Genomic DNA, 112,979 nt, shown 5'->3' on the forward strand with positions numbered 1-112,979 from the left:
TTTTCTTACATTGGGTGTATTTTATGAGCTGACACAGTACCTTGTGTGCTTGAAGATTTGGGGAAACTCTCTCCTGCTGCCTGCAGAAAGGAAGAGGATTGTGTCTGTGGATGAGCTGTGGGGTACTGAAGCTGCAGTGGGCACCACTCGGCTAATTTGCCCTGAAGGAAGGAAACCTGGGCCTGGGTGCTAGGGATGCGAGTAGGGAGAGAGAGGAAATATGAAGACAAGACCTATGCTTTCAGTACGTCTGGGGTATGCATATCCCATCTGGGACAATGCTTGTGGTTAACCTGATGTTAAACAGCTTGATCAGGGAAAAAAAGCAAACAGGAGGGAAAAACTATGGGCAACTGGAATTCATGTAGCTGTATGGCTCCTGCTTGGTTCCACCTATCCATACATGGTCCTCCTGCTCCTTTGTGGTCCTGTTGGCCCAGGGTTGGCAGTGAGGAGCTGTGGGCAGGGCTCTGCCCTGTTTCCCTGTGGGTGAGCCACCTTACTTGCTGAGTTTCCCTTCCCTGTCAGTGCGCAGCAATAGTAAATCAGCTGCCCCGCGGGGATGTGGGATGTTTCAAAGAGGCTGCAGGGAGGCTGCTAGAGAAATGAGAAGGTTTTAGTCCACAGGCTCCCTGTTGTGTGTGTTGAGTCACATTCATCAAGCAATATCAGCAAGAGAACTTGCCAGGGAGCAGCAATAGTCAAAATCTTTTCAGCACAAAGCTAGAGCCTTTCCTCATTGCTATTATCTGTTGTAAGCAGATGCTGCCTGGCATCGCCTCTCCCAACAGCTGTATGACCAAACCGTCTGACAAACAAACCACCCACACGCTGCAGTGTTTTGACTTGCAGAAGGACATTTCTTTTCCAAGCTCCTCTCTGGCAGAACTTAGGTCTCTGAAAGAAAAGGTGCTTTGGAGACCAGCGTGCTAGCAGCAGAGGGTGCTGCTCCCCTACACTGCAAGTGACTGCAGTAAGCTGGCCTGTGTGCTGTGCTGGCTGTTTGCAATCTGCTTTCATGGCTTCCTATCTTTTTCCCATCAAAATGGCCAGGAACTAATTTTTCTGCTTCCTCGCTCACAGTGGCTTCTTGCGCACAGGCTGTGATGTGTGCTCAGCCTCCTACGTGCAGCCTTGAGCTGCACAGTGCAAGAAGCGAAAGGAGCATTATGCTGCATCCTTCTTACTGCCAAATGTTGTGCCAGCTTATAGAGGTACTGTGGTTTTAGGGGAGTGCTCTCAATGAGAGCTTGAGCTGTGTCAGTAGTATGGCTAGCTCAGCAGTTGCTGGGCAGCCAGGTGGTGTTGGAAGGGTTGCTTCAAATAAAACTGGAGATTTGGAGAATCAGACATCCCTGCTCACCAGGTGAACATGAAACTCTCTTCTGGCCTTCTGCAAAATACCTGGAAGCTGCTTTGTTTCTAAGGCGGGGTTTCATTTCATTCAACAGCCTCAACTCATCTATTTGTGTTATAGAGGGCAAAGTGTTGTGTTGTCTGTGCTGAGGTCTAAACTCACAAGAAGACAGTAACAAAAAGAAAGATGACTTTTTTTTTTCTTTTTTTCTGTTGAGGACCCCTTGAGCATGCCTCTTTTTCCTCCTTCATCCCACTCTTTCACTGCCTTTTCCATTGTGCTGAGCCACCTCCCAGCTGAGGAGGGCCTGTCGATTGTCCTCTAAGCAGCTTGGCAGGATTTCTACCTCATGGGGCTGCTGTTTAACAGTCTCTTTCTCTGTTCTGCAGCACACTGGGCTACTTTGGCTTTGTTGCTGTACATTACAGACACTCATTGTTCCCTATCTGTCGCATTGTCTCCCTTAATTCCCACAGGCAGAGCCTGCACGTAGCACGTACATGTTTCCGGGCAGTGTTTAGTCTCTCTGTCTCTCCTGAAAGCTGCATGTTTGCTGCCTGTCTGTCTTCATACTCATCCCCAAATGCAGAGTAATTGGTTCACCTTTTTGGACACAGTCTGTCAACCTACTGCTGCAAGGTTAGTATCAGCCAGTCATAAAGCACACCTACAAAACCTGCAGCAGAGGAGAGCCTGTGCTCAGGAATCTTAGGAAGGATTTTGATGCTTAGCCTCAGGCATTGCAAGAGTCCTATTTATTGCCCACCTCCAGACCCCACGGCTGATGTATGATACTGAATGCTGAGCAGAAAAAAGGGGGCTTGCCAAGTCAGGTCTCCCCTCCCGCCTTTTAATAATCTTAGCATAAATTCACAGGGATGAGAAGTGGAAAAGTCTCTTTTAATCCAGACTTCATCCCCAGTTAGTTTTCCAAACAGGCTTAGAGGGATTCCATTTGCAGGCCATAAACACCAGCATTTGTCAGCCACCTCCCTCCGCTACTGTTTGCTTGAAATGCAGAGGGTATTCAAAGCAAGCGACAATTAGCTATTCCTGCTTCTTAAGGAAGAGAGTAAAATATTAAGGAAATAATGGGAGACAAGATTCTGTAGGAGAAGTGATCTCATCTGGCTGGATGCCACCACAAAGCTGAAAAGTTCTGCTTCAGCACTTGTTGCATCTGGTTTCCTCCAGCTTCCTTGCTGCTATTATCCCCCTCCGCCCCATTTACTCTTGTCCCTTTAAGGGACAGCGATCTCTGTTGGGGCAGGAAAGCCTTGCACAACTGGAATGAACACACAAGAATATGGGAGACTGTGAGCCAGCCCTGAGACAAAGAAGATCAAGCTGGCAATAGTTCAGGTGCCCCTTCTGGACTCATCTACACCAGATCTCAAAATGCTTCCTCGCTGTCAAACCTGACTCTTCAGTGACAAGATGTGTTTCAGAAAGCCACCTTCTCTCCCTTGCAATTGTCTGGCAGGATTTATGTGGTGCTGGTGCTAACAGGCTGAACCTCAGCAGTGATTCAGTGGAATGGATGTAGCAGCTTGGGTAAACTAAATCGGACTTCTATTTACAGGGTGGGTCAATAAAGGATCCTTGCAACCCACCATATGGCACTTGTAAACCTGCTGTTTTCCCAGACTTCAGTGTGAACGAGAGTTGAACTTAAGCAGTGTTATCTGTGGAACAAAATACTCTGTTGCCATGGGTATGTTCTCATGCACTTGTGTCCATAATTGGAAGTCACATAAAGAACAGAGGATAAGATAATCCCGCGCAGAGCAGCGCTCACCGCGTTGTAAGTGAGATGATTACTTCTCATGGGAGAGGAGCTTCAGTCTCACGTGGAGGGACAACTTAGTTTCTCTCTTAGTCTATCTTCAACATTCTTCTTGGGGAAAGGACCTGAACTATTGCAAGATTCCCTTTTCAGGCTGCTACTCACATTGGTGTCTGGGGGAGGCTGCCTGCTCAGGCCCAGACAGGTTAATGGGCATTACAAAACCAGCCTGAGACCCGGGAGACCTCTCTTCCATTCCCAGTGCTGGCACAGGTCCCCTGCATGCAACCTTGGACAAGACATCCCTCAGTTTGAAAACAAGAATATGCTCTACTTGTGAGGGATGTAATGTGCTCTTGGCAAGATAAGGGAGTGCATAATGCACCACATTTTATTTCTAAAGATCTTTAAAGAAGTTTCACAGAGAATGTGGAGCCATGCTCTAATTTCATAGTTGGAAAAAACAATTGTCAGAGGTCGCTGGAAGCAAAAGGGCCAAGCAGAACTGGCCCAGGCCTGCTGTGCCTGTCCCTTTGTGGATGATAATCGTCAGTGTTTTAATGGTCAGCTTTAATTATCTAACCCTCAGATGCCTTAGAAGGCATTGCTTTTCACACATCACTAATATAATTTTGCTGTTTGAAAGGCTCTTTTGGACCCAAAATCACTAGTTGCTTTTTGACATTTTTCAGACACAAAACTCATTGTCTGTGGGGCAGAGGTGGAGTGAAATCCTATTGAGCCTTTTCCAGCTAATCTGATCCGGATCTTTTTCTGCAGAAGAAAGGTATGACAGCTCATAGATCCTTCCTTTCTGTCTGGAGTATCCTTGTGCAGGTTTAGCTGAACAAGACTGTCTCCACCTCAGCTGCTACAAAAGAAGCCAGCCCAAATTTTAGCTCCTGAATGCTGCTTTCTCTCCACCCTGAACACAGAAAAGTTAGGGGAGCCAACATTCAGGCTGAAGGAATCACATCACACCTAATGCTTTTCTCTTTGCTCTCTGCTTTCCCCACTGCTTTGGCAGGACCCTAACCTTTCTTACCTTGCTTTCACCATTCAGGCCTCAAGAAACAGATGTGTGCTGTGCGGGGAGGCAGCTAGCACCGCTGCGGTGGAGCAGTGGAGCAGCTGAATTCACAGGCAGCTGAGGCCTGCTGAGTTTCCTACACAGTTCCCAGACCTCATCAGCATCTCTCTTGGACTTGGTGCTGACATGTCTCTGCTGCTGCATTAGGTACTCGTGCTGTGCTGACCATGTGATGAGCCCTGGGGAGCTGCAGTGAGTCAGGTCACAGAGAACCTGCTTTTGGAATCTCCACAAGCGAGGCCTGGAGCTTCCTGAGGGCCCCTGGCCCTGGTCACCGCTCTCTTATGCCCTGTGGCACAGAAGATGGGCAGGGGAAGGTCTTGGGGTGAGAGGAAATTTCCCCATCCACATGTCTAGCCATCAAGAGTTCCTATCAGCCAGCTAATTAGCAACTGCCTTCCTAGATTACAAATCCATGTTAGCCTTTGTTCCACTTCCACCAGCCAGGTCCTCACATTCCAGTAGCCTCCCACCTTGACAGTAATGAAACAAAGCCATCAAAGCATCAAAGCAGGACTAGGTCAAAGCAGAGCAGTTTTTAAAGTGCTTTATATTTATCGGGAAAGTTCTCCCATTTCTACCTTGCAGGGTGTGAAAGAACCTATTTGTAAACTCCTTGGTGTTTCTGGTCAGTTAGAGTAATAAATTTCATACAATGTGAATGTGTTATTTAATGAACCACAATGGCTGGCACAGAGCAATAATTCCCCAAGGGCTTCAAAATATGCTTAACAAATTAGAGCCTCAGTCCTGCAGCGACACAAATGTACATATGATCAACCTCACACGCATGCATTGCCTGTGGAGCTCAGCAAGATTATTTCCTTCTGTTGGCTGAAGTGTGGGATTTTGTCTGACTGCATGGCCAGAAAGGGGTGTTCAGCTGCCACACCGTGGCCTTTGCATTGCAAGGTCCTAGGGCAGATGCAGCCTTCTCACTTGTTCTGACAGTTCCGTGGGTTCAGCACTACTCCCTGCCCTGTTGTGCATCACTGAATATTCTGCTGCGAGCGGGACCTTGCTAAAGAAATAAACTAGCAGCAGGGAGCTTGTGGTCCCTGGGGACCGTGCAGTTTTGTTGTAAGCTGTACATTAATGCTGGCCCATGAAATACGGCCAAAAGCCTGCAGCCTCCCAGGGTTCAGAAAGTCCATATACCCAGGAATTACCTTCAGCATTACTCACTTCCCTGAGTCCCTAAGAGGAGCACAGAAAGGAGAATAGCGGGTGAGTACTGTAATTAAAAGGTAGGTAAGGAGAACACAGTTGCACAGTTACGGCTGTACCCGGTGCTGCAAAGGAGCTTCGACAGCGACAAAAGCAAAGCTCTCTGCAAGCAGGGACACGCAAATAAAGACACACAAATTAACCCTTGGGGGTACCCCATGCCACATGGCTCACCTCATTTATGACAATTCACCACTTTATAGCTGCAAGCTGTACTGCTACAGACACTGAAACTGAACCATCTCAAAGAGATGTTATCTCGTCACTTGCTTTTCGAAAAAAGACTCAAATGAAGAGAGTCATACTTCCCTGATTTATATTTCTAAACAAATCAGTTTAAAAAGGGAACACATCTCCCTGGAATTTTGCAATGCAAATGCTGCAACGTTGCGTCCACCTATACGGACGAAATTCATTAAAGAGCGGCTAGATTGAGCGGCACCCTTTCTCCCCACAAAGAAAGAAACGGAGAGGCGCCGTTTCTGCCATCCTTCGGGCAGAAAGGGCAGGGAGGACTCCGGCAAACTTCCATCCCAAACCCCGCGGGGCCGCAGCGCGGCCCGCAGCCGCCCGCTGGGCAAACACGGCGGGGCAGTGGGCGGGGCCGCGGGCGGGGCCGCGCGAAGGGGCGGGCGTGTCCTGGGCGCTAGCTGGGCCATGTGACGCGCGGCGCCCCACTCGCCGCGTCTGGCGCCGGGAGGAGCCGGGTGCTGCGGCTGCAGCCTGCCCGCCGCGGCGGGGGCGGAGGGACGGGCGCTCGGCGGCGCGGCCCCGCTCGCAGGACCCGGCGCGGTCGCTGCCATGGGCCGGCGGGCGCCCTGGGAACGGTAGGAGCCGGCGGGGGCGGGCGGCGGGGGCTCGGCGGCCTTTTCCCGGGGCCGCGGCGGCCGGCGGGCTCTAGGTTGCGGCGGCCTCTCTTTCCCCGCTTCCTTCCCCATCTAATGGAGCGGGGCTTCTCTCGCTGCTGCCCCGGCCGTGCGAGAAATCCGTGCCGGCTCCGAAATAACAATAACTCGAAAAATGAACAGAACGCTGGGTTGAGACCAGGCTTCGCGACCCACCGGTGCAGCTCGGGGGCTCTTGCGAGCCCGGCGCGGCTCGGGCACCGTCTGCCCCCGAGCTTCACGTGGGGCCCGTCCCGGGGCTGCCGGAGTGCGGGTGGGCTCCGGGAACAGCTGGTGCAGATGTGTGTGGGTTTGCAGAATAAACACTGATAGTGTCGCTTAGACGATGACTTTAAGTAAGTTGGGCTCGTCGAGGAAGTGGCGTTGTTTGTTCAGTCTCTGTGGTTGCAGTGCTGCGTTTGGTGGTCTCTGGAGCGCACCTTGCAGGGGCCAATTCACATGTCAGCTTTCTTTACTGCATAAATATGTGTTGGTATAATGGGGGCCTATATAATCCTGTAGCTGAAGTAGCTAAGAGTGTTTTTTTTTGTTTTTTTTAAAGGGGGGTAAAGTTGCTGTAGCCTGGTGCAAATGCATGGATTTGTTCTACCTGCTGCCTGCTGGAGAAGTGGGCAGGTTGTGACTGATGCGCAGCAGAGGCCACGCCTGGTCAGAAATCTATGCACTGAGCCATTGCTTCAGATAAGGAGGTTTACAGAATGATTATAAAGATGAAAGCTGTTGCCTTAGAGGAAGATCAGCTTTTCTTTCCTTGATAGTGTTGCAGGATGAGTTTATGATTCTTTTGTCCCAGATGTGATCTTTTTCAGTGAGAGAGTTCTGGCTGTAGAATCGACAGGGTCAAAGTACCTATTCTTAGCCTAGGAAGAAGGATGTTTCTGCAGTGAGTCGATAGGAAAGCTACTGGGAATGTGATCGAGCTGTGCTGCTGTTTACAGAGCGAGTGGCACTGTGAGAGGCACTTGACTGGCTTTGGAGCAGTCTTCCCTGGCCAACCGGCTGCTGGTGCGCCTGTCCCCTCCCCATTCATCAGCACGCCTGGCCTCCAGCCCTGCTGTGGCTCTCAGGGCTTCTGATGATGGATGCACAAAGCTGCAGTTTATTCTTCTCCCCCTTAGTTCCGTTGAAGACAAGGGATGAACTTCAGCAGCGTATTCCTCTGGGGGGCATTGTGTTGTTGCGGTACATCAGCAGCGAGCTTTTGCAGCCCCTCTCCTGCTTTAGAGGTTACTGAATTGCACTGTAATGCGATTGGAGTTTGTTTGTAAACTTACGTTAGATGTTTCAGAGATGTGGTTTTGTGTTCCAGGAACTGGCTAACTGAGATGTGCTGTGTTTGTGTGGAGTCAGATCCCTGCAGCTGGACACTGGATGTGGAAAATATGCTCTGCTCGCTGCTGTCTTCTCTCTCTGCCTGCTATGTTTCCTTTCCTCAGAAAAAGTGAAAGAAGTCTGCAAGGGCTGCTTGTCTATTCAAATCTCTCCTGTGAGGGTTAATTAAAAAATCATGGAGTTAGCCAAATTAAAAATCTGTCAACAGTGAGCCAGTCAGGACGTGGTGGATGCCAAGCTTTGTGAATGAGTGCAGACCACTGACAACGAATCTTCCAAGTTAGTGTTCTTTTTGCTGAACATAGGATGTGGAAGAGAATATGCTCTGTGGCTCTCCGATGTTCGTGTTTCAGTCAGATCTCGTGGCTGGTGCCACTGAATTGATGAAATTGGCATTTGAAGGCCAGCTGAGGCTGGCAAGCTCTGATACACCCGTGGGAGCTGTGCTTACAGTTTTGGGCTGAAGCATATATGTACTGATTCAGTCTGGAGTCAGCTTGTGTTGACAAGGGGAGCAAGGATTAGGCGGTGTTGGCAGGGACTATCAATGAGATGACCTCAGCAGGGCTCTGCAGCAGTGCTCTGTTGGTACAGCTTATCTTGCTGCCCTGTGCAGAGGAGCTTCTGCTTGTATTAACTGGCAGAGTTACGGTAGCGTTATAGCAACACTTATGTTAGACCTGCATGGATTATATAGACAAGCTCTTTACCTTACCACAAGCTGATGCATGTGGCTGGCTGTGAAACTTGCTGCTCTGCTTCTCCATGTTTGCAGGCATGTGACAGGAGTTAGCAAATTAAACTGCTGGTACAAGATACAAGTTAGACACCGGTTGCTTTCAGGCAGAGATGTGTAATGCCTGCAGAATGCAAGTGAGTAAATGTCTGAGAACCAAGGCTGCCAAACTGCGGTCACCGCTGCTTTGCTGGTGGTCATCATAGGATGCATTGATGTCAAGGTGCTGACTCACTTCCAGTTACTACACAGCTTTGAGCAACAAAGATCTTCCCTTGAGTTACTGCTCCATCTGAGTAACTGCTACAGCTGCCAGTGTTTCAATAAATAATGGCTGGGGGTGAAGGTGAGATGTGTGTAGTTGTCCTTGGTGAGGATGGGGTATGTGATAGAGGGGAAAAAGTCAAATGCTTAGCAGAGTGCAAGCGTGAGGAAAACCTAGGTTAGTACTGATTTCCAAGCACATGGGTGGGACTACTGAGCAGTATCACCTTTTCAAATAAAATAAAAATGAGGAAGGGATTGTTCGTAGGCTATCAATTCTGCACCATGGGTAATGCTTTGGGAACTCCTGGGCTAAAATAAATCAGCCTGCTAGGTTGAGCAGGAAATTCTCTTCTGGCTGATCATTGGATTGGGTGAAGCAGGGTCATCCAGCAGTCCTGGTGGGAAGCTGAGTAAGATAGGAGGCTGAAAGCAATTAATACTTGTGCATGGAAGGATGCCCTCCTGAGGGAATTACAGTGAAAATTAAGAGGAACATTAAGTGTAAAACTGAAGTGTAATGTATAAATGATCAAGACAGGTTTGGGGCTTGCTTTTTGAAAAACTAGAACCCTGTCAAGTCCAGATGTGAGGTGCAGCACTGAGATCTAGAACTTCAGTCTGTCATAATGCTGTGCTGAGCCATTAAAGAACACCTGTTTCTGGCACATGGGTAAAAGGTGATCTTCTTCAGCAGTTTAGCTTATTGATTTATTCTAGGCACTCCCAAGCTGGGAGCTATTGCGTTTTTTGTTTAGTAAATGTGCAGATCTGTCTAGTGCTGTGAATTGTTTGTTGTGGCTCTGGGTAAGAAGTGCTGGAACGTTTGGGTGGCAACAACGCTGCTTGATATTGCTGCAGTGTCCAAGAGAAGTCTTAATATTTATTCTTGTTGATAAAGCTATCTGAAATTACCTGTCTGAAGCTGGTCAGGTTTTGACAGCTGTGCGTGTCTGACTAGACAAGCCAACTTGTTTCTGATAAAGACTTTGTCAAAGGGGATGTAGATTAACTCCAAATCAAGAAGTCTCTCTGCTCCCGCTCAGGCAGCCACTGAAATTAGTCCTTGTCCATATGGACCCTGAAATGTGAGGTCCTGTTAGCTGTATCTCTGTTCTTTGTGGAAGAATGACTTGTACGTTAGCAGATTCAGTGCTGGGAGACGCTGACTGCTTTGCACAGGCTTCAGCTAAGTAGTTTCATACGGATCTAAAAGCCAGTGGCTTTCTGAATAGTAGTTTATTAGCTAGTCACTAAATCTGCCCCTGTCCCCATCCCCCTGACATAGGGCTACAGTGTGATCTTGGAACAAACCTGCCTATGAGCTCTGGAAACAGGCTGAGCTAGTAGGGCACTGGTCTTGGAGAGGCTCAGGAGTTACTGATGCTCCAGTGTTGCCCATCTGGAAACTGTGTGTGACTGGGGAATGTTCTTTCACAAAGATTATGGCTTAAATCCCAATTCTGGGTGTTCTGTAGCTTTGAGGTGATGTAAGCTGCCTCAACTCTGTGTAGCATTTAAGGGAAGGAAATACAAGCAGACTTTCCCTGATAAGATGGATGTGATGTGAGCTGGATGCTATCTGGAGGTTCACCCCCTGCATACAAAGGGGGTGAGTAAGAGTACAGAGAGAACATCAGCTGAGCTGTGATTAATGCCCTGCTGTCGAGCTGAAGTGGAGTAAAACTGACCTAGCCCTATGGACTGGTGCTGCAGGCTGCCTTTGCCCCCTCTTTGGAAAGAGTATGGAGAGCAGTTCTTTAGCATGCTTACTATGTTTGTGCTCTGGGCACGGACCGCTGGCACAGACAGATGTATTTTTTTGTGGCATGTTGCCATGCCTGGGATGGGGCTTAAGGTCCAGAGCTTTCTAGGCCAGCTGGTGCTTGTAGCAGTCTGACAGTGTTGTGTGTGCCCCAGGGAGTGTGGTTCAGAGGGATGAGTGCAGGGCTGTGAGCCAGGGACAGCTGTAGGCTAATCCTTTCTATACATCTGGCTTGATGTGTGGCCTTGCTTCAGTCATTCAGTGTTCTGCTTTAAGGTTTTCAGAAAAGGAGAAAATAAAGCTAATACTTTTCTTATCTGATCACCTTCAGCACGGATGGTTGCTAATACCAGGTTTTGTTTAATGGTATCTGCCCTGTGGCTCATCCAAGCAGTTGGAGTAGGGAAGATTTAGACTTTTTTTTTAATTTGAATAGGCATCTTTCTGATCCTAATAGAAACAGTGACCTGCCCTTGCCTTACCTATTCTTCTTAACCCTGGAAAATCTTGTTCACTAACCTTTTCTTACCGACTTTTGGCTTTGCTGGTATTTTTCCACTGCTAAAAAAAGTGAAGATGGATTTTTTTTGCATTGAAAAAGTGTTGCTACTGTGTAACACTAAAGCTTTTAACCTGCAAAACCTCCCCTGGGAGCCAGAAGCTTTTTACATTTACAGAAAGAACAGCACACAAACATCTGCCTGATTTCAAAGCAGGAGCAGCAACTTTTGACTTGAAAGAAGGTAGTGAAGTCTGGATATGGAGTTACGAAACATGGGCTTTTTCTTCTAGCCTGGGAGGGGAGTTTGATGAAGCTCGTAAGTTGGAGCAGCTGTGTAGATGTTAGTTTCAGAATGCTTTCTTTGGATCATCAGTATGTTATCATGTCAGGAATCTGTCCTGAGGAGTTAGCGGATGGGACCTTGACACCATAAATGTACAAAGGCACTTGGATGCACAAAAACTACAGAAACAACTTGATTCTAAAGAACATGAGCCACTGATGGTATGCAGCCAACAAAATCAAGCAAGGGCTAAGGCCAAGCTGCTCTCTACATGAGCAGACTGCATTGGTCTCAGATGTTCAGAAATCCTTAGTTTAAACTATTGGCAACTTCACTACGGATAACTTCTGGTTTGAAGGACCTTTTGGAAGTTAAACTCTACGTTAAGCAGCAATGTGAAACATGTCTGGATCCCAGCTATACTGTCTCGAGGCTTGAAGGATGATCCTTGAGTTAGGGTAAATGCGTTTCACGCTTAGACACCATGATTCTTTGTCACGTGGTGTTTTAGGATCTCTGTGTCTGTAGAGTTGTAGCTGGGTGGGCTGTGTGGCAGGGAAGCAAGCAAAGCACTGCTTCTTAGTGAAAAGGATAACAACTCTTGCAATAGTTCCAAACAGTAGTCTTGGTCTGCACTATGGAGGAATCAGGACACTGAGTACATAGTATGGAGGGGCTGCTGCTGTGTTGTCAGCTGTTCTACGTGGGACTATTTCAAGTCAATTTTTTCAGTTATTTAAAGGCTAAACATATCGTGTTATTGAACTTGGATGATGAGGGAGGGATTGCTTTGTCCCATTCCAGCGCTGAGGTACTGGTGTATCTGGGACCTGAAGCTTCAGGTGGTGCCCATGTGAAGAAACAACTTTGAGCTGTGGTCCAGTTGGTTAAGGGGTAAGCTGAAACAGGAGGACCAGCACTGAGGCCCTACCTATTTTCTGGGAACTGTTGAGTAGTTGCAGAAGAAATCCGTTGACGCTTCTGCTGAAGAGAGATTTGTGAACTGTGTAGATTCAGAAAGGACCTGGCTTGTCAAGGTATAGGCAGGCATTGCAGCTGCTTGGACTGTCTGTTCTGCGGCTACTGATAGCCCTGAGCTGCTGCAGGTTGATGTGTGCTGTGGTGTTACCTGATAGCTTGCTGTCACAGGTCTGTGCTAATGGCTTGAGGGCTTGCCTTCCTTGGTGGATGCCCCACACAGTCTCACTACTAATGGTCTGGGGTGTTCCATTTGGCATGTTGTGTGCTTCTAGCTGGAACAAACTGGAAGTGGGTGGTGGGAGTGAATCAACTTGATGAAAGTTTCTTTTTTGTGTGAGCCAGGGCATTGCTTTCCTCCCTACTATATCACAGCTTTTCTGGAGTGCTGTGTCTCCCTTGCAACAAAGATCAGACAGGCATAAGTGGTTTCAGCCTCAGATCTGGCTCTGGTATTGATTCAGGCACATGCATGTCTTAGATCTTGCTAGCGTAGCTTAGTTTGCAGCCTAAGAGGAAAAGGGCAGAAGGACTGCATACATGGCACTGATTCCAGCAGGATATTGCTGTAAGGTTAGGTATGTGGCATGCTGTCTTGCCAATGTTCAGCTGTTGCTAGCATTCATAGAAGTTTAAAAAAAGAAAAAAGTCAGTTAATCTGATGTGAAGTGGCTGTGAGTTTGAGTAACAGTGAAAATCCAGGGGAGTAGAGGCAAACCAACACAGTAATGTGCTACTGGTTGTCCAGGTTGTGGGTTTGACTTGTTGCATGTTGGCATTAGGGAGGGGAAAAAAATGGAGAAGTGTTACTCTTTCGTTTCTTAATACAAGCTCACTTAAGTGGCTAAGGTTCATCCTGAAATCTGGCAATACTGTCATCTTTTTATCTGAGTTTATCAGCTTTGTGATATACTCGAGGACCAACAAACTGCTAAATAGCTTAACTTTCTGGATTCTGTGCTTGCAAGAAGCAGGTACTGAAGGAGCTGAGCTCTCCTGGAAGGTTCACTCTACACATTTCCTTATGTGCTTTTGATCCTCTGGGAGAGATGCGTGCCAAGTGACTGAAAGATGTTGCCTTCCAGTGAGATTGTTGGGGAGGGGCAGTTCATGTGCCGACACAGGCCTGATTCTGCACTTCTAGCATGAATCACATTATAACTGCAGGCTTGGTATCTGAGTAATCGGACTGTTGCCCAGCATGCGGACCCTGAACTGGATTTGCAAGAGGCACAGCTTTGTGTTTCAACACTTTAAGTGGGAGGGGATACATGATGAGAGTGAGCCTGGAAGGAGCTGTAGCCCACATCTACAGGCAGATGGATTGTGCAACTATCCTTGAGCTTGCTCCACAGCCAGAGCAGTACGCGGTTTAACTAGAGGAGACTTGCCAAGCGTGCTGTCACTCCAGGATGGCAGGTATGTCCAGATGTTTATCTACAAGGAATTCCAGTGAATCTGCTGCGTTAGTGAGTTTGTTAGGCTCAGAAGAGAATTTTGGTACTAGATGTACTTATCTATGTACTTAGTGGTATTTTCTCTAAGGACTTACTGCTGTTCATTTTTCCCCCAGAAAGGAGTTTGGATGCAACTTATGAGGTGCCTTCAGTCTGCCTTTTTATTGTAGGGATGCACTGATGTTCTCTCCCCATACAGGCGGGCTCTGTGTACAAGGGATCAGTTTGCTGCTGTGGGCGCTATTACCGGTGTGGGCAAGCAGAAATTCCATCGTCTAAACGTTGCTGTTGGGATGCATGCCATGTCCCTTGACTAACTTTAGTAGAGAGAAGCAGGTTTTGGCTTCATGCAAGAGAGGTGGCTTGCCTTCTGCTAGGCATCTAGAAACATACAAGAGAAAGTTACGTGGCTTATCCTTAGCTGGTCTGTTGTGGGTTAAGAGCAACAACGCTTCTGTCAAGTTGGAGGATGACTGTTAATGGTTTCCCTGTGTCTGGGAGGAGACAAGAATTGAATGGCTCTTGGTTTTAAGCGGGAGGTAGTTTTTTGATGCAGGTAAAACTTAGTGGGCACTGGGGAGGTGAGTGTGCTGTAGACCATATATTAAGGATGAAAAATCCTCCCCTTGTATTTGAGATTGGAGGACTGCTTTCTATCTAATGGTCATTAAGGTGAACAAGAAGTAGTACACTGGTACATGTTTGGAGCAATGTGCTCTTATGTTACCAGGATTCGGCTCTTGTCAAACCTCCAGAAATAAGTGCCAGCCAATCTCAGTTTCAAGACTATTCTTGAAAGAACCCTTGGCGTCATGGGAATTTCTGTTTCAAGGTGGAAGAGTACAGCAGGAGGCCTGCCAGTGACTTCACTGCTGAAACAGCTTTTGCGCTAATGAAGTGCTCCACATACTGTTAAATCTTGTTTTTAGTATGACTAAGCCACTCACGAAGCAAGCTGGTCATGGAAATCCAGTTTGACCCAGGGCTGTGGTGCTGAAAGGGCATCGGGTGGAAGTCCTCTCACCATCCGAGTAGACAAAGCAGATGGCCCAGCAGGTGGCAGGACAGCAGCAGTGAGAGTTGGCTTTGCAGGTTGCTGAACGTAACCCATTTTGCCTTCAAGTCTGATGCAAAAGCAGGGCAGTCTAATTAGTACGTGCCTAGATACATTCAGCCAGGGTGAAGACTTCTGTACCAGCTTTTTCTTTTTCTTTTTCTTTCTTTCTTTTTTTTTTTTTAAGTCCTAGGCTGGTATCACCAAAGCATTGGGATTATCGGCCAGGAACAGGTGTAGGATGAGTAAGCAGTTAGTGTAATGAATTGACTGTAGAAATAAAATAGCGTGGTAAGTTTTTTTTTTTGTATGGTGTGAGGTTTTTAAGGAATCAAAATACTGTTGGGTGTGGTGGCTTTACTTGATATTCTAGGCTTTGGATATCCTGGACAGCATATGTTTATTCCATGTTTGGAAGGCTGTGGTACACTGAACGGTGGGTGGCAGTGGCCGCCTTATTACTTTTAAATTGGTGCTTGTACGCAGCAAATCTTGGCAAAGCTGCATGAACCAGCCGGTCTCCTCAAAACGAGTCAGGACTTCAGTGGCAGCTGAAAAAGAGGTGAACATACTTTGGCTGAGGCTGACCAGCCTTAGAAAGGAGAGAAGCTTAGAGATACTGAAGGGTTTAGTAGCTACAGAGTTGTTTCTCTAGAATTCACTTGTTAAGATGCGTTGAATTTTCAGAGTTTATCTTTTCTGCTTGCTCCTAGGTATATTGCATTTTAAGAACAGATCTCTTGTTTCTTCCTCTCTATATACACTTCTTAAGTTCTTTTCATGTACTTCAAACTCAGTTTCCTAATTGGAAACTTTCCACTGATGTCATGGGAGCTTTCTGTGGCCCACATCAAATAGTTTGGTTCACCAGGAATTAAGTGACTGTACAAATGTTTATATTAAACACTTATTTAGAAGACATGTTGATTTACGAGGACCTGTGATGACTACGGTATGTTGGGAGGATAGGTTGACTGTACAGGCTTTTGTGTTGTCTTTGAACTGTAAAAAGTACCAGCAGCTGTTTAACACTCAGATAAGACGGCGGAGGGCTGCTTACATCTAATGCACTTGCTCCATCACTGACTCTTGCAGTGTTTCTTATCTCTCACACTGGAGAGGTTTTTGAATATGTAACCTTAATGGAAAAAGACTCAGACAGTGATGTCTGGAATAGTCAGAGCAGAAAGCAGCCAGCTTAATTACAGGTACTGGAATTTCTGTTCTTGAGAGGAAACCCACAGTTTAGTCTGCTGAGAATCCCTAGGGAAGGAAGGAAGAGATGGTGAACATGTATGTTCTTCAAACTCTGCTTACTCAGGCTTCTGTGTTGGTGTCAGAGCACTTGAAAGGTAGAAGGAAAAGGGATAAATACTATCTTGGTATTTCCATCCCAGTAGACCTCCAACATTGAGGATCATAATCTCTTTCCTTCCTTGGAGGTGACTGTGCTCATTCATAAATTAAAGGAAAGACTTTTGGAAAGCTGCTTGGGGTGCTGTGGAGCCTTTCTTGTGAACATAATGTGCTAGCAGGTATCTTTGCAGTGGGATATCTTAGCAGGTAATTTGCAAAACTTGCTGAACTTCATTGCCTTGTGAGTCTTCCCTGTGAAATAAGTGAGCAGGACAAGTCTGTGCCTCTGAGATGGGCAATGGGGAAGTCTTCAAAAAAGCCCAAATTGTGTTTGGTTATTCACTTTGCAGAGGGCAAGGTACTTTTGAAAACTTAATGCTTTATCTGCGTTACAGGAAGAGTAAGGCTTTAGGTATGGCTTCGATATCTGACACTGAGCTTACTGGTGGGCAGAAACTTTTCAGGCAAAGCATGTGTAAATGTTTTCTTTACTCTTTCCAGAAGTTACAATATTAGACTGCTGTCGGACTGAACCAACTAAAAAGCCGAAAGCATCCATATACATCAACTTAAACTGAAACCTTTAGGATGTTACTTGACCTTGAAAACAGGCTAACTGCTTGATCCCTAAAGGGGATTCCACTCCCTTTACACACGTTTTTCTTACAGTATCCTTTCTGAAATGGCTATTATGGAAGTTGCAGTTAGCAGTAGCCATGATAACTTCTGCGTGTTCCAGAATCATGATTCTTGGTGTAGCTGTTGATGCTGAGGTAGGAGTCTTTGGGAGATAAATATTCTTGTGGCTGGGGCTGAAGATAGATTGCTCCATAGTAGGCTTAATCTTGTGAGTCTGAATAACTAAACTAAATTGGCCCGGAGTAAAAACTTCATGTGCTATCAGATTTGATCTGAAACAGTGACATTTACGGCTGTTTATAATGAAAAATCCTGTCTACATCTGTCTCTTCAGACAACGTACCCTGTCTTGTCAATAATAAATCCTCAGTGTGGTTCAGAGTATGACTGCCTAACCAGTTTTCTAGCTGCATGTGCTAAAGCAACTGCTGTGAACTGTTAGTTCAAACCTGCTATTAGTCGTGGAGAGGTGGAATCACTGTGTAAGCTAGGAATGTTGGACCTAGTCACATAGATCTGTTTCACTGTTCTAATGTAAATGGTCAGCGTGCAGCTTATTGTTGATGCAGAGGTGATGAGGAAGCTACTTAGGTATCCCTTCATTTTACAGAGCTTGAGCAAATAAGACTGTTCAGGAATGTATTTCTGAGTTTGACCCAAGACTAACAGACAAATTCCACTGCCAGCCCCTTGAACAGCCCCTGTGGACTCTAACCAGTAGTGAAGCAACTGTGCAGTGTTGTAGCTACATGTCTTAGTTGTATCCCCCCACAATTGCTCTGTATTACTAGGACTGTTATTTCCAAGAAAAAGCTGTTCTTGGGTGTTTGGCCACCTACAGTGCAGGTGCCCTCTGAAGGCAGCATGTATATTCTTGTTTCCACAGTTTGTGTCACGTGCTTTAGTTTATTTCACTTTGTTACTCTGGTTTCAAATTTGATTTGTCTAGTTGCAGTTATATGGGGAGAAAACTTCAGGCAGCCAGGCTAGAACAGCTTTCAGAAGTTCTGCTGTTATGTGCAATGTCTTAGCAGGTAATTTGCAGGCCTCGTGCAATTCAGGGTGATGTAAGAACTCAGCTGAAGCTTTTGGTAACCTTGCTTATCTCAAACAGTTGTAGCAATTTCCAGGGACCCTATCAAGTAATGGTGAAAGCAAAACATTGCATCATATTGAGGCTGCCCAGCTGCAGCCTTCATTCAGATGTGCAGTGTCTCTTCCTAATTATGGTATGTCCCAGGTCAATTATATTTAAACACAGTCTAACCATGCCTGTAATTTTTTTTTTGCTAATGACAAGGCAGAAATCTAGTGAGGCATCATCCCAGAATGCTCTGCTTTGGTGAGTTTGTGTAAGTTCCAGTAAAGCTGGCAGTGTGAGTTGTCTCTTGTGTAATCTGTCTGCCAGGAGTATCCTTTTAGCTCAGCACTTTATTGAGAGTGGCTGTGGGGTGGTTTGTTGCTTGTGTGCATGGTTGCCTTTCTGAGCATGCTGAGGGAATGGTTTGCTAAATGTTGAACAATATCTCAGCACTGGTTTGGATATTTATCTGGCTATCTCCTTTGAATTTTTGCTCACATAAACGGTTTGAGTTGTATAGCTTCTGGTTGCTACTTCAGGAGTGAGGTTAGCTCATCCATTCCAGAGAACAGCAATGAATTGGGTCAGGCTGAGTGCGCTCTGTTGGCTTCTCCTTTTTGCTTGATTGTTTCAAACATTTTAAAGGTTAGAGAGAAATACAGGTTTCCACGTTAGTTGTAAAGGTAACCAGTGAAACGGTGGAGATCAGTGCAGTTGCAGAAATTCTGGGCTGAAATGAAAACAAATGTGTACACATGGTAGTCGAACGTGGGCAGCCAAAGCATACACATAGTATTTAGATTCTTTAAATCATGTGTTGGATCCATGTTTTACAGATAATTTTCATGTGATCTGCTTGCACTTTGTACTGTTCTGTCTGGTCCCTTACGGATGCTTGCATCAAGCCTTAATAGATGAAGCTTTTTGCTGCTTAAGAAGTAGAGAAAAAAGGCAAGAAAGCCTTTTCCCCCACCAAAAATGTCAGGGTGGCAGGTCATGAGTCTGCATAAGAGGTGCTTGGAGGGACTTGTCTCCAAGGTACTGAGGACAGAAGAACAAGGTGTTAAGATATTCTTTTCTCTGTTTTGATTGTGTGAGCAGGACGTAAGCTCTCTGCTTGGTTACTTTGCAATGGAAGCCCATTGTACAACACAAGGTGGCTGCTCTTCGTCATAGCTTTTCCATGCTAAGAAGGTTGCTGTCCTCTGCCCTACTGTGTGACCTGCCAGTAAATCTGACCAAAGGTTACAGAGATGCAAAGCAGAGTTGATGTACTCTTGATGCCCTTCTGTGACAAACTTCAGTGCCTCTGTTGCTGTTACAGGTCTGAGCTTGAGCACAGTATCTAAAAATTTGTATTATATAACAAACTCATGATGATCCTGACTTGACTTTTTGCAGAGAACAGACAGTTCTAGGCAGACAAGAAATGCCAATGCTTTTTTCCTTTCTTTACTGGCTGCGTTGCGAACCATTTATGCCAAAACATTCTGGAGGCGTCCTGCCATGGTGTGACTCTGCTTCCTTTCTGCTGAGGGAGATCCCTAGGAAACTGCTTTCACTCGGGAGGCTTGGAAAGGAAGAGGGAATTGAAAGCTGTGGTGGGGGATGCTGTGGGCTTGAGCAAGCCAAGGTGCTTGATTACACTGGGTAGCAGGTTTAGATTTGTCTAGACTCTTTACCTCAACTGGCTGTTGCAGCAGTTGGAGAAGAGAAATTACATCTTCTGGCTATGTTGTTGGATTTAGAATGGGTTTTTCCATGGCTTTTATTATGTTTTAAGGCTTGTTGTTGTTCCCAGGTCAAACTTGAATAGAAAACGTAAGACTGCTGCCAGCTTTCTGTCACAGACACCTTTTATCTTGCGTTCATCTCTTCCAAGCAGATGCTGCTTTCATTTCTACTTCTTGCTACAAGACTGAAATTAACAGCCCTTTGATGCAGAGGAAGAAATGGTATTTCAAAGCAAAGTGCCTAGTGATCTTTGATGATAAAACTGTTTTTTATATTGAAGTAAATTCTGCATTCCTTCTATGAAACTAATCTGAATGTTGGAAGCTCCCGATCCCTGTTTGCTCAGAGCTATCCCTCCTTGCTTGGGAACATCACTGGCTGTTCTTCTTGGGTTATGAGGCACAGATGAAGCTGGGCCCTGAGGCTGCGCATGCGGAATAGGCAGACACTGGTGTGATGCAGTGTTCCTGCAGATTGTTATCTTCCCAGCTGGTAAGATGCAGTGTATGGTTTAGTACTGCAAGAATGGCAGCCATGTAGCTCAAGGTGGAGCACAGAAGAGGAAGGGAGCTGAGGAGAACAAGTCTTCAGACACTTCACTGTGGTAGTGAAGCAATCCATAGCCGCTAGCCAGACAGTCTTCTTTGCAGTCCACCCTGCCCTCCCTAGCCTTCCTGTCTTCAAAGACTCGCACTGAGCATGAGGTTTGTGTGAACATCCAGCTTTTGGCTTTCATCTTTTCCACTTAAAAAGATGAGTTCTGTTCCTGTAAGGTGGAGCACTTCCTAAAGGGTGATGTGGCTGAACTGCATGCATGGGAGTATTGTTTCCAGGGGTTGTGCTGACCCTCATAGGGAGGGCCACTGATGGATAAGTCTGAGCCACAGGATTGTTCATGGAGCAGGTGGCTCAGGGGAATGGAGAATTCCAAAATTTAAGCTTTGACTGGCTCGGCAAGCAGTCAGGATACTGAAGAAATGATTGGCTGCAGTGTAGGCACATCTTAAGTACAGGTTACAGTTTCAAGATCTCAAGAGTAGATACTGAGGGGAAATAATTAATAGAAAACAGTATAATGCAGACATTTCTGGAAATGAATTGCTAAAGGCATTTTTTGCAAGTGAATATGCTTTTTGCTGTCTGCGTCATCCTACTAAAACCTGCCAGACTTACTGAAGGAGGCTGGAGAAAGCCTTTTTGCAGATAGTCAGATGCTGGAGGTATTGAAGAATCTGACCAGCTTTCAGGTTTGGAAGCCTAAACTTGATTTAAAGAAGCTGGGGTAATTGGGTGAACTTGTGCTTTGGATGCACGTGCAAGGGTGTTGACTTCTGAAAACATCCTTTGGTTAAGTGAATAGAACAGCTTTCTAAACAGTCTGTGAAAAAAGATCACTTCCTCAGTGACTCAACTGTCTCCTCTTGTGAGGTTTTTGTCTTCAGTAGCAACACCCTCAGTCTCCACAGACCTCAGGACAGGAAAGACCTGAATTTATAGTCTGAGTAAGCTGGGAAGGATCTACTGGGTCTTCATACATCAGAGTGTACCTTCATTCCTCTTTTTCAACACTTAACAAGCCCAGGATGAAGTGATCTGGGTAAATAGTGTTGAAGAAGGCTGAGCTTTTCCATGTGGCAAGGTAAGATAAAAAGACCTGTGAAAACGTTGTGTATATTTAAATTGCTTAGTAATTCACTGTCAATTAAAAAGGCTGTACTACATGTACTAAGATTTATTTGACCTGGGGATTAACACTAAGTGAAGCCCGAAACTAGCTGATTAAACTGGAATGACTTGAACAGGGAGGAAGATACATAATGCTAAGTGCAAAATCTCTCACCACAAGGAGCGTAAACCATTGGAACAGATTGCCCATGGGTTGTGCAGTCTCTGTTTGTGAAGGTTTATCAGAGTAAACCGGATAAAGCTCTGAGTAAACTAGTCCAACTCTGCTTTGAGGAAGAGATTGAACTAGAGGCCTCCTGAGGTCCTTCTCAGCCTGAATTATTTAATGATTCTATGTGAGAAGCTTGCAGAGGCATCTTGATGTAGTACTGTCACAAGACAGTTGATTTTTGTAAATGGATGCTGTCTTATTAGCTGATAGACAACAAGACTAAAATTTATAGCCAGGCTGTAACTTGTGATTTTTTTGGTTGTTTGTTTCCGGGAAGGAAGCTAGTCAAAAAACCTTTCATAATTGATTCCTGTCCTATAAATCACACAAACAGATAAATTACTTCTTAAAATTTCAGGATCACCACCACTTCTAAGCTCTCATTAAAGACTTGTATAAAATGAAACTTTCTTGTAGTCTTGTCTCAATGTCACAAGCGAGCTACAAACAAAAATTTGATGTTGATTTCAGTTAAGCTGCTCCCATCCTAAAGCGTTGCATATCTAGTGGTGGTGAGTCATTTTTGCATTGACAATATATAAGGTGCTGATTTTACTGTCACTGAACATGCTTCGCTGTACTCTTTCATTTTGCAGTACTTTGTGGGGCTATAGGAATCTTAATGCGCTGGTGGGAGGGAACAGAGATCCACTGTTGGAATGGACTGAGTTTTTTCAATTTCAATTTTCTATAGTGCTGATGAGCAGTACCAATCTCTTGCACAACTTCCTCTTTAGTATAGTTGTATTTGATGTAGATATGTATACTGAAGCTTCAGACACAATAAGCCTGTTTGAGGGCAACAGGCTGAGTAATCTAGTGCTTGGCAGCTGCTTTGCTGTGGGGATTTTTGCTTTACTGTTAGCACTGCTTGTGACATCTTTAAATGAAAAGAGGAAGGAGGAGGCTGTAGCTGGGCAACCTTAATATTGAAATATCTCAAACTGCAGATGGTTTTCCTAGGAGAAAAGAATCCTGCTGGCCTGTGCATGGCTGCAGATGGAAAAGACCGTGTTGCTTTTAGGATTGGGGCTTGAAACCCTTACAACATGCTGTATCTTCCATTTTTTCAAGTAATGTATTTGAAAAGTGCTTTTGTGGACTGGAATACTTCAGTATATGTGATGCAATACAGTAAGGTTTAACTTGTCAGCCGATTACTGACAAGCCAAAGCAAGCTAGGATTCATGTTGCTTTCCCCATTCCTTCAAACCCTGCATATCTGAGAAAGGCTTTCTAAAAATCTGCTCTAAAAGCCAAGGATAACTAGAATGGGAGGCTGGCCTCCCCTGGGCTTGCAGAGGATAGCACAAGATGCAGCTGTACAAATTGATCTGCTCTTTCCTCCTGTTGCCTAGGAAGGAAGAAGAAAGATGGGGAATTCTGGTAGATGACTGCTGGGAGCTTTAACATGGATTTCTTTTAACAGGGCTGCTAGCATTAAACCTCGGTGTGGTCCCTTATAAACTCAGTTCAAGGGGAAAGGAGGGCCTTGTAACGGGATTGTTTGTCTTGTTGCCTTGTTTTGTCCAATCTTGTAGTCTTAGCAGGAAAGTGTTTCTAGTACAGGGATGGAAACTTTCAACAGAGGTAGAAACATCAAGCTTCGTTCTTCCCACTCACTGTTCTCTTCCACATTTTTGTTCATTAGCATTTGCTAATCAGTAGATACTTAAATGGACATGAGGGCTGGGCAGTGAGTTATGAAGATTGCAAACTAGCAAATGGGGAAGTAACTACCAGCATGGAGTTCTGCGTAAGAATGTGTCTCATTGTGGATTAGGTGAACTTCTTTAATGCAAATAGCTCTGTATGTAAACACCTGCTGTTTACAACTAGTGGTCCAGTTGTGGAGGAAGTGCTTTTCTAAATGCAGCTTATGTAGGGATGTTGCAGCTTCAGTGCCGGAGGGAAGGAGAAAGAAACATGAGGCAGGAATGCCCACTTGGCCAGGTGCTGACTTTATACTTTGAATACCAGTGCTAAACAGTTGATTACTCCATCTGTTGAATGCCTTTTGGAAGGTAGTGCCAGCCAAAATAATTGTTGCTTGCTTTACTGGAATTTGTGATCGACGGAAGACTTTGAGACTTAGCTTGAGTAGCTATCTAACTTACTGGTCCTGCAGAAGAGCTCCTCTTAGATATTTCCCTGCTGGTTGCATTAGTACTTGACTGTCTTGGAGCTGCTAAATTCTTAGTATTGTCTAAGGGCAATGTTATATGGTGTCTGAACAGAAGCCTCAGTGTAATCCTTGGTTATAGGAGGTGTTGCTGTTGTTTTTTAAAAAGAGGGGGAGTACTCTTTAATTTGAAGACAGTGTAGCAATAGAAAGGCAGCGTGGAGTTGGTTGCTAAGGAAGAGGAAGTTGTAAGACAAATGCTGTTAGGCAGTGTGCTTGGTAGTTCAGTCTCACAAACTAGTCTTTCAAGCACAGCTTGTTTATAGAACTAGGGCTTTCTGTGCTTGCAGTGTGCCAAACAGATTTCAGCCTTACTGGGATGGGAGGCATCCCTTGGAAACACCTCTTGTTTACATGCAGAGTCTCAATAACATACGAAAAAAGTGACTGAGGTGGTCAGACGGGTTCAAAAGTATAAGAAAGGTGATCCTTTAGGGGTGGTGAGGGAGTCATGTGGTCTGCTTTCCTGCTAACTATATGACTTGTTTCCCGTAGTCTGCAAACAGATCAGAACTGTCTCTTGAGAGCATGCAAGGAAATTGGAACAGTGAAAAGCCTGTGCCTCTTGCAGGTGACTTCTGCTGTTGGAATCTCTATGCTAGCCTAGTTTTTCTCCTTGGAATAAGCTCTCCCAAGACTCCAAGACACTCGTGCTTTCTCCTAAGGCAGAGACTACATTGAATCAACGTGGAAGCAGCGTTCAGTGTAGCTCTACCAAAAAACTTTAGTCTCAACATAAGAAAATCCCATCCCCACAGAATGTGTTCTTGGCACAAGCAGAAGAATCACTTGTCTGACAGATCTTGCCTGAAAGTGATGTGGCCAGTGAGATAACATGGTATGCAGGAATTGACTTGCCTGGTCTGTAATGTATTTGATCCAGTACTTCTGTGTTCTCTAAATGAGTATCTGCGTGCTGACGCACTGGAGTACTTGTGCTCGTGGAGCATGTTGCAGCTGGAGCACTATAGCCTCAAACAAGATGCTTAGACAAGCGTCTCAGTGCATCAGGTGGTAACAGCATATGCTGCAGAATGCGTATGCTGATGGTTAAGGTATGCAAAGCACTTTGAGTAGTAGGCTGAACATAAGAGCACAGTAATTGTAGTAACTTTGTAGTTCTTCTCCGGGCTTTTCTTCTGTGGTAGCTGCATTGCTTTGTAACCTTGCTGCCATTTTTTCCCTGTGCCTTCCTCAGAGGAAGAAGGGAGTTGTATGGGTTTTCCTACTTCTATAAAAAACCATATGCAGGTGTTGTCCTGGCTCAGTTATAACTGCCAAACCATGGCTTTTTTGCTGCTTCATCCAAAAGAATCAGTCTCCAAAAGTGCAGAACTGTGGCTCAAAGCTGAACTCACTGCATCTGATCTAGCAGTGATATATCCCTACTACAGCCTGTCCGCATCATCTGCTAAAAATGAGGAATGTCTGCGAGCCATTTGCACGTATTGCTAACTTGAGAGCTGCGGAGAGATGGTTGTTAGGCTGCTGGCTGAGCTGACCATCAGCTGAGCATGTGCCAATCTGTCCTGTGGCATCAAGCATGATTAAGATGTTGTTTAAATGAGTTCTACCTGGAACTGGAGTTCGTCCAGTCAGTTCCCTTTGTTTGTAACAGTTGTCTGTAAATACTTGCTGGAAACTATAAGTTTGAAGCTGCTCCTGGAAAATAGCATTTCACCAGTTGGCTACAAACAAATACTCTAGACCAGCAGGATGTTGGAGAAGAGCAAAGGGGAGAGGTATAAGGAAGGTCACTTATTGCAGCTGCAGATGTGGGACATGGGAAGGGACTCTGGCTATGTTTCTCAGCCCTTGGCTGAGATGTGGAGCTGTCAGTTGTGTGGGATGGTGAACTCGGACTCCATCCTGTCTTACAAGGAAAGAGCTCAAGTCACTGGCTTTCTGTTCAGTCAGTCCCTGCTCACTGTGTATTTTACCATGGCTTCTCTAAGGTCCCACGATCAACTCAGCTACACTTACTGTGCCATGTAATGCTGCTTATCCTGTCATGCAGGTGCTTGTATGCCTATGTGGCAGTGTTCTGCAAAGTTAGGGATGTTTGGAGTAGAGTTCTGTTGTGTGCTAGCACGCTGGGAAACCACAGCAAATTGCCAACTCCTTTTAACATCTGTCTGTTACAAGCCAAAGTCTCACTGTCATGAGTTTAGCACATTGTTTGCTCTGTAATTGCCCCAGTCCGTGAGTAAGAGTGGAAAGGAAATGGACACATCATAAGACAAGGAGGTAAGAAGAAACTGCTGTTAGTAATGTAGAGTTCTGCAGTCAGCTTTGTTACCTCTTGTCCTTGAAGGAAAGGCAAGTCTCCAGCCCAGTATCTGTTAAGGAACAATGCTGTCTGCAATACACTGGAGTATGTTCAGGCATGTGGGATGGATGAGAGGTTATGGATTGTGCTGGTGGGCAAAGTCATTATGTCAGTATAGCATAGTGATCTTAGTGCTGTGCCTGTGAGTACATGTTAGTCATAAGTGGGAGAGGCTGTGGCAGAACACGTGTTTTGCTGTGGTTCTAAAAGCTCATTAAGGAAGAGTCTGTCACTAAGTACATAGTTTAAGTGAAAAATAGAGCCCAACAACTGCAAGTCTTGTCTGTTTTAATGCCCACCAAAGATGGGATCACCAGGGCAGTTAAATAGCTGTGATCTGCCTCTGAGAAGCTACTGTACAGAGCCTTGAAGAAACACCACGTCTGGTCCGTAACTCGAAGTTGGCATTCACGAGCTATCTGGGAGCTGTAAAGACTCTAATGACTTTCCTGGAATATCTACTGTATTTCCTCTGTAAGGAAAACCATCTTGAATTCAATTCAAATTTAAAGAAATACCTTAGTTTATCTGAGGGGGAAAGAAAAAAAGAATAGTTGCCATTTGTAGCTAGCATTCTACTGCAGAGATCTCTGGCAGAAACTGCAGAACTCTTTCTGCTTGAGCTCTTTCCATCATTACAAATACTTTGCAGAGAAACTTATTTCGATGCTGCTAGATTAGGCAGCACTGCAGCTAGCAGGAGGTTGCTAGGTAGGTGGATAGTGGAAACCTAAGTTTCTAGTAGATGGCTTATTTGAGGATGGGTTGTCACTTTCTTTTTCAGGTTTTAGCTCACTCAGATGTACTGATTTCTGAATAACTTCAGTGCTCTGGAGACCCAACCACTCCATACAGGGTGTAAGAGGTCATGCTGTCTTCATCACGCTGCCTTTCAACGTTTCAAAAATAGCTAGAAAGCTTCTGCAGAAACCATCTGACCCAAGGAGAAGATCACTGTATTCATATAGACAAGCTGGTTTACAGCTGTAACAGTGTTGTACAATGACAGGCTCTTGGATTCCTTCCTTAGCCTTTGCTGGTGTGTCTCATGGTTATGCTAGCTGCTTAATGTACAAGAGAGCAGAGCTCTTGGTGTCTAGGACCGTGAAACACTCTGCTTAGTAGCTGAATGAGCGTGCTGGCTTAGCGATGTGGCTTGTTAGCTTTGTAGCCTACGTTGGTCACTGCTAAATACTAAGCATCTTGTTCTCCCCATCTCTCGCATATCTTGTGCACAGTTATTTGTCAAGGGGCTCGTTCTACTGGAGGATTTCCTTTTTGCTGTTTGCTGGGATGCGTACTATCTTCCATTTACTTGCCCTACCTTTCACGGATGGTAGTTACTATAGTTTCACTTTCCTGAAGGCCATGCAGCTTAACAAACTGAGCCGAGCTGCTTCTGCTCTTCAGTAGGTGAGGGTGGGGAAGGTGCCCCTGCGGCAATGTGTCAGCCTTCTACACAGAACAAGACAGCGAGAAGGTTTGTCAGCGCTGCCCAAACCACTGCTATGCAGTGAGAGTTGTCTGCTTAGCCCTGATCCAAGCACAACTGCAACACTAGGAGATTATCTCTAGCCATGTTGCTAGTGGAGTTGTTCCTGCTGTTTTGTAGCTACTTGTCCTCTGCTAATGCAGAACTGCACAACTTCCTTGGCATAGGTGAGCTTACTTCCTCTACAAAGTTTTGATCAGTGTTTAGGGGAGTGGGGAAGGGTGTTCAAGCTAGAGTGCTGGTGCAATGGTTGCGTCAGGGCTGGAGGTGGGGGTGTCACAGCTATCTTGTGATCAGCTTCTGCAGTTGGCAGGAATGAACAATTCAAGCAAGGTGGTTTAGATTTAATGCTAAGAATTAATGCCAAGAAAAACAGGGAATCCTGGTTCTTTGGGACAAAGGCTTGAATACTATTTACATTTGAGGTGTGCAAGTTCTTTTCCCCACCCAGTTAGTATGTTACGTAGCATTGATGATCCTTCTTGGCTTTACAGGTGTAGTGATGAAAAGACCTGTTCTTCTCAACATATAGAGGAAGAAGTTGTGCCTAAGCAGCTTCTAGCACATCAAAGAAAGAGGATAGCTTTATGTGAGGGGTCTTTGTGGGGAGTTTGTCCACAACTAGCATGTTAGACACCTGAAGAATTTGCTAGGTGTGACTTCAGGTAAGCTGCTGTCAGCAAGCTAGCACTAGTGTAGCTCCTTTACATTTTTGTCTACTAGCTTGTGGGGTGAATATTCAGCCCAAGAATATTGACTGTGTATACTTAATGTTTTCCTAGTGAAGTCATAGAAACCTGAGCAAAACTGCATTTATTTTTGCGGTCTCATTTTACAGGAGCTGTCTCTTTTAGTTCAGTTTTCCAAAGGAGTAAGCAAGCAAATGATTGTGCAGAATGTTTTATCTCCTGCTGAGGTGCTCTTGAGACTGAAAATCTTTAGGGGAGGGTGTTGATTCACTCTCTGAAGACTATGCCGTGTGTTTAAAGCTGTGAGTCTTCCCTGTAGAAGTATTCTTCATAAATATGGAGGAATGTTAAGCCACAGTAAACTTATTAGAGAGAGCATCTAAAACTGGGTCAGAGATCAAGGAATTTCAGGGTCTTCGTGTAATCTTGTAACTGATGTTCCAGACAGATATCCTTGTTGAGCTATGGCAGCCCTAAGTTTTTTGCACTGTTCTCAGACTTTTTGTTACTGTGTGAAGTGCTTCTGGTCTGTCTTTCTAGTAAAGTTTGTAACTGAATGAGAAAGGCTTGCCAGTACTTGACCTAATGAAAACATCTGTTTTCAGTGGCTGATTGAGTGCCTCACAGGTGCTTAAACAACTGCATGCCTTTTCGACTAAGTGTTTTTCGTTTTTCATTGTTTCGGTTAGGCTACTCCTAGAACTCCTTATGCTCTTTGGGTTTTGGGTTGTGAGCCATCCATGGTGTATGGAAAAGTCAGCTCAGGGGTTGTTAATGGAACCAGCAACAGTGACTTTCTGAATGGCTGGTACAAATACTTGGCCTCGTGTGGGGATGTATGACTGGGACTTCAAGGGCTTTTGCTGCTAAGTTGCTTTCAAATTGAGCTGAAAATATGCGCAGTACTCTGTTAAAATTCCTGTGTCACTTGGAGATACAGATACCTGAAATAACCTCCTACTACGTGATAAAACTTGCAGGGGAACAGCCTCTTGGCTTCAGATGAAACAATGAGGGCAGCTTGGGTGAGCGTTCTTTGGCTTACATACGGTGCATTGATAGCCCGGATTGAATTTGTTGTGTGCTCAGATGAGGTGAATGAGTTTGAGTGCTGACATAGATAGGGATGAAGGGAATTGACTTGGAATGATAAGCAATGTTTTGAGTGTGGATGGCTTTATTTAATCTAGCTATGTGAACTCATGTCTGTGAGATTTTCCCCTTGGGGTCTGGGTGACATTAAGGAAGCAACTGAAGTTGAAGTTGATTTGATACCAGGAAACAATATCCTGTTGTGGATAGTTAAGTCTGCTGTCTGCATGGCGTCAGCATGATTGGGTTCTTGGTTGCATTTGAACATTGGCTTAAGGGACCACGGGCACAGAGGATGTTTCTGCTTTGTTGTACACAACATTTTGGTGAACTGAACTGATGTGACTGCCTCAGCTTGAAGATGTCTGTAGAAGGCAAATACTTGGCCTGGTTCATGCTGATTGCTAAATAGGAGAAGTTGGAAACCAGCTCTGCTCTGACTACCGTACATGTTCTTTTCTTTGCAAAGCTCTGTAAAAAGCTATGTTCTTCTCATTGAGCTGCAAGGACTCTTACACCTTCCACTGAAATGGCTTATCTCCTGCCTTGATCTGTTTCTGGTAAGCAGAACTGTTCTGGAGCTTAGGATGCCTTTATAGTACGGCAAATCATCTTGCTGTGAATAGCTAAAGTGAGGGGGATATCTAACTCCCTGAAATTAATAGTGAATGCTCTGCTTTTAGACCATCTTGTAATTGTTCCAAAGCTTTTTAAGTCTAGGAGGCTAACAGTAAAACTGAAAATAGCATGGGAGTAAGATAGTGCCATGGGAATGGGCATATATATATAAAGCAGAGCAGAATTCCAGGAAGCCTGTGCTGCTGATGTGATAGATACTCTCAGTGCTTGCATTTGTACCTAAACCTCTAAGCATCCAAAAGTTTTGGAGTAGCTGGTTTCCTAGTGTATCCCTTCATTTATGGCTGGTTGCATCTCATGTCAAGATAACCAGAGTGTTAATCCATTAGTTAGGAAGGTAAGCATCTCTCTGTCCTGTTGAGGGAAGAGTGCCTGTAGTGTCTTGTGCGTGAAGAAGCATAATTGTGCCTGCTGACTATGGGACGAGATGCTGCTCTGCAGTTCTAGGCCAGGATAGTGCCAGGGACAGCGGAGCCAGCTCTGAGCAGACGTGGCTGTCTTGCCCGAATAAGGAGCCATGTTGCACTTGAATTTTGGCGTATGCTCAGTATCTGACCTGCTCTGTCTAATTGACCTCTTTGTTGCAATCTCTTTCCCCCATTATTTCCTTTTATTCTGGCTACAGTCCTTCATCTTGTGTTATTAGGCTGCTTGGGGAAAGAGTCCTAACTAAGGCAAGTGATGAATGCTCGAGTTCAGGAAAGGCTGCTTTCTTGAAGCAGGCAGTGAGGCATATCCTACCAAGTGTGTTTCAGAACTCCCTGTTGTCTCTGACTGTGGTGATTCCCTTTGAGGTAAAGCAGCCTTAAGAAAAATATGATAAAAGCTTATGCTGGCAGGAGGCAAACTAAATCATAATGAATGAAGCATTGTTTTGCTAATGGAGAGTACCGAATTGTATTCTCTTACTTCTCTTGAGCATTGTGCTTCAAAACAGTCTGCAGCATTACTCCTGCAGTCTGGCAGACTGCTTTGTTTTGGTTGTTGCTTCCTATACAGTGTTTTCACATGTACTGTACAGCTCTCAGGAAATCTCTGCCTCTTCTCCTCCTGCCAATGTTTTGTTCCTTTATCCTAATCAATGTTCCAACAGCTGAACTTGTCTGCAGGCTTCCAAGTGTGCTGTAGCCAGCACCTTGTTGACAGCCTTTGTCCATGTGCCATAGGCCTTGGGAATGCCAGATAGTTCTTCTGGTTCTTTCTGCAGAACAACACATGAGTCACTCGCAGCAGCCTGATGGTTTTTCTCCCAGCCTAAGCAAATTAGTTGCGCTGAAACTTTTTAAAAATCATAGCATCCAGTCAGCATTTATATGCATCTCCTAGGAAAGGGAAAACTCCCAACAGAATGATTTCAGAAGTCTTATAACAGAACTGGTGTCAGCCTTGAGGTGTAAAACTGGGGATTTGAGTCCGTATGAGGATGTGGGCTTGAAGACAGGACAGTGAGGACTGTCCCATCAGTGCCATGCATTTGATGTCCATTAATAGTTTGCAGTGAACTATACTACAGCTTAGTCATGTGGTGGTGTGAGACTTCTAAAGAATATCAAGGATTTTTCCTTTCTGCGTTTGGCGAATAATAAGGGGACAAGGAAAGGAAGAGGAGTCTTGTTTCTTTCAAGAATGACCAGATTTGAGCTCGCTGTTCCCACAGCATCCCCCAGAATAGCAGTAAGAAGCTGTAGGGAGGCTGATGAGTTGATCCCTAACCTAGGGCATATGTCAACCTTCCCTGGTGCCTTCTAGCTTAAGCCTTACTGCTTGTGTCCGGTAACCTTATTTTTTTAAACCAGACCTGATTCATGCTCTATTTTCTATGCCAGATGAGGTCCTGGTTGTGAGTAAGCGTTGTGACTGTAGCTGGCAGCAGCCTCAAGTGATTGCCTCACTTCAGGAAATGTTAAAATAACACTTTTTTTTCTTAGAAAGCTAGTTCGCTCCCCTCCCACTTTTAATTCTCCTAATAGCTGCCCCCAGTTTGGCAGCTGCCTGACAGAGGGTTGTTTGTGTTGCTTAGCAAGAGCAGGGCCACTTCAGTGGCTGCAGTGCTACAGTAGAGGTATGTGTAGTGAGCTAGGCAAGGAAGCTGGCTTCAGCTTTTTAGAGGGTTCTCTGAAATTTGGAAGGAAAACTGCTAAACTGTGAGAAGAATCTTGCTCCTCCCTCTGGACTCTGCATTTCAAGCTGTGATTTTTTTTTCTCTTGGAGAAGAGGAGCTGAAGCTGCTCACTTGAGAAGGGCCGTACGGAGGTGTAACTGCTCGTAGCACTACAGTGGTCCAGTGGAGCCAACAGTTGCTGGAATGCTTGTTGCTTGAGGCTGGATGCAGCAGGTTTTATCTGCTGTTTTGTACTTGCACAGTCAGGCCTTCAAGGTACTTTGCAAAGCTGGAGTGGGGCTAAGGAGAATTCTCCTTTAACCTGTATCTATGGCTATTTGGTCAGCTGATCCAGGGAAGGTTTGTAACTCTCCAAGTGGATAAACTCTCATTTTATTGCCTACCTCCTACCTTGTTTGATCACTGCTGTGGGGAGATGGTTTGTGTTCAGTGCTGTTTTTATTTAGCTTTTGGAACTGTTTAAGTGCTGAGTGAGGAATAAAAGCTATTTATGGCTGGATAACACTGCCAGGCAATCCCTGTGTTTGCATGTCTAGGGTATGTAGCCTTAACTTTTGGGGACGCTTGCATATTGGGGGTTCCCCAAGAACTCTAATTTCCAAATGTTAGCCAGAAAAACCCTGGCATCACTGAACATCTGTCAGATGTGGAAGCACTGGAGTACCTGCTAGGAGAACGCCAAGTGCTTATCTTGTGTGTTATGTGAATAAGATATTTTGGACCCTGAAAAAATGTTGTAGGAACCAGGGTTGTTTGCAGTGCCTATTCTATTGCAAGCCAAACTGTGATCCTCTTCTTGAGCTGGAATGTGAATGTATCCATTCTGAAATGCAGCCTGCTTTCCTTTCCCTGTAATGGAAACTGTATGGTGAATGATTTGCTTTCTTCTGAAGGCTAGTTCCAGCATCTAGAGCCATGGAGAAGTTTAAGCAGTGCTACTCTTTGCTGCTAAGGATGGCTCATATTAAAGGTCTGCAGAGCAGTTTTCTGTATAAACCAGTCTCTTGTACTGGTCATCTGTAGCAGGTTACTATGGGGCCCAAAAACACTGGAATTCTAAACTCGGATGTGTATGTTAGAAATTTACTGAAGCTGTTTGGATTCTTTTTCTGGGTATTAAATGCCTTGTGCGTTTTGGCTCCGTCATGGATAGCCTTGGCTGGAGAACTTCTCCAAGGGGGTTGGAAGGAGGTGGAATAGATAACACCAGTGGGCAGTCTGGTACTTCACTGAGGGGTGGTGCTCAGCCTGTCCTTGTTGTAGGAAGTAGAGCTGGTATACAAAGACCAGTCCAGGAGCGCTGTAATCTCAGGCATTACTGCTCTGAGTCTTCTGTTAGGAGAAATGCTTTGCTCAAATTCTCCAGCCTGGGTGATGATGTAAAACTAGGGAGAGCTGTAGACAGTCTGACCACAGATGAGCTCTCGAAGTTTAATAGTGCAGTAGTAAGGAGCAATGCATTCTCTGGAAGAAGATGAGCTCCTGTAGCTGAATCCATACCTCCCTTAGACAAGGGAGGAGGAATTCAAGTGCCTTTCTGAAGAGAATATTAGTGACTTAAAAATGAAATAGACAGGCACTGTGCTATCTCTGCTTCACAGGGTACACTGCTTAGGTGGTATGCATTACCCTGCCTGGTGGGAAGGAAGGATGGATTGTCAAGATAAACAGATTGAAACTGTGCTCTGTAAATGTTGCATGCAAGGCTGTGTGTGGCAGTGTTTAACTTGCCTCTTGTTTTTCTTTCCATCCATTAGGCAATACTGACTAGTGAACATCTTGACAAGGTCTCCGAGCAACGTTTTCTGTAGAGCTGAATGAAAGCAGAAGCAGCTGGGTGAATTGATGAGCTTGCCTTGGGAGCCTCTAAGCAGGCAAAATCGGAACCCACAATGGGTCAGAAGGTCACAGGTGGGATAAAGACTGTGGATATGAGGGACCCAGTATACAGACCATTGAAACAGGAGCTCCACAGACTTGACTACAGCAAACCCACGCGTCTGGACTTGCTACTGGACATGCCTCCTGTATCATATGAAGTCCAGTTATTGCATTCATGGAACAATGATGATCGCTCGCTGAATGTATTTGTGAAGGAGGATGATAAACTCATATTTCACCGGCATCCGGTGGCTCAGAGCACAGACGCCATCAGAGGCAAAGTGGGATACACACGAGGACTGCATGTGTGGCAGATAACATGGGCAATGCGGCAGCGAGGCACACATGCTGTGGTAGGGGTAGCAACAGCAGATGCCCCTTTGCATTCTGTAGGGTACACCACACTTGTAGGAAATAACCATGAATCATGGGGATGGGACCTTGGGCGCAATAGACTGTACCACGACGGCAAGAACCAACCGAGTAAAACCTACCCAGCCTTCCTAGAACCAGATGAAACTTTCATTGTGCCGGATTCCTTCCTCGTGGTTCTGGACATGGATGACGGGACACTGAGTTTCATCGTGGATGGGCAATATATGGGTGTTGCCTTTCGGGGACTTAAAGGGAAAAAGCTGTATCCAGTGGTAAGCGCAGTGTGGGGACACTGTGAAATAAGGATGCGCTACTTGAATGGACTTGACCGTGAGTATAATCTCTGTATTTGTTCTAGCAACCCAAATCTGTGTGCTACTTATGTGCAAGTTTACTATGCCATCTTTGAGGGTTTTCACTTTGCTGAAGAGGTGAGGATTTCATGTCAGCAGTAGGATTTAGAGAAATCTCAGAATCCTTAATGGCAATTGAAATAGAGCTTGTCTGGCTGGGTAACGTGATGTTACTAATGCCCTGCAGGGAACAAGCGAAGTTCAGAAAAATACTATAGTGAGAGAAGGTGATGCCAGTTGTTTATCTGGAGTGATAAGCCAAGTGTCTTGGGTTATGACACTAAAGTGTCAAAAAAGGACACTCCTGATCAGAGTTGCAATGTTTGCAATGTAATGCTGGTGCTTCTTTACAGGGAGCAGTCTCTGAGGGACAATTCCTGCAATGCCTTATGAAAGGACTTTGAAAATTCCGTGCAGGAAGGAGTGGGAAGATCGGTCCCTGTCTAAGGAAATGAGAATGTCCCGTCTTTGAAGAAAGTAGCTTGTTCCTTTCTTTCAGAGCAGGGTGTTCTCATTTCTAGTGTGGGGGCTGGATATTGTAGCCAGGCCAACTTGCATGCTAGGTCTTTTACTAATAGGAACATCAATCCCTTGCTAAGCTTAGTAATAGATTTGGCTGCCCAAATGTGCTGAAGTCTTATCTCTCATAAAGGTTCCCATTAGGCCAGATTGTGACTCCGCCCTCTGGATAGGGTGGAGGACAGAGGTGAAGGAAGTGGTTGAAAACCTGGGTCTGTTGTTACTGAAATAAATCAGGTGGTATTGATAAGGGTAGCGTTTCGCCTGCATTTCTGAACAGTGTCTGCCCAAAGGCTGTAGCATACTGGGGTTTTATTTGTGCTTAGAATGTATTTTTTCTAATGCTGGGCCAGCAGTGGCAAACTCCTAGCACTGGTGACATGAGGTGCAGCCAAGTGGCACTGGGCACCAGAAGACTATACTATCAGACTGACCAGGAAAGCCTTGTGAAGGCATCAGTGTACAGTATACAAGTGCTTTGAGAAATACGCTTAAACTCAGCAAGACCCAATGGAGGTACCAATATTGATACTTACGTACCTGATGTGTCCTGTCCTAATGTGGGCAGAAATCAACACAACCTGGTCAGACTAGGGAGAAAGGGCTGGATAGCATCTCCTGCTGCTTAAATGTTTCTGTTAAACTACTATTTCTTCTTATTCAGTGGTATAATAGCTATTCACTGACACTTCAGAGGAAGTTACTTTAAGTAACTTGCAGAAGTCAAAGTAAGCACTTGCTTACTGCAGGGATGTTGAGGAACTGTCTTAATGCTCAGTAAAAGGTGTATTCTTTCCTTAACTTTTCTTTCTACAGTCAGCCTTCTTTCCATCAGCGTTTTAGCAGATGAGCTTAAAGCAAGAGAGGCTGAATAACCCTGGAGCATTGCAATCTCTTGATCTGAGAGCTCTTAGCTAAGCATTTTCTCACCAACGGAAAGAACCTAGCTTATCCTGACACAACAGCTTACAGAATGGCAGCAGCTCCAGAAACCAGGTTTTTGGTAGGGTCAAATCCAAAACTTGCAGCTCCTTTCAGAGCCAGCAAGTCTGTGGAGCTGTCTGTGCAGAAGTGCACTTAACAGGGAAACAGCCACCTCCTGTATTGGATTTGGTTGTAATGTGCTCTCGGCATAGGAGTGAATCATGGGCGTAAGGCCAGGACTGACAGGACGCTATTTTGGCACACATAGAAAGAAGGTGTCTGGCTCTAACCACTTCTCAGCATTCAATAGCAGCATTGTGTCCAGCGATTGTAGTGCTTGTGAATGGAAGAAGGTCAGATATGTATGTGCTTTCTCTTCTGGTCTATCTTTGCTAAGGCTGGATTATCAGTGCAAACTAGATGAGGACAAAGTTCTTAATCTCTGTGGGAACATGATCTTCTCAGCTTTTAAGGCTGTTAAATGGGAATTATTTGTTAAGTTAATGCCTGTAGGCTTTGAAAGTCCAGGCCCCTTGTTCTCTATGGCCACCGTCCTCTGGCTAGACAGTATCTCTGTCTAAGCTATCTCTCTATGGAGCAAGAGGAGTTGGAACAGATTTGGAATACAGTATATTTGTACTTCAGAGGGTACAATTTTTAAGGGTAAGCTACATTGGCTAGTGCCAAAGGAGTGTTTCCAGTAATAAGTTTCTCTGGTAGTATCGCAGCCAGAACTGAGACGTGTAGGCCTGCTGTACAGAGAGACCTGTCCCTGCCAAAGAGGCAGCATGGATCTTGAAGTAGGTCACGAGCAGGCAAGAGTGGCAGTGGCTCCGGCTGAGTGTAGCTATGCTCTGCAGGAAGGCACTGAGCAGCCCTGGGGCTACTCTCTGGCACAGAACATGGGTGACAAATAGTAGGGCTTGGGAAGGAGCAGCACTGCCCTGACAGATTTGTTTGATTGCTCTCCACCCACCTATTCTTACAAAAGAGGTGTACTTAAAGAGGTATGATGCCTCAGTAATAATACTTGAGGCACAAGGGCAGCTCTGGAGAACTGCTGTTAAAAACCACGTTGTGCTGCAGCTTCCCCTGCAGAAGGCAGTAGCTTGTGATGCTTAGCGGGGACTGACTGAGGGAAGTAAGGCATTGGTCCAGCTCTCTCTGCTAACTAGAGGAGGAGATAGACCAGTTTGAGTGCAATTCCTGTTACCCAGTCTCTCTTCAGCTAGCAAGTTCTCCTTTTCAGACTTCTTGCCAAAAACTAGATAAATTGCTTTCTCTCTTACTCATTTGAAATGTTTTTTTTATGTGGAGCAGTGTGATTGTTTACTTTTTCCAGAGTAGAATCAGGAACAGTCTAATCAGACTACTGACAACACTTCTATCTGAGGTTTTCAATGTTAGTTGCTATCCTTGAACCTGGAAGGAAGGGATTTGTGTCCACCTTATTGACAGAATGGCTTCTAGTAAGACATACAGTAATGTGATCATGCTTAGAAAATAAGCTTTCCTTGTCTCTCAGCTGTTTAAAACAGCTGCATGAACAATCAGATTAATTTGGCTTGTAGTAGAAGCTGAAGCTGGTTGGCATCTATCAAAGCTTCTGAAAACTGCAGCTTCTCAGCCAAGCTTTTCCATTTTTGTGGATGTCTTTAGGTGTGTTTGGCCTAAGATGTCTCTAAAAGAAGCTTTCTGATGGTGTATGCTGAGCACTCAGGCTATTAGAAGGATATCCAGTTACCTACTTGACTTGAGATGCCGTTGTTTTTAGCTGTCTCTTGGGGGAGGAGAACCCCCACTTGAACTTGAGCAGTGTGCTGTGTGCAGGTGAGCTTGGACAGACTTGGTTTCTCACAGCTTCTGCTGGTAATCTGTATATTCCTTCTGTGCAGCTGTAATGTGTTTGCTCTGGCTCTGACCTCTGTCCTTTGTATGCTATGAATGACTCTTCAGCATCAAAGGACACACGTACCCTGCCTGAAAAACTAGCATCATCTTGTTCAATAAGTGTACAAGATGCCAAAATAGTAGCCAAAGGCTTGTATTTTTCCCAGGTTTTTGATGTATTGTGACATTTCCTGTCAGAGTATTTCTTCCTACAAGTAATGACATGAAGCTTTGACACATGGCTTTGCTTTCTTCTTTGGAAGTATGTAGCATAAATGAAAGGGGGGGACAGCTGTTATCCTACTATGTAAAAAACACATCAGTACTTCCTGGGTACTTTTACCGCATGACGCTATCAAACTGTCTGCTGCAGTCTTTTACTTCAGTAAATCTTTTAAAGCTTTTTGGATTCTGCAGTGAAAGGCACAAGCTAGACAATGTATTTTAACTTTAATGAATGGTATTGCAGCTATATGCGGAGTATAAACTTCCTTCAGGGCATTTGAGTGTCTTTTCCTTCACGCACTTAACTTCTACAGAAATGTCATGCTCTGCGTGTTTGATGAGCTGAAGCTGCTGATTTGTGAATGTTGAATGGCTTGGGTTTTGTGAACAGGCCAGGCATTCACTTATTTTGCTCAGTTTTTGTGGGGAGAGGGATTTCTAGAGTTAAAAAATAAAATAAAATAAAAATGAATATGTAGCTTGTAGGTTGAGATGTTAATGTCTCGGGTCTTCTTTTTTTCCTAGCTGAACCACTGCCTCTGATGGACTTGTGTCGGCGAGCTGTGAGGCTTGCTCTGGGCAAGGAAAGACTGAATGAAATCCCTACCCTGCCACTGCCAGCCTCCCTCAAGAGTTACCTGCTCTACCAATGACCTGCATGTTCTGGGACAGAGAGTTGGAACCAAGGCAAAATGTCTGGAGCTGACCCACTGGGCAGTGGGTTCGCCGCCCTCATGTCATTGCTACTGTTGGAAATCCTTGGCCAAAGTACTCCTGTTACTGCTAAAAAAAATCTCCATGGGCCCTTATTGGCAAGCTCTTGAGTAGTCTTTACTTCGCGACTGAGTGTTTTGTTCTTTGGAAGTCACTTCCCCAGCACACTTTAAAAAAAAAAAAAAAAAAGAAAAAAGAAACTTAACAGAAGCTCTGTGCTTCCCTGCTTCTCCTGATAAAAGGCTGCATCCTTTGGGTCGTAGAGCCTGGGAGTGAGCCCTTCTATACCTGTTTAAGGGAAGAGCATAGTTTGGGGAAGGGAAGGCGCTAGGAGTGGATATCTTAAGACTAGGTGCTAAGAATGGAAAGGCATGGGGTGGCCAGTGGAATTGGGAAGAGTCTGGAATACCAAGAGGAATTCATTGCTGAGTTCTTAAAAACCAAAAAAAACCCTAACACCAAAACCAAGAACCCTTCCCCCAGGATGCTTAATTTGGAGGAGGTGGTTATATTGCTCATGTCTGTCTCTGCCAGGACCTCTCACCATGTTCTAATGTTACTTCATAGAGAGTGAATCTTGCTTTCCTGTTTATCACCATCACCTTCTCAGTTCTCCTGCTCCATTCTCTGTCCTGCTGTTTCTGAGTGGGTGTGACTCAGTTGATTGAGGAGCCACCCCATGTCTTCACCTGCCCTCTTCCTCTTGACTTTAAGCTGTAGGTTTTAGTTTGGGATTCCTTGCTGATGTGGGGACAAAGAAGGGACAAACATTTCCTGCAAAGCACTCCTTGTTGAGACAGGCTGGGTAAGTTCTGAGACTTGTTATACAGCTGTAGGTCTTGCCATCATAGGTCTGCTTTCTGTTTAGCCTGTTCCAGGTTAAAGCTTTAGAGAAACATAGTGGTTCTCTAATGATTCTTTCAGGGAATTTTCTTCCTGAATAGACTGCTTAGTCACCCAAACCAGCCTTTCTTCTGCTGTAGAACATCAGCATAATCTCCACTTAACTATGCAGCAGGAATAGTTCTGTTTCTTGCTTGGGGTTGGTAAGTGGTTGGGGAGTCATCCCAGAGAAGGTGGTAACAGTGTGACTACAGAAGTGCTGTAGGAAGACCAGAAGTCCAGAAAGTGGTTGCTGCAGAATGTAACTTGTGAGACTTTATTGGGATGATCTTCAGGCACAGCAAGAAGAGAACCTCTCCAGAGCTGGGTGTTTGGCACGGGAGACCTTCAATAAACAGGACTAGCAATTCAGGCAAAATCAGCACATCCCAAATAGATTCTTGCCTCAGTAGCCAGGTAAAGAGAAAATGACACTCCTTTACTAGCAGGAGCTGCTCTCTTGACCTCTCCACAGGTTACTATGCTGCCTTTCTGAGGTTATTTTGCACATTTCTTTGTCTTGAAAAAATGTTTGTATGGTTGGTTTTTTGCTCTTGAGTTATTCCCTCAGTTCTGTGTAGGTACAAATGAGTTTAGTTGTTGAAAATGTTAATATATATTTGTGGTGTATGTATAAGAACATGTTTTAAACAGCTGCTGTAAGGGTACCTTTTTAAAATTAAACTACTTGCATAGTATATTTTTAAAGCACAGAATTGGTGCCAAGACTGGGTGGGGTGTGATGTGCCCCTTTCTTTTTTAAATCTAATATTTTATGATTTTTTTAACATAGGGGTTTGTACTAGTTTCTGTTGCAGGGTGGGACACAAATTGCACAATAAAATACAGTGTGTATGGAACTCTACTTGGTTGCCTTCAGCTTGAACCAGTGTCTTCCGTAACTCCTGGGAAGCAGCTGTGTTCTCCCCACTTCTAATACTCTTATTCTCCCTTGTCTCCATCTCTTCTCACTTCTCCATTACATTTTGTACAGTTTTAGACTCTCACTTCCTATTTTATGGCTGTAGATAATACTCAATAACCTAATAAACTTTATTAAATATTGCTTGATGATGGATTTTATTTGTATGAAATGCTCAGTGTTCTCTTCACCTGGTTTCCATGTGCATGGTGAGCTTCCCACCATGAATAATAACTTAAAGCTGGCATCTAAAATTCACGTGCAGGTGGAAGGCAAGCTGCAGCTATGGTAGGGAGTGGGAATCTGAGATTATGCATGCTGGTGCCTAAAGACAGCTGTTCAAGGTGGAGCTGAATAAAATCCATGACTCATTATTCAATAAAGTCCGTGACTCCTGATTCAAATAGATTTGAGTAGATTCAGTAGACTAGGGCTCCAGTTATCTTGTCAAAATTTATTCCTATATTACTGCAGGCAAGCAGTCTTTTTTTTCTTCCAGGAGAGAGGCTCATGTGGAAACAAGGCTCTAACCTACCACTTCATTTTGCCACCTGACTTCTCCTTTCCATCTTAGCAAGGGAGATGGTGAACAAAAGAAAGTAAAATAAAATGGATCCTCAAGCCAGTCACACAGCATACAAACTCCTGGAAGTGCTGTGGCGGTTCAAGCCAAGTGGTGAGAGCTGGCACTGGGTCGTGCACTCAAAAAGTCTGACTTCAGTGTGTTCTGGACACCCTCAGCTTACCAACTTGATTTAGCTCAAGTCACCTGATGTTAGTTTTTAGTCCCTCCCTACCCACTGCTTTAAGTTGTGGTCATTTTGACAGGTCTGTTTGCACAAGAGGCTTCATTCCTGGGCTGTGAAGTGTTGTGGATTATACTGTTTGTGGAGCAGAAACTGTTTCTTGCTTGCTACTAGGGTCTTCAGTCTCTTCTGCTTCCAGTCTGAACAGTACATAGGTGCTCTCAAATTCTATCAGCAGCTAGGTTAAGGCTCCAGACAGACCAGAGCTGAGATGGCTTTGACTTAATGTCAGTTATGACAAAGGCTTTACTTCTGCCTCCTGTCCTCATACTTTTCTGTCTTGCCTGCAGCTACCAACTTGCGTGTGAAAAGCAAATGATTTCATCAGTTCACATAAACACTACAAAATGCGAGGCTCAACTATAGCTCAGAGGTATGCTCGTGAACTTCCTTATAAGGGTACTGGGTGAGAGGTATTTTTTCTTAAAACAAAGTTGTTTCTTACCCATCTCCAATCATGGCAATAACTTTTTGGATTTTTGAGGTCTTAATCTTGTTTGTTTTTCCCATTCATAGAAGACAATTGTTTGTGGGTCCTAAGTTAAGTAGTCAGCGCGCTGAATAATTGCTGTTTTGTTCTGCTGCGGGTAGTGGGGGACTTGAGTGAAACATGTTTCTTGCCAACTTCAGGGTAAGGCTGCCTCTGCTTTGCTAAAGCGTGACTGAAGGGGTGCCGGGAGCACAGCAGACTGGGGAGGGCCTGTAAGGTGGGGCGGGTGCAGAAGACTGAGAAATTAGTTCATGCTCGGCTCCAGACACCCAAACAGGCTTGTGTTCCAGCTGCATGGAATATTTGAAATAAATGACCTGCTCAAGGCTGGGAGTTCGCAATATTTATGTACAGCGCCATGGTGACAGCGGAGGAAGTCATGAGATGGGGATTGGACCTGCTGGAATCAACAAATGATATCACAGATTAGCAAATCCTAATGAATCAGTGGCTTTCTGCTTCCCCACCTATTGCCTGCATGTGGCAGGCAGACCTGCTCCTTTTTCTGAGCAGCATTAAAAATTACGAGTCCTGCTTGTACTGACTAGAGCCTCCTTGAAAATTAATGCTCTTCCACTGGCTAGCATCTCTTATCTCTCTGCTGTTGCTGGCTAACCATATTTGTGCATGTGGAACTTAGCTCCACATTTTACAGGAGGTTTCTGGCTTTAGTAGTTTGATTGCTGTTGCCTTGCTTGTGATACAGGGGCACTGTGACAATCCTGCAGAGAATCTGTCCGTCGTGCTGCTGCTCTCAGTAAGCAAGAGCATAGCTTTTGTTCAAGCTGAGGCTTTGGTAAAAGTTATTTGAGTTTAGAAGTGTGAAGAGAGGAAGCTTTCACTGGATGCCTTTAGTAGCTGATAAGGAAGTATGTCATTACTTTAGCAGTCACGTCAAAATTCCTTTCAAAAATAACGCTGCTCTTGGGTGCAGGTTAGTATGTAGCACATCAGTGCCAGTAAGCATTCCTGCTGTCGATCTTAGCCAAAGCTATGACAACATAAACAAAACAAAATCATGAGGAGGGGAAGGACAGTTGCTGATTTTCTCCTTTATCTGTAGCACTGACGCACATTGCTAATGAAATGATTTCTCTGAGCTCAAGCAATCTCCTGAACAGAGCCCAGCTATCAGGCTCTACCTGTCACATTCTTAGCCAATCTCTTCAAGACAGTCTTCTTGTTCCCTGTGCCTGAGACGTACAAACTAGAAGCATCTGCATTATGCTTTTTTTTTTAATTTGTCAGTTGCACTTTCTTGCTTGAATAAGTTAATACAATCATGAAAAACATTCGCTAGCATGCCCCCCCTCCTTCTCTCCCATATACTTCCTATGCAGAGCTAATGCTGTTGATCTTATGCCAACAACTATGTTGCATTTGACTGGAGAGGGAAATAGGTAGTGATTTATTTAGTAAAGTTGATTAAAATTAAAAACCTAACCCAAAGCACAGCCTTTCTTGGCATATGAAACAGTCCTGAAGGAAACAAAACTCATTCAATACTTGCACAAAGCACACTGAGCATTGATCCTATCCTTGCACGTGTTTTGATTTGAGATTATTGCAGGCTTGTCTGCCCTTCAGACAGAGAACTATTTGAAGCGGCTGCCAGATGTTTTGTCTGACTTGTGTTTTACAACTTGCTTACTGCTTAGAATTGCTCTTCCCATCGGGTGTTCATGCTGCCCTTGTGCATTCTGTTCCTGTGGCATCTCTGTGCCGGTTTCCTGCCCCTCGCACCACTCGCATATACACGTAGCACAGGATGGGTACAAGTCTGCGTGTTTTATTCATAGGCTCAGTATTGCACGTCTGCTGCCCAATCTGCTGGCCTCATCTGGGACCTTTTCTGGGACTAGCACAGACCAGCCACATTCCTTTGCTCACATGTTGCTGCAGTGTATAAAAGTTAAGGTGGTTCGCAATCTCTTAAAAAAAAGCAGCCATGGCCTACACAAACAGCCCTATTTGCATTCAGACCATGGTACAAAACACTAACTGGCCACGCTTCTTCATGGCTTGGGCTGCCTTTTGGGTTACCTGTAACTTAGCTGAGGGACGAAACTCTTTTCTCCTTCTGTAAGTGAAGTGGGCAACAAATTTCCAAACACAATGAAGCAGACCAAATACCTCAGTATTTTTTTGGAATTGTGATACATTTGAGTCAAGTGGGAGACGTCCCAGCCCAGCAGGGCTGCCTCCCAATTTCCTTTGCGCTCACCCAGTTCCAGCAGCATCCCAGCCAGTTACAGTTTGTGTAAAGTTACTTGGCTGGGAGCAATGTGATGCGCCTGCAAACATCAGTGCTCCTGTTCCACTCACATGTTCCTCCAAAGCCTCACCTACGCAAATACAGTATCTGAAGGCAAAGCCTGGATTTAATCTGCAGTTTTTCACTTTGCTCAGACTTACATCTTGTAGGAGTCAGGGGGCTTCTCAGGCTCCTCGTGCTGTGTTTTCACATCTTGCATGATTGCTCTGCAGTCAATAGCTCGTGCCCCAGGGAAGCCTAGCTGTACGATGGTATTTGGGGGACGCAGGCCAAGAAAGATACTACTTCTGAATAACCTTCTTGGTTGCCCTGGGAGTACCAAGATACCTATTCTTACAAGCATCTGTCAGCATTTCACCTCATTGCCTCTTGCAGAGACATTAACTGTTATTTAGAAGGATCTAGCAGAGTAGCACTGTCTGAGGCCTGCATAAGAAAACATACCCTCCAACTTACTACTACACAGGGCAAGTAAGCAGAGCAGGCAAGGAACATCTGCCTAAACTGGCATCAGGCCAGGACTCAGGTGTTGCTTTTCTTTTTCCTCCTCTTTTATGAAAAAAATACTGCGGGTTTCCCACAGTTGAAGCTCTGACCAATTTGTTCGCTACCTTTTCCCAAAGCAGGCACCTTGGGGAGTGCAGGACTTCCTTGTAGGTAGACCAAGTGGTTCACTGATCTGAAAGGTGAAGTGCCGCCTACCGAATCAATAACTTAATTTCCTGCCACACACTGGATGTTTCCTTTGGAATTGGACTACCTAGCATTGATAGGGTCTGTTCCTACTTAATTTGAGGTCCAAGAAGAGAGAGACTTGAGGAGTAACAGCTGTAACTTCTAAATGCCATCTGTATTTTTCAAACTGTCTAGACATCTGGGTGGATTGCACACATTACCAGCAAAGCTAGTTGATCATGTCAAACTTTTTCTTTCTGTATAAGCCCCTTTTTGTTTTGTTTAATGAGCTATAAAGAAACCCAGGGGAAGGCTGACTCCAGTAGACAAGTGGGGAAATGTGATCATTGCGGTCGAGATTTTGACATTCTTCATTCTTACCTGGTGCACACAGTGCACAAATTTCAGGATTTCAGAAATTATTGGCTGTGGTGTTTGATAATGATACTCTGACCCACTAAACCCTCAAAACAGGAAGATGTATTTCTGCATGACATAGGCTCTGTGAAATGCTGTTACATGAAAAGATGACTGAAATGGTGCAGCACGGTAAGAAATTACAGCACTGAAAATGAGATTTATGGAATGCTAAAAATGAAGTTTTAAATTGATTTAGTAAAGGAAAAGCCAGAAGAATGAGCACTCTGAGTCTTTAACGAGGCGTACTTCTTAGACAAATACAGAGGTTCTCAATTGTTTTTAATTGTTCTCCAAGATGCCAAGTATCTATTCCAAAGTGATAAGATCATTATCATTAGAAAGGAGAGAAGGTGACTTTTCATACACACTCTGATGCTCTTATTTGAATTACAAAATAGTCATTAAAAATGCAAATAAGCTTGGAGTTTAAATTGGAGACAGACATTTCTGGATAGGAAGCCATTCTGAGAAGATGCATCCTGAAGTTAGGACAGTCTTCAGATCCGCATGTAGATCTACATGTAAGCAATGCCTTGTTAGGTGCCTAGTATTTAGCGCAAGACACTTGTGTTTTCTTGTTCTTATGCCTGTGTTTGCTAACTAATTTTCAGACATCGTAATCAAGGCTTTAACCCTGACCTTCACTAAAAGAAACTTGTTTTGCTCTTCAGGGTTGCCTGGCACTAGCACTGATCTCAAGTACAGTTCAATAAGCACAAAGCATTTATGATTCTCAATAAAGAGTAAATGCAAATGAAGTATGTTACGGTCATACAGGTAGGACCTCTGCAACCTAAAAAAGCTACAGAGCATTTCACAGGAAGTTTAACTTTGAGACTAGAAGAATCAGGTACCATCATTAAATACTGTCTCCCCAGATGTGTGTTAAACTGTGCTTTCTAGAAGTAAACACTGGAAAAGCAGGTTTAGCTTCAGAAAAACCCGAGATGCAAAGAGATTCTTGGTGAGGAAAAGACTTACTAATCTCTTAAGAGATGCATTTGGCAAAGGCTCAGGATCGCCCTTGGGAAAATGAAGAAGTGGAAGGGATTAGGCTTGAGGGCTGGTTTAGGTGCGCATGTGCCCAGCTATTTGAGGAAGGTCAGTAGGTATAAGCTGGCAACTGAAAATAGCCTGTAACCTTGTGGCATTTGTGAAATGGCAGGCTGGGAACCTGATCAACATTTATGGTGTTTTTCTGTGGTTGTTTTCCCAGTGGTCAGCTGCTCCAAATGGTGCTAGAAATAGAGTGAGAGAGACTGCAGGCTGCTCTCCATTTCTAAACCTTCTCAGATATCTTTCTTGCCAAATTCTCTTGGAGGGAGATTGTGCAATCAAACCGAGTTGCATGTAAAAACACGCTTGTGTACGTCCAGGCATGCAGGGTATTGCCAAAGTGGACAGACTGTCCTACTTGTGCCTGCCAGAAAAGTTGTGTTTTGTCCAGCGGAAAAGAAAACATCCTTTTCTCTCTGTGCTTTGGAATTTGCCTCTTCAGACTCTGATCTCATTAGCATTTCCATACTATGACAAGTTTGGCCGTCTTGGGTCAGGACCACGGTTTAGCAAATTGAAGCTTGCAACAGTAGCCAAAACTCAACCCTTCTCCAGAAAGCGGCAGAGGCATTCTCAGCAATGTGACTGATGCTTCAAAGATGGCAGAGAGGACACAGAGAAAGGGAGCAGGCAATTGTTTTGTAATATATGCAGGCTCTTGTGCAGGTTGTTCTTTGTGCTTTAAAAAGAAGTTTCTGCCTACAAATAGACAATAGTATAGGAATAGTTGAGTTTCATGACTAATGTGTTTAGTAGGTCAATTTTATAACTCAGAGAACGGAGGCAACTTGCACAAGGCTGTATGTGAGCTCTGTATCACAACCGGAATTCAAGCTTGTGCTCCAGGTGCACTCTGCAACCATCTTTCCTTGTAGGCCGTGCCATTATCTGAAGGGGCTGATTTTTCAAGAACCTGACACCTAAATAGAGTGAAGTTTTCACTTTGCCACGATTTAAGACCTGACCCTAACTGAACACTGACTTTTTGTTCCCTTCTTTACTGCTTGCACTGGATAGGCAGATTTCCTTAGACTGTATTTAAAAATGAGGCTACCAATTGTAATTGGTAGTTTTGTTAAGTATGCCCCATACTCTGCATTCGTATTAGAATGGCCGCATGAGAAAAACCCACATTGGACAGTAGTGAAGCAAAATACAAGGTCTTAGCACTTGTTCTGAACAAGAGGATCACAGAACCCAAGGCTGCTTCTCCCCTCGTAGACCTCTGAGCCAAAATACCTTCAAAACACTCAGAACTTCTGCCAGTCTTCCTTAGTCCAACTCTTGCCTCTGCCAACGCTGCACCAAGACAGCCCATGATCAGCCTGGTATAGCTGTGCTTTCCTGCAGCTGCTGTCTTATTGATTCAACTGTGCCTGTGTGGTTTGAGCACTGTAGCACCTCTCCAGCCAAGCAGTTATGCATGAAGTCTAATGGTTCACTTAAATTAATACGAACTTTCTGTTTCAACAAGGAGCCACTGGTTCTCTGTAAAATGGGTAGGTCTGATACCTTAGTGTACTTTGTCTTTAAAGATCAACAGCTGCTCTGTAAAATTATAGGGTGTCTCAATCAAACTCTTTTTACACACTCTCATGGGTGATGGCACATGGCTCATGCAAGGGAAGGGAACAGATGGAGCACAGAAGTTTGTTTTGCTCTTTTCCTGCTTAGCTCCATGTCTGGAAACCTCCTAAGCCTGCCAAATGGCAGTGAAAAATGAGAGTGGTGTGAGGGCCATACAGATGAGGTGGTCTGCAGCTCAGCCATTCCAAGTGCAGCAGGCACTGATCTTTACCTGGCAGAGTCTCCATGGCAGCAAAAGGAGAGAGGAAGAGTTCCTGCTAACTTGCTTTGATTTTTTTGGTCCAAGCAGAAATGATAACATTGTCAGAGATGGCAACATTACGTTTTGCTGCAATTGTAACAACCAGAGTCTCTCTGCACGAAAACACAGCCGCTCCCATTTCCCAGGATTATTTTAGATGAGTAAGCGCTGCTCTTCCAATCCCTCCTTTCAGTTGGGTGACCAGTTTGTTTGGAAGATTCATTGTTTGGAGGCATACCGAAAGCAGCCAAACAAAGATGGGAAGAGCGAAAGCAAAAGATGTTTTCCTAAAGCCAAACTGTTGGGTTTCCTTTTTTTTTTTTTTTTTTTTTTTTTTTTTTTTTTTTTTTTTTTTTTTGTGGCGGGAGATGTATCTGAGAGAGGGAAGTTGTTTTGATTTGTTTTGAGAGAAAACATCTCCATGGCCAAGACAAACAAAGATGCCTGCTCTAGATCTTGTTACCTTTGGTCTCTTTGGGCCTCGTGTCAGTTCCCAGATTACTTTTACGAACTGTTTAATCTCATGGCTTTTATTTCCCCTGTAAATAAATGGTATTTCAAATTCCAGGATAACTTCAGATACTAATACCAGCTGTCTAGACAAAGAGCAGCCCACAGACATGGTCATAAATAAAAACAGTCCCGGTGCTTTGGGGCTTTTTCTTCCTTCTCTTGACAAACCAGCTTGCAGACACGGAGCGGCAGGACAGGCTGGCTGTGTGAAGGCAGACACGGCCCTTTGCCATCTCTTGGAGGAGATCAGACCTAGCTGGGGCCATGCCGTGGGGTGCTTGGCATCTCAGAAGCGTTTTGTATCTCTATATGTAAATAGTTTCCAGATAAGGAACCAGGAGATAAAGCTCACAGCTACATAGCTCAGCTCCTAAGTTGCACAGAGGAGCACCGGAGATGTTTTTATGCCTCCCATGGCTTCCACTATACACATCCTCAGTCGGCTTGTCCTGCTGAAGGGTGGCTTTCATACGGCTTCTGTTCTTCATTCCAGCAGTGCAGAGCCGCTGTGCAGCACGCTCCAGAACCCACCACCCTCAAGCTTTGAGAGGATACAAGAAAGAACATTGTGCTAAGACCTACATTTATTAATTGTGAAAATCAACAACCTCTATAAAATGTGGACACGTAGCTTGGATTGTCAAGGGAAATACTGTATTTCTCTTCTTTTGTCAGCATTTTCCGTGCACCTGCAGACCTCTGTTCATTCTAACGAGCAGCATTAACTGCCAGAAGTTTCTTTTGTTGGGTTTTTCAAAGCAAGTTGCAGTCAGTAAATAATTATTTTCCAGATTTAGCACCCAGTCTCACAAGATGGTTACTAAGATCTGTTTTTTATGAAGCAGGAAAATTTTGGAAGAGAACAAATTACATGACTAATCTAAACAAAATCTCCAAGTCTGTGATGGAGAGATGAGGAGGACCAAGAAATCCTGGACTGCTCTTTGCAGAGACAATCTCTAATGTCAATAGTTGTGTTGTTAAATTTCCTTTTCTGACGCTACTTAACAAAGAGTGGATACTCATTTAACTAAGCATGCACTGACCTGCTTCTGATGGCTGAACTGATGCCGAAGTGCACCAAGGGCTGAAGAAATAGATCCTTTATTCCCGGAGTGCTGCTGCAGCTGATAATGGCATACTCTCACACGCTTCTCAGACCTGCCAATGGCTTCTCTGCAGGCCATGCACAGCCTGTCACAGATGGATGGGGGCATGCATATTCTGAGTCAGCTTTCAGGTGCTCGACCTACCTTTCTGGTACCAAAATGCATGAGAAAGGAAGGCAAGAGAGAAAATATAGGACTTGAAGAATGGAGATGTACTAGCAGAATTGTCTGATGGCCTGTTGGCCTGTACTGCACTTGCTGCCACATGCCAGTTTTGTTAGCATCTTGTTGCAGAAGAAAATTCTGTTTTTTTCCTCTTAACTGTGTGGTTTCTATTTTTAGGAAAACACAAACATTTGGAGCTGTCCCCATGTGTCCTACTTTTTGTGAGCCTGCTAGGAAGCTTTGGTGAATGCCTCCCAGAGGGAGCAGGCAGGGTGATGACTCTTGCACTGCTAGGAACAGCTCACAGCCAGCTTCCTAAAAAAACACGTTATCCGGACATCTGATGTGAGAGTTCAGTGCTAACAGTCAACAGGAGGGCTGCCTGGAACAAAGATGCAGAGCTGGCAAGAGCTAAGCCTGTAGAAGAACATGCTACATAAATATTATCACAGAACAGTCATCTACAGTAACAGCTCCCACTGAAGTGCTGCCTGCATGTTAAAAAAAATGATGGCACTTAAAATGGAATAAGGAAAAAGAAACTAGGATTATACACGTCCTGATTATGGGAAATTCAAGATGCAATACTGTAAGTTTCATATAGCAAACTCAGATTCCTGGCAAAAGAAGCATATATGTATGTGACATATCTTTTACAAACACATGTACACGTTCACTCTCAGCTGTTCAACATTAAGAAATTGTATTCTCTAGCTGCTTGGCAACAGAGTTGATTTATGTTCTTTGTTTCAAACTAGCAAGATATGCACAGGGCTGTGTGAGAAGTGGTGTCTAAATCAGTCCATTAATGTTCTTACCTTCTTTTTATTTGGCTCTGCTTTCTAGAAATTACACACATGGCTCATTAGTGACCACCCAAGCTTCCTTGCAGAAGGTGGTACTGGCTCTAGTGTCACTCTGAACCACTCTCTTAGCGCTGGAAGGATTCTGCCCACCTGCATGTGTTTCTCCTCAACAATCCTGGACACTTCTTGTGCCTCAGGAAGGTCTCTGTGCAGCAGCTGCCATACACGCCCTCCAGCTCAGCAGCAGAGATGAGTCTACGCCCAGCCATGATTCTGAAGTCGCAGTAAGAGAGGCACCCTGTACTGATTCCATCTGCCCAAACAAGAGAGCTTCACTTTTGTTTGTATGAGTAAGAGAATTCAAAACCAAAATTGTATTGTGTTTTTTGTCATGTTTCAGTGCAGTCTGCAGCACCTCCCCGTGCTGGGCTCTGTGCACCAAGCAGTTACCTCTACTTCGTGTGAAGGGGGTATAGCTGGAAGGGAAGGAAACTGAAGCTGTCACAGAAGTACGATGAGAATTCTACATATTTATATACCTTTCTTATCATTGACAACACACTTGTTAGTCTTGGGTGTTTAAAATAACCCCTCATTTTTCAGATAAGCACACTGTGCAAGTTGATACTATATACACATTGAAAACAACGGCTCACCTGATCCCCCAACGCATCTGAATTTTCTACTGCAATACAAAGAAAACAATCACTTCCTACCTGTCAGTAGCATCTCCTCCTATCCAAAAGTTTCATGGAAATAATTAATATGAATTGAAAGAACTAACCTAGAGCCCTAAGCAAGGTCTTTTCAGATTTTCACAGGAGAAGGCATAATACGGACTGTCAGGACCCCAAGCAGTATGCCTTACCAGGGACCTGAACAGATCTTTGCAAAAGGCCTCTTACAACAGGAATGGTTAAGCAGAAACCATTGTAAAGGAACATCCATCATTGTCCTCACTCCCAATGATGACTCATGTGGCCTTTGCTAAATTGTGTAGAAGGGACAGAATTTATTGCTTGACTCTGGAAGACAGGACTGAAGGAGACCAGGTGAGGAGCCACAGTGGCATCCACTGGAAACTGCCATGCTCTGAAGTACACAAGATACTTGTGCTTAACACACATGCCCTTCCGATCTGAAATAGCAGTTGTTCTTTATAAAAAACAGATGAGCAAGGCTACAGTTAAGGGCCTGTGCACTCACATAAACAGAAGATAATCGGCATACAACAGGACCTAGATACCAGGAAGACAAGGACTTGTTTTAAGGACTATTGTAATTAGGAATGGCCTTATGCTAAAGCTTATTGTTGTCAGCAGCAAAGCTAGATTAGCAGTCTCAGCCTTTGCCTTTCTTTGGCCTGAGCTCAGAAACACACTTATTTCAGATTTTAGTACATCCTCCAATTTAAACACTCAGAAAGGTGACGCCTGTAAAGAACACCTGAACTGTCTGTTACGACCACCAGTTGAAAAGCCAGTACTCCTGAAGGGAGAGTATAGGCAGAAAAAAAAAAAAAAACAAAAACCTAGAGGATCAGAAAGCTTAAGAAGCTTTCTGGGGGTTGCTTTCTTTTGACAAATAAGTAGGCAGTTATGTACTACAGGGCAAAAAAAAAAAAAAAACAACAAACAAGAGGATCAGAAAGCTTAAGAAGCTTTCTGGGGGTTGCTTTCTTTTGACAAATAAGTAGGGAAAAAAAAAAAAAAAAAACAAACAAGAGGATCAGAAAGCTTAAGAAGCTTTCTGGGGGTTGCTTTCTTTTGACAAATAAGTAGGCAGTTATGTACTACAGGGCAAAAAAAAAAAAAAAAAGGTTAAAACATTCATGTTCTCTTCTGTTTACATTTGAAGAATCATTCCCACACAATTGTATTGAACACAGATATTATTTCAAAAGAAGCAAAGTGATACAGTCTAATGGTTCCTGGCCAAAAATAAATTCAGAACTCTCATTTTGTGGGAAATGTCAACATTTCAACATTTTTTCCAATACTGCCGTTTTTAAGAAATCCCCAAATTCCTGCTCCTGACCAGCCTTCCTGGCCAGCAGTACCAGACACAATGCCAAAACCCAGCAGAAAGAATGTCTTTTAATAGTGCGCACACACCATGTTTACAAAACCTGCACTCTGTTTTTAGCTGACTCTTCAAGAGGATCTACAATTTCCTCAGCATTTCATTTCCAAAAGTTCTCCACAGACACGGGGTATTCCAAGCTGGCTGTGCACCAAGGCAACCATCAATCAACCATGACAAGAAGATCTCTTCCCTGCATTGCTTCCCCAGGACAACATTCTGGGGAGCATAATGTTGTCATTGTGTATGCACCACTGGCCTCTGCAGGTTCCTTTCTTGGGGGTTATGATCTCAAGTAGTTTTTAAATAATCGTTCTATGGAAAAGGCTTATATCCTCCATGTGTACCCATGGAGCCTGTCGTGGCACTGCTTAGGGAAGTGGTGCTGTGATATGAGGGCACTGGTGGACATGACAGAAAACTGGTTTTCAGCATCATTTTGCTCATGGTCTTTATTAGGATTCAAAATCTAGGACTAGAGCTTTGTTCTGAATTGGACTGTCCTAAGGATAAGCCTAGGAATGTATGTGAGAAGAATCAGAAGGGATTTTTTCACTGCATTTGCTGGTGTTGGAGCAGGGAAAAGATCTGAAATTCTTTCCCCACCTACAGAGACAGGCCTGTGAGGCGGGGGTGTTTTTTCCTTTCTTGCAGGAAATTGTCTGGCCCTCTTAGCCTTTCCAGAAGGTGCTGGCAGGTAGTGGAAATAGTATGGAGATGAGGAAGACAACAGTATTTCTATGGGCTGGTGTTGTTTCTAGATCTGATACACATCACTACGGGGCAGCATCTGCATGGTGAACCCACAGCACAGATTTCTGTAGGCCAGGGAAGAACTCATAAGTAATGAAATATGTGTCCTACCATGAGATGAGGTGCTTCTGCCAAAAAGATGGTCTGTCTCAGGGCTGCCGGGTGCTTCCTCCTCCAGGCATCGGATGAGATCTGCTATTTTTCCTCTAGGAAGGTGAAGTGAGACTGGCCAGGAAGCTGGTGACATTACAGCTGTCTCAGGAATTTCCCCATCCCCTGAGCAGCCAGGGCAGAGGAATAGGGAAAGGAGGGGGAATGCGCAGATGGATTTTCCAGGTAACACCTGGTGAAAGAGGGACGATACAGTCTCACTCAGAACAATGGATTTGTTTTGAGCTGCTTGTCAGGAACTGACCTCTTTCCCCTCTCATCCTCCGAGCAAGTGATCCTCGAGATCTTTGTTTTCTGTCTGCCCTCCCTCCCTGAAATGACCCTTTCCTCTCACTCAAAGCAGTGACGCACACAATGTCCATCAGATTCCTCTGACATCAGCACCTCTAGGCTAGTTTCTTCCCGGTGTCTCTCTGGGTGTTGAAAGGCTGAGAGTGGACGCTGGTTGCAGAGGCCAGATTATAGTCAGTTCTCTATTAAGTTGTGCCCTGGCTGCCTCTTCTTGCAGACAACCCAAGGCTTTTGGCAGATAGGTAGCAAAGTGAGGGCAGACATGTTTAACTCCTCCTGAGCGCTTTCTGCAGGGCATGCACACTTGGAAGGTCAGGTGCTGCTGGCACTGCAAGAAGAGGTGCAGCACTTGCTTGGGCTCTGGAGAAGGAAAGTGCAAGTGCAAACCTGGCTGGGAGGATACAGCTGCATCCGCTCAAGTGTACAGGCTGTAGCGGATACAGCCCTCCCTGTCAGGGACCTGTTGCAGTTCCACTGGCTGCTTTCTCCGGAAGCCCTATCTGTGATACACCCACTAGGAATGAATGTTGCTCACAGTCTCTGTAACTAAAATATTATCTGAGTCCACAGTTACAGCATGTCCCCTACCCACAGCCCCTCTGCTGAAATCCCAGCCAAAGAAATAAAGCGTGGGTAAGATGGAAGGGAGCAAAATAAGGACAATGCTCATGCTCTGCTGCTCACGAGTATGGTGGCTCTGAGAGTTCTGAGAAGGGTCCTGATGCTGTGTCCGCCATCATGGCATCCACCACATGTCTGCCTCTTGCCTCACAGCGTGGATGTGCCCTCTGGGTCCCACAGAACACGCAGCACTGGCCCGCTGCTGCTGTGGGATTTCAGCACCTTGAGCTGGTAGCATACAGACCTCACTGTGCTGGCTGCTAGCCCAGGCTGCTGGATTAAGGCCGTAGTAGCACTCCATTTCATGAGTCCTACAGCACAGTAGCCACAGCCACACCAACATGATGTTGTTAGGTCCCACAGATGTGCTAGGAGACTGCACCCAGAGTTTTACTGCTCCTCTCTACAGCTTGGGCATTGGCTGTACGGGCAGAATGCCATCCATAGCTTGCCTCCTCACATCCTCCATCACCTGAGCAGCTCCCTCCTGCCTTCACCGCCTTCTCGGCCAGCCCTGCTTGCCTCTGAGGGAGCCGGATCCCTGCCTCCTAGCTGCAGCCTGCTCCTCTCAGAGTGCCGGCCCTACACCGACCTCCTCAGGAGCCCGCCCGAGTCTCTGAGGGCGGGAAGGACCGGCGCGAGGCCGCAGCGCTCTGAGGGCGGGAAGCGCCGGCGCGAGGCCGCAGCGCTCTGAGGGCGGGAAGCNGCTTGCCTCTGAGGGAGCCGGATCCCTGCCTCCTAGCTGCAGCCTGCTCCTCTCAGAGTGCCGGCCCTACACCGACCTCCTCAGGACTCTGCCCGTGCCGGCCAGGGCGGGAAGGACTCAGGAGCCCGCCCGAGTCTCTGAGGGCGGGAAGCGCCGGCGCGAGGCCGCAGCGCTCTGAGGGCGGGAAGCGCCGGCGCGAGGCCGCAGCGCTCTGAGGGCGGGAAGGGCCGGCGCGAGGCCGCAGCACGCGGAGGCAGCGCTAGCATGAGGGCTGTAGAGGAGTTGAGCAAAGCCCGGCGTTCACCCCTCCCACTGCAAGAGAGATGGGTCAGTTCGAAAATACGGTGAGTGGGTTTAGCTGTGAGGCTGAATCAGCTTTCCGATGCAGCTTTCCTATGGTCTTCCTGGCCTGTGCTGAGGGCAGGAGAGACATCCCCATGGTCCCCGCTGGCCAAAGTGCCTGAAGCGCCTCCTCAGAACTCTTCCCTGCGTTCAGACTTCAAGGCTGACAGCAGTGGCGGGCTCTGGAAGCCCTCAGAGGAAGCTGAGGGTTACCATCTCTTGGCACTTGCCAAGCCTGCGTGTTCTTGTCCTGTCACAAAGTGGCTGTGCTTGGTGCACCTGATGAGAAGGGCCCAGGTGGGCGGGCTGGAGGATGTGCAGATGGAGCTGCCTTATAAATTTAGGGGTGATGGAGGCTGTGCCTTCACACATACAGGAAATTCATGGTGGTGAAGTTCTTCAGGTAAGTTGTAGGGTTCTGAGGGTCTTTGTTGCGGGAGGGGCCTCAGCGCTGTGTCACAGCGTGCTTTATCTTGCTTTACAGTAAAATATAAAAAGAATGAAAATAAAAGAGAAAAAAGCCCGGTCACGCTGTCTGTATGAAGCAAAGGTTTGCTTCTCATTTCTCATGCAGAAAAACAACCCTGGGAATGCTACCAGCAGCCAAAATGAGAGCTGTTTCACAGTTGCTGTGCTTCCCGGAGCTGGCTGTCAGCAGTTCCCACCACGCAGGCAGGAGAGCGGAGTACACCTGACTCTGAGCACCACTGCAAGGAAGTGACTGGAGCTTTCAGCTGTTCTTCGTGGCTGCGACCTGCCAGCATGGCCTCTGCATGGAAATTCTCCTGGGAAGAGGCCAGAAAGGTAGTTTTCAAATTTTATGGTAACTGAAATCACAGAAAAAGGCACGAAGAAGGGAAAGAGGTTTTTATCTTCTATATTTTTTTATATTTTATTTTATTTTTTGTAAAACCTGTCTTGGTTCTAATTAAGTGATGCAAATTCTTCAGATGAACTCTGGGTCTGAGGGGGATATAAGGTTTTACAGAGCCCGGCGTGAGGTTGTGTGTTTTGTACCTTGTCTCCTAGCAGCAAAAACCACATGGATGTGAGAGGCTGTTTTATGATCCGCCAGGGCTGTTGTTGGACAGGTTACAGTGAACAGAGTTATTCCAGCCGCACTGGAATTGCTGCTCCCTCCCTCCTCTCATTCTCTCTCTCTCTCTCTCTTCCACCTTCATTTTCTTTTTTCTTCTTTCTTCACCAAACTGGTGTGAGAGAGGAGAGAGGATGGATGCTTTCATTCTCCTTGTGCCAGAACTCTCCCACTGGACTTGGCTTCAGTCTCCTCATCTCCCTTGCAAACCCTTTTTCCTTGCTGGCTAGAATTTCACCAGGAATTTCTAAAGAGACAGTAAACTATGTTGGTTACTCTTTCATTTGCTCATCTCTTCAGTGTTGCAAAAAATAAAACAACAACAAAAAAACCCCACAACTTTGTGCTCATGCTGTGCAGCAGCTTCCGTCAGAGGATTTCTAAGCAGCTTGGCAAACATTCATCAGTTGAGGCTCATAATGTTCCCGTGTAGGAGGGAAGGGCTGTCATCTCTCTTCCACAGCTGGGGAAACTGAGGTGTAAAGAAGCAAAAAGATTTGTTTGGGCACGCAGCATCTCAGTTCTACTTTGGCCTGGTTGATTCCCTTCTTGGTGCTTTAACCTGCTCAGATTCATTCACTTCTTACCCCCACCCCTCCCATTTACTTTCTGACTGCAGATTTTCCTGTCACTCAGTCTAGTGGCTTTGCAAGTTGTGATTACAGAAATACCATCTTCCCACCCCTCTCCGCTATCCCACTCTCAGTCAGTGCTAGGCAGACCTACTACTGGACTACGTGACTGATTCGTTTTGTTAGAAAGGAGCTTTCAGAGAGAGTAGTTCAGATCTTCATCAGAGCATCATAACAGCCTTCTATATGGTTTGTTTCACTCTCCTTACGCTGCCCTTGCTCTCCTATTTTCTGTTTGTTATGCCCATGCAACAGAACTAAATATTGACAGATTATCTTTGCGTTTAGCACCAGTTCTGGTAGAGCTATTCAGTGTAAGGCAGTACTGAATCATTCCCCCTGGCTTTGGAAATATCACCTGCTCAATCTTTTCAGCTCACCTGAGGTTCAATCCAAAGAAAACTGAAAGAACTGTGACTGTTTCCATGGGCTTTAGAAGGCTTTGGGTTGTAATCCAAACCACATATTGAAAGATTTCAGAGGCTTTTGAGTAAGAACCTTCCCTGCCCTTCACCTGAATTCACAAGGCTTCATGACACAGATAATTCCCCGTTTCTTCACTATTCTGCAAAACATAGAAGAGGAAAGTCCCAACAGAGGAAATGCAATTGCAGTGTAACTTCCTCTCCGTGGAATGCTTTTGACCTGTTGGATCAGCTTTCACCCACGCTCCTGCACAAGACTGAAATAATTAGTCAAGGCAGGAGGGAGCAGAAAGCTGGAGGCATGGGCTAGGAGGCAGATTCATGATTAAAGATGAGATACTGAGATAAGCACTGTCTCCAGACAATTAGAGATGCAGATGCAGAACACAAATCATGGTTATGGATGAAGAGCTGATAGCATCAGATATGAAATATAGGTGCCCCTCCAAAGACCACGTGTGACCCAGCAGTGCAGTGATGAATGGTGTTGACTGCAGAGAGTAATTTTCATAACTTTTACCACCTCATTTAATTTAACCTGGATTTAGGCCCTTTGAGCATCTGTCTTTCCAAGCAACTGTTAGCCCATTGCAAATGAGTCTAACAAGGAGTTCCTAAGTCCTTAAGTTTTTGCAGGTTAGATTGAAATGGGACCTGATCAAGGACAGAGCTCCTCTCTGCGGAAATCTCTGCTGGGAGGGAGTGGTTCAGTTCTCACCAGAAACTCAGGAATTAAATTTTACCTCCAACAAAGAGCTGCACCTTCTTAGACCTGAAAGAACCCAATCATGAGACATACATTCACAAGAAACAAGGCTTCAATTAGATCCTCTGCTAATACAGAGATGTCTACAAGATCTTTCAGGTCTGCTCTTTGTAAATACGTGGAATGCCTTGCTGCTTGTTCCGTGGAGAATATAGATTTGTTTTTCAGGGTAGCTCCCACATATCAGTTGGCTTTTAAGTTTGTTGTGTTGCTCTATCCTGCAAGATGCATAACCTGTGGTGTAACACTCTTAATGATTTAATTTTCAAGGGTGCTAAGCGCACTGCCTACCATGAAGCTACAGGGACATAGGGTTGCTCAGCATCACTGAAGCCCAAGCTAGGAATGCATGCTCCCAATCTTTTGCACATATCATATCTTCCATCCAAAGATCTCTTGCACACAGTAAAGGACAGATGAAAATTATCAGCCCCACTTTGCAGCTGGGGAAACTGAGACACAGAAAGTCCCACGGTGAGCCAGATGTAAAGCTTGAAAGCAGTTCAATGGGAATTTCACTCTCTTTATTCCAGCTTATGTGTTGAGCTTCACAAGTCAATGTGAGTGGACAATTGAAATAGTGGCAAGATGGCAGTTGCTCTGTCACAAACCTGAAACTTGGCCATCTCTAACCCATCTACTGACAGCAGTAAGGGGGTAAATCAGGAGAAGGATCACAGCATGCTTGTAATCTACCTTGTGTTATTTCCTTAAATATCTGTTACAGACCACTGTCAAAGAAAGAGGCTTACTAGAAAAACAGTCCCAACATGGCATTTATTATGTCTTTATGAATCCTGGAGCAGGAAGAAAACAGAAATCAGCTTATCTCCTCCCTACACTTTAGAAGGGGAAACTCTGCATGGTCCATGCCTTGTTGTAAGTGGAAACAGGCTGCTTACAGAAAGAAAGTCTGTTCTGAGATGAAACCATCTGGCTCAGCTCAGTCTTATCCAGCCCAGGCTGGGATTTGCACAAGCTGTTATCAGAATCCTCTGAGTGCTTGTTTCTATTCTGCCAAGGCTAGCACCAAGCTTTTATTCATAGTGGGGATGTCATTCACAATATATATGTCTGGACAGGGGTGGGGAGGACTTGATTGATGGTGGTGACAGCTGATTGTAACAACAGCTACGTCCCATCATCAGTAAACTTAAGGCCAGGCTACAACACATCAATCTCTCTCAACATAAATACACGTGGCCCAGAGATGCCCGTTTCAGTCCTACATACAAAGGATATGAAGGTGAGGAGGCCTGCAGGCTGAGCTCTTGCCTTAGCTCCTTAGATGGTTTTGGACCAGGGAAAACATTTTCATTTGTAAATGCCCTGAATGTTAGAGTTTTCAGCTCTGCCTGGATGATTTCTGGACTGCAGTGAAAAGTGATGATGCCACTTCAATGCAGGGGCTCCTTGGCTCATTGGAGCTTGCTGGTGTTACCAGCAATTAATCTTTGATCAAGATTAATTTTCCACTGCTGGAGGAATTATCCATTAGGAGCTTTTTTCCCTGCACAATCTGTTTACTATGCGTGAAACAAATCAGGTTGCAAGTCAACCAGAGTGGGAAGTTTCCAAATGACACAGACCCCAAAGAATTTGCCTGTTTTATTTGTGACCATGAGGTTACATGATTCAACACGTTAAAGACTACGACCCAAAGCACTACCTAGGGAGATTTTGAATACAGCTCTGCTCTTGTTCACGCTGGTATAAGATGTTAGTTCCCTCTTGCTGATGATAGAAGTGCAACTGGCTCTTTTTGGGTATGAATAAATGACCAGGGAAGTAAGCTGAATGATAGGGACAGTCTGCAAAGTTCTCTGTGGAGCAGATCTGCTCCCTATTTTCTGCTAGGGTACGACTACTGGATGTGCGTATGGTACCTGCACATAGCTGATGGCCAGATGCCACCCAGGCTAAAGATCAGAGACAGAAAAATTAGCTTTGCTTAGAAAGAGAAGGACAAGCATAAAAAATCCCCCTAATTATTGCAAATTGCAGCCAAAACCACTTGAAAGCAGAATAGTTCATGCTGCTTAAGCAGACTTCATAGGTTGAAAATGTCGTGTTTAATTAGTAAATCATTTTCTCAGAGTCACACAGACAGACTGGTGTAAACAACATATGGCCCCAGCAAGAGGTGCATGTCAAGGTTGCTGGAAGCAAGCTGGATATGCAGGAACTTCAGTGGAGCTGTGTTGTCTTGGGAGCCCTGTAACAGCTGGTGTTCTAGATTTATGTGGAAGAGATGCTTCCAAGAGCAGAGGTGGCGCTTGGAAATGTCAGGGGAGCACAACTGGCACATCTGTAGGATCTTATCTAGCTCATAGAAACACAGCTGGCTAAATTCATAGTGAGTGGGCATCCACCACCATTTTCTTACCACATCCTCCCTTCTTGGACAGTCTCCTACTGGAGATAACCTAGGGTTTGTACTATAAACTATTCTTAGGACTATGAATTATTCAAGTGATTGGAGGACTGGGTTATTACGGGAACCCCTTGTTCTTTTTTAGGTCAGGTTCAGTCTGCCCTTAGGTGTAGACGTTGCTCTGGAGCAGAATATGGTTCCAGAGAGACAAACAACCATGGTTAGCAAGGGTTTGCTTTGCCTCTGATTAAGTACTACAAATACTGTGTGTATCTGCAACTAGCAACAAATGCCCTTGTGATGTTTTATATTGGAGAAACGTATTTTGTGAGCTGGGGTCCCTGTTATCGTTCCTTTTTGCATGGCTCCTGACTATCGGGGAAAAAAGAGCAAAAGAGGCTACTTATTACATACTTGTGTCTTCCCGTGTCTCTAATTTTAAACACTGCTAGAAGTTAGTGTAATGGATGACACTGACTTCAGTAATCTCTTATGCTCACCTGCTCCCCAGTATGAGAGGGCATAAGATGCGATCAAATCCAGCTGCATTGGTATGTCTGTCTGCAGACACAGATGAATTGATACCACAAGTGGAGCTGATCCAGCTCCTTGGACTGGTTTATCCCAACATCTTTGAAGTGATTCATGCTTATTTCTGATGTGATTTGTACTAACAGCTGGAGTCACTTTTCTTGCTGCCCTGCCCCCTCGATTTTGTTCTTCCTTGCCTCTTTCCCACTTTATCCTCTTCCTCCCTGCGCAGGTCCCCCCTCTGCTCTCTTACTCTGCCTCCTCCTTTTTCCACTGCACGTGGGGTGGATGACATCCTCCTGCAGCCACCTCGAAGCTCTCTGTGCTGTGAGCAGGAGGGCTTCCTGCCAGAGCAGGGGGCAGACAGGTCACTGCTTCAGTCCTGCCCTGGCTCTGCTTCAGAGAGCTGAGGCAGACAGCATTGCACGAGTGGTGCAGCCGACATGGCTTTGTGGAGACGCAAGAAATGGGCTGTAACTAATCAAGATTACACCACAATTAAATAAAAGGCAGGGAGAGAGAGATGGTGCCCTGTGTAAAGGAGAGAAATAGCTAGCTGCAAGGTCCCTGAGGCCCTAATCTGCACAGGGAAGTACTGCTTTGATATTCTGCGGTGCCTTTTAGCCCCGGGTGTTGCACATATTTTCACTAAGACCGTTATTGCCACCCTCTGTATATCTCAAGCAAAAATTAAATAAAATACAGTTTACTACTTTCAGGGTCAGAACTAACCTGGTTTATTGGGACCTTGTTAATATTTTAAAGAAATTGTGTTGTACTTCACGTTCAGATCTGTTGTGGACTCATCTGGCCTCTCTGTGCTGTTCTGGATTTCTAGCTATGCTCTCAGGAGACCCATGAGCAGTCGTTAGCAATTTGTATACATGCTGGCCCATCTCGTATTGTCCATCTATTCAGCAGTGGCCAAAATACGCAGCACAGCTTGTCTTTCTGCTTACAGTGTCTTTTCAGTAGTAGAGACAGTTGCATTTATTTTTTGTTTGATTCATGTGTAGGCGGTTAAAGGGAAGCAATGGGAAGAACCACGATCCAGTATGATGGTGTTTGCTAGACATACACCAACATGCCCTGCCTGACACTGTATATCCTGCTAGTTTTTGGAGTGCTCCCTAACACAGGACATGGCACCAATAGAAAGCTTCCAAGCTGTTTAAAGAAATGATTCCTCATTGGTGTATTCTGTACCAAAGCAGATGCACTTGTATTTTCTTTCACTAACACACAGTCTTTGCATTCACCTGCATTGCAAAAGAGTGTGAAAACATTTGTGTGCAGTAAAACAAGACAGAAACAAGCCTGCTGTGGAGGGAGTGGAAGTGATTTCAGTTTCTCTACTGCCAGGAATATTTCATTTCTGTGTGAGGATATCACTTCTGTGTGAAATCCATTGGCCACCCACAAAGGCAGAGCCCTAAAGGCACCTTTCTTTCTGTTACATAATGTCTTCAAATTCTCCCAGTTCCTCAGAGTGAAGAGCCAATGTGAGGCTTGCCATTAGCATCTTCTGTGCTAGTGTTCTCTAGCAGAGAGCCTGTGGCTGGCCAGCTGGTACAGCTGCCAGACACATTTTATCTGTAGCTATTACGCAGTGTTGGCACCCACAACGGATACCGGCAAATAGGAGTGGTGTCCATTCCTGGCACTTCCTGGATTGCGTGGGAGAGTTTTCCGTAATTTACTTTCAGGGAAGAATGTGCTCGTTAATTGCTACCAATGCAGATAGAGGCCTGTACTGTCTTCTTATGGTTTCATAGCACCCTGCAAATCTGGCATGTAAATCTTCTCTGTGCTCTGCACTAACTAGGGAGGGACTACTCAGACCAGAAACGCGGCTCTCCGGACTGCTGGGTTCTCATTTTACCCCTGCCACCAGACCCAGACAGATTCTTTGAGCCCACATAGCCTCCATGAAGCCACTTTAAAAATCCTTTGATCAGTGATCTCTCTTTGAGAGTTTCCTCCTCATTTCAGTAGGCAAATTGTCACCTGGTAAGACTGGCCATAGAGTTTGTGTAACGAGAAAAAAAACTTTGTGCAGGTCCTACATTTACACGCTTTGTTGGCCACACTTAGTCAACACTTCCTTAGCAGGATTAGGAAGAGCGGTGGATGGTGCTTAACAAGCGGAATTTTTCTACAGCTCTCTTTGTTCCGTCCTCTTTACTTGTTGGAAGTGGACTGGATTTTATTCTTCTCCTTGCTGTACTTAAATAGTAGTTTTTAAAGGAATCCATCCAAAAGACAGTTTCCAATCCAAACTCCATTGATGTCAAGGAAGAATTTCTGTAATTTCACAAGCAGAAAGTAGCTAACGGAATTAACTGTAACTATAGCAGACACTTCTCTTTGTATTTTCCTGCTGAAAATGGTTAATTTTGATCACAGGGTAAACCTTTGCTTTTGCATGAAGTGTAGAATAACCGTATTACTGTCTGTTACAGAGCTACTCTGGTTTCATACATGCAAGAGGGTGTATGTCTGATCTCATTTATTTCCAATTATGTCCACAATGCCCGTTTATCCTTGCTCTTGGAGAAAGCTTTTATGCACAGCTAATCACACAGTGCATACAGAAGGTGCTTATGTATCTGAGATTTTGAAGGAGAAGCACCTTTCTCAGTGGTAGCAGAAGAACAAAACCTTACTTTGAGATAAACCTTGGGTTTGGCCAGGCCATCTGCTATCAAGTGACGCTGCAGATGATCAGCCACAGAGCTGGGGGAGTTTCCAACAAACATGGTTTCGGTCTCTCACATATAAGCTGCAGACTAACCACAACCACAGGCTATGGCAACTGTGGCAGCAGCAGACAGGAAGCAAGGAACATCTGGCCTTTAACTTCCTTTAAAGAGATTTAGTTTTAGGTTGGTTTCTTTTTTCTCTCTGTTGTCTTTCACTGCTGTTCAGTAGGATCAAGAGGCAGACAGGATTTGAAACCACATAACTTGAGGTGCCAGAAGAGACACACACAAGGGGCAGCCCGGCCTCTGCTGTGCCTTCATGAAGCTGTCACTGAGGAAGGGAGGGCTGACTTCTGACATGACCCTGTGAAGATCATCTCTACATACCCCTTCTCCTCCTCCCCAGCTAAAAGAATTCATTTCTGTGCCATTTCCATTTTCCCATGCTCCCCAAATCAAACACAGCCTCATGGACACAATAACAGCTCTGTTCACAAGATGCTTTGGGGGCATTTAGGAATTTGCCTGGGCAGGATGTCACCTAGCCAAATAAATCTCTTTGTCTGAAATGTGTTTTTACTTCCTGACTGGTGAAGTTGTGGTTTGTTTACTTATTTGTATATATTTTTGCCTTTTATTCTAAGGAGAAGTGTTTGAAATACAGGATCCTTTAGAAAGAATGAAGTCTAGCAAGCGCATTAGGAACAGAGATCACGCTGAGGCTGAATCAGGCTAGCCCACTGGCTGCAATATTTAACAATTATTGAACAGTGTTGAGGAGTAGATTCCCAAGGATTCCTGGTACAGAGGGAAACTGAGGCACAGATCAATGAATTGACTCATTGAACAGCAGTCAAAAGGACAGTATAGAGTTAGGAACAGAGCCACAGTCTCTTGAATTCCCGCCCAGAGCTCTTTTCACAGGGACACGGTGCTTCTGGGTTTGGATGTTGCCTAGTTTTTATGTTACTCTGTCTGCACAGGAAGCAGTTTACCCAAGTCATGAATAAACGTGAAAAGTGCTCAGTTTGATTTTTCTGTTTTCTTTCTAAACGACAGTCTCCCAAAATAAACGTTCCCTTGAGTCAGTTCAACTTCTGGTAGGAAGAGTTTCCACAAAGAAAAGACCTTTACCACTAGAAGGGTACAACTGAGTGAGTCAAAACTTAAAAGCAAAATAGCCCTGCGATCATATAACTTGCTATATTAAGAACTCTTGTAATTGAGTCTTCTGCTCAGTAACTTCTGAGAACTGCTAGGACAGAGACTTCAGGAGAAGACAGCACATTGTCTTCCCTTTCACCTGCCCCTGGGTCTCCATAAAAGACAATTGTGTAACACTAATTGCTCAGTAATCCCAGCTACAGCCTTGGAACCAGCACTGTTACCCTTCCAGATTTTTCTCTATTACCTAAAAATGGTCTAATATCAGTTTTTTCCTTCCTAGCTGAGGTTCCCATAGGCTGTGAAAAAAGGACTACTTGACATACGTGCAGCACTGCCCTTTCCTCAGTGGATTCACTGGTGCTTCTGGCATACCTGTTCCTCAGTTTGTCTTGAGCAGCTGAGTGTTGTGGCTTTCCAGTCCTCACTCGTTTCTCTCTACTATAACTTGACTGTACACTCTTTAATGAGCACATCACTACTTTAATTACTGTTACATGAGCAACACTAGTTAGGCACCTCCGTATTTTATGTCAGAATGTGCTTTCTAAACCATGGTGTCAGGATGGGAGAGGATCCTGATGGGCAGTGTCGTTGCTATAGTGAGTGTCTGTGTGTCTCTCACCCTGTCACACTGAAGTAGAGAAAGAGAATGGGAACTGGAAAGGAAGAAAACTTGGAAAGAAAGGTGTTAATACCCTGTGGTGCAGACACCTCTAGGAAGGAAGGAGAGAGTGAGACAGACCAAGAGTGGGAAATGCCGTTTCCTGATGGGATAATGTTGGCTAACACGTTTGCTGTAACACAGACTTAGTGACCCCTGTCTGATAGCTATTTATAACTTCTCAACAATAATTTCCTTATCACGAGGCCACGGTCAGTGTCTGCACACCAAGTAGGGGGGGAAACCAAGCCAGAAGTGATGTTTTTGCAACAAGAACAAGTGAATTGCCAAGAACTCAATTCTCTTTTGTGAGTGAGGCCATGGTTCAGCCAAATACCTATACAGAGAATCACAGAAAGGAACCCTGTTCTACCCACACACTGAGCAGATCAAAGGAGTTAAATGCAAGCAGTCGCTAATTATGCTGGGAGGAGAGCATAAGGTGAGAAGGTAGCCTACAAATGTCTCACTAGGACATTGCCGTTCTGTTGTATGTCATGACTACATGTGGCTGGAAGCTTACAAGGGCTGGCTATATAGATAGATTGCCTATGATGTTGAAAGGTGACCTTGCTTTACAGTGCAATTTACTATCTGTCTGTCTATGGAATTAGATAACCTCTAGCACTGAAAATAAGAATTGTACAAAGCATTAACGTAAAATTCCTAGAAAGATTGTAGGAGACAAAAGGGCGTTCTGGCTGGAGCCATTAATTTGTGTGTGTAATAAATCTAATGATGGCAACAGTTAACCAAGAGCCTTTCCCAGCCCAGCTGTCAGGACTGTAGCATGCAGAGGTGAGAAAGCTGCTACCTGGCAGACATGGCGCACTAAGAATCATAACTCCCAGCATAGTTCTGAAGTTGCTGTATTCTGAGTCAGGAAAAATCTGAAGGTTGAATTGCAGATTATTTTTGCTTTTGTCCTTTCAATTTCTGTGCTCCACTATTAATTAAATGGGCACATTAAGAAACTTGCATCTTTACATTAGCTGCCTGGTGAAACTGAGTGGAAAAAACTGCATGTCCTTTGGTTGGTTGGTTGGTTCTGAGAATAGGCAAAGGTTCTGGGTCAGCCAAAATCTGGTTGGCAGCTTTGCAACACTGGAAATGCTGGGGCTGTTTCCGCCCAGAGGAACAGAAGCTGGGTTTGGTCCATCCCTATTTACCTCATGGATTATGTGATTCCATCAGCTGGGGTCTTAGCAGAGGAACTGAGTTGCACAGACCAGCCACAGTGCCATCCAGTTCTGCAGTGTCACACAGCTGCTTTAACCATCTGTAGCTTACTCTAGGGAGCTGCTCTGGTTGGCAGGCATTGTTTCATCTAAACTGCCATAGGATCCAGAGTGATCCTCTTGCTCAGGGTTCAGGGTGACTGTTGAAGCTAGGGATGCAGGCACATGCTCTTGACTTCCAAGACCCTTCATTTGTCACACAGTTTGAAAAACAAGTAAAGAGAGAATGGGAGAAAAGAAGCCATGCTGGAGAGACAAAAACAGCACAGCTGTCAGATGGAGAAAAATGTACAAACAAATGGGCTGGAAGGAACAGGAGAGAAATAATGACTTCTTTGTAGTTTCTCTAAGGCAGCTCTTCCCCCCTGGCAAAATATAGGAAGCACTTTCAATATTGTGCATGGAGTATGGTTCAAACTGAGTTCAACAGTGCTTCTGTGCTTAATATTTTGGTCTTTGTTAGAGTTTGTCCAGAGCGAGGAGCAATTAGGTGAGGAGAAGGCAGCATGGAAGTAAGTAGCAAGACACAGGCTGAGGTCCAGCAGTAAGGAGAAGATAGCATCAGTGAGGCTTAGGTACTGGCCAAGCCAGTGCTCCTCAGAAACAGAGTGAGTTCTGCTCACTTTTGCCAAACTTAGGTAGTGACAGAGTACAAGGAAGTGTTGTCTTTCTGCAAAATGTAGCACAAGCTTCTGTTTAGATAGGAATAGCACTTGACCTAAGCATCAGAGTAAGATTGTGGAAGGATAGGTTTAAAGTACAGCAAGGAATTGAAGGAAAGGACTCAGCCAAGTTTTGCCAACCCAGAGTGGGTAAGAGATGGCTGCAGTTCCACCAGGCTTCCTCATTCCCAGTACCAGCTCAGTGCATGTGAGCCTGCTCACTCCCAGTCCTTGAGTGTCTGCTGTTCTGGGAGGGGAAGGTGTTTTTTTATTAAGCCAAAAAGCTCTGCTTGTGTGGCAAGAGAATGACTCAAAAATGCCTTGGAAGCTGTGGTGTGGGTGATGACATCACTGGGTGAGTGCGTCACTGCAGTGATCTCAGTGGGCTCATTAAAAGATAAATCTTAATAACAAGACAAGGAATACAATGATGCAAATCTCCAGCCATGAGTGTGGCTTTGGGAAGGGATAGAAGGAAAGCATGTGTGGGCACAACCAGGTTCTGGCTCTGATGCTCTTGGGCAAGCCTTGACTTCTCCTTTAGGCATGTTCTTCATATGAGCTGAAGTATTGATGCCAGTGAGGGATGGCCCTGGAGGGAGGACTCATTACTTTCCCGGTAAGGGTTTACCTGGAAACTCCCTGAAATCTACGTGAACATGGTATCATGTTCTTCTGCAGCTGTTAGAACTGCCACCTGTCTGACCCCCCATACAAAGAAGCTGGGTACTTTCATCAGTCTTTTCATCTTTAAAGCCTTGAATGGTGTTCATATAGCTGTGGCCTGCATTCATCAAGGTGCTCAGGTGCCCTCATCTCTACCTGTTTACCAGCTTGCCCAGTTTGCTGGGCAGAGGAAAATGTGTTTGACATGCTCCCAGGCCCCTTTACACCGAGCTGTTCATCTGGTACTGATGGCAGAGTGGAACCAACATAGAAGCAGGTGTCCATTACTCGGGGTTTCCAGGGAAAACTTGGGATGCCCAAGTCATGGGGAAAGGGAAAGGCCACAGCCAACTGGCTGGAAAGTTTGTGCAATGGACACCTGGAGGGAAGCTGCTGCAGCTTTGCCATCTTATCCTTTATGCCAGTGTTTTTTTAACCGTCTGCCTTCTGGCTTTCAGAGCACCCTTCTTTGAACTGTGAGAGGAGTCAAAGCTACAGGCTGGTGCAGAGAGAAATCATCTTTCTAGCAAGACTGCCTGGTTTCCTCAGATGTGCAGCCTCTATACATGAACTACAGCACACATAGCTACCCAGCCCTCCTTACTGCTGTCAGAGGAAAAAAAAATACATGAAAGAGCATGACTTTTCATCGGCTATCCATGCAGCCCTATTGCCTTGTATTTCTAGAGGCCACTGAGCTCCACCCTGCCAGTGAAAAATGTGGTAGACAAAGACCGCTGCAAGATGACATATTTGTTTCCTTAGCAGAGTAGGGAATTATGCTCAGCCATCCAGCAGGTTACTGTGGGTGCGATGGGCAGGAGTGAGGGTGAGGTGGAATTTTTGAGGGTGACAGTTTGAAAATCTGGTATTTTGAGCAATACTTTTTTTAGTCCTTTTTATTTCTCTCAGTCCCTTTAGTCCTCCTTAGTCCGTTTAATCCTTTTTTTTTGTCCTTTTAGTCCTCTTAAAATAAAGGCAAAATGGTACAATTGCTTTTTTTGCTAGCTGACACCTAGAGATATTTCATTGAGCAAATGTACTTTGCTTGTTGGAATCTTTCACCCAATCTGCTCCGTCCTTGGCTGTTTTTTTCTCTGCAGCTGAAGAGACCTGGATTCAGTCCCTTTCACCTTCACAGATGTTCTGTGATGATCTGGCCTTAGACAAATACCTTTGCTCTCTATATGCACCTAGAAATGATGCACTGGCTCACCTCACAGAGGCACTACAAATATAATACCCTTGGACACTCAGTTGCTATGGTATTGCAGGCCACTTTGGTTTCTTAGATAGTTTTAAGCTATTCTTGGAGTGAAGGAAATGAAAGTAGAGCAGGACTGGACCACAGGTAAAGAACTCAAAAGTGAATCCAAGAAGAAACAGAAAAAAGGTTTCAAAAGTTACAGAAATAGAAAAATGTATTTCAACCTGCTACTTAGTATGGCTGGGGCAGGGGAAAACCTACTGCTGAAACCCAGAACCAATAGAGGATGGAGAAAGCAGTAATTGCGTTTGGAGTTTGCAGAGATACGGGAACTCTGGAGAGAGCAAATGGAATTCCAGAGATTTTTCACTTGCAAATGGATATTTCCTTTGAGAGTCTCTAGACTAAATAATGCTCCTTGTGTCTCAATGGACAATATATCCTGCTGATCTGGCAGCATCCTCTTAGTCCAGCACAAACCAAGTAGTGCCCTGTAGCTGCTTGAAAAGGATAGAAAAGGGGAAGAGGAGGAAGAAGAGAGGGTATGTGGACGATTGATCTCTTATTGTTTCCCTTTGTCTCTGACTCTCTCCCATGTTTCTCTCTTTCCTATTTTTCATGCCTGCAAAGTCTCAACACTTTGGTTGATTTTACGCTGGAAGTCAGAAAAGCAATGATCTGTGCCATACAGATGGTCATATCAGATAAAGGCAACAGTACCTTCTGGCTTTCGTGTGTAAAAGTACAGATGGGTTGTAGCTTGTCTGGGACTCTCTCAGATGTTTGCAACTGCTTAGAGTTTCACAGTGATGGAAAATGGACACGCTGAACACAGTAGATTCATTCTTTCTAGAACCTGATGATAGTTTTGTACAACCTCAGAAACAGTTGCTGATTTAGGGTGAGGGGGATATTCCCCAATATATCTGGCTTAGTAGATGTAGATGTAATAAGATCTGGGGCTGTAAGATGGGATTTCAGTTTCAGACAGTATGTAAAAAGTTATCCAAGCTGATGAATTTAAGGCCTTCACCAGCATTTTTTAACCTGAAATCCATAAATCCGTTATTTACTTCTGAGGCACCTGCCAAACAAGCTCAGAAGAAAAGATAACAGTTAGGAGGATTACTTTCACTTGTCAGGAGACAGTGAGTCCGCTGGGAAATTTTTAGGGCATCCATAAATCAAACATAGTTGAAATGACTGCTCTGTTTATTCACTGATGTGTTCATTTCAAGCAACTGCTCTGTAATAAGCAAGTAAAAAAAATCTCCCATCTTTCCTTTTCTTTCTTTCTGCAGTAACTGAATATAACTAGAAGAAATGTCTCTACTTGTTTGTCTGTCTATCCCATCACAAAAGATTGAACCACACTGAGGTGTTTCATGCTCACGTTTGAGCGGTAAAGGTCTGTCTTGATTCCCTGTTCTTTCAGGGAGTGCTGTGGCCTTTTTAGATTGGATGGGAGCTACGCTGTACAGCTCTGAGCCAGCCTATGGAGTCAACCAGGCTTTAGCTTGCTGCTTCCTAAGGTTATGGGCCAGTGAGTTTTCACATGGGCCTGGCCAATGTTGGCACAAAGTATATTTACAGCTGGTGCCCTGATGTGATATGTGATCCTCTCTTCTGTCATTCATCCATCACATAACAGCCCCATGATATGCCAAGAGTACTCAGCCTCCAAATAAAACCCAGAAGAGGGAAGGAGTTCTTGCAGCCTCCCTTGCACAGGTACAGGCAATTTGGCTGTAAGGGTTCACTGTCCTTTAGCCAAAATACATGCTAGCACTCATATGTTGTATGGGGAAAGCACTGATTGTACTTGTGCCCCTGTCTTCAATAGCAGAGGTTACTGCTACAGCTATATTGGTTTGGCTTTAACAGGAAGCTAATGCCTGTTTATTCTTCCTTTCCAGCGTGATCTTGCAGCATTTCCCTGACCCGTGCCTCAGTCTGCCACGCCAGCCCCAGCACAACCTCAGCTTGGATCTGTCCATGCTAGTGAAGGTGAGTCTGTGATGTTTCGGGCCTCTTGCACTCAATGGTGCATTGAAGCACATCAGGAAAGGATAAGATCAGGTATTTCCTCTGGGCTGAATGCCCAGTAGCTTTGGAGCAGGGGGAGAGTTTCCAAGGCCCCTTCAGAAAGCAGGGCTAGTGCTGCTCTGGCATGGCGGGAGGGGGGAGTTCTCCTGCCAAGTCCCCTCCGGACCCCTGATCAAACACATTGGGGCACCTCCTTTGTGCTAGCAGATGAAAATGCTCCTCTCATGAACTTGGGTACCCACTGCCAAGTTTAGATACAGTCTAGACACAGTAGTTTATTTATAACCTTGGCACATGACGTGACAGGCAGTGGGGTATAAACAGCATTCAAACACGATGAGAAGTGAAGTTATTTATACATCAGGGTGCTGAATGTAGGGTACCACAGCCCCAGGGGCAGAGGTCACAGCTGACTAGAGATAGGAAGCTGCCTGAATGGTGGGAGTAGGGCTTTTGAGAATTGGACAGAATCGTTAAGATCACTGTCAAATCCCATTCCTTTGCTCTAGCAAGACACAGACTGACCACAACTCACTAATAATTTCAGGCTGCGATAAGTTTTTCTCAAAGAATAAATCCTGTTTCTGTACGAGACAAAAGGGTGAGGAGGCGGTAATTGGCTCAGCCATCGCTTGAGATTTAGGCAAATATCCATTCAATCACAACAGCAAAAATGTCCATATTCAGTAGGTAATATTCACAAGGATACTCTACTGACAGTTTGACTCTGTCCAGTAGATTGAGTAGCAGCAGCTCTCTCACAAGTCTAAGAACTGCTTAATTCATGACAGCAGCAGAAGTCAGCATCTGTATTGCATCTTGAATATGAGAGAACATAAGTACAGCAAACCTGTAGGCTGCTCAGGCTGTGAGGGAGTAAGGCATTACTGGACATACAGTCTTAGAAGCTCTTTGCAATTAATTCAATTTTATGTCACGTAGATCCAGTCAAGTGTGATTTAAGTGACATTGCCCTGGGTAATGTTGGGTAAAGATCTAGTTGAGAAGAGAGAAGGATGACAGAATGATTTGTTCCAGAACTTTAGGCTGATAATGGATAAAATGGATTGAATGGAAGGTTGTCTATGAACCTCTTTGAGCTCTTGGGATGAAATGGGATGGCAGTGCAATGTGTTGCTTTCAGCTGGCTCTCTGGCTTCCTGTGGAAAGTGTACCCTTAAAGCAGGTTCAGAAGGTGATTTTAATTCCATCTTGGCCTCGATGCAGGAATCAGATAGAGGTTTAACCCCTTATACATCTCACCAGACAGCAACTTTCGGGCATGTTGAATAGTGTGGCTCAGTCATGTCTCAAGCCTGTCAGGACATGGAGACCCTGTGAGACAGGCTGGCTGAGCAAGCCAGACAAAGGGACAGGATCAGTCAATGACAACAAGATGAAGGAAGTCCCTATGTCAAGTCTTCCTCAGGTTTTGCCCTTCAGGAAAAGGAGTGTCTCATCAAGAGCCGGACATGACTGCTTTTTCCTCTCTGTTCTTCATTTTGTTACAGAGAGATTTAGGTTACTGCCTCTAGGTGAGGGGAACCAGTTCTTCAGGTGATGGCGGGGGGAGCAGAAGAGAAAGAGTAAGACTGCATTCGTGTGACAATAAATATCCAACTGTGTCCTTTGTGTGACTTGTATGTCATGAGACACGTCAACCTCCCATCCTGGAAAGAAACTTCACAGTCATAATTGGCCTTAATAATAGCTTGCACAAACACAGTACTTTCCCCTGAAAATCCCACACACTGGGCAAACATCTGTCAAGCCCTACAAACTTCTGCCCTCAGCGCAGACATGTCACTGTCACTCATAGATGAAGATGGATTATCCAAGTAGAAAGTATATTGCCCAAATGTTAGCTGAACCTGAAAGTCAGAGAAAGGTCAAAGAACTGAATCCCTTGGTGCTTTCACTACCAAAATGTCCCTTCTTCCCAGCAGGGTTTTAAGGAGGCTATTTTCCTATCCCATGAGATTAACCTTGCTAATTTTTCTCTCTGGCTTTAAACTTGGGCCTCTTATTCTCTGCGCTTAAACACTTAGATAAAGTTGAGGACAAACACCTCCTACTTCAAGCTGTAGTTTTGTATGTCAGCTTTGCAAAGGTCCAAAGCAAGAGGCCATTCTCCATTATCTGCAGTAAGAGGAAGTTCAGCAAGAGAAAATTCTCCCACGTTGCAAGGACATGCCAACTCCCCATGCTGAGTCCGATTTCACACCGCTTTGCACCTCAGGGCCCTCTGCTTTTCAGTGTCTGCTGCCTTCTCAGTAATGTCAAGGGAGGTCTCAGCAGAGATTGCTTTCTGCAGCATCTTGTCTTTGGAGCGAGAGTGGTGGACAAACAGTCCAGGGGCACCTGCAGATCTTGGAAGCTTCCTGGTGGGAAGCCTATTTATCAGCAGTCAGCACTATGATTTGTCAGAATAGCATGGCCCCTCTCCTGCTCATCTGACCTGTGAGAAATGATGTCAGCCCAGGAAACTGAACTGGATTTAGACAGAGAAAGAAGTAGGTAGTGCAGCAAGCCACAGCACGTCTCAGTGGGCCAAATCCCACATCTGAGAGCCATAAATGCAACAGTGAGGGGGAAGTGTCAGCATGAGAGTGCTGAATCATCTCATCCCAGAATAAGCCTTTGAGAGGTCACCTAGTTCATTCATAGCACAAAGAGGGGAACGACTGCCTCAACATCCTTCCTGGCAGCTTGTTCACTGCACCTTTCAAGCTGCAAAGAACCAAGAACTCTCCCTCTGCTGACAAATATTTACGCCCTTCTTGGGCTACTATTGAGCACATCGGGCAAACATCTTCTGAATGCCCCTGCACTACACCTTAACTGTGTGCTGTGTGGGCAAACGTGGCTCCCAACAGCAGAGAGAGCAGGACTGCTGATTAGTCCCTGAGAAGTCCCTGATGGAGTAATGGAAACAATTAACCTTTTAGAAAGCTTAGAAAGGTATAGCAAGCATGCACCCATAATGGGGAGCACTGGTGCTCCTTGCTTTAATGCCATTTCTCATCTACCTGGCCTCTTGCGTGAATCCAAACAAAGTGAACTCGTACTTTGCCACAGCAGATGGATCCCAATGCTGCTGCAACTGCATGTCTATGGCAATGGAGTTGCTTTAGCCATGAGAGATCGTGAGGTCGTTTGGCTACCATCTGTAGGAAATAGGAGCAGATTCTGTCCCTGACATGATGCATAGAGAAGATTGTGCAAAATTTAATTCACTTTTCAGCACCAGCAATTGAGTTTTCTGACAACTTTTCCAGCTCCTTTTGTGTTGTTGAGCTGCAAAAATTGCTTCTCTTGCTTCTGGGGGGAGGAAGGAAAGACAAAAACATGCATGAGAAATATCCCCTTTCATGGAAAATTGCAGCAAATACTCGTACTTTTCTTCCCCCACTGTGCATATGCCCACAGAGCTTGCAGGACTACTCTGAGATTAGTCTTAAAAAGCAAAGAAAAATCTGAACAAACTTGGTTGCCGTTGTACTGGCAAATATCACTCAGCTCTTCAGTAATTCCCATTCATGGAGTTGAACATTCCCTCATAGCAAGAATCCCAGCAGGGGGACGGTAAAAGAAATTGAGTAACAGTTTAAAGAAGATGTATTTTGGAACCCCACCATCATCTCACGGTATTTAAAACTTGAAGAATTCTCGGGGAGTACTTTGCCAGTGCCTGACTGGGAACAAGCATCCAAGCAGTAATCATTTCTGGTGGGGAAAGATTTCCATCCATTCGGTGCAAAAGGCCTCACCTTGGATTCCTGTGTACTTCTCTTCAAAATAGCTGAGAGGAGGTTTTGATACACAGAAGGTGTGAGATGTGGCACGTATCAGATGTGATCTGTTGCGGAAGTGTTACCACACGTAATGATGCAGGTCTCACTGTGGCTGGGTGGCAAATCTTGATCTTATGTGGCTATCCTGCAGCCTTGCCTTGTCTGTAGGATGCCAGGGAGAAATGTTTTGAGTTACTCAGGGGCTGATCCCTCACTTACTGATGTGGGGTGCAGGGAAGGAGGAGTAGAAGAAGAAAGAAAAGTTATTTGGTGTGCTGGCAGGGCACAGCCAGCACAGAACTGAACTGCAACAACACACATAGGGAGGAAGCACCTCTGTTTGGAGACACCAGTTAAAATGTGAGCTACAGTGCAACTACTGCACTGAGTAGAGGTTACAGAAAACAAATAAAAAATGACTGTATATTTATGGGCATGGAGGAATTGATACTGCTAAAATGGCTATGGTTTTCCTGTTTGTCTTGTTTCCAGCCCCCTATTCCATCAATGACCACCAACACCAGGGGCACAGCACCTAAGAGTCCCCTGCATGCTACTGCTTGTAATCTGACTTTCCTTGTGCATTCAGACAGAAATCCCTGCAAGGCCCCATCCCTTCAAATCCCATTCACCCTCATTTCGCTCATGGTATACAAAGCAACATGCAAATGTTTTAATTTCCTTTTCCGATAGCAGGTTGAGCCTGTGACACTGCAAGAACTGTTTTGACTTGGAAGCTGAGCACATTTGGTATGAAGGCCGTAGCAGGGACACCAGGCTTGATGCTGCCTGGTTTATGCAGAATATGTTCTGATGCTTCTGGCTCCGGTGTGTGAGCTGTCTGTGTTAGCAGCAGAGGATTGCTGAGTGCCTCCTACAGCTTTTATTCCAGCTTCTTTAACCCCTTGCATGGGCTGGAAGGCTGTGTATTTGAGTTCATCCATCTCAATTCAAGCTGTTGCTCTGAAGGTTAGTGTATGTACTGCAGAATTATATTTGGCTGGTGCATGTCAAATGACACGTACTTTCTAAAGGATCCATCAAGGAGGCTGCCTTTGCAGGTAGGGGAGTGCTGAGAGCTGGAATGGGTTTGCCTCATGGACTAGTATGTGTTTGGAGAAACCGAAGGGTGTGGGGTGTGCTGTGGGTTTTGTGTCAGGCGCTGTGAGCTGAATGAGGTGCCTGCCCAGGAATCTGGCTGGGAATGTTTCTCCTCCAAGCTCTCCAATATTTTGGGATGTCCTGGGGAGGCTGCAGAGCTCATTTCCTCTGCGCCTGGCACTAAGTCTGCTTCCCAGCTCTCCAGCAGCCACGTGAAGCTGCAGGGAGGCCATGAGGTGAGGCATGTTTGAGCTGTTACCTGGGCAACAGCTAAACATTGACTTCAAATAATAATTGTAAAATAACTTAACGTCGGGGCGATGAGGCAGGGGAGAGGGGGCTGCCACTGCCCATTGTCCCAGGGAGCCCCATAAAATCCTCAGTGAAAACCTACTTGTACAAGCCAAATTGGCTGAGTTTCAACCTGTGCTCAGAGCTCTTGACAAGCCTACACCCAGGCAGAGGCACCATGGTGTCCTGGTCCTTTCAGATGGCCTTCTGCAGCATCACACTCAGCCACCTGCTCCTGACTGCCACTTCTCTGTATTGCCTGTGGCTTTTACCAGGTTCTGGATGGCTCCACAAAATACATACAAGAGTAAAGCTTTGCACACGGAGTTTCCCAAGTATTCTGGAGGCAGCAGAGCCTCTGAGCACCCTGCTTCCAGTCTCTGAGCTGCAATCTGAGTCCCTTGCACCCAAAAGCTTTGCAGAACTTTAGTCAGTGACAGGTTAATTTTTGACTTCATCCTTGAAACTAACAGCGAAAGAAATGGAAAGCACTGGGGTAGGTTGCAAGTATCCCATATTGGTTCAGTGCTGTGTTTGGGTATGTAGGTATGAATGCTGGTAGCTAGGAACAGAGTACAACCTTCTGCATGGGAGTAGCATTGGTACTGCCAAGCATGGCTCTATCATGGCTTGCGTTTGTATTTTCAGTGGCAAAAGTTTCACTCGAAGGGGAAGCAAAAGGCTGACCTTGGATTTTTAGATGCTGGAGAAATGGGAGGGAGAAAAGAGCAGCAGCGTGGAGGAGTGGCAGCCTCTCTTCCTTATCTTCCATGCCCGTGCTCCTCGTAAAGAGAGACAGAAATTTCCTGCAGCTCTGCCCTTCCTGCCCAGGTGATAATTGTGGTGAGTGAGTGCACAGTCCATCAGACGCACAGGATACAACAGGTACTGCTGGGACCACTGCTGCAGTTTTCCCTGCCTGTCTGAACTGTGTTAGCTGAAGGTGCTAGATGCAAGCCAAACAGCAAATCTGAGGCAGATATCATCTGGTATGTCTGGTTGTACAGCACGCTGGGGATCCGGGTCCCTGACTAGGTCTTAAGGCACAAGAGCATTATCATGATGAATTAAGTTCTTCTTCAATGTGTATAGCATTGCATAAACTTGTTCCTAAGCATCCAGCCTTTCTGTATCACAGGCATGCTACAGCACAGGACTTTGTGTTTGCTTGCTGCTCCTAGATTTACTGGAAAATGATTTGGCCATGGTAAATAGTATAATATATAGTATTAAAATTACCAGGACTGTTCTTTCTCTATGGTAAAGCTGGCCGTGGTGAAATGGGGACTGGCTTCCAGACAGATGGAGATGTAGCATTAGGTAGTCATGGAAGGGATTGGATTGTTTTTGACAAGCAGCATGATGTCACTTTCTTTCAGTCCCCTTTGGGTGGGATATATCAGCAGGCTGCCATTTGCCTTGAATACAGCGACTAATTTCTTTTTTAAAACCCACTTATGCTGCTGCCCCTTCCCTGTTAACTCCTTCTCATCCTTTGCCTTTTGTCATGGTTCCAGCCAGAGACAGCAAAGAAGTATGAACTATATCAAATAATGGCATTTGCTACGGAGTAACGTTTTGCCAACGGGTGTGTTCTCACAACAGCCGACATGCCCTAAGATCAGACACTGGCTGACTCTGCACACTCAGCCGCTTGCCAGCTCCACCCACACATCTCTTCCCATCTATAGTACAGGAATAATTATCCTCCTTTTATATAATTAATCCCCTTAGGCTGTGAACCGTGTACATTGTGGGCTGGGCACCCAACGGGTACTCAGCACCGTAAGATTAAAACTGCGTTGGCAACCTGAGGGTCAGAAGAAAAGTTATCACAGCTGTGGTGACAGATAGAGCCCATGCAGCATTTCCGTTATGGATTGACTTGGCCAGCGTGTTAGAAAACAGTGTGGGCTGAAGGACCACATCTGGAGGTGACAGGCATGAGTTCCAAGAAGAGGCTAGAGAACTCTGCAGTTTGCCAGCAGGTCCATGTGCAGAATCCATTTATGGCAAGGTCTAAAATTAGCAAATGTGTAAGTGGTTCTGAGGGGAAACACCAGCAGGTTATTACTTGCTAGGCCAACAAAAGCTGGGTGTTAGGATGGCAGCTTACACAGTGCAGTGGACAGATGGTTTGGTCTGGATAGCCATGCCAAAGCCGGAATGACACCCAGCAGCACCGAGAGAAGTGGAAAATGCAAAATCCATTGTACAGTGAGATGCTAAAGTTAATTCCCTCCACCTACACCCAGCCTTTTACTGTATTTGCCTGAGTGGCTCCTACAGACATTGTGTCAAGACCAGGTCTGCTGCATGCCAAACTGCCATGGTAACAAAATCCAGCTCTCCTCCCAGAAGGGCTGGAACTGGAGTCTGACACAGCCCAAGGCTGATGGTCTGTCTCACCAGCAGGTTGAAGAAGAAGAGTATCAGCTGGTGTGACTCTCCACCCCATGAGGCAGAGGACACTGGGATAAACCGACCCCAGATCTCTGACTCTGAACAAGATCTTCTGGGCTTGTCCTAGCACATATTAAAAAAAAAAAACCAACAACAACAAAAAAAACCCATGAGTGTTTCTGTGTAAGTTAGGCAGGTGTTTTCACTCCTCTCTGTTCAGATGACTCCTGGAATTACACTCGGTCATTGTTTCTAATGAGGAGTGCTTGGGGTGGAGGTTGGAAGAGAGGAATGAAGCCTAGCTGATCTTGGTAGTTAGTTGCTGCCTGTGTCTTCTGTTGATAGGAAGGAAAGCTTCCCTTAAAGGCTCTGCACTTGCAATGACAGAATTGGAGCTCCTTGAGTGTGTTGGATTGCATTGGGCCTCTAAGGAAAGTGGGATTCTTGAGCTGCACATCTCAGAGGGTTTCTTTCTAATGGAAAAACTATAATAGCTGGAAATGCTGGAATTGAAGCATTAGCATCCTTGTTTGTAAAACGTTCTAAAAGTATTGAATAGCATATATGCAGAGCTTTGAGCGGTCAGGTTCTGTTGAGGCATTAGAGACTTACTATTCAGAAAAGCTACTTAAATAAATCAGTTTCAGGACAGAAGTAAATGTTCTGTTGCTCTGCAGAAAACCTCAGTGACAGCTGCATCAACCAGGGAGTGAACGTCTGCAAAGAGCTGTGAGCCCACTGAGCAGAGGAGTGGTTTGTGGAAGATCCCAATTAAGCCCCTCCTTGTTCTGTAGGCAGCTTCTGTAGTGCTTCTCCATGCCATCGCAGTACGGGCAAATCTGAATGCCTGGGGACCTTGCTGCTGCCTCAGTGCTCCAGTTACCAGGGGGTTCGCTCTGGTGGGGTTAGGAAGTTCCAGCTCTTCTGCCCAAGGGCCTTTCACCTGTGCTGAGCAAAGGCATCTGAGGATGCTGATAGAGGGACAGAGGTCCCTAAGTGAGAGGAATTAGAGAAATGCAGATGGCAGAGAGATGTTGGATTCCTCTATGTTTTGATTACTCACCAGAAGAGAATGCCGTGCTGTAGGCATAGGGACAAGGTATAAGTGGGAAGTGTCTAGAGAAGTGGGGAGCCTCTCCCACCAAGAATATGTGCTTTGTACCCTATACTTCTCTGCTCTTCAGCCAGCCAGTAAAATGAAAAACATGTGAGGGGTGGAGCAGGAGGGCAGGGATTTATGGGTTGTTTTATAGGAGATGATATAAAATGCTTTTACTTCAAGTTCTCTATTGTGTTCATTTCCTCTCTCCTTCCCTTGCTTTTTTCTTAACCACATGCAGGAGAGAGGCTTGATCCAGGCTGTCTGCAGCCACAGCATAAATCTGCTTACAGAACCCCTGTGGTCCATGGCAGCCCACCCCTTCCTTTGCCATGTCATTTATTGTGGCTTTTTGGCAAGGAGATATGGAGCCAGGTGATGTCTCTGTGCTGTGAGCACTTCAGTCTGTGATGGCTCACCAGCTCTTCTACTGTCCGTGCAGAAGTGTGGAGTTATAATAATGGTGTACATCATTAAATACCAAAAGCTCCAAAGTCTTGCATGCACCACACACAACAGTGCAACCTCTGACTGATGATGAGCAGAGTCCCATCTCACAAAGGGTCCCATAGTCAGTGCCTGTGCAAATATCACTATGTGGATGTGATGTGACTGAGGTAGCTCATTACAGCAGTGACACCAATGGATCCGTTCAGCATCAGGAAAAGGGGAAAGGACTGAGCTTTGAAAATTCATTGACCTGTACATCCGTCTTGGATTTGGTCTCAGGAGAAATCCTGAGATATTTCAGGGCATTGCAGCTTATTCTGGAGTTAGAAGGGGGATTTCTGGAAGGATCTGGTGATCAACAGTGTCAAATTTATGGGAAAAGAGGCAAGGCTGATAAAGCTATAACAATAGGACACCCAATCTTTGTAGGATTTATTGCTATACCCTAAGGTCTGTATTGGCTCATTGCTCTTGTATCCAGATTGTTACATTACAGAGCATATTTAAATAAAACCTTCATCCACTGAATAATAAAAAAAATGCAGGAAAACATATGTTTGAATCGTAGCAATTATTGCTCTCATTTCTATAAAACTTAATCCTAATCCTGGGCTATTAGTCCAAGGAGGAGGTAAAAGAGGGAGTCCTGGAATTACTCAAGGAACCTTGTACGGTAAGGCATGGAAAATGCTTGTTTGCAAATTTGTTGCTTAATTCTGGAGCGAAGACAGCAAAAATCAAGAGACAGGAAAGGTTGGAAAGGATCATTTAAAGCTAAGCTAATGATAATAAAAAAGCATATGTGGAAGGTAATAAATCTGATGGGATGGGCAGCCATTTTGCTAGGCACTTTGCTGATGTTAGCTAATAAAACAGCGGAGTGTTTGGTAACTGAGGTCATCTCCTCTGTGCATTCCACCCTTACTTATATTATTTTTTTTCCTCTCAAACCTTTTTATTTCTAAGGGAAAGATTCAATCAAGTGATGATGTGCAAATTCTGGGATGTGAGAGGTATTGTTGAGATGAAGCATATTTTATTGCATTCTTATGAATATTTTGTTAGTTAAATTGCAGAGAAGCACAAACACAGAAAAAAAAAGGATATTTAGATCACTGTCATATTGGAAAATTTCCCCACCTTGTGTCTGCTGTAATTCCACTTAGAGAATGGAGAGAGCATATAGGTGATGCAGTCTATCACCATGATAGTACGGCCTATTAAGTCACATATTTAGCTGGATTTAATTTAGTTGCAGAGTGCCAGGTTTGATAACAGTTGCTTTGTACTTGGGTTGGACAAAAAGGAGAAAATCCAAAGAGAAGGAAAGAGTTGAAAAAAAGATAGAGTGGAAAGCATGATGAAGGGTTTGTCTGAAGGTAGTCACTGTCCTCAGGGAGGCAGGAGAATCTGCCACCAGCAAATTCCATAGAGGGGTTGAGCTTTACCCTATAAACTCGGTCCTCAGTTCCGTGAAAGTTCAAGGGCATTTGGTTTTGCTGTTGGTCCGTTGCTTGCAGATTGACTCCATGGAAGCACCTTAAGACTTCAGAGCTTGCGAAGTGACTGGACTAGGACACTGGAACCTCGATGGCTTAATATGAGTCCATTTTAAACAATTTAATTTGAGTAGGGAGGTTAAGGGAGAGATGTTGCCTGGAAGATGCTGTGCATGGTTAGTGACTCTCACACTTCACTGTTCTGGAGCTGGAAAGTTCCTCTCAGATTGGCATGTTGCCCTGGGAGGGTGGGAATCACTGAATTAGAGCCCTGTACCTTTTAATTCTCCCACCCAGCCCACTCCCCATTCATGAGATGTTTGATTGCTGAGCTCACTGCTGAACGGAGTCCAGGTAGCTCCTCAGTGGTTCAGCTGCTTGTCCTGGAGCCCTGGATCACAGGCTGTCCTCCCATATGTTTCCTATTAGGCCTAGTCTTGCCTGCAGAGAAACTGGCTATGGGGATGAAGGGAAGCGGGCTCTTGGAGAGAGATGATGTTCCTCTTTTCCTTTGCTCCCCATGTCATTTCCCCAGAATTCAGGATTCTTTCTGCCTTTATTTGGCTCTGTTGGTTAAGTTTGCACTGAACCACCATGGGTGGAAGAACTCTGCTCACCCTCTTCATTTCTGTAAAGCTCGATCTTGGGAAAAGGCCCTCGTGGTCTCCTGGTATTCCTCAGAGGCCTCTAAGAATGCCCTCAGTCACTCACTGCGACCAATTAAACCTCCTGTTCTTCCAGAGAGAGAAAACAAAAGACTGTAAATTCTTGGCTTCGGTGGCATCCTCTTCCCACAAGCTCCTAAATCTAGTTCCATGTTAGTGTGGAAAAAAATGGTTTTCTTTTGTCATTTTTAATTTTACCCAGTTTCTCATTCTCTTGAATGTCTTCTTGTTCCTGTGCTGACAGTCTGTCGCTCCTGGTGTTGGGTCAGCCCTGCAGTGGTTGCATGAGAGCATTTAAAATGGTAGCAGCTGCTTGAAGTCTGTCTGTCCTCGGGGTCCTGAAAGTGGAACTAAGTCTGTCTTAGCAATGACAAGATGTTTAGGAGCAGCAGCCAAGTCTTGCAGCAGCCCAGGCTTCTCTGTAGCGTCTGAGAACCGCTGACTGGGAGACATACATGTTATGACAGACAACTGCCGACCTTTGGGCAAGCCAGTCTGTGGCCTGGCCTCATCCCTGCTTGCTCATTTTGTGCTCGCTGCCTTTGTGTTCTACCTTTCCCCATGTAAAACAAGAGTCAACAATCACTCATTGCACGATACAGCAGGTAGAAGGAATTCAAATTGTTTGTGTGCACTTGGGGCCTTTAGGGTGTTAATTAAATCGCTCAAAAGACTCTTGACACAGTTTTGCTGACAGAATGAATAGCCAGGTGAAATGTCTCCTTAGTGTGTTTATAACAGTCCATGCCCTGCATGCTCCTACACCCCTGGACGTGGATACTCTTTTAGACATACGCTTCTCCCAAAGCACCCCTCAAAGTGTGAGCAATGACCTCAGCCATTCCTAGGGCAGCTGGGTGCTGCTGCTGTCTTCATCACCACCAGAGGTATTTCTTTGATGGCACTCTTGGCAGGGCTGCACTTTGGACAAGAGAACAGAGCTTCAGATGTGTATCCGCCTCCTGATAGACACCCACTTACTGCACCCTTCCAGATTCCTTTCACCAGGTGCTCTGACCGCTTTAAGTTCAGACACTTAGTATCTTCAGGGAAGAAACATAATTCCTTGTGATCTTGCTCATCTGTGTTGCTGGTTTTAAACTGAGTGCCAGAAAATAGCTAAATTGCAGGCACCTATCTGTTGTGTTGGACTATTTTAGCAGCGTTTCAGCAGGCTGAGGACTTGAGACAAAACTGTTACAGAAATGTCTGACCCAGCTCCAGCTGCAGTCAGTGGAAAAAGAGTAACTGACTTCAGTGGGAGCTGGATTAAAACCTAAAACAGTGAGTGCAGTGGTGCTGCGGTATCTTTCATCTCAAAGCTGTTGGGTGGAATCCAGACTAGGCTGGTAATGGTTGGGAAGCTGCCAGCTGCTAATGATGTGGAACAAGTTGGTGAGTCCTTGCTCCAGTTTGTAGGAAGCCACCAGACAAAACAAGTCCCGTGAACAGCCAGCTCAACCCTTTCCTGGTTGGGTTCGTGCTGTACTGGCAAAAGAGTACTTCAGGAACTTACCCTGATGTGGCTCCTGTGGTGTCTGATTTGCTGAGGCCACAGTGCTTCTGTGCACAGTTATCATCATGAAATTCCCTAGAAATATTCTACATGCTATAAAAACAGTGTCTGGAGCACAGCGCTTTCCCAGATCTGGCCCACTCTCCTGCTGCTTTGATACAGTCATAGCGTAACCACAAAACCGGTCTTCCTCCTTGGTTTCCCTGCATGTAGTCGCAGCTCCTGGATTGAATACCTGCACTCTGAAGTGCTCTTTATTTCAGCTCCCATAGGTGAAGAGCTCTGTGTGATGGAAGAGCAGGCACCTCTTAGTGTGCCAGGAGCTCAAATTCAGCAGATGGCTGAACCAAGAAAGAGGTTGACCTTCTAACAGTATCGCAGTGGCATGTGAAACGGTGTGAGAGATTGGATGACATGCACATAGCAAGTAAATATTTCTCCTGTTTTCAGAGCTATTCTGGAAAATGATGACAAGGAAGGAAAGCCAGCCCACTCACTTGAGGCAAGCAGATACAAGCCAACATACCTCTTCATTCCACATGGAAAAGGAAAATGAGAGTAAAGGTGATGACAGCCAAAAAGCAGGTAATATTTTTGCTGTCCAGCTCAAACCAGTGAGGTGCTCAAATAGCGTTGATGGCTTTGTTTTCCTGAGCTTCAGAAAAAGTTATTGCCACCTATGCTTTTTAGAAATCATCTCTCCTTTGAGATGTGTTTCATGGACAGGAACAGGAGCCACAGGACAGGGTATCTTCAAAGTGTCCAGGGAGGATGATAATCAAATACAGGCAAAACAAGTTGCAGGCAGAGAAAAATGCACAGGATCTGGTAAAGATCAGCCTTGTGTGCCTAATGCCTCTCTGCCCTAAGGCGGTTTTGCTTCTAACATTGGTCTTATAGTGCTCTCTGCTGGGGAATGAGAGGTAGAGGAAAACACAGCTACAAGTATTCTTTAGTCTAGAAGGCAGACAGGCATCTCAGGCTAAGGAATGATGTGCAAATTTAGCTTATATATTTCTCCAGGAAATTTTTACAATCTCCTCTGGCCCACCAGTATAAACGTGAATTAACAGTTCTCCAGGAACGTTTCTAGCCAGTGCAGAAACATGTGACAAAAATGTTTGGAGCCTTTAACCATGCTCAGTACAGCAGCTGTTATGTTGGGTGGCAGTGTTCTCCAGGCAAACAGGCTTCTCGTGCAAATTCAAGTTGCTAGGTCGAGGCACCTAGCTGGAACTGTGTGTAACAAATTCCTGATTGAGCTTGACAACACAATTCGATTAGTCTCTTCTTCCACTTTGCTGCTGACAATGGTAAATAGGGTAAACAGTAAATTTCATTATGATAATTTGTCACCTAGTGGAATACCATGCAATAGGATAAGCTGCTGCCCTCTTAAGCTAGCAAAGGCCCTGCTAAACTCGGATTTGGTGATGAAAGAATACTTTACCACCTTAATTTATGTCATTTTCAGAAGCTGATAATGGTTTCCTGGAAAAAAAAAGTGCTCCTAAATGGTACTTCAAGTGGGGGCTCTGTGAATATATCTGCACTATTAAAAATGCCTCTACTGCAGACCTGCCATCACGTGAAAGTACACAGTTTTAATCAAAATGCTGGATCCAACCAGTATGACATTAGAGAGGAGGTGCTGATCTCTGCTCTCTGGTGACAGCAACAGGACCCAAGAGAACAGCATGGAGCTGCATCAAGGGAGGGTGAGGCTGGGTGTTAGGAAAAGGTTCTTTACCAGAGCGTGGTCAGGCATGGAACAGGCTCCCCAGGGCAGTGGTCACAGTCTCAAGCTGACGGAGCTCAAGAAGCATTTGGACAATGCTCTTAGATGTAGGGATTAATTTTTAGGTTGTCCTCTGTGGAACCAGAAGCTGAACTTGATGATCTATGTGAGTCCCTTCCAACTTGGGATAATCTGCAATTCTCCGTTACTACAGAGTCCTTGCATTTAGTTAGTATTCTTCAGAGCCAGTGCTGTCCATAAATAGTCTTGCTTGTAACTGCTTTACTGTCATAAAAACTCAATATTTGGTAATATATTCCTAATGATTCTTAGTGGGGATAAACTTGAAATATGTGGTATCATACTCTACAATAAATAGAGAACTAAGCAGAAAGTGTTAACCTAGCAGCAATGTTAACCTAGGCTAACCAACTCACATTCAGTTCTGCTGCTCCTGTGGGCTGCAGGAGTCAGACATCCCTTAAATTGCTTCCACATGAATTGCGAGAGCTCAAGTACCAAACCTCAAAGTCTGCTGCATGTAAGAGCTGAATATTTAAAGAAGTCTTTCTGGGCCTGATAAACCTCACGCAGAAGGCGGACAGGGAGATGCTGTGCTGCTGGCTGCCCTTAAGGATATTTTCTATAGCTGATTCTCTTAACATTTGTAGGAAGCCATAGGATGCAGAGCATACTTTGGACCAAAGGCTATAAACAGTATAAAGTTTGCTGACCTTTGTCTGTCCTACCTTAGCCTAGCTCACACAGAAACAAAGGAAATGGAAATATGTCCCTACAGCTTTAATGTTAGGAGGTACAACCTGATCTGCCTCCTGCATACGTAACCCCACCACGCCAGTCAGTGAACCGACTCGAAATGGCTGTGTTTAAAAACAGCTCAGCTCTGGACATATCCTTCCCCAGGTCTCAGGGCACAGGCAGCCCTGCTAGAAGTCCTTGTCCAGGCAGTTTTCTGGGAAGCTGTTCCATGAGTGGCTGTCTTGAGCCTACGCCTCCCTCACACCTCCCTGTGTGGGCTGCCGCCCAAGACAAAGCTCTGGCTCTTCCCTCCAGTCTGGCAGCTGCTCCTGCACTTGTTTGGCCCTTTGCCTCACAGACGAGCCCACTGCCCAGTTACCAAGTGACATTTGCATGGTATGCACAGCATAAGGGCAGGGAAAGAGGAAAGAAATAGCAACAGAAGAAAACAAGCTGAGGGAAAGGAGACCCATCGCACGCGCACATTTTGCAGGATCAGCTTTCCCCACTTCTCTGTGCCTGTAAAACAGCTGACCAGACCTTTCCTACACCGCGTTCACTGTTCACAAACACTGATTTCCCTCTTCTTTTTCCTCTTTGCCCCCTACGTCAAATAGATTTTCTTCTGTCCCTCAGGTCTGGCTTCCTGTTTCTGTAAACCTGCTCAGGTTTAACCAGCCCATTTGATCTAGGAGTTGTTTTCCCAAGTTTGCTGGTGGTTTGGAAATAACCTCCCGCCACCTCACAGCTCTCCACAGATGGGTGTTTGTGCACATATGCGCTCCGTGAGAAGGGCTGCTTTGTTTCTGTGGGACTGGGAGCAGAAAGCTGTGGCTTAAAACTGGTTTTGATGTGGGGGGAGCTTTTCCTGGCTGGACATGTGTGGAAATGGTTGGCCAAGTTGTGTCCATCTATGTGTATGTATGTGTGAGTGCTCTGTGTGCGTGAATATGAAAGGCCAGTGCTCCCACAGTTGTGCCTTTGATATTTATGGGTCTATGTAAAGAAAATAGTGCCCAGCTTTCACTGTGTATATATGCGTGCCTGTGTGACTCCTTAGCTATTTGCATGTGAATGTGCACCACTTGCAAGTACATAGAGCCACTTCTGGTTGCACTGATGTTTTCAGATGCCTTAGATGCGTTCTCTCGATGCTTACGCCTACCTGCATGCTTCTGTCATTGTGATAAGGTCAGTGGTTTTATCAGGCACTTCAGACTACGTGGACCTCCAGATATCACGTGGAGGCTGAATGAATACCTCCAGCAAACTAAAGAGGGATGTTAATAGAGTTATCTGCCTCCTGATAACCCTGCAAAGGTTGCCAGCTCTCTTCTGAATCATCTCCTCTCCAGATTTTTCTATTCTTAGATTAATTTGCATGATCTGTTGGGATTATACTTTAAAGAAAGCTCTTCACTTACCATTTGACAGGCATAGCTTCCTTGAAATACTTAAAACTAGCAAATCCGTGTCACTGTCTGGACCCCTGGTCTACCTTCTACATTATTACAAAGAGTAACTTTGTAGAACCTTGATGACAGCTTGGGATCCCTGGGATTCCAGGCTGTGCGGGGGCCAGATATCCCGAGCAATGACTTGGCTTCAGATGCTTAATGCTGTGTTCGTTCCTGATTCTCAGCACACTCTGTTGTCAGCCCACTAGACTGTTTCAGTAAGCCATGACCCATCAGCCACCACACAAGATGTCTGAGGTAGATGTTCTTCACAGCACCTTGGTGTTCGTTACCGTCACCTCAGAAAGACTCAGAGGTCTAGAAGGAATGTTTTTGGAGGCTGAGGATCCTCCCCAGAAGCACTGCCCTCAGCATGGACCCAGGTTCTGCTTCATCTCTTGGTTTTAAGCTGTTTTTTCCTCCAAGTAGGAAAGCCTAGGCGCTGAGGACGTGCACACGCAGACTTGGAACTCCTGCATCGCGCAGCGCTAGGGCTGGAAGTTCGGCTTGTGCCATGCGGGAGGCGTGAAGTTCATGTCTGGGTCTGAATTCAAGTTAGGCTGTGTGTTCAGCTCGTTGTCACGGATAATAGAACATTTGTGTATATGGAAAATGTGCAGACTTAGGGTCTTTTTGTAGATTTTAATCTTTTCCCCAGGATTTTAGCGTTAGTGTAAAAAGCCAGACATTCCTAAATGTCCTGGCTGTGAAATTCACCCACAGCGCATAAATTGATGGCTCCTATAGAGGGGCATAAATCATTGCACCGGGCCAAAGTTCTTCCTCTGACTGCAGGGAACGAAAACTGAAAAAGCCTCCTGTCATGTGTCCCTTAAATCTAAATCCTGTTAAGGATCACCGCCAAGCCACCCTCAGAAATAGCCCTGGATCAGATCCAGGTGCGCCAAGGGCTGGGGCAAAGCTGCAGCTTTCGAACATGGCAGCTGGAGTTTTGGGGGCTTCTGTTGTTGGATGAGCGAAATAGCTGAGGTGTTTCCTGTGTTCCCACGTAACGGTAAAACCAGAAGACCTATTTGCATAAAGGAGAGCTGGACGTTGCACGGAGCCCTGGGGTCTGCCGCAGCGCACACCAGCCCTCAGGCGCGCGGGCCGCAGCTCGCCACAGCTGTGCGCGCGAGAGCGGCCCGGGGGCGCTGCGAGGCCAACGGCGGCCGGGAGGAGGGCTTTCCCGCCTGGCGCGTCGCGCGCGCTCGTGTGACGCGTTGAGCGCCTCCCGCCGGCGTCACGTGCGCGCGCCGCGACCCGGCCTCTGCTGGCGGCGGCCGGCCGGGCAGCCGGAGCCTGAGGCGGCATGGCGGGCGGCCCGCAGGAGAACACGCTGCTGCATCTCTTCGCCGGGGGGTGAGTGCGGACGGCTGGCCGCGCGGCGCGGCGCTTCGAGGGGAGCCCGGTGGTTGTAAGAACGGAGGCCGGCTCCGCTCCACGCTCCCGGTGCGCTCTGAAGGCGCGCGGTCGCTGCGCCGCGGCGATCGGCTGCTTTTAATTCAAAATCTCGCTCGGCTGCGGCGTCCGGCTGCGCTCGGTGCGGCCCTGGGCTCAGCGCTGCCCTGCCGGGCCGGCAGCGGGCGGTGCGAGGGATGGGCCGCGTTCTCTCGGAAGGAGGCGGTGAGTGAGAGCGGCCGGGGCGCGGGCTGTGCCCGGTAGCTCCCTCACCTGTGGGGTTATACCACAAATGAGAACGAATGTAAGAGGGAGGGGAGGCCCTGGTGCTTCTGCATCAAGGACATGGCGTGCTGGGCTGGTGCTTTTTTTTTTTTTTTTCCTTTGTTTTAGCTCTTTCAAGGGATTGTGAATTTATTTTTGTTGCATTGAGAGCCTGGGATGAAAACGCAAAAAAAACAGCCCAGCCTGTCACAGTAATTTTAGCTGTAGTCCCATAAAATCATTATAATGTGTAAGTTAAAAAATACATATATCAAAAATCCAGCAAGAAAATCCCACCCAGCCACCTATTAGGCATGTGCTAGGTCTGTCTGTGTCAGATTTTTGTTTTTTTAATGATTTAAGCTAACTAAGCAGTGGGATATCTGTAGTGCTTGCCAGCTGACAAAGTTCAGAAGCCCACATGAAATCTATTGTTAATCTGCTTAATAGCAGACATTGCTTCTTCTGTTGCTAAAACAGAAAGAGGAGGTTGGCTGTGAAGCAATACGTTCATTTAACATAAGTATTAAAGCCAACAAAGCCAAATTTTTCAGACACACGGCCTTTCTTCTGCTGACTTAAACAGATGCATTGTTGTTAGTACTCTCTCCCTGTTGTTTTTCCACTCTCTGCTAGCATTAGACTAGTGCCTGGAGCCTGCCCCAGAAACTGGACCTGGATGTACACATGCAGCCAGTTAGGATAGCAACAGTGCCTCTCCAGAACTCTAGGTGTCGTCATGTAACTCCTCGCACAGCAAATAAATTGGAATTGTGAACTCGATGGTGTTCTAAGTTAGCACTGAATGTTCAACATCTTCCTTAGTCAGTGTGTAACAATCTCTGCTTTCTCTAAGGATCTTAATAAACATTTTCTGCACTATAACTAGAAAATCTTTAGGTCCAAGCTGGTTTTGATGGAGAGTGGGTGGAAAGAATAGAGGCACAACAGTGAATATCATCCTGGCCTCCTATTTGCAATAAGATCGATTCATTTTTAAAACAGTTCTGAGAGTATAGCATGGAGGAGAGAGATGGTCTTTTAGGGCATATGAGCCTTTACGCGTTTATTGTTGAAGCTGATTCTTGTTCTGAACATGTTCTTATTTAAGGAGGCACAGAAAAATGCACTGTCATTTGTCTGACTGTGATGTTACAGAATGGACAATGAGATGGCAGATGTAGTTTTTCTTCTTGTGCGCCAGCTAATGCTAAGGTGTTTGTCCTCTGCAGGTAAGGGTACGTGTGTATAACGTGTTGTGTGCCCACCTGCTATCCCAGCAGCTGATTCCAGTGTGGATCCCTGTTCAAAGCCCTGCACTTACATGTTCTGATTGTGTGCATATATTTACTAATGCTATTACCTCTGCTGTTCGAGTAAGAAACACGGACTTCTTAGGGCTCACTGGATGGGAGAACAAACTGAATGTCAGCTTCAAACTGTCACCCGAGGTATTCAGCTTCAGAGTTCTTGAATAGTTGCGTTACTCTTTGAGCAATAGTATCTGTCAAGGTCCTTCCTCAGTCTTTCCAGTACTTTTATGTTTGCACATCGTGTCTTAGAATGCTATTACAATAAATGGGTTGTACTGTGATGCAGTGTCTCACAATACAGAACATGCAGAACCAGGACCTTGGATAAAATTATCCCCTCCTGTAAAGTGTTGGAAGCTCAGACTGCATTATAAGTTGTGCAAGGTGCTGAGCTTTGTCCCATGGTAAAATACTTTTTTGCAGATGAAGCAAGAGAAGCTTATTCACTTAAATAATTTTGTTATAGATTTATTGGTAGTATTACAATAGCTTCCTGCAAAAATGAGTATGGGGTGGTGTGTTCTCAAGGGAATGCAATACAATATCCTTATGTGTGCACAAAAAAGGCAAGTCAACTTATTTACGGGCAGAAAGAGAGTCATTGACTTCCTCTTGTTTGTTTGTTCTTTTTAAGATTTACAGTGACAACAGCAAACCAAAAGGTCTTGGGATATTGATGGGAAGAAGGCTCTGAGGGCAGGAAAGATTTCAGAAGCAACAAATAGAATGATGCTTATGTTGCACAACAAATGCAAGCTGCTTTCAAGTCAGTGGAGTTCTTGCTTATTTTTGTTTTGGGAAAACTTTGGCTCAGGCTTCAGCAGAGGTGACTCCATTTTGTCTTCCCAGCTGTAATAATACTCTTTGCTACAGGGATTTGCAAGAAGTGATCATTAGAGGCTGCAGTGCCTTTTATAGAACACGCAGAGCAAAGACTGAACGAACTCCTTACCGTGATTTATTTTGGGTAGGTACTGAGTGATGTCTAGTCTTGAACCTCAGCAATGGGTTTTCTACTGACTCTAGGGAAACTGTAACTCCTTTGCTATTGCACAGCTATTGCTGTGAAAGGCAACCTGAGACACCAAGCAAAGCTTCCTTGAGCCACCTGGAAAGGAGCTGGAAGCGTACTTTGGGAAGGATGCTGAGCAATTTGCTAATGCTGACAAACCATTTGGGAGACAATGTTTCCATTTGTAGAATGGAGAGAAGCAGCCTTCACCTGAAGCATTTGTTTGTGTTATGCTGCCTGCAGTCCAGGATAGCCCTTAAGCTGGTAATGAGATTTGCTGTCTTTCAGCCCCATATCTAGTTTTAGGTTCTCATCTGCTTGATGTGATTCAGTAACGGTGTATCAGCCTGAGGAACACTGTAAGTGCTTGCAGTCATATGCACACTTGGTGACAGCTTTATTTGCTGGAGGTGCTGTGAATGCTTAATATCTCAAAACTATGAAGAACAGTCTGTATTGTTTTGAAGATGACTCTCCTATGGCTTCTGGGAATGCAGCACCTCACGTTGTTTACACTCTTGATGATGCAATACTGAATATCAAATATGCAACCTGCTTTGCTGTATTTGCTGTGCATTTCACGCTAGGCCATGTGGCACATGTCAGAAAAACAGAATGAAATCCCGATCACAAAGAAAATCATGGGGAAAACTGCTCATCTCAGTTTGCATTCAAAGAAAGCCGATGCACTGGTACTGCAGTGCTTTGTGCTGGTAGTGCCACAGAGTCCTGCATCCATCAGAGGGGCCCAGTCAGCAGCACCAAATGAATTAATCCCTGCTCTTAATTAAGTTACTTGGCATCATCTGTATCAGTTGTGCTAGTGGGTGCTGAGAGTTTATTTCAAATGCAAGTCATTGGTGTATTGGGGGTGGACTTTGTAAAAATAGAAAGCTGGCAGCAAGAGAAAAGTTAAAATTGAAATTTGAGATTAACATTCTTGGCATGGCTTTTATGGAGAATGTTTTCTTTTTATGGAAGTAAATAATTTTTCTGCAACTCTTAATGTACAGCACACTCTATATCTCCGTGAACACTTCGCCCTTGGCTCGAGGATATGAAACGTGCTTTTCTTAATTCCTCTGTTTGGACATGACAACTCAGAGATGTGTTTTACTGTTCCAGAGGTAATATATGCCTGGCTAATCGTGTATCCAGAGGAAGTATTTGTAGCCTGAAGTACAAATACCGTTTTTCTGGCAGTTTGCGACAGGCCCAAGCTGATGCATTGTTGGGAGTCTCACCCTGAAGAGATGTGTGTGTGTGTGATGCATGCAGAGCAGGGCTGGGAGCCTCTGGTTATATGCTTACCATGTGACTTGTCAAAGACAGTGAACCCCGGTGTTTTGTTTCTGGGCAGGTTTCTGCCTTTTGACTAAAGGCGTGTTTAGAGATTGTTGGGCTTCTAGCAAGAGGCTAGCGTGGTGAACACTGCTTGCCATCTCTGGAACTGTAGTTCTGCGCTGGTGTCTCATTAAAAACCTCATCCTAATCAGGATTAAGGCTTAAAGCTGCATTCATGGCAACACCTCCATCTTCCCAAGTCAAATGTATTTGGCTGCGTATTCACAGTTGAATCTTTCAGGGTTTAGGGCTGTTTACGTAGCCAAGGGAGGCTGGTTGTTCTTTTTCCTTGCCAGAGAAGGTATTTGGAACACCCTAGGAATACAAAGTGTTTCTTTTATGCACAGCATGTTACTCGGCCATCTTTCAGGGAACAGAGCAACACCAGGATATGATGGAAACAAATTCCCATGGGGAGGAAAGTCAGCTCATCTGAACAAGATGTCCAATACATCAAAGTCCCTGGTTGAACTGTCTGCTGTGTATTTATATCTGGGATGTAATTCATGCATCCTATTGACATTCTGAGAATTGCTCCATTAGATAATGCTTTTTTTTTCTTAAATGCCATGCTGACAACATTAACTCTGATCTGTTAAAACTGATGATGCAGGTACTAATTCACTGTGTTGAGTACTGGGGGATTGCATATAAATTCCCCGAAGTACTTAAATATTCAAGTCTGCATAAATTAACTGGATTATCAAACTAAAAGGATGAAATTCAAGAAGTGAGCCGTGAAGCAAAGAAGACAGCTGATGCAGGAGGGAACATGCCAGAGAGGCTGAAAAATGTTATGGCAAGATGTCACTCTAGCCTGAGCAGCTGGTAGGTCAGAAAAGGCAAATGGAATTTCAGTGTTCTGAATTTATGAAGTGTTACTGTAAAAGTATTGTTCTGATGTTTGTAAATGAGGATAGAAAACACAGTGTTGTAGTGCTGGTAGGTGAATTAGCAGTTAAAGAAATCAAATTATTTTCATAGAACTCACTCAGACTTGCTGTTATTCTTGAGTATGGTGATTATTTGAGTGTTAATTGTATACATTTATATATTGGATGTATGTAGTGTGGAGAGTGGCAGTGTGGATCTGCAAGAGGAGCTCTCAGAATGCCTCCTCCTTGGATTTAAAGGTCTGAGCTCTGGGAACATGAAAGGTTTTGCTGGAGGAACCATTCTGGCCTTTCTGTTTCTCCCAGATCTGGGCTGAAGCATGTGAGCAACATGAGAAGCATCTGACAAAGACAGGGAAGGATAAACTGAAGTGACGTGCTCCAGAGTGGTATTGACAGAACAAAAGGCTTGTGTCCAAGCCCTCCTTCAGTACACAGAGTAATCAGAGACCTGATAAGGACTCTGTGAACACTCATTCTTGATCCAAGAGACACGACTTCAGCTGCCACACACCTAGTTCCATAAAAACTTTGTCACTTTGTTCAACAATCAAGTCTTAGTGGTCTCAAAGGGATGAAGGCAAAGCACTTTCTTACAGGGTTTGTCACTCTGAATGTAAAGATTTTCTCAATTTGGTTCAGTTTTCACTCCTTTAATCAGGGAAGAGGAGGAAGCAAGACTTTAGAGGAGAAACTCATTGATGTGTTGCTGTTAAATCAGATTATTCTGCTTTATATCAGTTTATTCCGTTGGATAATTGTATCTGAAATGCACAGTATTTAGAATCCGGGATCCTCAGAGTTCTGGCCAAGAATTGTTAGTGTTTGAGCAAGCACCAGACAATGCATTTATAAACTAGTAAATATCTACAGCTGCATTTTTTTTGCCAATCTTTACCATTTTCCTTGTGCTTAAAAATGATTCTCTGAGTGAAGTAGTTCACGTGTAGACAATACATGTCAGTGCCTTTATTAACATCCTTTTGTAGTTCTCTGTTCCCAAACATGCACATGCAGAGTTCTTGCAACTCTAGCAAGTAATTGTTTACATGCAAATCAAATGATGGCATTAGGTTTTTTTCTTCCTCTCCGGAGCTCTCATGGAAAATAACTTAAATCACAAATTGACATTAACATCAAAGAGAGTTAAGTTGTTGACTCCTGCTGTTTTCTAAGGAAAGTCCAAACACAGGTTTTTGAAGGAATAACATACTTAGATACTTGTATAAGCAAAGAAAATATTTCCTTGTTGATCTGTTCAGTTGTAGGAGATGCCCTTGGAAAAAAAAAAAACGAAACAAAACAAATGGAACTCTTAAGTCTTCCTAAATCAAAACATGTTAGTTTAATAAAAGTAAGGTATAGTGCTCTTCTTAGTCATCCTCAGAATTATTTTTAATTGTCAGGTTTGACAGAAGGGACGTTCAAATATGATTGAGGAACAGTGATAGAGAAATCCCTGCCAATTAGCATTGAGAGACATGGTTTAGTGGGGTTACTGGTGGGAGGTGGATGGTTGGACTGGATGATCTTGTAGATCTTTTCCAACCTAGCTAATTCTATGATTCTATGAAATGGTTTGACCAAGGTGACTGATGAGGGTTGGGTCTTGATCACTTTTGTGTTCTTGGCCCAGTGTGCTTTTTCTGAGCCACTCTGATTACATTGAGATGAGCATGGCCTCTGCAGCAAGAGAGCAGCTAGCTCTAACATGGCTCCCCAGGCTTTTGTAGCATAATATGAAGCACAATGCATTGTTTTCGTGTAACGAGCTTAGAACTCTTCCATTCAGCCAGTTTGCTAGCTTGGGGAACTTCCAACTTTTGTTCCCCTGATTCTTATTGTATGGCAATAGTGATGAACAGCAATTTTAGCCAGGACTAGTTCTATGTCAAGAGGATTTGTGTAGCTCTTTTTTGTACCAGTGATAGAAGTAATGGATGCTGGTGGTTTTCCGTCACTGTACTGGAACATTCAGATATCATCCCAGTCTCAGTAAGAAGCTGACTTGGGATCCTCGCTGACAACCTTAGCCTGCCTTCCTGGGAGAGGTGTAGCAAGAGAGGTTTGGGAACCTTTTTTCTTGTGCGATGTAGTACGGAACATTGAATTCATTGTGTGAAACTCTACAGTAAAAAAAATAGTCAACTCTGGCTAACGTATAAAGAGTGCGCCTGGAAATTCTCAGCCCTGATTCAGGTTTGTTTATTTTCTAATATGTCTGGAAATCTGTGTTTTTACAACAGAGCTGTATGTCGGGAGTGTGAATTAGGTGAGTTTGTAGCAAGAGATTGCTGGTGGCTGGAAGCTTGGTTTTCAGCTTCTGTATTATCTGGTTATAGAGAGAAATCATGGGTTAAAGAAAGATGCTGAAAGAGCCCTAGAACAAGAAAAACAAATGGAGCGAGGCAGTGATAAGAGCTGGATAACAACAGTTAAAACTTTAACACATGAAACTATTCTTTGGAAAATGTGGGCAAACCAAGTTAAATGCCCTTATTAAAACCATGATTTGAATTCTTTCAGCCGCCTATTGAGTTTATTTTCAGGTGAGGTTGTTTGCTGGATACCTTTTAAGTAAGAGGACTTTATGCAGGGTGGGATTTTTTTACTTATATTCTATATATTTAAAAAAATGTGCATGTAACACAGCCGCTCCCTGACCCCGTTCTATTCAAGGAGAAACTCCCTTGGAGTGGCCTCTGTTCATGGAGTCACACCTGTCCGCGGCCTCCAGGAGCATGCTCAGTTCAGAGGTGTGTCACCAGTATTTCCCATCAACCAGTTTTGTAACTCTTTCATCAGCATCAAGTTTCAAACACAACAGCTGTTATCATAGGGCGAGCTCAGCAAGGGGGGTGTGATGCGCTCCAGCTCACTGACACTCACCTTATCTTGGAGAAATTTAAGCTTCCTTTCAGAAGCTGCCTTGGAAAATGTCCGGCTGCTGCTTAGAGTGCAGCCTGATCCACCTTGTCTGCCTTCCCATCCCCATGCCCAGACACATCCTAGTTTCTTACTCAGTTTCTCAGCTTGGATGTTAGGAAGAATTTCTTCTCAGAAAGAATGGTGATGTGCTGGAACAGGCTGCCCAGACAGGTGGGGGGGTCACCGTCCCTGGAGGTGTGTAAGGAAAGGGTTGATTTGGCACCAAGACGTGGTTTAGCGGGCAGTGTTGGTGGTAGGTGGGCAGTTGGACTGGATGGTCTTTTCCAACCTTAATGATTTTATGATTCTGTAATCGGTGTACATATGTAATATTTTTGTGCTTCTGTTATCAGGCCACGGGAATTCTGATCATCTTTAGTGGCCTAAAGAACAGCAGCTTCCCCTGTTGTTGTTGTTCCCACCCTCTCTCGCATCCTTGCAGCTTCCCCACACCAGAAAAGTTGATAGCCATTGTTTTTAAGAGAATCTTACTTACAGTAGCCTTGATCTTTGCTGCTTCTTTAGGGAGCTGTTGTAATCATAATTACTGAAATGGTGAAGGATTATATTGCTGTGTTTTCAGCATACAGTTTCTTAGTCCTCAGTCGCTTGTTCTCATCTGCCAGCTTCCTGCTTCCCATAGGAAAAATCCATCCAAGGATATGTCTCTATTAGGACAACAGCCTCTGAAACATGGGTGCCTTTGAAGTTTTTACAGGCAGAATTCCAGGTCCTGGCTGAATATGGGACCAGCAGATGATCAGTCATGGATTTTTGTTGCAGTGGGGTATTGTTTTTGTGTTTCACCCTTCCAACCTCGTCACTACATGGGATCATCATAAATGATCATAAGTGTTTCTCAGCCTTCTCTCCCCTCCCCCAAGGCTTGGGAACAGTCTCCCTTGCCTGATGGGAAAACAGCCCTGCTTCCTGTGAATTTATCCACGGTGTGGAGCAATTGGAGTCAGTTCTTCAGTTTTTTGTTTATGCTCTGTGCTCTTGTGACTTGTTACATCTGTGCAGCTATATTTTACTGACTGTCTTCTATTTAAATTGTGTTTTGCAGGTGTGGAGGAACAGTTGGTGCCATTTTTACTTGTCCCTTAGAAGTAATAAAGACTAGACTCCAGTCTTCAAAACTGGCCTTTCGGGCTGTCTATTACCCTCAAGTCCAGCTGGGGACCATCAGTGGTGAAGGAATGGTCAGGCCAACGTCTGTTTCACCCGGGCTCTGTAGCGTTCTTAAGTGAGTACTGTTCCTGTGGTCCTTTGATGTTATTTGACACCAGTGATCTAAGTTCCGATTCCTCAGTTCTAACAAGGAATGCAAATTTTGCTCCAGACTTGCACTGCAAGGATACAAGGATACATGTCAGTTGCGCTTTTGGATTCAGCAGTAGAAATATAAATTATTCTTTTAAAAATAAGTAAAGAAATTTCCTGAGTGTTCCTTTAAGCTTCCAGAGAACTTTGCTTCAGAAGGCTTCTGAGCGCTAGAAATACATTGATTTGAGTAAGTGTCTGGAAGTGTTATTTTTAAGTCTACTTTTGAGATTTTTTTTTTGTAGATATTGCATTCTAGGAATCAATACTCCAAACTTTGTGTTTTGTATGCTTTAGCTTGCAGGAACTATCAAAAAATATTCTGTAGGAAAAGGCTTTTTTTAAAAAAAAATAAACAAAAATAAATAATAAAAATATTTAAAAAAAATAAAAAATAAAAAATATGCTATGGAACACGTAATCCTTTCTAGCTGAGGCCAATTCTTGGCACAATGGTTGAAGGACTGAATGAACTATGCACTCTGTCTTTCCTGGAGCCATTTCCATTCTTCTCTGAGTAGCTGGAATGATACTTGTTACTATTGCTGCCCATGCTAGTTACCAGGTTGATGAAGTAAAGTCTGGATTTCTCTCTCTTTGGAGCTTCATTTAAAGGCCTTTAGCCTTTCCTCCTCCTTATTGGGCCAGTGTTGTAACGAGGGTTCAGATTCTCTGCGTTTTGTGATGTGTGTCAGTCACTGATCCATCTTTAAAACTGGCCCTGCTTGAGCACTAATTTGAACTAGATGACCTCCAGAATTCTCTGATCTGTTGTGTTATTGGGAGGAGCTGTTGACTGCATTGAGAGCGGGGAGGCCTTACAGAGAGATGCAGATAAATCAGATTGCTGGGCAATCACCAACTGCAGGAAGTTTAACAAGAGCGAGTGCTGAATTCTGCACATAAGAAGAGGCAACCCTGTCTATACATACGGCACTGGAAGCCCACAGTGAGGTTTCTCTGGAGCCTTCTCTCTCCAGGTGGAACAAGCCCAGTCTGTCTTCGTAGGAGAGGTGCTCCAGCCCCCTGATCATGTGTGTGGCTCTCCTCTGGACCTGCTCCAAAAGATTCTCCCCATCTTTTTTGTTCAGGGTGCCCCAGACCTGGATGCAGTGCTCTCACGAGGGTAGAGAGGGACAACCACCTCCCTGGATCTGTTGGGCACCCCTCTTTTGATGCAGCCCAGGAGCTGGCTGCGTGCTACAGTTGGCCTTCGGTGCCACAAGTGCACGCTGCTGGCTCATGTTAAGTTTCTTATCTACCAGGACCCCCAGGTCCTTCTTGGCAGGGCTGCTCTCAGAGAGTTCTAGTCTGTATACAAATCTGGAATTGCCCTGACTCAAGTGCACCACCTTGCACTTGGCTTCCTTGAACCTCATTAAGATCACATGGGTCCATCTTTCGAGCTCGTTCAGGTCCCTTTAGATGGAATCCCTTCCTTCTGTACCAACTGCACCACTCAGCTTGGTGTCATCCACAAACCTGCTGAGGGTGCACTCAACCGCATCATCTGTGTCTCTGATAAAGATGTTAAAAAGTACCAGTCCAGAGATGGCCCCCTGAGGGACAGCGCTTGCCACCAGCCTCCACCTGGACACACAGCCATTGACCACAACCCAGAGTTATGGTTCAGACCTCATGCAAATGCATAGTTTATTTGGATCATTGAACACATCACAGGGCAATGCAGAAAGGTCCTGCTCAGATCAGGTAATAGAAATGCCAAAGAAAATACTGACTAGCAAAACAAGTTGAATGATTTATGTAAGGCCAACACACTTGGCAGGTTGCCTGAGGAGAAGCTGCACAGTTATGTAACAGTACAGTGCTAACTCAAATTCTCTGCAGAGCTAGATGCCTAGAGTCATTCTGGGACTTGAGTTTCTGTTATAAACAGAGCTTCTTTCCCATGCCAAACACTTTGTATATTCAGAGGTGAATCTACAGCAAATCGTGACCAAAAATATAACGCAGTGCCAATTGCCTTCTATTTTCTTCTCCTTTCCCTCTCTGCTTTTTCACCTTGCAGCTTTGGACTTCAGACAGCTATAACTAAAGGCAGTGATAACTTAAACAAGTGAGGTTATTAATTTATTTCCTTTTCCCATCTTTCTCTAAGATCTCCCTTTTAGGGGGAGAAGAAATGGGTTAAAATTGGGTCAACCTTTTAATGTGTTTATTATGCTCGTTAAATTTGGTTGACAAATCTTGATTTCATTTCACCTCAGAACTTCTGTGGTGACTATGATCTTGATTTCATTTTACTTGAGGAATTGCTCAGCTGCATGTATCACCACGTTTTTGACCTATTTAGTCCAGAGGATTAAGAAGTGAGGATGAAATAATCATGCGATCTGTCATTCCATTGCTGACAGTGTCTGTGAAGTACAGCTAATGCTATTGATTGTGATCTTACTGATAAAACACAAACGTGTGAAGAAAGAGGAGTAAGTTAGGTCTCTTATACTCTTACGCCCCTTTCTCAATCCTTGTCATGCGTACGTGACCAAACTGGACGTGACTGGGATCCTCTGTTTTAGGAAAACTGTATGGCTAAGGAAGCAGCCCTTTAGAGCCCTACATATAACATGGTTCTATAAGACTTAAAGAAGCTGAGTATGAAAGCCCCTTAACTGCTGTAAATAGAAAAAAAGTAGGTACTCAGGAGGGCAGGTTAAGCCTGCGGCTGAATAGAAAGCACTCCAGAAGGACAGGCTGTTTTTGTCTAATCCCTTTAAGATTCTCATGAGTCACCCCAGCTGGAAGCTGCAGTCGTGACTGTTAAATGACAAAGAACCAGTAGCTGGTGGATCTGTCTCCTTGGAGACGCTCAGCTCTGGAGTTTACACAGAAAGTTCTACTCCACTGCAGAAAGAAAAAACATTTCAGGAGCTCCTATATATCTTCTTCTAATGAGCTTGTTTTTGGAGTCTGCAGGGAACATTCCCAACAGTGTTAATGACCTAGAAAGCAAACTCTGAGAATTGGACAGTACAAACAGATGCACGTGAACTTCCCCTGGAACCTGCTGTTATCTGGATTTTATTGCATGGTTTTCACGTGATGAGCCTTTGTTTCGGTTGAGGTCTACTGCAGCAGGTTGTGCACTGAGTCCCAGCGATTCCTGGACCATACCTGGCTATCACTGGTGAATACTTGGCTGTTTACCAGTGTTTGGCTGTTAATTTAGTCCTTCTGAATATGTCCCCTGTTAATAGGGCAAATAATTGTGTTAAGATCAAGTCTTTTTCAGTGAGGCACCTCGAGCAAGGTATCGCACAGAACTTGACAGCTGAACTGTCATAGAAGTCCTAGCTGAACATGCCTTCTAAGATGTGGGGAGAAATGGATGAAAATGGCTTTGGAAATGTGGGTTGTAGCAATTGCAGAACTACAGGGAAACGTCGTTTGGTTGTCTTCCTGCTTTACACCTGGTCATAAAATCTGGTGACACACAGGAGTAGCTCTGTAGTTTGTAGCATCCTTTGGAGTGACGCTATGAGCTCTTTTGAATGCCCTCAGAAACCAGAACAGTTACTCTGAACTACCTGGGGGAGCAGCTTGTAGAAGAGTGCAGCATTCAACTTCTACTGTGGAAAAAAACGCGACTAGCTATTTGTGAAAAGAGTGGAAAAGAAAAAGAAAGAGTGGGGAAAGAGTGGTTTTTTTTATTATTATTTTTTTTTGTGCCTCTATTCAGGCAACAAACTCTAAATTGCTTAAATTTCTTGGATACAGAGAATGACAAAAGTATTCTCTGTTCTCCGGTCAACTAATATTGGATTCTTCCTGCAGCTGTTTAGTTCAATTCCTTTCAGCTTTCGAAAACAGAAATTACAACCTTCTGTCATATGACACGCATTCGCCTGTAGTGCACTGAAGTTTTACAGCACAGCGGCCTTTATTCGGTAGTGTATAATCCTGCTCATTTTCTTATAAGTCTTTTGTGTAGTTTGAAAACTGATAAGTTCACAATTAACGTGGATTTCTTTAGCGTGGTTCACTTGGCTGACTCCCTGCCAGAACAAGAAGCGTAACTTTTAACCTAAATACTACCCTTTTTTTCCTATGTTTGCTTTTATTTTAAGGTCGATTCTGGAAAAAGAAGGACCAAGGTCACTCTTCCGAGGTCTGGGTCCAAACTTGGTTGGAGTTGCACCATCAAGGTAAATAGTGAAGCTGTTGCTAAAAGACACATTTCAAGCACTAAACCAAATGTTGCAGCCCATTTGCAGTGTAGAAGAATAGGTCATAAAACTATCCCATCCATAAACTGAGCTTTGCAAAGCGTTGTCTGCACAGCGTTCGTGTCCACAAATAATTCTAAAAATCTTCCTTACACTTGTATAGCACTGACTTTACTTACATGTATCAACAACTAATGCATTTAGTACCTGTTTCTAGTCAGTATTCATATTCTCTTCTTAAAAGGATGAAATGCTGTGAAAGTCAGGACTTGTTTTTTCTAACAATGAAACCTCAATCTGATAGATTAGTCGTATTTTTTTTTACCTTTGTAAACTTCTGGGTATGTGTCTTAGCTGCTTGTTTTGATCTGTGCTTTCTGTTATCAGTGGAACTTTTTTTGAGGATAGCATCATAAATAATTAGGGGGGGTGTTATTTTAGCATATTACTAAAATGACCAAATTTAGGGAAAACATAGGCTCAGAGTGGGGATGTTACATTCCCAAGGTTATGAAGTATATTAAATGCCAGAGTTGGCATTAGTATTCAATCTAAATTGCTTTAACAAGGCCGTGTTGCCTCCCATCACAGACTTGGTTTGAAAGTAACATATTTCTGCCCTGTGGGTGTCAAGTCAGATAATGGCACTGTGGAGGAACAAAGCTTGTATTCTTGTAGATGGAAACAATCATATGGAGGCCCCTTTTTAGAGAGTCTTGTTTTTTCTAGAGGAGGTAATGCTGTAATGTACCTAACTTGATGTCATGTGTATTACATTGCTTTTCTTCTGGTTTTTTTTCCTGTTTCTCTGTTTGTCCACAGAGCTGTCTATTTTGCTTGCTACTCCAAAGCCAAAGAGCGATTTAATGGCATTTTTGTACCCAACAGCAACATTGTGCATGTCTGTTCTGCAGGTTCTGCAGGTATGTGTTTGTAGTTCACTTTCCATATGGTTTGCAGTAGTATTCCAGCATCCAGCCCCTTATCAGTAGCTGGTATGCTTGTGTTGCTATCTGCATGGCTCTAAGACGTGTATTGATTTTTTAAAGTATGTATTCCAAGCTGTTATAGATACAAGACTTGTTCTGTCTCTCTCAGTAGCTAGAAAATGAATGGAAATAATCTTAAGATAGGGACTGGACTTTCAATTTGTCAGTATAGGCTAATAGAGAAGTCCTGACTGTAGTCTGTGGATAATTGTGATATCTGTACAAGTACAAGCTTATAGATGCCAGAAAACATTAGTATCTACTGCTAGGTAGAGAGGATCTACTTTCTTGGAAATATATCCAGCAGTCATCTCCATAAATGAATGAGGTCAGGAGATGTAACTGAGATCGTGAAACAACAGTATGTATGAAGGTACTCTTAATGAGCTAAAGTTCAGGGACTATTTATAAATAAAATCTGTGAGTCTGGAAGCATCTCGTTCTCTCACAAACAAACAGGCAGGAATACTTGGCAAACTTGCTTTGGAGACTGTTAAGGAAAACACTCTGAAGAGTTTAAATTGGTGTTTCATAACTTTGCTAAAAAGGGGTAAACTTGTTCTTTCGTAGCATCTAGTTTTAATAACCACCTATCTCTGCAATTTAAAGTTTGTAACAAAGGTGTTGCATACGTAAACTAAAAATTATGTAGTATAATTGTAGGAAGCCTTGACTTTCTAAAACATCATTCTCATGTATGTGAAGAGGCAGAGAAAAGACATGCAAGACTTTGCAGTAGAGCCTAATAAAGGGATAGATGGATTTATATGTATGGTTTGGATGTATCAGGCAGCTGACAGTTGCCTGCTTTGTAATCTGTGCAAGCCTGCAGCTCTTAATTTCTGAGCTCTGCTGGATATGAACAGCGCCTGCAGTATTAGGCATTTTCACTTAAGGCTTATTGGTGGAGCTGAAAATCCTTTTGCTTTACCCTTTGAGAAGATGTGTGCCAACATACCAATTGACAATACATTCTCTGTTGGCACAGTGCTTTCTATAGGCTCAGTAGTACTCTTGAATAAGTTATGGCAATGTGATTTATTTATTTAAACTTCTGTGTTTTGGCCACATTCAGCATTGAGGAAGATTTTTAGAGATTGCTGAAGCAGGTGAAACTGGTGGAAACATGTGCTTGAATGTCTTTCTAAGTGAAGACTTTTTCAGTAAGAATATCTTAAAGTAATTAAGTAATTAAGTAAATAAAGTAATTAAGCCAAGTATTACAGCTACAGAACTCAGAATAGTGGCATGAGCTGATGCTCGTCTCTAAAGGGCAGGGGTCCTTTCAGTGTTAGTGAAGTATTCTAAAATCAGCTTTTGGAGGAAGCCAAAGATGGACTTCACGGAGCTTGATCCCAGGAGTTTGCTAGCTCTTAGCTTACATTATTTGCAGAGAAACTGGTTTACTGTTCAACACTTCAAAATGTTTCTGAATTCTTGTTCGCTAACTGGGGAGAAACGTTTATTCCAACTGAGATGCTGTTAAAATGTCTCTGAACAGTTTAAAGCAAAAGTTAATAGACATCAGCAAACCTTTTATACTGTTTTAACCAAATTATTTTGGTTTGTTGTATTTTTTCATCCCAGGACAGGGAAATAGCTTGTGCTTATTGGAAGAATACTACAGAACAGCTCCGCTAATTCAAGCATCAGTCAGCAGAGTGATCATTAAAAATGTTTGCCAAACTAACCCCATAATTATGGGTGGATTCAGTTAATGAGATAGCTCAATGGCGCCACCTAGAGCCTTGGGGGAAGCAAGAGGCTAATAAATGATGTTTTCCCTATCTATTTTTCTAAAACCCAGTCAGTAAGTAAGCTATCTTGCCTACAGCAGTCTTTAGGAACAGGAAGTACATAGGTGCAAAAAAAGAAAGAGCCCATAAGGCCTTGGTGGATGCCTTCTGAAGCTTAATATGAGATAGTTTGCTGGCCAGAGGCAGGTTAGAAGCTACACGCCTGTATGTTTGAAATCTCTGCAGCTGGTAACTAGAACTTTCACTGCACGGTGTATATAGTTCATGCTTGCTTGAACAATGGCAATACACTGGCCTGAATTCAGCTATATTTCCATTTTTCTTTTCTCTTTTTCAGCCTTTATCACAAATTCCCTGATGAATCCTATATGGATGGTGAAAACCAGAATGCAACTGGAACGGAAGTAAGTAACTGAGGGAGATCAGATGCTATTAAACGGCCAAATGGTTAAGGGAGCCTCTGGAAAACTGGAGAACTCTGGAAAACTTGGATGCTTTTTCTCATAGCTGCTTAGACTTTGGTAGATGTTGCCCTGTTTCCCCAGTTCTCGCTTCCGTCTTTGAAGCTGCCATCCTGGTTGTGCTGGATGTTTAGGTTTTGGGTGTTGGTTTAATCTAATTCACAGTTGCTACAGAGAGATGTGGAAGCTGCCTCCAGCCTGAGTTAGATTCGCGTTTTAGTTCCACTGTAAAATTCCAGTAAATTTAGGCATAGCATTAATTTGCCCTCAACATCCCTGCTTAAAAAAGTCTTCTCAGGGGTTGGTGTTGATGCTAAATACATCAAGGACTGAAGTGCTCTGATACAGCAAGAATAGAAGCTATGGAAAGGTCAGGGGAGCTCACGTGGGAAGTCAAACATGACCTGCAGTCCTTGCCCCACTTGGCAACATCTCTTGTGCTGGCCCTGGACCATACGGATACATGTATTACAGCAACAGACCGAGGTTGTTGATACACAGTTGGATAGCTATAAGCAGAAACAGTGATGTTTTTTACATTCTAATGAAGCAGGATTTGTTTAATTTCATAAATTGTTCCAGAGGCAGCAAGAATCTGTTGCAGTGGTTTAATGTCTCTTGCTTCCTTCGGCATTGTATCACAGTTAAGCATACCTCCTGAAGGCAGAGAGGGAATTGGACAGTAATATCTTCCAGTTGAGTGATTCATGGTCACTGGTGGATATTGAAGCAATGAGGGATTCAGGTAATAATGTGACTCCTTAGAATGGAAATTCTTTCTTGCAAGGATGTCCTACGTGAAATAAGCAAGATCCTTTAAGACACCATCACTTATAAATAATTTATAAGGCTCAATTCCAGCACTTCACAGGGTGTCACCTTTGAACAGAATGCTGCCTCATTAAAATGAAAGATTGTTTCTCGTGTAGGAGACTTATGTATCTTGGCCTGCTGAAGATGGCTTTAAGTGGAATTAGTAGTTTAATATAAAGCAATGTCTCTTCAATACTTTTTGTCTTTTAAAGCATTCATGCGAGCTGTCACAGACTAGATAGAGCTGGAGCTGTGAGAATTATTACATGTATGTATGAATTTGCAAAGCCAGCTGTGTGTTCTCAGCATAATAGTCCTGCTCTCTGCAGCTTTCCTAGAAGATTTTTGAAGTAAAACTTGGTAGAGAACCATTTCTGTAGTTTCAGAAAGTACTGAAAGCCATGAGGTTTTTTTTTAACCTTCATTCTCATTCTGGGCTCATTGTATTTTGTTTTGTTTGTTTTCTAGAGTCAGAGGTTCAAAACCAATGAATGCTCTGCAGTGTGCTAGATACGTTTACCAGATGGAAGGTATCCGTGGTTTTTATAGGGGGCTGACTGCCTCCTATGCTGGGATTTCTGAGACCATTATCTGCTTCGCTATTTATGAAAGTTTAAAAAAGCACTTAAAGGAAGTCCAGCTGCCCTCTTCTTCTCCTAACGGTACCGAAAGGAGCTCCACAAACTTCTTTGGACTGATGTTTGCTGCTGCTGTTTCCAAGGGCTGTGCCTCTTGTATTGCTTATCCACATGGTATGTTACCATTTCTATTTCTGAGTGCAGAACAGCTGTTGCCTCTACTGCAAGGCAAACGATGAGTTTTATGGTTGTAAAATTCCTGGCTGTTTGAATGGCCTGTGCATGTTACTGTGGCATGTACCATATACATTGAGATTTTTAATACTGGCCCCATTATTCCTGTCTAGCTACGTAATTAGTAACTAGCATTTCCTCATTTCAAAACTACTCCCCACCTGCACCCCCTCCCAAAAAAAAAAAGAGAAACTGAGTGCCTATTGCATCCATTCTCACTAGTAGCCTCATCTATACGAGTCCTAACTGCTCTTGGGAGCTTTTATACATTTAGTTTATAGACAGGCTGAATAATAGCACTGTGTGGTATTTGAAAGTAATGATGTATTTAGAAGAATAAATAGGTGAGGCTTTGTTTTCTGGTCATCTGGTTATCTGAATTCACATCTGAAGCAATGCAAACTCAGAAAAGGGTGCATGCATGCAAATCAAGTGGTGGGAAACACTTAACGGGTGAAGAGTGGTATTTCTGGATAAATGTGAATGTCAGTGTGATTCTGTAGAGCAATATTGGCTATGTAAGTATCAGTGAAGTGTTTAGTTCTGTAGCAGCCTGACCATGCAAATAATCCATTTCTTCCACGTGGAAGGGCGCCCACCTTTAACTTTCCTTGTTGCCTAAAGGACAATGCATGCAGGATTTCATGTCTGAAAGCCCTGGCTAGCAGGCAGTGGGTGCAGGAAAGTTTTAATGTCCCTGGGCCTTGCATACTTTTTCTTAATCTTGGCATGTTTATGGGAAGGTGTAAGTTTGTTAACCTTGGGCTCTTGTTTCACTTTTCTGCAGAGGTCATACGGACACGACTGCGAGAAGAAGGCACTAAGTACAAGACTTTCATTCAGACAGCACGGCTGGTAGCACGTGAGGAAGGCTATCTGGCTTTCTATAGAGGACTTTTTGCCCAACTCATCCGGCAGATACCAAACACAGCCATTGTGTTGTCCACTTACGAGTTAATTGTGTATCTGTTAGAAGACCGTGCAAAGTAGCAGAGCCAAGACTGCTGTTACTGACTGTAGACCAATTTCTTCATTGAACAAATAGTCCTTAATGACTGATGCAGGTTGCATTGTTGGTGGAAGAACTACAAGTCTGTGATCACCTGCTGGATATTTTCCTTTTGGATTCATGCTTTCTGAAAGGTTTTGAGTCATTAACGTTAATAGTTAATTATAACTTTTTTTTTAACTTAACGATAATTAAGCAGCTACTAAATTAAATTACACTATTTAATTTAAGTATATGTTTGTCCTTTTCCTTAAGCACAGCCATTGTGGTCAAGGAATGTACCTCATACCATCAAGTGGTCTCTTGGACTGATGTTCATTAAAACTGTATTAAAACTGAAGAACTGGCTTGGAAGTTTGAAACTTAGTCTTCCTGCCACTAGTGTCGTGTCATCTTTTAACACTAAAGTAAGCTCATGCCCAAATAACTTTGAGAAGTCTTCTGTTTTATTCGTGGTGCATCATTTCTTGCCATGTGAACATTCCGGAGCGTTCAAGTGGCACACCAGAATCTGTCAGAAAAGGCACTTACTGGTAAAACTTGCAAAATGAGATTATGGGAAGCTCTTCAGTAAAATGTCATTAGTTACAGCACTGTGTATCCATGCACTAGTGTTTGCAAACACTACCCATCATGACTAACTGCTTTTAGACCTTGCTTTTGTGAATGGCTGAGCGCCTAAGGACAGTCAGTGTTTGAGGCCTGGCCGCCCTGTAGAAATTCCATGAGATGTGCTAGCTTGGTCACGTGTCCTGACCTAAGCCCTTCTCTACTGTGGAGCTGTTTGTCGTGTTGAATTTTCCTTATTCTTCAATGCTAGGGACCTGGAAAGGAGAAGAGAAGTCCCAAACACTACAAACTATGAATGCAATTCTGGATTCTGCTTTACAGTATGACATTCAGGAATAAATCCCTCTTTATTTGATGTCCTTGTAGAGCAGCACTTCCAGTGGAAATGAGATAGTCTGTTATCTCATGGTCAGGTCATTGGAGTTAACACCAAAAAAACCCACAAAGCCTGTGTAGATATTTTCTTTGTCATTACTCGATTTCTTAGAGAATGAAATCAGAAGGATCTGGCAGTCTAGTGCAATTGCTGGAACAGTGCTCACATGTTTTGTATAAATACAATATCTGCCTGTTCCCCTCCGAAAACACAATACTGAGGGGGAATTCTTCAACAGTAGTCATGATATAGTTCTTCCCTTTTGGTTATAAATAAAAAATCCTACATAATTGATATGATTGGTCTTCTCATGAACATTAAAATGTACTTTTAATTTCAGTAATACCTTTACTGCTTGTATTGCAATAGTATCTTGTGATTAAAAGATAGTCGACCTAATAATTCCTGAGAGCAGGACAGAATATTTTAGAACTTAAATAATCTGTGTTTTGCTCTGGTTCTTCTGTGCTCTCCTATTCACTAGTGTCATTTGCTTTGACAGCTGAAACAAACACTACAGCATTTGAGCCCAGCCTCAGTCTTCCCTGCTGCTGAACTGAACAAAAAGCTTCTCATGATCTGAGCAGGTGTTGAGTTCTTGAGCGTAAGCAAGTGTTCATGGACATCTTTGACTTCAGGGAGCATATACAGCAGAGATGTTTTTCGGACTTGGAAGGATCATGCAAAGCATTCAGAAGCAGCCTGGTAGTGAGTAGGGCTGTCTTTTATAAGAGAAGGCTTTCAGGTTAACATTTGGTTGCAGAAGTACAATGGATTCAAACCTAGCTGAACCTAGCTGGTGACTGGTACTTGATGTCATATTTGACATCAATGTGATGGAGGAGCACAGTGCAAATTGGGTAGAATGTGTGTATGCCTCATTATGAGGCAAAACAGTGCAAAAATAGCTGATTTCCATTATGTTTCACTGAAAAGAGCATATCATGTTACCCTTAAGCTAAAATAAGAAACAGTTGAGTAACTAAAAACTGACATGGAGATGATGCCATCTTTAATGGAGATGATGAGCAGCAAAAGCTTTAGTCTCTATAGAAGTCAGGACTGTCACATAGTGCTGTTTCTATTTTTAAGAACCAGGACGCTTGTGCTGCTGCTCTGAAACTTTTTCTGAGATTTGCTTCCTTGAATTAGTATTCCTGTGCAGTCACAGCACTCTGGCTGCCTTAGTGTTAGTCAAACACGTAGACTGCTTTATACCAGTCAGTTAAGAATGAGGGAACTAAATGATTCTGTCGAGGGGTTTGGGACCTAGAGAAAGTGAAGAGATTTTTGCTTCAGCTAGTTCTGCTGGAAAAAGAGGAGTTCTGGATTTTTGGAGTTGTTCTTTAAGCTTTACTGCCAACCATGACAAAATCAGTCTTCGTTTGCTGGAGTGAGGGGGGTGAGCAGGACTAAGTCAGTTCCTGTTCATGAACTAACAGTTAAACTGAAATTGAAAGCACGTTGTTGCTGCCATAGTATGAGCTCCTCAGGTTGGTTATTTTAACTTTGGAAACATTTCTTTGTTTTTTTGAAGCTGTAGGCAATCTTCCCAAAAGCTTTATGCAAAAATACTTAGTGCCTTCCTTTGGACAAGGCGGTCGTGATTGCCTTGACGTCCCTCAAATTATCTGCATTTACTGACTGTTGTAATACTTCCTGTATTGTGATTGTGCCCCTCATCAGCATTTATAATTGTTTTGCACAAGTTCTTTATTAGTTGCTGTAAGAAGGAAACTTTTGGTAAACAATGCAGAGTCAATAGGAAGGGAGGGCCTTCTGCAGAACGAACAGACAAGCTTCAGAGTACAGAAGGCTTGGAGTTCTTGCAGACTTGAGGTGCCAAATGACTGGGTTGAACTTCCTCCTCCTCCTGCCGTTTGGCCTGATAAAACAGTCCCTAAATAATTGAGCTAAACAGTGAAGAAAGGTGGAAAAATTACATCCCCCTCCCATTTATCAAGAGGAAATAGTCACTGTTCGTTCCACATTCCGTATAATTCATTCCCACGCTCAAGTGCGTGGAGATAGAAATGAGGTTAAGACCCCAGCCACGCTGAACTCAGAAGCACAGCTTACTTCCAGCACAATCTTTGTCTATGAGGAGCTTTTCCTTCTGCGACTGAGCAGCTGAACTCGGTTCTAAACTAAACTGCTGCTCAGTTCTAGCTTTTTAAAAACATGATGTTGGCACAACTTGGTTCTCCTACATTTTAAGCCATCCTGTTGGTTGCACTGAAGGGTTTTGTTTGTTTTCTTTAACCAGGAGAACAGCTGTGCAGTTTGAGGCAGGATCAATCTCATAATTTGAAGAGGGCCTACCTCTCACCTTCATGTAAAAGCAGGGCGTGACTGTCGAGCCAACTGCTTCCAGTTCTGTAGGAACAAGTGACTCCCACCTGGATGTACTGAGAGGGGCAGAGCTGAAACAGGTAAGGGTTGCTTTGCTTTCTAGGGGAGAGCTTCTGGATGAGCCTGACTTGAGAACTGCTCGCATCAGAGACTCAGGGTCTCTCTGTGAAGCCATCGTGTTTATCTGTCTAGCAAGACAGAGGCAAGTCTAGAGTAGCAGTTCTCAGCTGCTGGCTCACAGGCAGCAAACTGCCTGCAAAGTCCTCTAGTTCCCGCTCCGCTTGCCGCACCATGCCTTGGCTGAAGGGAGCTGAGATTTGCAGGTGTCACTTACAGGGCAGCACCGGTCAGGGAACACAGGAGGAGCTCAGATCGGCAGGAAGGGTAGAGTGAGTGGAAGGGCTTCCCTGGAGGAGGTGGCTGTGATGGTGGGAGAGTGCATCCCGGT

General features: G+C 44.5%; 2 protein-coding genes across 6 annotated transcripts; both read left to right on the forward strand.

The window, feature by feature from the left end:
* SPSB1 (splA/ryanodine receptor domain and SOCS box containing 1) lies at window positions 6,141-40,822 on the forward strand. 3 transcript variants are annotated; one of them, XM_021417663.1, is made up of 3 exons: window positions 6,141-6,287; window positions 33,746-34,574; window positions 38,681-40,822. In XM_021417663.1, exons 2-3 carry the CDS (start codon window positions 33,881-33,883, stop codon window positions 38,806-38,808), a joined length of 822 nt encoding a protein of 273 aa, XP_021273338.1. In that variant the 5' UTR covers window positions 6,141-6,287; window positions 33,746-33,880; the 3' UTR covers window positions 38,809-40,822. The 3 variants fall into 3 exon arrangements, with proteins under 3 accessions (XP_021273338.1, XP_021273340.1, XP_021273341.1); XM_021417665.1 differs by lacking the exon at window positions 6,141-6,287 and adding an exon at window positions 9,294-9,377; XM_021417666.1 differs by lacking the exon at window positions 6,141-6,287 and adding an exon at window positions 21,003-21,185.
* On the forward strand, window positions 55,695-109,579 carry SLC25A33 (solute carrier family 25 member 33). 3 transcript variants are annotated; one of them, XM_021417706.1, is made up of 10 exons: window positions 55,695-55,784; window positions 56,357-56,586; window positions 71,826-71,916; window positions 85,224-85,358; window positions 98,949-99,128; window positions 103,294-103,371; window positions 104,215-104,315; window positions 106,476-106,542; window positions 107,881-108,164; window positions 109,012-109,579. In XM_021417706.1, the coding sequence occupies exons 5-10, from the start codon at window positions 99,082-99,084 to the stop codon at window positions 109,212-109,214; spliced, it is 780 nt and encodes a 259-aa protein (XP_021273381.1). In that variant the 5' UTR covers window positions 55,695-55,784; window positions 56,357-56,586; window positions 71,826-71,916; window positions 85,224-85,358; window positions 98,949-99,081; the 3' UTR covers window positions 109,215-109,579. The 3 variants fall into 3 exon arrangements, with proteins under 3 accessions (XP_021273381.1, XP_021273380.1, XP_021273382.1); XM_021417705.1 differs by lacking the exons at window positions 55,695-55,784; window positions 56,357-56,586; window positions 71,826-71,916; window positions 85,224-85,358 and adding an exon at window positions 89,957-90,089; XM_021417707.1 differs by lacking the exons at window positions 55,695-55,784; window positions 56,357-56,586; window positions 71,826-71,916; window positions 85,224-85,358 and adding an exon at window positions 90,224-90,353.

Source organism: Numida meleagris, chromosome 20 (genome assembly GCF_002078875.1).
Source record: "Numida meleagris isolate 19003 breed g44 Domestic line chromosome 20, NumMel1.0, whole genome shotgun sequence".
In the NCBI taxonomy this organism is placed as follows: Eukaryota; Metazoa; Chordata; class Aves; order Galliformes; family Numididae; genus Numida; species Numida meleagris.

Bases quoted from the DNA above. Each gene is read 5' to 3' on its own strand.
- SLC25A33 (XM_021417705.1), top strand. From the start codon at position 90,040: ATGGCGGGCGGCCCGCAGGAGAACACGCTGCTGCATCTCTTCGCCGGG. The intron at 90,090-98,948 runs GTGAGTGCGGAC...TGTGTTTTGCAG, and splicing joins CTGCATCTCTTCGCCGGGGG to GTGTGGAGGAACAGTTGGTG. The intron at 106,543-107,880 runs GTAAGTAACTGA...TTTGTTTTCTAG, and splicing joins AGAATGCAACTGGAACGGAA to AGTCAGAGGTTCAAAACCAA.
- SPSB1 (XM_021417663.1), top strand. From the start codon at position 33,881: ATGGGTCAGAAGGTCACAGGTGGGATAAAGACTGTGGATATGAGGGAC. The intron at 34,575-38,680 runs GTGAGTATAATC...TTTTTTTCCTAG, and splicing joins CTACTTGAATGGACTTGACC to CTGAACCACTGCCTCTGATG.